General features: G+C 31.2%; 8 protein-coding genes and 1 pseudogene across 12 annotated transcripts in view; 4 read left to right on the forward strand and 5 right to left on the reverse strand.

The window, feature by feature from the left end:
• Positions 1-4,980: 4,980 nt before the first annotated feature.
• mRpL40 (mitochondrial ribosomal protein L40) lies at positions 4,981-11,510 on the forward strand. Of its 2 annotated transcripts, XM_088239430.1 has the most exons (5): positions 4,981-5,099; positions 5,181-5,270; positions 8,837-9,007; positions 9,866-10,064; positions 11,308-11,510. In XM_088239430.1, the coding sequence occupies exons 1-5, from the start codon at positions 5,065-5,067 to the stop codon at positions 11,422-11,424; spliced, it is 612 nt and encodes a 203-aa protein (XP_088095556.1). In that variant the 5' UTR covers positions 4,981-5,064; the 3' UTR covers positions 11,425-11,510. The 2 variants fall into 2 exon arrangements, with proteins under 2 accessions (XP_088095556.1, XP_088095558.1); XM_088239432.1 differs by lacking the exons at positions 4,981-5,099; positions 5,181-5,270 and adding an exon at positions 7,595-7,620.
• A 921-nt stretch (positions 11,511-12,431) lies between these two features.
• Positions 12,432-53,933, reverse strand: Bili (FERM domain-containing protein 8 Bili). The gene is made up of 10 exons (XM_088239423.1): positions 53,642-53,933; positions 49,920-50,131; positions 24,329-24,457; positions 23,030-23,236; positions 22,234-22,399; positions 20,405-20,566; positions 18,713-18,916; positions 17,064-17,193; positions 16,561-16,837; positions 12,432-15,439 (listed from the first exon to the last, which is right to left on the reverse strand). The coding sequence occupies exons 1-10, from the start codon at positions 53,773-53,775 to the stop codon at positions 15,303-15,305; spliced, it is 1,758 nt and encodes a 585-aa protein (XP_088095549.1). The 5' UTR covers positions 53,776-53,933; the 3' UTR covers positions 12,432-15,302.
• On the forward strand, positions 31,698-49,612 carry LOC148272898 (uncharacterized). Its single transcript, XM_088239433.1, has 10 exons — positions 31,698-31,959; positions 34,200-34,468; positions 37,586-37,720; positions 38,713-38,862; positions 38,963-39,782; positions 39,950-40,067; positions 45,373-45,736; positions 47,079-47,219; positions 47,896-48,045; positions 48,131-49,612. Exons 2-10 carry the CDS (start codon positions 34,243-34,245, stop codon positions 48,853-48,855), a joined length of 2,829 nt encoding a protein of 942 aa, XP_088095559.1. The 5' UTR covers positions 31,698-31,959; positions 34,200-34,242; the 3' UTR covers positions 48,856-49,612.
• Positions 53,934-55,458: 1,525 nt separating the features above from the next.
• On the forward strand, positions 55,459-57,128 carry Saysd1 (SAYSVFN motif domain containing 1). Its single transcript, XM_088239429.1, has 2 exons — positions 55,459-55,740; positions 55,819-57,128. Exons 1-2 carry the CDS (start codon positions 55,600-55,602, stop codon positions 56,191-56,193), a joined length of 516 nt encoding a protein of 171 aa, XP_088095555.1. The 5' UTR covers positions 55,459-55,599; the 3' UTR covers positions 56,194-57,128.
• Positions 57,129-61,732: 4,604 nt separating this feature from the next.
• LOC148272900 (post-GPI attachment to proteins factor 6) lies at positions 61,733-70,940 on the reverse strand. Of its 2 annotated transcripts, none has more exons than XM_088239427.1 (5): positions 70,806-70,940; positions 69,055-69,348; positions 66,718-66,969; positions 64,695-65,879; positions 61,733-64,614 (listed from the first exon to the last, which is right to left on the reverse strand). In XM_088239427.1, exons 2-5 carry the CDS (start codon positions 69,317-69,319, stop codon positions 63,956-63,958), a joined length of 2,361 nt encoding a protein of 786 aa, XP_088095553.1. In that variant the 5' UTR covers positions 69,320-69,348; positions 70,806-70,940; the 3' UTR covers positions 61,733-63,955. The 2 variants fall into 2 exon arrangements, with proteins under 2 accessions (XP_088095553.1, XP_088095554.1); XM_088239428.1 differs by lacking the exon at positions 70,806-70,940 and adding an exon at positions 69,464-69,596.
• A 5,255-nt stretch (positions 70,941-76,195) lies between these two features.
• Positions 76,196-89,645, reverse strand: tw (Protein O-mannosyl-transferase 2). Of its 2 annotated transcripts, XM_088239425.1 has the most exons (15): positions 89,450-89,645; positions 89,141-89,224; positions 88,899-88,983; positions 86,545-86,649; positions 86,222-86,330; positions 84,604-84,692; positions 84,002-84,190; positions 83,299-83,405; positions 82,986-83,178; positions 82,555-82,755; positions 79,889-80,129; positions 79,249-79,397; positions 78,708-78,864; positions 78,082-78,222; positions 76,196-76,519 (listed from the first exon to the last, which is right to left on the reverse strand). In XM_088239425.1, exons 1-15 carry the CDS (start codon positions 89,500-89,502, stop codon positions 76,302-76,304), a joined length of 2,121 nt encoding a protein of 706 aa, XP_088095551.1. In that variant the 5' UTR covers positions 89,503-89,645; the 3' UTR covers positions 76,196-76,301. The 2 variants fall into 2 exon arrangements, with proteins under 2 accessions (XP_088095551.1, XP_088095552.1); XM_088239426.1 differs by lacking the exon at positions 88,899-88,983 and having other exon boundaries at positions 89,450-89,476.
• Positions 89,646-104,316: 14,671 nt separating this feature from the next.
• Positions 104,317-121,979, forward strand: LOC148272902 (uncharacterized). The gene is made up of 17 exons (XM_088239422.1): positions 104,317-104,484; positions 104,933-105,178; positions 105,904-106,065; positions 107,172-107,309; positions 108,352-108,458; positions 109,463-109,697; positions 111,375-111,659; positions 112,397-112,580; positions 113,323-113,525; positions 113,662-113,838; positions 114,118-114,430; positions 114,533-114,879; positions 115,195-115,310; positions 117,285-117,496; positions 117,761-117,870; positions 117,958-118,048; positions 120,704-121,979. The coding sequence occupies exons 1-17, from the start codon at positions 104,410-104,412 to the stop codon at positions 120,739-120,741; spliced, it is 3,039 nt and encodes a 1,012-aa protein (XP_088095548.1). The 5' UTR covers positions 104,317-104,409; the 3' UTR covers positions 120,742-121,979.
• LOC148272903 (putative aminopeptidase PLBD2) lies at positions 120,794-127,516 on the reverse strand. Its single transcript, XM_088239424.1, has 8 exons — positions 127,286-127,516; positions 126,560-126,688; positions 126,368-126,485; positions 126,184-126,278; positions 125,427-125,570; positions 124,470-124,910; positions 123,866-124,170; positions 120,794-122,207 (listed from the first exon to the last, which is right to left on the reverse strand). Exons 1-8 carry the CDS (start codon positions 127,504-127,506, stop codon positions 121,921-121,923), a joined length of 1,740 nt encoding a protein of 579 aa, XP_088095550.1. The 5' UTR covers positions 127,507-127,516; the 3' UTR covers positions 120,794-121,920.
• Positions 127,517-130,652: 3,136 nt separating this feature from the next.
• The window catches only part of LOC148272904 (cell adhesion molecule Dscam2-like), a 17,650-nt pseudogene continuing 4,123 nt past the window's right edge, over positions 130,653-144,179 (reverse strand). The window contains exons 4-17 of the transcript XR_015824730.1: positions 143,666-143,918; positions 142,291-142,437; positions 141,448-141,611; positions 140,713-140,839; positions 139,545-139,748; positions 137,721-137,901; positions 136,772-136,963; positions 135,885-136,070; positions 135,486-135,794; positions 134,578-134,737; positions 134,314-134,492; positions 133,902-134,090; positions 133,451-133,555; positions 130,653-132,984 (exon numbers count right to left, since the gene is read on the reverse strand). The product of XR_015824730.1 is annotated as a cell adhesion molecule Dscam2-like (transcript). The remainder of the gene's footprint in view (positions 132,985-133,450; positions 133,556-133,901; positions 134,091-134,313; positions 134,493-134,577; positions 134,738-135,485; positions 135,795-135,884; positions 136,071-136,771; positions 136,964-137,720; positions 137,902-139,544; positions 139,749-140,712; positions 140,840-141,447; positions 141,612-142,290; positions 142,438-143,665; positions 143,919-144,179) is intronic.

Raw genomic sequence — 144,179 nt, forward strand, 5'->3', positions numbered from 1 at the left:
AAACATCAAATCGTAGAATGTCACTATCATAACATCAATCTCGTTAAGAATTTCCGCCGTGCATATTATTGATGAAGGGGAAATCGGGGACTGTGAACACCTAGGCGATAAATACGTAACCAAAAATAAAACGATTTCACTATCGCGGATGCAACATTTAGACGCATTCAAAGCTTCTAACTAATAAAGTAAAAACAAATTTTAATGAAATTATTATTTGAAGGGCTACATTTGGACATGTTTTCATTTGATTTGTGTAAAAGAATTCAAAAAGATTATATACATAGAGGTTTAAAGTTCTATGGCGGGTGCAAAAATTGGCCCTGCCCATTAAATGAAGGATCAAATAATGTCGGTATTTTACTAATTAGTACACTTCTTCAATCATTTGAACATCCCAATGTCAAGGTTTCTAAGGGCTCAATTTTTTTAAATATAAACTTTGATTTTTAAAAAAAGTTTTTTTTTAACTAAGTTCAAATCTTCTTCTTTGGATTGACATTAAGTAAAGTGAAAACGACTTTGATTTAGAAATTGATGTCGAGAATCGTCTATAGCGGAATCGCTCAAAGGTGAAAATTATGTATTATGTAAAATTATAATTACAAGGTGTACAATTACGTTTGTGAAATAGAACCAGAATCCTGTAAGAATATTTTCGACTTGATAGCTGCTGTTAGATAAAAATCTGAAATAAAGAAATCAAATGAAGATAAGTCCGCCAAATAGTATTGTGTTCGCGTTCGTCCTCCATGCTTGAGATCCCTATTTAGATTCCTGGCAAGGTCAACGTGTTTTGTTAGTTTACACTGCAATGTTTCATTTTCCCTGGATTGGCGTCAGTATTCTAAAACTATCGCCTTACTTTCATGTAACAGATGATCGATATACGCTGCATTTGGTTTACCGATGTAGAGCCCTGTGTATCACTAGGTGCCTAAGGGAAATTATGATAATTTCTACTCCCAACAATAACCTATTTGAGAAATTTTATTTATACGTCATGTTCGCTTGTTGATGTATTGGTTAGCGCGTTCGTTTACCGTAAATGTGATGTCAACTTCGATTCCAGAAAAGATCATTATGAAAAAATAAAATATTTATCGTTAAATAAAACGTTTACTCTATAATATAAGCACCTGAAGCAGAAGACTGATCATCCTGCAATCGTGAAGCAAATAATACAAAGAAATAATAATGAAAGACAATGTAGTTAGCGGTGGCGAGCAGAGATTTATTTTTTCAGTAATCCCCAAAAATGACCATTCATTTGTACCTACTTATAAGTACACAATATGTAATTACTATTTTTTCTGTGGTTCTGTGAAAATCAACTCAAATAACAATTATTACTAACCACTTACACACATACGTTACTTCATTCTTCACTATTTTATTATTATACTTGTACAAAAGTTTATTGACAAATACCACAATAACATTCAGCGGTAACTGTAAGCACTGAGCACTGGCCGATTCCTTTTAAAATGAATTATGCTAAAATCGGCCACTGCAAACGCCACAAGTCCTATCTGATATATAATATGTCAACGGTACGCTATCAAAGAAAAATAGTTTTTCGGAAATAATGCTCGAAATACTTGTTTCCAAATAGAGAATCATCAAATAATATTTGTAATCTGCCAGCTAGTTTTAGTACAAAAAAGCTGACTTGGGTTAAAGACGTAAAATATAATGAACTTTTTTTGTATGGAAGAACACGCTGAGGTAATCGATTAGTTTCATCGTTCACTGAGAACGGGCCGGACGCTGGGCGCAGTTCATAGATATTTTTTTGTAGTAAGGTATAAACGTTGGCGGTGATTTATAATAAATAACAATTATTTTATATACTTTCCCATAAACATAGTTACAGTAAAATATTATTACCGAAAGTCAAATATAATGGTAAGCTGTGCATAATAACTTATTTTGGCAATTCCCCCTAGTAGTTAGTGTAGGTACCAATGCAATGCCCTGTCCGAACTTGGGTTCAACTCAAACATTGGTACCTTCTACAATACATTATGGTTTTAATTTAAAATATCACAAAAATATATGCATTATCCCGATTTCCCCTTTACTAAAAGACAAAAGCCATTCAGGCGGGCGACGGTCAATAAAATTATAATTAACCGCAGTAGAATTCACAATAAAATATGATATCCTTATCGATCTTACATTTACTCATTTATGTAAAAGATTACAAAAATTAAACGATTTTTTTAAACCCTTGGATACACGCGCGATTGTGAGTGATGTTAGTACAACTGCTCGGTACTCTGTACCTTTACTTTATGCCATTTCGCATTGATGACTTTTCGAAAGAGACACAAATTGAATGAGATGATTGGGAGAACTAGATAAGAGACCACGAAAAAACATATAAAATTATCGGTTAATTGAGTACTTGCGATAATTATAATATCTACACAAAAAATGAACGACCAATCCAAAATAAAGGAAAACAATGAAGTATGAATATTTTAAAAATTCACAAAACAAGTAGGTGGTGTTATTGACGCCAATTGAGCTCCAGCATAAAAAAAAATCACACAATGCTTATGCAAAATTTACAAAAAAGTAGTGTTTGTGACTCCAAAAGAACTTCAGAAAAAGTAAACAAAAACATCACGTAATATCTTCTCGAGATTGCTATATTTTACAAATAATAATGAACATAATAAAAAAATAATAAAGAAAATAATTCAAGTAAAATCAATCTTCGCCGTCTTCATCGATTTTGACAGTACAAGCTATGCATTTTGTTGATTGGCGAGAATGGTTTTTGTACTCAAGTCGGGGTCGGGTGGATTGTTTTTAATTATTGAAACATGACGATGAGTCTTACGCTTGAGGTAACAAGTCCAGGGACTATAAAATATTCTAGTGTGAAAAATGCCTTTTAAATTAATATTTCATATTCCCGGACCCGAGACCTCTGGCATGGTAAACAAACGCGCTGATTGTTACACCACGAAGCGGAAAGCAGCGGAAAGATAGAAAATGGATATAAAACAGAAGGTAATATTGACATTTAATACATGGTGTTTATACATTCAACCTTTCAGTGGGTAGGTACTTTTTGTTTAAATTTTACTATTTTTGCTTTCTTTTACGGTGTAATAGGTACCTAGTACTGACAAACCGTAGTGTATGAATAATTTTAACAACTCTTCTTATATTGAAACTTTTACATAAATAAAATATACTTCGTATTGAATTATTCTTTAATGTTTTAGTTTATCTATAAAAGTTTTCCTTCTCTCAAAGTTTCAAATTAAATTTGCTTCACTCAAATCCGGACTTGCCATAGGCTCACTTGTCACAAAAAACCAGACACTTATTTACAGAATTAGAAACTCATCTTACACACGATTTAATTTCGTAGTTTCTCATAGAAATTTTTCACCTTTGTATACCATATACCACACGGCAGGGGCGAATGCTCCTTAAAATCGATTACATGCAGCTTACCATATTTTTTTGACATCGTAAGTAATGTTTTATAATACTGTAGTATTATTAGGAAAAAACACATCACCAAAAAAATACATTACTTTTCTTGGGTAAGTAAATTTATATATTCCTTTATTCCATACAGCGACCAGTTGCGCCTCTATTGGCCAAAATTATTACTACTGGATTACACGAGATTACTCTGCTCTCTTTAAAATCACAAATTCAAATACGTCTTTAACCTAAAACTTTAGAATCTCGTTCGAAAAATTACACTTGCGATTACAGTAAAATCTTGCAGCTTTCATTAATGCAATTTAGTCTTTCAATACATGTTCATAAGGGCTTGTATTCTTTAAAATACATCAATTTGAATTACGACAGTCTAAGGGTGGTGACAATATACGCACTCGTTGTGTGTGAGAAAGAGATAACGAATTTATTTTGTATATCTTAACTTGAAAGTTACAATAGTAAACAAGTAATTAACAGTAATTGATCATACTTATGTTTCGGTGGTTTGAAAGTAAATTTGCTTTAAAATAAATTAATATATTGATATTTTAATCGAAAAGAATTGATATTTTAATCCATAATATAGTATAAATCCTTTAGTGGGTTTTAAAAAACAAAGATTCGCTAATTGTTTTTTGATTGTAATTTGTTTTTGTGCATACGATGACAGTTGAATAGTGTAGGTTATTCTTCAGTCTCCATTTAAACTTTTTAAATTTAGTTAAGAGTTATGATAAAAACGTTACTAGTGTATAGTGTTAAGAATAAATATATATGAAGAATTATAACATGTATAACTTATGTCGTTTTGTGAATAATAATGTGATATAAAAGTCGATGAAACAATGATTCTTAAAACGTAATTTATGTTTTGTTTGGTGAACTATCGTACTCGGTAAGGAATACTTTGAAATTATTATCATTTATTAAGAAATAGTGTTTTATTTCAAAACAAGTTATAATAGTCTGACTTAACCAAAGATGCACTGGTGCGCTAATGAATGATCCAGTTTATTGATTATTTTTTCGACGCTTAGCCCAAAACGCGAAATAGCTACGCGGTTGGGTCGTTGCTTTCTAATGATGAAGACGGGGGTTCGAGTCCTCAGGTGTTCCAATTTTTTTTTGCAATTATGTTTTTTTAAATTGTCTTTTTTAAATCAAATGTTTGTTCTACATTAGAAAATATTTTTACTGAACCTATTAGCCGCTGGAGCCATTTGTTAGGAATTATTTATTAAATATAAAATAGACTTGTTTTTTATATGCCATACTACCGCTATGGACATTTTATCGGAATTTTTATAGCTTACCAATTTAAAAACTCACCGCTCGCTACTGCCACACGGGTGGATATACAGTAGAATAAAAAAATTACAACCCCGAAATTTGTGTCAATGTAGGTAGGTTCGAAGTGCTGTTGATTTTGGTTGGTAGAATGTCATGTTTTTATCTCCCTTATGTTGTCCAATACACCTGCATTGCCTGCAACTTACTTCTTACTTCATTACGTAATTTGGCATTTTTCGTCGCGGCTCCAGTGTATATTTTAATGTTTATGTAAAAACAAAATAGTAAAAAGTTGAAACAATGGCTGGGATTTCATTTCTTACATCATTTTCACGGTATTTTCTCGCCCTATTTACATGTATATTGTTTCTGATTAACGAGAGTTGTCAACTTATAATATGACGTTTATCTTTTAGGTTATCTTTAACATCGCCAATAATTCATCAGAATATCAGATCTATTACAACTTACACACCTTTAAATATTCGAATCACATCATATCTTTGGTAAGCCTTTCAAAATATTTCATCTTACTGACTGTTCACTATTTTTAAGCAATATCTAGACATTTCAACATTTATGTTATGGTAGAGTTTCCTGGACTTTTAGACTGATATCACATCAGCTCAGATAATGGACACTACAATGTGGTCCAAAATTGACAGTAAGTGCTAAAAATACACTCATTTATATTTTTTTTCTGCACTCCTCAGAAAACTATCAGGGTCTAAATACCTTTTAAATCTAATTATATGGGCCTTACACATGCTTAGATTAGTCAAATATAATTTAAGCAACATTTTGAACGTATAATTAAAAATTTGTATTATAAAATATATCAATGTATCAGAATTGTTTAACAAAATTACAAACAATACTTGTAAAATTATTGATTAAATCGACATTACCTTTGTGGAATAACATGATTGAATATATAATTAACAAGCGGACCGGACAGACGTTGTCCTGCCCAAACTTTAGCTTGCCTGCTATTAGCTTGTTGAACAAACATTTTTTTCGTAATCAATTACACACATTATTTATTTTGGATGTTTTTAAGCTATTTATATATTCGTAATAAGGGTTTGTTTTTTTGTTTTATCTCCACGTGTGATTGGCTAAGAGTCCTTATCGTGCTCAAATCAAAATCGTCCAAAAATCACTACTCTAGTGCCACAATTTATGGATAAAATACGTAAATGCGTGTTGATAAAGAAAAGTCAGACAGCTTTTTACCCTGAGCCTTCTAAAACTATGACACTCAACTCATGCCCAATGTGAATTTAGTAATTCTTTAATTGTCAGCCGTGTTTCGACGTGACCTTGACATTTAATTCGAAACCGAAAGAAATGAAAGAACTAAGATAGACCAGATCTTGTCTTGAGGTAGTAATTTTTTTATTTTGTTTGTCCTAGCTTAAATTTTATTTATTTGTATTTTATTTCATTTGTACCTACCTCATAAAAAAATGTGTTTACCATTGTTGGAATGGACTATATAAGTCCGTCAACAAATAAATAATAATAAAAGAAAAATGACTGTATCGTGAAAACGTGCAAAAACTTTCCGTATAAAAGGAAAAATACTTTTTATTAATATGTAGGTACCTAAGTACTTGTTTATGATTGAACTCCAAAACTAAACATTTTTAATATTCAAATATTGGATCTAATTACATAGGTAGGTACTTCTCGGTACTTGTTTGTGGTTGAATTCCAAAACATGAAATAATATTTTTTTAAATAAAGAATTATTTTTGCAAATGTCAAACTCTACTCTACTTACCGGCTGTGGTGCATTCTGTGTAAGAATCTGTTTGTCAAAAATGTTTAGAATGTCAGTTAAAATTTTTCAAACTTTACTAAAAATCCATTAAAAATATGTTAACATGTAGAAATTAAGAAATTGTTAGGAAATTAATCAATTCAGTATCCATTGAAAATAATTGATGTTTGTAAACGTTAAAATACAAACTTTTTTAATTTACAAAAAAACAACATTCTCCAAATTTTTTGGAATATGCATTTCAGTCGAATGCAACCCTGTAAAATCGATGAAAACACATATATACTTCTAACTTTTTTCTACTGAATGTATTGAAGATGTTATTGTTTGTAAACCTTGAGTGCGTAAATTAGAAAATTTTGCAAAAAACAGCATGTAAATCTGTCAAGTCAGTTTTGAGTTTTTACGACACAAAACGGCGATTCATTTATATATAGATCATAGAATTAAAAATAGTCCAGAAACCGCATAGGCACATCAAACAGAGGGCGACTCAACTACTCATAAATGAGTAGGTTAACGTTTTGCCCCATTAGTTTATTTGTAGACGTTGCTCAGTACGCAGCTCCTGATTTGAATTCAACTATGCCGTTTTGTGTCCTTTTAAAGTGTAGAAATACTGCTAGGATCTTAAAGAAACAGGATGGCATCACATTTCATGTGTAATTAACAAACAAATTTTTAAATAGCAAATGAATTACTTAAAAATTCAATTATTTTTCCATCTGTCAGATTGTCGAAGAAACAAAATGGAAATTACGTTAGTTTTGCCAGGGTAGAATTTTTTTTTACCCTACTTTGCTCATAAAAGAAATAATGAATATTAGACCTCGGATTAAACAACGCCGTGGGGGACATTTGAATGACATTATCTTTGAAACATCAAATATTATTTAGCATAATATAAAAATATCCGCTTTGTGTCAAATAAAATTTGTTTTAAATTTTAAGTATTTTTTTAAATTTTTTTTTTATTATTTACATACAATATTACATTTTAGTTATTTTAAAACATGTAATTTTTTTATTTTTTTTACAGGACTTACCAAGCCAATGAATATGGCTTGTCGGTAAAGATCCTTTAAAATTAATCATATCATAGTCCTACATGGTTATATAATAATAATTACTACTAACTTAAATATAGGGAGCGAAAAAAGTACATGTAATTTATGCTTTTAAAAAAATATTTAGAAGATGTAAAAATAGCAAAAAATAAGTGAATGATAACGCAATTTTAAGATAAAAAATAAATAAATACAGAACCGGAGTACCAAAATTGAAACAGAAGTAACTCTTATTAAATGACCCTTTATTTATCTAATCTGTTGTGTCAATCAGTTTTTCCGCGTGCACAATAAAATTTTAGAGAAATTAACAGATTGCTTTTTTTTACCTTACATTTGTGTTATGATTATTTTTTTTCTCGTCATGCAACATTATCCGGTGACTTAACGTATGCACGCGGCGAAAGTGTGTCTAAGTGGGGGAATTATTTGTCACAGTCCGATGTATTCAAATATGATTCTACGCTCCTTCTGGACTATTCTTAATTCTATGATATAGATAGATAAAACACATTGTTCATAGACCACTTGAGTTTATTTCGAAGCACTGCTAGTTTCAGGGGGCTAAGATCCTTCCATCTACAGATGTTCTTATAAACTTATTCAGTTTATAATAACACCTGCAGATGGAAGGATCTGTGCCTTCCGAAACAAGTAGTGCTTTGAAATAAACTCAGGTGGTCTAAGAACAAAGTGTTTTATTAATCATTTATTTAATACTTGTAGTGTTTCTTTAATATCTTTCTTGCCATGACATATTAAAAAACTTAAGGTTATTAGTTATTTATTTTAATATTTACATTACCTACCTCAATATATCTGTGGCTTGAATCTAAAAAGGCAGATGTTGTAAATCGCAATACTACAAGAGAGTAACTTTTCAGCCGTTTTGTAGGGTTATAATTATAACTATTTGACGTGTTTTATAACAAATATCAATAAAAAACAACTACCACATATGTTTGTGTATACACAATAGTTCAATATAGATATATATATATGTATATATATTAATTGACATCGACCCTCTACAAAATGATGGCAAGAAAAAAAATGATATTAACCCTTTTAGATCAAAAATACAGATATACTCAATATTTTCACTTCCCTGTCCCTTCACCTGCATGCTGGAAAAAATCCTTGTTAATTTGGAGCTTACAAATTGTTACATTCAATTTAGATGACAATTATATTTTAACTGGTGTACTTATGTTTATAGTGCCGAACCTTTGAAAAAAAAGAAGCGAATGGATCCAGCTATCATCCGACAGCGAGAAGAAAGAAAAAAGAAAAAAATTGAGAAACAAATTCGAAGATTAGAAAAAAATGCTCGTCAACTAAAATCTATTGAAGAAGTAGAAGAACCTCATGTCCTTGTAGATGAAAGAGCGTAAGACTTCAATTTCATTCAGTAAAATAAATTATCAAATTATGTACCTACATAGATGCTCGTAATTAAAAAACCCAGATCCTCATTACAAACTACTTTCTAAAAATCTATTATCGCAGGGTAAAAAAAAGTTCTTAATTTGATGTGATTGTTAAATACGAGAATTGCAACAGCAAAATCTGTTTAAATTATATTTGAAAACGACTTCAGTTATTTTATTACAATATTTTGAGTTTGTCCAAATCTTTGTAGACAAAATACTGGATTTCATCCCTTAGGTAGTCATTAAGATTAACAAATAATCAGTTAGGTGTCTTTCATATCTTCTCCCTCTATCGCATGATTTACCGCTATGAAACATAGTCTATCTTGCTCAAGCTACGGTTTCACCAGATTTGTTGTTTTTCATACAATTTTAGGGTATAATCTCGTACAAAACAAAATACGCACATTGAGGATTAACGCATGCATGAGCTGATAAGATAAAAAGGTCGTTTGCTAGATCTTTTGGCACTAGTATTAAATTTAATATACATATAATGTTGCAACAAATCTTTGTTTTGCTGTATTACATAATTTTACTATCAATTATTTTTTTAAACATATATTTACTTGGCGGTTCACTGCACTAATGCGCATTCTTTAGATAACCGCCTTTAATTAATACTCCAAAAGTAGCTTATTCCTATCAATTGTACTATACGTAAAGGTCCTATGCTTTTTTAGGCATCAGTTTGGGGATTGTGAAACGTTGCTGTGAAAAACTACTCACGAGGCAGACTATTTTCAATACTACATCTTTACACTACATTAATTTCTTTGATTTATACATTAACATCTCAATTTATCTTTCATTAGAAAACGTACCCGGCCAGTAACGGTTCTCTCTGAAGAAGTGACAGAGTACCGAGCTCTGCTGGCGAAAAACTGGACTCGACTATTTACTAAGGATAGGATAGAAGATATTAGAAACATTGATCGTATCGTGACATCACAGCGGAAAGCATTAGAAGCTCTGAAACAAGTATCGGAAGAACTGTATTTAGAAGCAATACAGGTAAAAATATTTGCTCATTTGTTAATTATTGTCATAAAAAAACCAATAAATAATTATTCTGCATTAACTTTGCGGTCGAACATTTTACTAAATGTTATTAAATATTTGTATATAACCACTTACCGACTTTTCTATGTCTACCGGTTTTGAGACGTACCTGTCTCTTCGTCAGGACACCAATTAAACTAATATGGCCACTCTACATACGTGTATAAGGTACATCTCAAAACCGGTAGAAACCTGCATAGAAAAGTCGGTAAGTATACAAATATTTAATAACATATTTTCCCTAGGTTTTATTTTATTTAAATTATTTTAAAAATAATGCTATTGTTTTGTACAACATTTACTTTTTTATTATCAATGAAAAAAAAATGTTTTGTTTACATGGTAAAATTTACTCAGTACCCTTCAAACATTTTACAGAAATAAAATATTATTTATCACCAAAGTAGGTTTTCCTTGTCGGTAAATCTAAGGTCTTGAAAATTATATTTGATTGATTTTTAGAGTTTATGGAGTCTGACATTGACTGGGCTGTTTTAATACGAGAGACAATTTTTTTTTTATTTTTCCGAAATACATGAAAAAATGTAATTACTAAAATAATAGCAAAGAAAATGAATGAAATATTTTTTTAAATAAATGACAGGTTGACACTTTCATCCACTCGATTTAATGGACCAATAACAGGTTTCATTGCTCTCACGACATTGTCAAGCTGGTATTGTTTTTAAGAAGTTTACGCAATATATTATCTTCTTTGATGGCACTGCAGCTTAAATCAAGCCCTGGCCTCCTTCAAATTTCGCCACCAACTTAGCCCGTCCTCGACCCGCGTCTTCCTATTTGCAACTTGTAGAAGTTTTGCTGCAACTTTCTTTACATTGTCCTTGTAATGTGGGACCTCAACCTAGATCTTCGAATCCTTTTTCTACCTTCTGGATGTCATCATGATTCTTTTAGATACCCACGCTTATGATATGTACTCGGATGTGGTAAGAATTTATGCATAAACTAGAAGAGCAACTACTATAATCCTTCGGAACTAAGTTTAATCATCAAATTCATTACTTTCAATTCTAATTTTGGGCAGGTACTTACAAATAGCCTGTGATCAGTTGCATCTCATCTCCCAAGTTGTATTTTTTTTTAAATTGGAAGCACATATTATGTATTTTGTAACTATTACTGCATAAGCTGTTTATTGTGTACTTTATACAAAAAACACTTTTTGTTACAGACTGATGCAAAACTAGTTCCCTATAACGGTAAAGGTCCGGTAGCATCTCCTCCAATCAAGAATTATATGACTCCTGATGGTGAATATATAGATATTTCTAAAAACTGGGATAATTGAATACATTTTATAAAGTTTGCTGTAGGATATAAACATGTTTGCATTTATGTAGTGAATTTATAATAAAGTTGTTGCCTATTTAAAAATCTGCATTTTTATAACTCATTTCTACAGAAAAAATATGATAAGTCCATAAGATAGGAGTTTATTTTTTGTATAAAAGGGAAATACTTGAGTTCTTATTATTTACTCAAATATTTATTATATTTATAATATTTATTATTAGATTACACATTATAAGCAAGCAACTTTTGTTGGCGTGTTTTGACATTTTGTCAGAATTTTTTACTCTTTTTCTTTTACAATAGGCAATCATCCTAAAAACGAAAATTCTGGAAAATCGTTGAGAAAAAAAATAAAATATTGTGATAGTTTTATATAAAGGACCAAAGTTTCCTATGTGGTGGATAATTTCGGGACCAAGGATGGAGAGCAGAGATGATACTTTTACAGGATGAGGATAGGTTTTCAGGGAGGAATACAAACTATATTTATCCCTTATTGAACCACTAAATAATATCTGTACAGAAGATAAAACACGGGAGTCCACTTTTCGCCGTTTTTAAGTTTGAAATGCAAAAATAATTGCAATAAGCTATTTTATATGTGAAGTACCACTTCATAAAGTCCAGTCATAAAAATGTTTTTTTAAGTTGAAATAAAAATCTGAAGTCCACTTTGTTTTAATGCAAAAAACATCAGAAGTCCCAGATACGCTATATTAATATTTACTTTTATTATCAAAATAATAATTATTTTACATTGAAAGTTGTTTATAGATTGAAATTATCTCTCTGGTTCAAAATTTATCATGTTTTGGAAATGCCCTATCACAAAATCTTGTTTCCTGAACGTTTCATTCAATTCTCCCGTGATCTTCCTTCATGAAATGAAGGAAGATAAAAATAATTATTAAATCAAAATACAAAATTTAATAAATAGAATCATTGTGAAGTGTAACTTGATGTTTTTATTTTAATTAAAATACAATAAATACATACTTATTACAACAATACTGTAGGTGCAGAATATCATTTTTCCCATCTATGGATGTGACAGCACTATATTTTTAAGAATATAATAATAAATATAGATACATTTTTTATAGGTTCTAAATTCACATTACATTTGTCACTGTGAAAAGTACCAGTTCTTTGTTTTTTATGGGAGTGAAATGTTGAATGATGAATTAAAACATCAATTAATAACAGGTTAACAAATTTTGATGTATACACATCTATATAAGATCTGTAAAAAAAGTTAGGTTTTAAAAATCATATTTGCATATAATGGAATGTAGAAAAATAACCATAATGTAATGAAATAATAATCAGAAGATCTGGAAAAACTTTATGTGGACTCTGTTAATTACTACAATAATATTACCCGATTTAGGTTTAACTTTATTTTCTCAGTTGGCATGGCAGTTATAAATAAAAATGTAATCTGCGAATTGATAAATTCACAATAATTCGTATTTGGAGTAAATTAATTCAGATAAAAACAAAGTATATCAATGATAACAGCAACAAAAAAAAACAATTAACTTCTAAGAAGAATATATTTATAAATTATTTTATAAATCATAAACAATTTTAACACTCGGTTATCAAAAGACTTTAAGTTGAGCAAAACAAAGTTTAAAGTTAAATGGACAAAAGAGTTTGCACGTAAAAGTAAAATAAAACAACTAATTTTGCACATTTTGACAAAAATGCAACAATCATTTAACTTTTTATAATATAAATAAACAAATTCCGCCAAATTCCTGTAAATTTATTGAAAATAGCTACTTTTAAAAATATATTTTCCAATAGAATGTTATTATTTCATCAATATGATGTGTTCATTGTGTGTAGAGTGACAACACCATATTATATAGTTTCAATTTATATGATCAGAAAATAAACTCAAGTTAGATAAATATGACAAAAATTGCTCAGAAGTAAACAGTTCCGGGAAGACTAGTAAAACTAAATCTTGTAATTTTAACTAAGTTTAAGTATAGAAACTAAATAAACATTATTAAAATTCTTTTTGAGATTCTCCTTGACTAGATAATGTTTTTATAAAGCATAATCTTTAACATTAATGACGATTAAAACCTTTTATATTGAGAAATTTGAAACGCTGACAGATTGTCTCAGTAAAAGATTGTAATTCTAAATGGATTTGGATTTAAAATAATTCAATAAAATATACAATATCATTGGAATGTGGCTAATATAATTAGAAATTCAAGAAATATGAATTTATTTAAAAATAATTACTTCTTTACCTTTTCCACAATTTTTTCCCCTAAATAATTTTTAATTTCTGGCAACAACACAACGTGTGTTATTATATATATTAATGGTTTAAATAGGTACATAGGTAACAAACATAAAATTAGAGTTAGTTGAAGATAATATTCGATAAGAAAATTAAAAAAATATATAACAATTTTTATTTTGTTATTACAGTAGACTCGTGATAATTCCAGAATATGATTTCTTTGTAGACACTACTATAATTCGTACTTTTGTTTTGTAAATAAGTTTCCAATACAGTAATAAATCATACATTTTTCATTCATGTCATACCTACTACAGTATTCTAAACTGCTTCACAGTACTGTATGTACAGTACAGTAATAAACAGAATAAAGGCAGTTTTACAGGTGATAATATAACTTATAATATAGCTGACACTTCTCAGTAGTCCAACATCCCTTCGGTCCCATACCTGTCAGTTTATCAAGAGCCTTCCGTATTGATGTAGGCAAGCTGAACATTTCTGCTCTTAGGATCTTAAGCCCATAGCTGTATTAGTAAAGCAATGGACTCTACACAATAATTATAATAAGTGAAAAAAAAAGTTATTGATTTATTTGCTGATTTTACTACATAACTAGTAAAAAATATTCATTAATGTCATAAAAACATTTGCTATACTTTGTTTTATTATATTATTTATATATTAAATAACAGGTACATAATTCATTGACATTTGCCAAGGTGTGCTATCTATGTATTCTAAAGAAAAAATGAGTATCAAGAGTAACTATATAATCTACATAATGAGATTCAGTGATGGAAGTTCTAAGTTTGCGGATTTTAAACTTATTTCGCTACACAAATTTGAAAAATCTTTGTATATATTGTAAATACTTACAATATAGAGGTAAATCACATTTTTTAGAATAAATAATAATAATATACAGCAAAAGGTATATATGTCATTCTTCGATCAGATCATTTTTTGTCTACAGATATTTAATATTATTTACATCAATATGCGCAATTTTGTAACAAAACATGGCATAATTCCCAACAAACTACCTTTTAACAAATCAATATAATATATACAACCTTTTGTTTGGAATGTACTGTCATATTATGTACAAGCAATACTGTTACCCTCAGAGCAACAATTCCCGACCGACTTAAAGAGACGCCCTGTTGCTTTATTGCATAGAAAAAAAGCGTTGCAAATTTTTGGTTTGGGTTTTAGTTTAATAACAAACGTGTAACGGAGGGTTTGTCGCTGCACGGAACACGGAATGTATATTTGAAAGCTTTTAAAGTTTCTAATGTTTTGTTATTTCCGTGGTTTGATTGTAAAGAAATATTACAAATTGCTTAATTAGTTTTAAAAAAATGATAGTGAATATGCAATATGTTTCGAGAAAGGGGTGGGTGCTTTCATTGTCGCCCAACGATGTTAAGTTTCCAAAGATAATCATTGATGCGGAGGCACTGGATAATAAATTATGAATATTAGCAGTGAACGCTTTGTATATTTCTGGAAATTTGATAGATTGTTGATAAAATCGGTCTTGTATTGATGAATTTTAGTCAGCAGTTAATGTATTAAGTTAATAAGATAGTATGTAATATTTAATATGCCAATCTCCACGATCCTGCATGGCCCAAAGCTAATCCTCTCTCGTCAAAGGTGGCGAGGGAAAGGCGGGCTGTCTTGTTGGCTAATCTCCTGGCCGGTGAATCCATATCTCCGCCACCTTCTACTCCGACTGTAAGAAGACAAAATAAATGCTTTCAGTCATCGTAATCAATAAATTTTATGAATAGGCTCTAGTCTCGTGGCAGGGTTACGGGTGAAAAAAAAGGTCCGAGTGCTCTCTATAAAACGCTACTATACTGCCCTGCTAAGCCAAAAAGTTGTAACTGAAAAAATCATTTAGCATGTTTTATTTTGCTTTTGTAATAGATATTCGGACAGTCTCACTCATTTACTAAGCCAACAAGTCATTTCTGCTTCTCAAATATGAGATATTCTCTTGTAAAAAAAAAATATTTTAAAAGAAATCAGATCGGCAAAGCATTAAACAGTAATGTCCTGTAAAATGTTTAATTCACCAGACATGACTTTTAGGCCTAGTAGGGCAGTATAGTAGTCTGACAATTAAGTTAGATTTCTATACTAGTCTGAGATAACATGATGTTGAATATTTCATGTAGTCCAATGCACAAGACAGGGTTAATAAAAAAATAGGGTTATACACTAATCCAGTTACAGTTTAAAATGACTTTCAAAAAGAAAAGAGCAAAAGATGAGTTAAATCCACAAAATTGTATCACTCGTTTTTTATTTCTATAATAAATGGCAATAAACTTCCACCAAGAATTTTCATTTTCAAACTTGAATGTTTTTAAAAAAAGAGTAAAAATACCAAATTCCTTGATTTTACAAAAACACTATTTAAAAGCACAGGAGTCCGGTCATAATCCCGTGGTAGTGTTGCAAACTACAAATCAGAGATACTAGGTTGTTTATCTTTAATAAAAAATGGTCTTAGCTCATAGTGGATGGAAAAATAGGGGGTAGACGGGGTATGGAACGTAAAAAAGCATCATGGTTCAGGAATTTTTGGCAGTGGTTTGAAATACCAGATGCAGCAATGGTCATCAGAATCGAAAGGAGTTTCAAGTGATGGTCACCTACCTCTAATAGGAGCGGCACGAGAAGAAATGATCACAAAGAAAAAAATATTTGTGCAAATCATAGGAATGCAAAATTTTATTCCGGTTAGACTCAAGGACACAAAGATTAAATATGATTTAAGGCGCGGGTGTTTTGTGCTGTAATTCTTAAAATTGGGCTTGTTGTGGTGCACAAAAAAAACACAAATACCTGGAGAATTTTGATAATCATACTGCTGTGGGGATTCCGCCCTTTGTCCATCTTCGGCCGCCACTCTCTTCTTGAATTCTCCCACAAAATGAATGATGAGGGTTTCCATCAGCAGGGCCTGTCTGGAGAACACTTGGAGGATTTTGGTCACCCTTAGTCCGTTTTCCACCACCATAAACTGCAGAAACAGACACGGGAGACAGTCTTCATTGGCTTCGTTAGATGGCCGTGCATACTCCCAGGACATTTCCTCGTACCGCAACCCGAGAAGCATTGTCTAAAATTAAAAATGATTTTTTCATAACATTCATTAATTTCTTGGGTTTAAGGGCGCGAAATAGGCAAACAAAGTGTACTGTGGGCATAATTACCGACATAAAGTAAAGTATTCAAATATATTTTTTAATACGTACGCTAAGAAAATGAAGTCAAGTTTACTATAAATATATTATTTATGTCAACTGATTGATAAATTTCTAGCACAGATATAAATAAGAACTTACACATTCACATTCGTCAATAACATAGACTCCAGTAGCATTGACAGCCACCAGGACAGCGATATCCTGATGTGTTATGAGGCTTGTTAGTCCACGAACCGGTTGCTCCACTTGACCTTGGAAAAACGCTGCCCTGTAAATGCATATTACATTTTAAACAACCCTTATTTTCAACAAGTATTACATAATTATGTTATATTTTACATATAAATTGCTCATAATTTATTAATGTATATAAATCGATACACAGAGCAGTATAATGACCATTTATAATCAATTTGTATCTTCTAACTCCATTTTGACATAACACTTTAAATTTAAATACTTCTCATTAAAACTTGATTTTTTTATAGCAAAATACAATGAATTATTCTAAATCCATTTCATATATTTTTATCGGTATTCGTAGTATGTGATATTTCCCTATTATGTACCTTTGTTAATATTAATGCTCTAACTTTTTTTTACTTGAAGAGAAGTACAAAACAGTCCGAATCAATCCTAACTAAATTGCAATAAGTTTAAGGAAAACGCAATCACAGAAGAATAAATAGGTAGGTATTTTAATATAGATTTTCGGTCACTCTCTGAACGAACGTATTTTGTTTTGTTTTTTTTAAAAAAGAGTATCAAGAATATTTCTGTACCTCAGAGGTAGACGGATGCAAATCCAGAATTTGATGAAATGACATTTCGATTTTCGTATTCAGTTTATGATCATGTCCATTGATTTTGAAGAAATTTGAGTCTTAAAATGAAAGAACCAATGTATTAAAATACTGAAAATACAAATTAATGTTCTGAATGATTAGAAATCACTTAGAGAAAGTACATTTTTTAGGCTATTGTCGAACATTTGACGTTTGGATTTGCATCCGTCTGCCTCTGAGGTACTGATTTTTTCTATAGGTTTTGTTTTTAAAATTGTTACCATATTAGTATGCCATACGTCCAAATACAGCAGATACGCTTTTATATCTTTATGGTTTTTGGATAGTTCTAGCTCCTATAAAAGAAAATGTATGAAAAAAACAAGTGATAAGAACACCCCAATGGTGGGTATCTATTCTATATATATACAAAAATATAGGTTCTGTGTGTTTGTGGCCGCAAATCTCGGAAAGTAATCAATAGATTGACTCAATTTTTTTACAGAACATTGCACTTTAGCAGAAGAGTAATTCTATATACTTTTTATTCGGAAGTTCAAACGGAAACGGAACATTCTATGCATAGACTATGCGTTTTAAATTGACACATAATTTGTCATAGTCAACAAGTACTGAATGACAGTTCTACACAGTGCTGCCATTTTACCAATTTTAGCCAAAGTTACAATTTTCTTCCCTTATATTCTACAGCATAGTCCCAGCAACGCAAATTAAGATATTAAACTAAGAAATGTGTTTTCTAGGTAAATGTATAGTTGCTAGACTATTTTTATTTACTCCCCTAAAAATTAATATCAGACAAAGCCACTGCGAAGCGTGGCCGACTTCAGCTAGTAGTATTTAAAAGAAACATCGCTCTAGTGCCCATAATCCAGGTAGGAAATACGGGAATACGTTTGTATGAAGAAAAGTCAGACCGCGCGGTCTGACTTTTCTTCATACAAAGCGGAGAATGCGCATCTTCCCAAGATAATTTATTACCCGTAGAAGGGAAGTGGCCAACACAGTTCAAGGTACTTCCTCATCAGCTTCCTAGGGGGGGCAGCGGCGGGGGCGCGTCGGAACTGTTCTAGCAGCCGGGCCTCCGCCCCTGCCTTGCTGCCCCCGCCCACACTGCCTCCTCCCACCCCAGGCCACCACCAGCGCCGCCGCAGGTGCGCCGGGAGGAACTCTTTCTGCCTCTGTCTGGAACGAGAAATACAGAAAAAATATATCTATGGCTTAAAACAATTGGCCAGGAATTCACAGATCATAAATAAATCATATCTGTGTTATAAATCTCCCATTATGAACAAAGTGAACAAGTCTCAAAAATACATATTTATTATTATCTATTTACGCCCAGAGGACTTTTACATGATAGGTATAAAATTAATATGTAGGTTTTATGGCATAACAAGTCAATATGTAGATACTTATACAATAAACAAGAATAAGAATAAAGTAACAAATGACATTATGCTTTATGGATGTTAAGATACAATACTGCATATACGTAGGTTGGTACATAATTAAATGTGTTGAAAAATTAAAACAGTTTTAGGGAAAAAAATTAAGTTTACAGTATTATTTATATTTATTATTATTGTACACATTATATAATTTTGAATGTCCGCCTTGTGGGGGGGGGGGGGGGGTAATGGTTTATGCGTAAATAGGTTGAATGTTGTTTACCATATTTAATTACTTATCACTATCCCTTAACAATTTAATAGGATACAGGGCAATGCATTGATAGAATTAATACAGCATATGGGTAAGTAAGGCTGTAGATTTTGACAGTTTTGTCTTTGAAAAATTTATAAATAAGTGTCGTTCTTAAAGTTGGTCAAGCAATTTAAGACAATAAAGTAACTTATCTACATGCTATTTTCATTTTAATATTAGAAGTAACATGTAAAATATAAAAGCTAAACAATTTTATGTATGATTAAAAACCTGGATTTTGGGCAAAAATACCATGTCTTTTAGCAGCATGAAGACTTGAAACAGCATAAAACTGCTAGTATTTTTGGGATAGGCATTTTTTTTTCAGAATATTTTATATATTTATGCTGCTTATTATGGTCATTAAATTTATTAATTTGGTTTTTTGTATTCAGAATTTTGTTTTTATGTTACTTATTTTTAAGTTACCACTTTTGGTCGTACAATTAATCAAGAAAGAATAGGGAAATATGTTTTTTTTTTTTACAATTTTAAATTAACAAGTGTCTATGAAATACAGTTAGTAGCATAAAAAATATTTTTAAATTAATAATTTTAAATTCCAGCAAAAACGGTTCATTGCATCGCCCTTACACATTAACGATTTGGTTACATTTTGAATTCTTGAACTTTGTTCGTGACCATTCAAATTTAAATAGAGCATCATCGCGAATCTTATCGTCATGAATCTTGACGTCCCAATTGTCAAGGCCAAACAAATGTGAAAATTTACAGCCTTGCTCAAATCTCGACCATTTGTTACATGAAAGTAAGATGATCATCTTACACTCCAGATCCATTCCAGGGAACCAAAGGGTTTTTTTAAATATGAATATTTCATCTCTACTTTGTCGGGAATCAAACCCGAGAGCTCAGCATTGTGAACAAACAGCTAAGCACTGGATCGCGGTAAGGTAATTAATTTATAATAGTAAATGGATTAGAATTACAGATAGTTTTAATTACCGGAAGAAGTGAGTCGTGTGGACCAAAGGATCATAGGGCCCCAGCTGAATACGGGCTTGTAGGGCTCCGAGAGCCACAGCCCTGGCACTCCCACACGGATAACGCCCCTTGATGACTCTCTCCCGAGCTTCTTCATAGAGTAACTCGATAATGCGCCCTTCTCTGAAAAACACGCAAATAAATACCTAATTGTAATGCTGAAAAGCCCTTGTAATGAAGAAGTTTTTATTGGGTTATTACGCCACACACTATTTGTATTTGTTTAAAGGCGAATAGCTAATTAATTCTGTCTGAAACATCAGAAAAATGACAAATAAAACACAGGATAACATTAGTATGTGAAAGGATGTGAAAATCTAAGAATTTTTCCTGTCTTGTTTATATCTGAATCACATCACATCTGAATAACAATACAGTAAAACCTCATTTTTACGTTCCTCGTTTTTACGTTTTCCCGCTTTTTACACTGAAATATTTAGGTCCCATTTTTTTTCCATACATTCTCATTCAATTTCCCCCCAATTAACGTTTACGTTTTTCATAACCCCGGTTTAATGTTGAATTTTTTTTATAACTCATTCGATCTGTCAAAATACGAGCCGCGCGCCGCCGCGAGAATGGAGAATTAAATGGAGGTAAATAAAAAAATGTGTAAATTATTGTCTCAAACTAAATTCAAAGTAGGTGCAGTGTAATTCACCATTTTGTTTAAGTGTCTAATGTTGATGTTTTACTAAATAGTGACATGCAGTTGACGCATGTTTAGGAAGAATAAAGTCTTTACATCATTAAATTACGATGCAGAAAGTTAAAAAAAATTAGCAATATAAATATTATTTGATGTTATACACACATAATGTGAAAAGCAGATGGTTTAAACAGTTATCATAAAAATGTGAAGCAGTCCGCGATGTAAATGACATTTAAAATTTTGTGGTGCCATACTAAAAAAAGTGATACCGTATAAATAAAATTTCCCGATATTTAGGGAAAAAATCGTTATAGGCATTTTATGCAAATTCAAATTTTTACTTTCGTGTTTTTAAGGTTAAGTATCTAGATACAATTATTTATGCATGTATTTTTTTTATGTCAATAAAAAAAAAACACATTGCAGTTTTGTTTGAAAAATTACAAAATATTTTTAATTATATCATTGGTAAATATGAATAATCCCCAATCATGGCAGTTCTTAAAATTTTTCTGCAGTACATTTAGTATAGTCTAGTACAATAAAAATATTAAAAATAATTTTCATTTTTTTATTTCCTCACTTAAGTTTTCCTCAGTTTTACCCAGTCCTTGAAAAACGTAAAACGGGGGTTTTACTGTACATCATCATTCCATTTTTACACATAATGATACATAGGACACTACATCGGTACACCAACCGCAGCATGTCTTGATCATTTATGTAACATGAAGGTAATATGATCAATCTTATACTTCAGGTGCCAGTCTTGGGACTATGAAATATTCTAGTGTAAAAACACCCTTTTAAATTAATATTTTATGTCAACCTTGTCAGGATTTAAACCCGAGACCTCTTAATAGAATAATATATTGGTGTAACTTATTTTTAAATACATTCACAGTGCCGTTTGAGATAGTCCATATTATAATCCAGATAACTGACATTGAAATGATTGAGGTTAAATTTTGGATTTGTTAATTTTATGAAATGTCTTCTCAGTTGTACATTTTCGTGATGTGTATACGAAAAAATCACCAAGTTCCCATGAATTTAGGCCATTAAAAATAGTATAATATATTTCCATATCTTCATACATAGCAAAAATAATACAAAATTCATTCATGTATGTAGGTACTTGATTTTTTCTTCCTCGTGTCTGGAGTAAAACACGTTTCTCTGGAAGCGAATGATGGGCTCGTCTCGAAGCTGCTGGTTAGCAGTTCCATGGCTATACTTCTTCAGGAACTGTTTCCAATGGTTTCTCATCTCCCAAGGCTTATGATATGATTTCATTTGGATTTCTGTGAAGAAGAAGAGTTACATATTATAATACTAACTAACCATCAAGTTCTTTCCCCCGATTTAACTTTTGCTTTGCCCTCGAGGTCGTATAGGTTGGTATAAGGTTTACATATTTTAATTTTATAATTTAAAAAGGTTTTTGCGATAAACCATCTCAAAATGATTTAAATTACAAACAAATCCCAATAAACGAAAACTGCTCGCCAAACAGACATCAAACATAAATTATAATTTTCTGTACGTAGCTAAGTATGTGTAGGTAAGTATATTTATTTAAGTCTTTTTTACAGAGTACGTACAGTTGGCAGGATTATCGCTGTGGAGTAATATAATAAAAAAATATAGGGTGTATTCAGAAACTAAATTCCGTTTGTATTTCTTTCTATCCACCATTGCAGCGCTGCGATGGCAGTTTTTATGAAGACCATATCTTGAAATAAAATTAAAATGAATAAAATTGTAATGGCCTCCCCATGTCAAGTCTCAGGTTGAATATCTAACAACACTCATAGGTACCGTATCCGTTCACTGAAAATGTCCTATAAATCCGATACATTATTTGTTTACAAACATAATACTACCACGATGTTAGTAAGTTGAAAAATACACAAGTATTAAGATCAGCTCACCCAAGAGCGGACTGCACATCCACAGAGAGAAGACACTGGGAACCAGAGCCTTACTGGGTTGGTTAAACCCCATCTCCTCACTGCTGGTGATGCTGCGCAGCATATAGCGAGCTGTGGCGCCCACGGGATCCTCCATGTCCAGCTGCAGTGCCACTCGGCACATGAGGTACACACATACTGGGGTCGTCTTAGGAGCGCTGTGGCCTACTGAAAAATATCCTTCTTGTTAAAAAAAACACCGATGCAAAAGATAATGATTTATTGTTAAAATGTGCAACTAAATTTTATTTGAACTTGTAGATCTTTGTTATTTTTTTTGCATCCAGTGATGCATAGGGCACTGCATTGGTACTCCAAGTGGAGAGTATCTGGATCATTTTTGTTAAATGGAAGGTAAGGTCAAATCAGCCTAGCGTTTTCGGTGTAGAACCCCCCTTTCAGAAGCTCGACAGCCCTGGGTGGGCCTTAGCTGTACCAGGAGTCTCCTCCACTCTTGCTGCTTTCCAGTTCCTCACTTCCAACGTTGTATCTGCACTGATGCAGTCCATCAATCACATTTTGGGCCTTCCTGACATCCGTCATCCTTGTCACAGAGAGATTTAGGGGTTTTATGGGGGTTTTCGTCGTCCATTCTAATTATATGACCAGCCCCCCCCAAGCGCCCCCACCTTGATGGAGTTGATTACACTGGGCGCTCTGTAGATTTCATATAGCTCCCTGTAGTGACAGCGCCTATGGTTGTTTTCTCTCACAGAGTCATAGACAACTCTTCATGGAAGGAATCAACCTTGCTGGTAATTAAAACTGGAACCTCAAGAACTCAATTTCCTTCTCAAGTATTTTTTATCTGAGGCAGCCATTGAAAACACTCATCCAGGGTCCGGATTTTAATTTACAAACATAACTGAATACTTCATTCGCCCGGACATAGACATAGTAGATAGATTGATGTTTTTATTGATTTAAATTTTAATTGAATCTTTACTACTACTTTTAGTTTTGTTTTTTTTGCCTTATAATATTACTATTGTACTTGAAATAATAAAAATAGTTAATTGATAACCTTAGCATGTAATATAATATGGAAACTTCACTAGACCGTCAGAATTGGGTCTAATTTTGTATAGTCTATAAGTATGTAATTGTACTTTATGTTTCCTGAATAAAAGAAAATAAAAAAAAGCGTCCTATTTAATTTTATCTTTAAATATATACAGGAAATGAAGTAGCATAAGAAATACCAGATACAATAATAGATTTGCGCTACCCAAGATGAATAAAATTTAAAAAAACATTTACCAGAGAGTGGTGGTGATGCAGCTGAAGAGGCGCTGCTTGAAGATGAGGGTCCTGGATTTTCTATTCTAGCCGTACTGCTACTACCACCAGAACTACTGGCCTGATTGGAGCAAGTACTCGCACTGGACCCTGAAACCATAAAATATATGACAGTGGAACAAATCGACGATGGACAAACGGTTAAACTGGTTTACGAGGTTTGATTGGTACATAAGTTTATAATTAATTTGTCAAATTTGGACCATTTCGGACGTGTAGTTGATTTTTGACAGTCATACAAGTAAAACGCGTTTTGGTGTGATCGGCGAACTTTCAAGATTATTCCAGAACCAAAATGACAGAGCAAAGGATTTGTATTAAGTTGTGTGTGAAAAACAAAACTATATGCAGTGCCGTGGTTTGAATGTTGGAAGCCGCTTGTGGAGAGTCTGCCATGAAGAAAACAGACGTTTACGATTAGTATAAACATTTCGAAGAAGATCATGAAGACGTTGAAGATGACGGAGGCGTGGGCGGCCAAGAACATCGACAAATTAAAATAAATTGTGCTTGCTAATTACCGAACTACTATAAGAGAGCTGGCAGAGGAAGTCGGTGTCTCATACAAATCATGCTAATCAATTATCACTGATGTTTTGGGGCATGTCTCGGGTGGCTGCCTAATTCGCGCCTACGATCGCTCATGTCTCGTGGCTTGTTTGAGACTTTTTCATAAAAAAAACCAGACCACCTTCATGCCCCAGCCACCGTATTTACCAGGATTGGCCCAAAGATGAAGAGGACTATGAAAGAACGATGTTTCCTGACCGCAGAGGAGATAAAGACCAAATTGCTGATGGAACTGTGAGCCACACCAAAAAATGCGCTGTATAAATGTTTCGGGGATTAGAAAAAAACGCTGGAGTAAGTGAATTATATCTGATGGTGATTGCTTTGAAAGGGACAACATTAATATTGAGGAATAAATAAATATTTTTAAATATATACAATTTCCAAGTATTTTTTTATCTAACCTCGTATATGGAGAGAGACCTTTGTATTTTTTTAATGACAGTAATTTTTAAAATACAGTTTTAAAGGTATTTCATCCTCAGAGTGACAAAGCTTTTGTGGATGTTTTATTTTGCAGAGGAAATGAGGCGATGAGCATGTTTTTTAAATATCAAATTTTATTAATCAATCATCAATATCACTTATCGACAGTAAATAGAGCAATATGGCTATGGAATTATGATATCGTAGTAAAGGTGTTTCTCCTAATATCAAAACTCCCTAACACACTTTATCTAATAATAAATTTCATCATAACATGGCGGTGTGTACAATCAGTTGATGAAATGAGGCTAGTTCAACAAACTGAATATAAAGAAGCTTTACCCAAATAACACAAAATGTATATCAATCTATTGATATCTACCCTATTTACACATCACAGTAAAGGAAATATGAAACAGTATTTGAAGAGATATGAACATGGTTCAGGCAATCCATTAAAAGAAATCCGATATGACAAAAAAAACAACTATACAGTTTATGCTACAGGTGTATCTTGTGGAGTTTCCAAAAAGCTCATGAAATAAATTGTCGCCCTTCAAACTAACCCTAAAAATGAACGTTTTGAGTTAAATATGCCCTTTGAAGCATAAAATTATGTTATTTAAGAGGCAAACCTCACCAAGGTAACTTAGTTAGAAAACAGTTGCGCAAATCCGAATCATTAGTTTTTTTACAATGTGACTTTATACATATGTATATATATGTTAGAACATTAAAAAAATATCATCATCATTCCCTTTCCGCACCTAATGGTACCAGTCCAGGGACTATGAAATATTCCAGTGTAAAAAGAGCCATTTTAAATAAATATTTCATATCAACCATGTCGGGAATCGAACCGGAGACCTCTTGCATGGCAGGAAAATGCGCTGACCATTGCACCACAAGGCCAAAAAAACATGTTAAAAAATATTTCTTTAAATAAAAAATATTTTTTTACATTATAATAATTATTCCTAATATTTTCTTCCTTCCTATCTCTTGTAGCTTGCAATGTCTCTAGGTTATAAACAAGCAAATATCAGGTAACCTAATTTTAGCCACCTTGCCTCATTAAAAACCTTCCAGACATTTAAAAATATATCGGAAGTAAAAAGTTACCAATGGAATTTATAAAAATTTCAAATTTCGATTTCTCAAAATGATGTTTTTTGGGTTAGTGACTTGTGTCTGAATGGCAACAAATTGTCGTTCTAGGGGCATTACTTCAAGTTATGACTGCACATTCAAACAACAAACTTTAAAGTTGTGAGAGTTATAAAAATATGAAATGCAAGCAATTAAACTTGAATCCGGGTTATGGTCCCGTGGCTAGTGTTGCGGACTCATGGATCAGAGGTCTGAAGTTCGAACCTCACTCTATCCCAAATTGATTTCCACTTTCTAATAGTGAGTTATTTACAACTCGCAGAAAATGGGCACCGGGTATTCTAATTCTTATTCTTAGTGGGGGGGGTTAGTGCTATGCAAGATCCTGACGTCACTGCGACCTGTGAAGATCTATTGTGACGGGTCTCCGTGAATAGTTCTCGCCCTCCAAGCCCAGATCTATAAAGAGCCTGGCTACTGTGTGGAAGGCGAATGTTTACATTAGCTAAATATCCCTCTCCAAGCCCAGATCCGTAAAGTATCAGGCTATTAGGTAGGGGGCGAGCTCTTTAACATCCTCGGGTTTAACCAGTGGTCCCTCGAGGATGATGATCCTTTTATGATGCAAAACATCACATTCACATAGGTGTTTCCTCATCTGCACTGCAGAACCTACATCTAGAAGTTTCGGAAAGGTTCATGCTACAGAGTAAATAGAATAGTTGATATAATTATCCAATCTTTGAATTTTTTATTAAGAACTTATTTTATTATTTAATATTATTTTTTCTTGTGCTGAGCACATTGAATTTGCGCAGACTGAACCAGCTCTCAATAAAAAGGCGCGTAACGCAGTTCATGGTCTCTTTCGGCGAATTCTGTTCCTGATTGGCCCACGCGAAGTAAGCCACCATTTATATTTAATTACAAATATACTAATAAAGTAATCAGTAAGTCTTTTGTAATGTTACAAGTTACAATAAAACATCAAGAATTCAAAACAAACGTTCAGCCTATTTCTAAAAACATACAGTCCTTTTCAATCCTTTTCTAGAATTCTTTATCCTTACTGTTTTTGAATAAATACATAAAGTTTTATAATAAACATACAAGTCTCAAAGATGTCACGAAAGCGATGAAACCGGTCACTGGTTATGTCAAATTTGTGAATTTAGTGGTGGTGCATTAATAAACCAAACGCAGCGCATTTCAATCATCTGTTACAAGAAGGAAAAGTGATCAATAAATACTGCACTTCAATCAACCTTTAAAATCAATATTTCATGTTCACCCTGGCAGGAATCGATCCCAGGAGCTCAAGAATAGTAGATGATCGCGTCAACCACTGCACAGACAACGAGACGGACATCTCTCTACTCAATTTCCTTATTCAGGATTTTCACCTGAGAGTAGCCATCAAGTCAAAAACTCCCGTCCAGTGTTCTGGTTAATTTTCACACACAGAACTGTATTCTTCATCAGACTGGACACATAGAGATTTATATAAAGGAACTAAATAAATAGATTAATTAAGACCAATCTTCCCAATGAACTAAAAACTATTAAAAATAATATATCAATAAATAAATTTAAAGTAAATCTAAAGAAATTTTTTGAACACGTGTAAAAACTACATTAAATTTTAATAAGTATGAATGTAATATTATTTTATGTTTTTTCTTTATATATCCTAGGTTTTTTTTTCCTCGTGTACTCGTATTTAAAATGATATAAACTCTAATAAATAAACAACTACAACAGTGTAAGTCACTCTCCAAGCACAAGAGTTAGTCTCTTTTTTTGGAGAGTTACAGTGATAACATTTACTAGATGTGTAAAAGTAGATATGTATAGAATTTTAAAAAACATATACCTTTTATGAAGTTTACTCATAAAAAAAAATTCTAAAAAAAGACCAGATATTTAAGTACAATTTTAATCTTGTTAAGTAATTTTTATATATTGAATAATTAATACGATGAAACATGGTTTTTGTGGTGAATTTGCGGCGGAATTCCTTCTTGATAAAATGTAAGTTATTTATGATAATTAATCAAATTCAGGAAAATTGCAGCCAGGATGTGGATGTTAATTGGATAAAAGGGAATCTCCCGAATATTATTATTACAGCCAGGATTTACATCCTTTTTCCACTGATTTATAAAAGAAGCAGGGTGTCTTAATTGTGTATTAAAAATAAACATGGTGATTTACTAAAGTTACAAGGGATATATAAAAATAATGGGTATTACAGATTATTGTGGCCACAAATAGGTTTTTTGAGTAGTAAACTAGTGTTTCCCAGAGCAATTGCGCAAAAGCGTGTCATTTGTGGACTCTCATTACCTTGCTGTTGGAACGGTTAATCGTGGAGCTATCCAAGACGATTTACTATCGAGGATTGTTGTAGAGGATTCGGCGGAGACAGTTCCGATAAATGGTCATCATTACCACATTTAGGACATTTCCCACAGTTCAAGGCTCAAGGAGGCTCAATAAGCATGTCAGTACTCGTAAGTAATAAAATTGACTGTCTGACAGTGAGTGAGGTCGCTAGTAGAGACGATTCATTTGAATGAAAATAATCTAATGCATTAGATTACTAAATTCATTCAAATGAAAGTCCGAATGCAGTTATTTATTAGAATGAAAATCCAAATGCAGTAATTTATTGGATTAAAAGTCCAAATACAGTAATTCATTTGAATCTTGCTACTTAATCGAATCACCTCGGATGTCGACATATTTCACGACAGTGGGTCCTTCCCTTAGGAAAGCACTTTCTAGCTTAGAATTTTTCTTTTAACACTTTGTTATATTATTATAATAACATAACTATCTATTATTATTATTATTAATAAATTATTATTGTATTTCGAATGAATTGGGTTTATTTTTCTGCAATGTTCTAAATATCTGAATATGAAATGAAATTAAATGAAAATGAAATGAACGAATTAGTAATTATTGACTATTGAATTAATTTTTTTTTTTTTTATTATAATTTATTTTTTGCATTTCAATAGGTTGACATTAGTTCCAAATACAAAAAAAACTATTACATTAACACAAAAAGAAAAACCTCCCACAAAGGCATGACCTGTGTGTGGGTATTCTTTTTATTTTTAATTGAAATAAAGGCTACTGGAAGAATACAACAGATACCAATAAGTTAAAAAATGAGTGCTGATATTAGAACACAATTTTTTTGTTACTAAAAATGAGAAAATTATAGTAAAAGTATATTCTATCCATTAAAAAAAAGTGGTATTTAAATCCGTTTTATTTGAAAAATCTGTTTAGCACCTTGGGGGGGTAGCCACAATTCAATGTTTTTATAACCCGTTATTCTCTGCAGTAAGTATATGCCACAATAACCGAAACGCCCATGTCTATTATCTATGGAATATCGAAAATAAATGTACAAAAGATTCATTCCATTATTTAATTTTTTCAATTACAAATAATTAGATTAATATTATTCTTATTATATTAATTTTAAGCGAGCAGCTAAAAGCTGATATGCTAAAATCTAGTTTAGAGAAAGTTAATTGTTGGCGCACTTTTACTTTTCTGAAATGAATCTAGTCCATTTTGAACCCATTGAGACTACAAATTGAGATCAGCTTTTGTGGCAGCTTATTCCAACCATCAACAACCCTAATTCTCAGTAAATGCTTCCGTGGATTTAGAATGAATATAGTTTTTTTCAGCTTGAGACTGTGGCCTCAAAAACAAGAATCTTGTTTAAGCTTGAACATGGGATCCAAATTTGGGCAGCTATAGTGACTGTTGAGTATCGTGTATGTCTCTACCAGGTCACCCCTTTCTCGCTGTTCCTGCAGCGTTGTGAGACTGAGATTTTCCAGTCTCTCCACATATGGAATCACTCCATTTTAGGCTTGACTGATTCGTAAATTCATTAAATGGTTTTCATTTCTAATCGCTAGATAAACAGTACAGAAAATACTGGGAATTCGGCAATGAGGAAGTTCAGTGCTATGGGAAATAAGATATAAAAAATTATTCTTTTGTATTTTATTGTATAGCAAAGTTACTCAAGAAAGGCATGAAAAAAATTAGAAAAATAAGTTTTAATAAAAATTAACTACTTTAAAACGTCACAAGTTCTAGTGAACAGCTATTTAGAATAGCCAATCAATTATGTGTATGATATATTTCCGGTTTCCAAGAAGCCATGTTTAGCATGTTTTCAAACGCAAGAGGTTCAATTTTTAAATGTCAGGACAACACACTAACGACAACTAATGACGTCACGGGTGAAGCAATTTAAAAATTACAAAACCTGAAAAAATCAAAGCGCTGATAATATGACACAAAATTTAATTTTTTTAAATTTTGGCTTAGTTTAATAGTCTATTAACAAAAAAAAACAATTAAAAACCACCGAACTTCGTCATTATAGCAAATAATATAAGTGACAAACTTGTGCACATTAAATAATTTTATTTTTAAATAACATAAAAGTTTATATGCCACAAAAAATCTAACTCAGAACAAATAAAATACGCCCATAAATTGATAATTAAATACCTAAAATGTATAATCTACAAAAATAATATTAGATAATAAACGCTTTAATGTAAAAAAAAAAACATTTTAATATATTTATGATTGTCTTTTCAGCATCCTATAGATAAGTGTACAACAAAAAGTACAAAAAGATTTGCACGTTTTTTATAAATGGCATAAAAACTGGAATTGAATACAGCAAACATACAATGGTGGCTAAGCAGAAAATCATTATATGTCCACTTTTTTATTAAATATACTGAAGTATATTTAATAAAAACATAAGACGAATTGAACATGTACTAGACAAGTAAAATGAACATTTACACTTCTTTGAAAGAGAACAGAGTATTATTATTTCTTATTGTATGTGTTTCAGAAATAAGAAAATCCCAAATAATCTGAAGGCCAAAGTCCACAACTCTTGTGTTTTGCCGTTTTAAAAAAAAAACTGTTTGAAAAAGGATTACAGATTGTGACTATATCATCCTTGTTATATTATATAATTTTGGATTTATGTTTTATAAAAATTGTATTTGAAAAAATACCAGTTTCAACTGTATATTCTCTAATTATGCATTTTGGACATACAACAATTGTTCGCTTAGCCATCGATGTGTACTCTATGTGTGTATATACATATATTACTAATTGACTCTATATATATATGTTATTGTCCTTTTAAACTGTCAGTATTCATTCTTCATCAGAAAGTGTTTACATTATTTGAAAACAAAAACTGTTGAACTGTGATTTACATATTTCAAAAATAAATTTGTCTTCAACTAACAGTGTTATCAGTTTTAAAATGCACTATAATATCAAAAAAAGACTTTTATTCGGAAAAGAAATAAAAATAAGATTCTGTTTAGTATAAATCATCGGAGAATCAGTTTCAAGATTTTCAAAAATCTTTAAGAAAATCTCGGTATTGAAATAAATTTTCACTGTAGGTAAGCACATTCAACTATTTTTTAGTATGAGTTTTTACAATTAAAGCTGTAGTCTGATAAAAAGTAAGGAAATCATATGATTTTGCAGTTTTTTTCAAAACCGCGTGATTAAAAAATAAAGTTAATGAACATTAGATAAAAACAATTATTTTCTAATGTTTGATTTCAATTATTTATTGACAATTCTTGATGGAATACCACTGTAATGATGTAATAACTTATATTTACATATAAGTTATTAATTAAAAATACTTTGTACAATACAAATAAGTGGAAGTGTACCAAGTATTTTTAATTAATAACTTATATGTAAATATAAGTTATTACATCTTTTTCTAATGTATTTCTGATAAAAATATACTTAAAAGTTTTATCTAACTAAAATATAATTAGTTTTCGACTGGCAGATTATACCTTTTGGAATTTAAACTAAACTTAGGTAAATTGGTACTCATATAAAGACGAAGTATTAAAGTCTAATTTGTACTAATGATACATATGAAATAGTTTGCAGATAATACATTAAATAAAAAAATAATCGAAGCACACAAATTTTGCGGTATTTTTCTTAAATTCTAAGTTAAATTATTCCTTCTTTAATTATTGTTTAAAATACTTGAGTTCAAACCCTTTCTTATAAAAGGGTGTTTCTTCTTCTTTTATTTTAAGGATAATATTTTGGTTGCAAATACTTAGTTTTTAAAAAATTTTATATTGTTTGAAATATGAAATATATTTTATACAAACTTAATTAAAGAGTCCTTTTCTCACTTAGGAAATCTGTTCTAAGGAGGACTGTACACATACAGTGCTCAATTATTTTTTTTACATATCTTACATGTCATTCAAACATGTCCTTCGGCCAGATTTTGATTTTTCTTTTGAAATACTGTTTGTTATCTACTAACTTAATTTTATAGAGCATATTAAACAATTTGGCCGATAAATAATCCTCGCAAATTTGACCGAATGATGTGTTAAAAAAAGTTACAGTAAGTAAAAAAGTAAAAATTTTAGTAAAATTGGGATGCCGTCGAATAGCAGATATGAACATTCAAGAACAGCATTTTTAAATGGCAAAACTGTATGATTCCCTTACTTTTTATCAAACTACAGCATTAAACATAATATTGTTTGAAGAATCATTTCATTTACCGAGTGAAAATTTGAATAAAATATCTACTTGATAAATAAATTTCCACAAATTTATTTTTTATTAGGTATTTGCTTAAGTATTTTTGATTATTTTTTTAATGAAAATAAATTAATACATCTACCTTCATGTGTAAAATGATCTAGATATGCTGTAATTGAAGTACCAATGGAATACTCTATGCTCTAAAATATACTTCATAGTACTCTATGCTCCATGGAAATAATGAAGTTTTTTTTGTAAATAATATTTTTTTCTTTAAAAATAATTCTTAAGATCATTAAATTCAAATAATACATACAAGCAATTTGGCAAATATGAATTTATAATTATTATTTTTTAAATGGGGTTGCCAAATTGAATTTAAGCGGTGATGGATTGCATCGTCGATATACGATGATTGCCTAACTTGGAATGGGGTGTGTACCCTTGTTAGCTGGGCAAAGAAAACAAAAAATTGTATTTATGATAAAATAAATAAATATACAACATACTATCAGGCCATTTTCCCGTAGTGGTAGGCAGAGAGGATAGAACGTCACATCACTCTGTCTTTGCATCCTTTACATTCATACATCTCATGCACGCACATCGATTATTCTGACTTTTGACGTGTCCATCTTCAAGTATTTGCTGGATTTGGTGATGCCATGTCTTTCTCAGTCTATCTTGGTTCCTATATCAGCATTTGAATCGTAAATATTTTTTGTCAGTCTTTGTTGTCCATTCGCTTAACACGTTCAAACCAATGCAGGATAATTTTTTTAAATTTTGTCGATAATGCTCATCCTAGCTTTTCATAGCGATGGATTTCGACATTTGTGCACCTATCATACGATGCTTCATCACACATTTGACTGAGAAATCTTATTTCAATAGGGTTCAGCTTATTTTTCCAATTCCATGCACTGATGTGGTACGTGTAAAATCCGTAAAATCTATTACAACTAAAATATGGATGTGAGTTAAATTAGTGGCTTATAAAAATTTGTTGTATGTGGGTGAGGCCGCAACAGTTAAATGATCTGTTTTGACACCATGGAAATTTTATCACAAAAATAAACAAATTTTAATTGCACTATTGCAGTTATATCTTCCTGATAAGGATAATTTGGCGTGCTTTTTAAAACATGGAGACAACCACGGATATTGAATATCATACAATGTCTACACGTGATGTCAGCTATTTAGAAATAGGGACAACAATAAATTCTCTGTTCACCCGACAAAGCAATGAAACCAAGATTATGAAGGCGCAACTGGTGGCTTATGATATTCTCATTCCATTTTTGGGAGTTCTCATCATCCTAACAAATGCCGCAGTAGTGGTTTCCAGTGGTCTTCTGCTCAAGAAAGGTAAAATATTATATAAATACTTATATCAAAAGAGTTTCCTTTCTTTTTTATGTATATAGATTCCCTATCTATGGAAACTAGAGTGATCAGTAAGAGAAATTATTGTTATCACTTGAGCTCCCAGGCACTGCAGATTGAATAAACATCCTGGTAGAAAAAATCTCTCTGAAACTTTTAGATGTAGGTTACGCACTGCAGATGACGAAACACCTTTACACATATTACGTGAATGTGACAAAAATCACAAAAAAAGACATATCTTCGGCGTACCATTGGTCAAATCTGAGAATGTAAAAGCACTCGCCCCCTACCGAATAGCCGGTTACTTTAAGGACTCGGAGAATGAGATTTAGCCACAGATTTAAAAGCGCTCGTCCTCCATTTAGTAGCCTGACTCTTCAAACACTTAGGCTTGGGGGGCGAGAATTAATTTACAGAGACCCATCGCAATAAATCTATACAAGTCGCAGTGACATCAGGAACTTGTTTGGCAGTAACCCCATTTACAAAAATAGAACATAAACTTTTCAAGAAGTGGAAATGTTGCTGCCAAATTAATATTAGTTCCGTTTTCTTTATTATAATATACAATAAAAATGGTGGTTTCTTCAAGATGCTTGCCTAATCTACATTTCTGTTTAATAAAATCTGACATAAAGGCTATAAACAGTTTCTAAGATAGTTGAACAAGAAAAAAATGCATGATACAGGATGGATGTAAGTTAGATACTAGAAATAAAGCGATCATTTAATAATGTCAATGAAAACCATTTTAGGTGACATAAAAGTTCCTTTTTATTTAAAAGTTAATTTGAATGTCCAAGAGGTTTGAAAACTTTAAAACGTTACATCTCAAACTTTCTTTTTAGACATTTAAATTTTTTTTTTTTCATAAAATTAGTATACATATTTAATAACAGAGAATCTATATAAAACTAACAAATATAAAATAAAAACGGAGTGTTCTCTGTTTCTGATAGTCTCAATCTAACATGGCTCAGCCTGTTCTAAGATGGAGATTTTTTATCTTTTAGAACATAAGTAGTTCTATACTAATATAACAATAACAAAAAAAACTAAAACTACTTAATTATAAATGCTTAGCTAATCAAATGTAAGAAATTAAAAATCGTTATTATACAAATATAAAGTATTTATATGTGCCAAGAATAGATGTTACTTAAACATAAATAATATAGTATAATATTTAATAAAAAACAAATATTGAGTAATGAAATACAAAAAAATATAAATAATATGAGTACCAATTTTATAAAGTACTACGTTTTTTGATCAACATATATTTTTAAAAAAATCTCTCGCTACACTATTTACATGTGCAGTTATTTTTATTTTAAAATTTGTTTTGTTTGAGTCTTTTGTATTTGGCAATAAATCATTAAATATTTTTGGAGCAATTACATTATATTGCTTTTTACCAAAGGCGATTGATACAAATGGGACAATACAGTTCATTTGTGTTGCTGAACGAGTGTTTATATTTTGTTGGGTTCTGTTGACCTCACTTAATTTATCATAAAATTTAAGTAGTAGGCACCTCATAAACAATTGTCTTACATCCAATATCTTTAACTCAGCGAATAGATCTTCCGTTGGATACCTCAAGGGTTTTTTGAGAATGATCTTGATCCATTTTTGTGCTATTTTCACTGGTTCAGGGATTGAACGAGAGCAACCTCCCCAAGCTAAATTGCAATATGATAGTTTGATTTGGCAAAAAGCAAAGTAAATTTGTCTCATAAGTTGAGCATTCAAGATATTTCTTAGGCTTTTATAAATGTATACTGATTACGTATTTGCTGGGATATTTCTATAATTCGATCTTTCCAGCTTTCATCCTTTACATCCTGTACCCTTCAAATATAATAGTAATAAGTAACCTAATTTATTAAGAATACACAAGCAAAAACTTTTAAAACTCTTTAGTTTAAGGATTGTCACAATCTTTTACTTTGGGAAAAATGTCATTAAATAAATGTGTTTGTATTATGAGTAAAAATAATGATATGTTTTGACAATATTTTTTGATAAAACTGCATACCTAGAATGATTTTGAAACAATGTATTAATGTAACTTTTTGGTGAAGTTAAACAGCTATCTAGATTGAACATCAAACGCTTTCGCCTATGCAGTTTAGGGAGATGAATAGGCTAATTTAGGCGAAAGCGTTCATCAGTCAATAAAGTAAGAAGAAGAACATTTAAGAGAAGGTAATATGGAAGTCTATGCATCTACAGGGCTTATGACCTGTCAATGGCTGGTTTAAGTGGCCATTTTACACACTGTGTAACATTCACCATTCTGCCCATATTTGAACATCTATATTCCTTCAATTCTTTCATCTGATGATGTTTGTGAAGTAAAAGATCTGAAACCTTTATTTATACGGGTGAGATTCGTCTAATTGAATTATTTCACCTGCATACTAGGCAATGCCTGAAAATGTTATTTTTTAAATTTCTATACTTCTTCATGGACCAGGTGGATTTATCAACAATATTTTGAGTTTGTCCAAATTTTTGCAGACAAGGACTGGATTCAACTCCCTGGGGAGCTGTTTATATTAACATATTACAACAGATATGAAGAACATTTAATATGAAGAACTCCCCAGGGAGTTGAATCCAGTTCTTGTCTACAAAAATTTGGACAAACTCAAAATATTATAATAATAATAATTATGGATAACTTATATAGCGCCATTTTCGTAATATAATACCTCAAGGGCGCTTTACAAGATATAAATTTAATTTTAACTTTTTGATTTAAGAAAAATAATGTACTTTTTATTATTACTTTTCCACCACATGCAAAGAATTTATTCAAATGATTAAGAGAACAAGTGGGGTTTAAGTTTCTTCCGAAACATCACTTCACTCTCACAGTTTCGGATTTCTGCTGGGAGAGCATTCCATGCCGTAGGGCCTGCGACCGCAAATGCACGTTCGCCGAATTTAGTGTCAATAAAGAAAGATGTAAAACTAAACCAAGAAGTTTAATTGCTACTGTGTATAAAATGATTTCTTATTAATAACAATAATATAATAAAAACCAATTATAAATAAAATTAAGAGTAAATAAAAATAATATTTTAGGTCAGCAGCCAAGATGTACGTATTTGCTACTGGGAAACGTGGCTATGGCAGATTTGGTAACAGGAGTGGCAGTCCTATTAGGACAATTGTATCCAAAGTCCAACCGGACTCATAACATTTGCGCTTTGCAGTTAGGTTTGTAGAATGTTACATAAAAAATAAAATAATGAGTCATTTTTCAATAAAGTAACAAGCAGCCTTAGGATTATCTTATCTAACCACAAAGAGGAAAAATATTTCCTTGCGGTATAGATTTCCGCATAAAAGTTTTCAATTTTTTTTACTGTTTATGTAATTTTAATTTTAATTTAATTTTTGTTTATTCAGAAAAACAACAGCAATACAAAAAAATATACACAACATTTAAAAAAAACATAAAATAAAGCCAAATCAGTTTTCCACATAAATACAATTATAAGTTCAAATATAAACTTTATATAAAAATCCAGTTCAGTTAGATACAATTCATAGAAGTGCATGTGTGCGAGTTTTTTTTGTGTGAGGATGAGTGTGTAAAAAAGTGGAGTGTGGTTTTGGTAGGTATGTGAATATGTGTGTGATTGTATATGGGTGTGAGGGTAGGTTTAGGGACAGGGTGAGTGTGTGTTTGATATGAGTGAATAGAAACAACTTAAATTTATAATGTAAAAATATTTTTTTTTATAAAGAAACATATTTTTTTCATATAATAGTTTTTTAATTTTGGTTTTAAAAGTGAGTTTACTGCAGTTAAATATGTCTATGTTATTGAAAAAAAAAATATTATTACGCGTCAAGCGAATCAGAGGAGAGTTCTGTGCATAGTTGGTGAGAAAAAGAGATAGATTCGTGTGACGGGTGCGGTAGCCAAGTACATTACGAAAAATAGTTGTTTTTTACTGGCTACCTAGATACAGGAAGGCATTTCAACTTTTTTTTAAATAAGTGTAGGATTGCTGGATTAAATTGTTTTATTGTTGTAAAAATAAACACTGCACTAAAAAATATGAATTAAGTTGTGGTAGAGTGGAAATTTCAATCTCCAACCTATGAACTTGAGTCGTAAAAATATACATAACATGAGAAGCTAAATGTACATTAGAATTAAGCAACTTATATGTTTGTTAAAGTTTTTTTCGGAATTTCAGGAATGATCGTGTCCAGTACCTTAGCCTCCATTTACAGTGTTATGCTTATTGCTTTGGACAGATTTCTATATATTCTACATGGGCTCAAGTACCGCCATTGGGTTTATCCTACTAGAGCTCGGGGAACGATATTTGCTACGTGGGTTTTAGGTAATGAAAAAAACATACTCAATTGGATACAATTCAGCAACCTGAAGCTAAACTAACAGCACACAAATAATTCAAGCACCTAAATCTCATTACTTTCCAGGACTCATTGTTGGATTCCTGCCTTTAATGGGATGGGCAGGGGATACAGACAATGGCAGAATATGTTGGTTTATCGTGATAGCTCCGAGATCTCTCGTGGTGTTCACAACAATAGTCGGACTAATTCCAGTGCTGGTTGTCATAATTCTCTACTCAATTATCCTTTATAACGCCATCAAAAAGGTTATACAGTTGAATAAGATAGGAAAAGATGAAGAAGAGAGAGGAAATCAGAATTCGTTGCGGATGTTTCGAGGAGGTACCGCGACATCTCAAGGAACCACAAGGAATCACACGCTAAAAACAATATCAGAAAAAAATGAAACATTAAAAAGAAGAGCCGATGAAACTAATGAGTCTATTATAGCAAACCGAGAAACACGAATCGGAAAAATTATAAATCGGTTAGGATTTAAAAAAGAACCGCCTCAAGTGTCGGAAAATGTGGGGCAAGAGAATAAAAATCCTCCGAGCACGTCAAAATGGAAGGCTATCAAAGTGGTGTTTTTCACAACAGGTAGTTTTGTATGCACCTGGGTTCCGTACTTTATAGCTTGTACGATGTTTGTGTTCTGCGATTACCAATTGACACCGGGGAGATGCCAGCGTTTGAAGTTTGCGATCGCAAGTCCCTTGGCCATTCTCGGCTTTATCAACAGTCTTCTGAACCCAATGATATACGCCTGGTGGCACAATGGCTTTCGGAAATCTATCAAAAAACTATGTTGCAGGAGAATTACACAAAGCATGCCGGTGGCAGGTTCGGCACATGATAGCCGTGGGACCTCCTCACAAACATTTAACAAGAATTCTAGTACTGAGTAACAGTTCAGTTGGCACAAAGAAGCAGACACTTGCTTATAAGGGAGGGGAGAATAATATGCTCGTATAAATGAGTATATTCCCGACCTATTTTATTTTGTGCTAGATCCCGTTGGATCGGACGCTGTATATGTGAATTGATTGCAAATGCATGCACTTAATGTAGCATTCTGTTACCATCCTCAATTCACACATCGTATGATACACTAGTTCGCAGGATACTAGAATACTGTTCCACAACGTGGGACCCTCCTGAATCAAACCACATCCTTGAAATAGAAAAGGTTTAAAAGTGATTTTTGTGATACTTATAATAATTACTATCCATTCTTGTATCCATTAATTTTTCTAGCGGGGATGCTGGATTACAACACCCTCCAATCTCGTTGTTAAATTTTTTGTGGGAAACATTTCTACAAGCTGGTTTCTGGAAGTACGAGTATAAGACCAATCTTATTCTTAATCTACATAAATGATCTGTGCCATTTAAACATCTATGGTTCTGTTATAAGTTTTGCTGATGACACTGTTCTATTATTCAAAGATAAGACATGGAAGGGAACATTTGAGAAAGCCGAAGAATATCTGAATGTAGTAAAGGCATGGCTAGATACTAATTACTTAACTCTTAATAAATCTAAAACTAACTTCATTCCATTTCAAATCAGTTCTAGAAACTATTCACAAAATGCTTATCTAAACATCAAACTACATAAGAATAATTGTCTTCAGAGTGCTCATTGTCATTGCCCAATATTGGATAGGACAGATAATGTCAAAATATTTGGGAGTTATTATTGATATAAATTTAAAGTGGAAACAGCGGATTAAAAATATTACAAATAAACTTAAAAGACTAACGTTCCAAATATAATTCATGTAAAGGAACTTTCAAAGATTTATTTTGCATTGTTCTAATCAATTTTGGAGTACGGTATAATCGGATGGGGTGGTGCGAGTTTTAAATAGTGTATTTGTTGCACAAAAATCCATAATTAAAATAATACTCACAGAGTCCCGATACAGAGATCTACTGAAGAAATATTCCACAAATCACAACTTATGACACCATACAATTATACGCTAAAACAATACTCACTTACAGATTCAAAAACTACTCTTACTCAAATGAAAGACATAACCCCTACAATATATCACATACAAATAATATAATCACTAGATCCTCAACACAAAGACAACTAAAACAAATACAAACTAATAGCACTTTCGGACAAAGGGATTTCGAGTATTATTCAATTAAAATCTATAACCTACTTCCACTATCTATTAAAACAATTAGTAAGAAGAAAATGTTCAAAAAGGCTATAAAAAAATGGATAGTGGAGCTAGGTAGAAGTAAAATGGATTGTCTCATTCACCCAAACCAATATTGAATCAACTGCTCTACAAGTGAATAGCTTGTGTTCGGTTTTTGTTCTTTCATTGTGCGTTTTGTAATATAAATAATATAGATGTACATAAATTAATTATAAACATGAATACGTAAAGTTTAAAACTGTCTGAACATTTTGTTAATTATCTCAGTTTATTAAGTTAGTCTTCTTTTTTCATTCTCAAATGTTAAAATATTTTCAAAAAAGTATATTGTTAAGTGTCCTCGGTATGGGTAACCCCAGTGAGGTCACATTATTTTATTTATAAAATATAGTTTATAATAGAAAAAATATGAATAAATAAATAAAAATATGTAACAAGGATTTATATTGATTATTATTTTATATTAACAGTCAACTATTTAAATTTTAAAATTTAAAAAGAAGCCAAAATCTTGTATCATCTAATCAATTATTACATTTTATTTTTTTTTACATTTTTTGCACCACAACAGGCCAGGAGGCCTAATTACAGTGGTGAATTACATCAATGAGCACCCAGGCTTGAGAAAAATCACATTTTTAATTTTTGTGTTCTCACCGGGAATCCAACACGGAACCTTCCATGCGTGAGTCAAGCGTCTTGACCACTACACCACGGAGGACAATACACTCAGTTGCATTATTCATATTCATATAGTGACGTAGTGTACCAATATGAAAATGTTTTGATAGTAGGAATGTGGTCATTGGTTTAAAAATAATGATTCGAATTGCAACCAAGTAAATAAGATTTATAGTTTTATTTTATTTTTTTAAACTTAACCCAACCCCACTCCACTTATATTTCTCTTCCCATAGCTGTTTTTCATACATTCCTATTATTGTGAAACTAATTAAAAGGGAAAAAGTTTACATATAAGATTTCTATTTGCTGTGTATGTTTTAATAATTCTGACTGCTAATTAATCTTAACCATTCTGATTATTGTAATTTTCGTTAGTCGAAAAATTCCCTAAATTTAATGCAACAGAGAGGGAAAACATTTTTGAGAAGGGAATATGGAAGTCAAGGCATTTACAGGGCTTATGACCTGTTATTGGCTGGTTTAAGTGGCCACTTTACACACTATACGACATTCACTAACCCGCCTATGTTTAAACATCATTTCCCTAAATATTTTCCCTCTGTTGCAACAAATTTAAATCTAAATCTTCTTCTCTGGTCTCAATCCTGGGATTGGCTGGCAGCAATTACTTTCATTCTTCTCCATTCCTCCCTGTCTTGTGCGACTCTTTTCAAGTCAACATATGATGAGCAGCGCACATCCTCTAATAGGTCCTCCAGGTACTCTCGGCGTGGGCGTCCCCTACAATTTGTCCCCTCGGTCATCCCCTCCATTATGACATGCAGGAGGCCTTCTTGACGTATTACATGGCCGATCCATCTCGCTCGCCTTTCGGACAAGGTCCTGAGCAGGTGCCTTCCACAATCTAAATAACTCACTCATAATCCAGCCTGTCTGCAAACATTTGGACATACTCAAAACATCGTTGAATTAACTAACTGGTATAAGAAGTATAAAAATTGGAAAATTGTTTTCAGGCATTGCCTAGTAGGTGAGTTGGATCAGCCGAATGAATCTCACCCACATGATAAAGGTTTCAGCTCTTTTACTTCACAAAAGTCAACAGATGGAAGAGTTGAAGAAATGTGGATGTTTTAACATAGGCAGAATGGTGAATGTTACACAGTGTGTAAAGTGGCCAATTAAACCAGCCAATGTCAGGTCATAAGCCCAGTAAATGTCTAAACTAAATGTTGCAACAAATTCAGATCTAAATAACTCCCTAGGGAGGAAATCCAGCCGGTCTGCAACCATTTTGACAAATTTAAAGCATTGTTGAACACCGTGATTTTGTTGGTTATAATAATGAGTGTTGAAAGTTCAAGATTAAACTTAAGCAGGTATAATGTAATCACTAATGGATGTTGACAAGTACAGTGCTGAACAGCCTTCAACTCATTTTATAGCAAGTGGGGACTAATCCAAAATCATCTTGCATTAACAAGAACAGACAATTTTGAGAAGTTTTATTACAATCGTTTGACAATAATACCAAACTTAGAGAGGAAGAAACGTGTTGTGACTCGACTCTATTGCTAGAGAATATTGTCACAATAGAAGTTTCTCAACATTTTTAACTCTCCCTTCCCGGTGATGTGTAGCTAGTACACATTGCATTTAATAACTTTAATTTCTCCATAAATATAATAAATGATGGGTTGAGATTTTCGGTATTCCTTCGTTCTACATTTACGTATTGGTAAAAATGTTTTTTTTATTAAATAATTAATGCTTGTTGGGATGTGTCGCATGTTGCATTTGTAGTAAAATAGTAATCCTTATATATAATTGTCTAACACTCTTTACGTCTCACTCTCGATAATACGGGTATATTTGGGAGCGAGAGAGACAATTTTTATGCGTCACACGCACAAACAGCATAGTTTCTTGTACTTCTCCCAGACGTCCGTTAGCTGCGTTAGTACGTTAGTAGCTTCCCGGCTTTCGTTGGGGGCGGTTCCTTTACGCGAACTGAGAGCATTAATTAATGTTTTTAGCAATTAGATTAAAAATATCATGACTTTTGACTTCAACTATAAATAATTGAAGCAATTGCCGATGAATATTACACTTTTACTTTTTAAAATCTCTCATTTTTTGCATGTGTAGTGACTACACAGCACCGTAACGCGCGGATGTTTTTAGGACAGTAAGGGAAAGGTTAAAAGAGCTTTTTCATATAAAATTTACTACTACACCTGACAGTTCTTGGGGATGCAGTGACTCCCAAATCGAATTTTAAAAAAAAACTTCTATTTTAGATACATAAATCGACTTTTCATGGTAAAATATAGGAAGGTTTGTATAGTAACACATATTTAGATTCACAGAATTCTTCGGAGTATTAAAAATTGAACATTTTAAAATCGATTTCAAAACAAATTAAAATTGCTAAAGTTGAGTCGAGTTGGTGAATATTTTATGTTCAATAGATTCAAGATTTAAAACAAACATGTTCATATCACTATGTATGTTCATGTAATAAACTTATTTATTATAAATTTGAATTCTTAATAATATACTTTATAGTCACCTAGACGCCATTTAATTGTTTACTTTTGACATAACCGGATTCGAGGTTTTGTTTTATTATTTTGTTTATTATGCATTTCCACATGACCAAACCAATTTCGTATTTAGTACTAAGCAAAGTAGGGCTAAAAATGCCGAACACTCTTCTAGTGGAACGGAAGGAATGGTAGATGAAAGAGTTGAGGAAATAAGGAGGTTTAAACATAGGCAGAATGGTGAATGTTACACAGTGTGTAAAGTGGCCACTCAAACCAGCCAACGACAGGTCATAAGCCCTGTAAATACCCAGACTTTCATATTCTCTTCTCAAAAATGTTTTCCCTCACTGGGCCATGCCATTAGTTAACTACTATGCAGGTGAATAGTTTTTGAAATAATAAATAAAATATTATATTTTATAATAAAAATTTACCCCGATAAAAATATTATTCTGAAATTTGTGATGCTAAACATAAAAGAAAATATACTGTTAAATATAAAACATATAGGCATAAAAACTATCGATAGTAAAAAAGTTAGAGAAACACTGACCAAACAACTTTTTTTTCTAAATAAACGAATACTTAATGAGACATTTGAAGTACATGGCATTTTAATGTGGATACATTTCCGAAAAGATGGCATAATCAATCAACCTGTTTTGTTGTATGAACCTACTAAAAACATTAAAAAGCTAATATTTGTTTCCAATAAGTTAGTGCCTATTTCAAAACAGTTTGGAAGAAGTGATATCAAAACCTGTATGAACAAAATAATATTACTGAACATTATTTAAGAGTTAGAGTGTGTACAGTGAAATCTTTATTTATAATTCATTTTAAAAGTAATAGATTACTGTTATTTTTTGCGAGATTTATTACATTCAAAAGAAAATATTTTACTACCACTCTTTTAGTACAATTTTAAGAATATCAATGGCTTAAGTTTGACAGATTGGAACATATTTATTTTGTAAACGTGTATTTTTAGAACAATAATATAAGTACAAAACTTTTGCTAAAGGATTGCTATCTGCAAATTTAAGAAGTACAGGGATTTGTGTTAGTAATTTAAAAAAAAACATGTAGCGTCTAGAACCAACTACATCTTTTACAGAATGGCAAAACATATACTGTTTTGCATGAGACTTGCTATTTTATTTTTACATATTCAGAAAAGATCAAATATTTACTTATTGACTGGCAGATTTGTTGGAGAAAAACCGGATACAAGAAAACATTTAGCATGTTTAAAATGTCGGATACAATAGTAAACGGGACTAAACTGAAATCGTTATATACGACGACAGAGACATTTAATTTCTTCACTTCATCTAACGGAATGATCCTGATGAAAAATGACACAAAACTATTACAAGCTCAGTTAGTTATGTACGATATATTGATCCCAGTATTTGGAGTATTCATAATCATCGCAAACTTACTAGTTGCAATTTCTAGTGGTTTAATACTTAAAAGAGGTATGCAATAATATTCTTTTTTAATATTATTATTGATAAAACTGTATACTATTTTTTGAACTACCATGATGATATAATGTGCCTTAAAAAAATGCAAATACGAAAATCATCTTGGTGTGTGTAAGATATTTGGATGAGAGTTTTTCTACTGACATTTGGTGGAACTGCATTTTAATTATAATAATAAAAATACATATAACATAGTTTCATTGCACTTTTATTTATAATTTTCACCAGTGACCAGGTTTCGGCGTGACCGACATCTTCCGACTGGTGTCGGTCACGATGAAACCCGGTCACTGATGAAAATTATAAATAAAAGTGGAATGAAACTTTACTGTATTTTTATTATTATAGATGAAGAAATAAAAAGGAGAGACTGCAATGCCACTGAAAAATCTATAGTTTTAACAAACAATAACTGCAGTATGGTGCAAATCACCAGTAAGATTAAAACTCAAATAATGCAAACACTACAGATAGCCCAGATGATGGAGAAAGTGCTATTAAAACTCAGGAAAAAGCACTGGTTAAAATGTTCAAATTTCCTATTTCTATTTTCATCGATGAAAGAAAGAAATCACATCAAACAGAGGAAAAAATCTCTATTTAGTAGCAATTATGTTGATTTTTACATTCTCTGAAATTTTAAACCAGATTTTTTTTTTTTAATTCGACACACGGGTATTCAGTGCGTTTGAATGTTTAATAATTCCATGTTAATGTGTTGGTGCTTGTCGGTGAACTAAGTAAACATACAAAACATACATTTGTGTTAGTAGGCACACTAGAATGATTTATATAAATATATATATATATATATATTTTTTTTTTAAAATTTATTACCTACTAAGCCTCTATTTTAGAAGCTTGTCAGCAGGTGAGATAGAGGGGATATGGAAGGAGGTGATGAAAAATACATCACAACACCCAGATCAATTGAGGAAAAAACTTTCATGGATTTTTTTTCGTGCAACTGGCAGGAATCGAACCTGCGACGCCAGTTTCACAGTCGGCCGTCTAACCAACTGCGCCACGGCGCCTGTGATGAATTGTAACGCACACATAAAGCAAAGGTTATTAAAGATTTGAATGGACTGTACCCTTTTACATTGCACTGTTTGTGTTGAGCGTTATTTGAATGTCTTAAAAAATAATTCAATGCTTAACGCTTATATTGAATAAGTCGATACGAATGGATATATTGTTTTACATACCTACCCAACACATTCTGCGAAGAAGCAAAAATACTAATGTTAAAATAACCTTTGATCTTCGAACAGAAAAACTCCTCTCTTTTACTTTGTATGTGTTCAACAAAACTGGTATTTTTATTGCACAGGTCAAGAGCCACGATGCACATATCTACTACTGGGAAATATGGCTCTAGCAGACCTGATCACCGGAGTAATGGTTGTCATAGGGTCTATCATACCTGAGACAGTGTCATACAGAACAGATACGAGCTGTCGGTTTCTTTTGGGTATATGATCTTGAATTAACTATAATGAAAACGACACTCGTATTGCTCAATAAATAAATATTGTAATTTTATAAAAAATAACGATGCATTATTCTGTCGACAGTCTTTTACTTGAAAACCTGCACATTGACAAATCAAGCCAAAACAACGATTTTTCATTATCATATTAACACTTTAATTATTGTAAAGATTTTAGGTGAAATAAGAAAAATATTGAACAGTTACACCATCTTTACCTTTTTATAATGACATGGTTAAATAATAATAATTATTATTATTATAATTATTATGGATAACTTATATAGCGCCATTTTCGTAATATAATACCTCAAGGGCGCTTTACATAGTGATTCTATTGTTAAATAAATTTGAATTGAAGCTTTTAAATTTGTAATTTATTTCAAACAATTTATTTTGTTGTCACATTCTACGGTTTTATTCAAATGATTTAGAGAACACGTGGGTTTTAAGTTTTTTCCGAAACATTACTTCACTTTCTCAGCCTCGCACCTCTACTGGGAGAACATTCCATGCCATAAGGCCTGCGACCGCAAATGCGCGTTCACTAAATTTAGTGCGCTGTTTGCGTGGTTAATGGAGAAAAAAACTATGCAAAGCTAACAATAAAAAATACTTCTATTTGTTTTATTATATTCAATATATTATGTGTGTTTAGGAGCAATAGTATCGAGCACAATAACATCAGTGTACAGTGTGATGCTGATAGCCGTGGACAGATTTCTATATATACTACATGGATTAAAGTATCATCGCCTTTTCTACATAAAGAGAGTACGATGTATGATAGTGGCAACTTGGTTATTTGGTAAGATAAAAAAATAATATCTTAAATAGTCCGCATACAAGATTTGAAAAGTAATTAAATGAAGTGCATTGTATACTTATTTCAGGTCTTATAATAGGATTTTTACCACTGATGGGGTGGTCCGGTAATTCTAAGAATGGCAAAATGTGCTGGTTTACTAAAGTATCTCCCCCAGAATTGATACTCTTAACGTCTGTAATTGGTATAGTGCCAGTACTTATCGTTACTATACTTTACAGCATCATTCTTTATCGAGCTATCAAAAAAGTAGTGCAACTAAGAAGTGCGGATAACCAAGAAGAACCAGAGACAAACAAACTTAGATTATTTAGAGGACGTACTGAAAGCAAATTAAAAATAAACACAATATCTGAGAAAATTGACACATGTAGTCAACAGTCAATAACAAATAGTGAAGATGATTTTTCAAGTGATGTGACATTAGGATTAAAGGTACACAAAATCAAAAAAGAAAATAAACTTGTTAATAATACCGGTGAACTATCAAACACTCCGTCAAAGTGGAAAGCTGTTAAAATAGTACTCCTTATAACTGGAAGCTTCATGTTTACGTGGATGCCATATTTTGTAACCTGTATTGTCTTTGTTTATTGTGATGTAAGAAAAGCGCCTAAATACTGTCTAAACTTACAATTTACAATTGCAAGCCCACTGGCAATACTTGGCTTTTTGAACAGCCTGCTCAATCCAATTATTTATGCGTGGTGGCATAATGGTTTCAGAGCATCCATTAAGAAAATATATGGGAAAAGAATTAAAATTGCTACGTTGAAGAGAAATCCACCTTAAAAGTATAAATTAAACTATAAGATTCTCATCTTCACAATGGCGGACAATACATTGCATTTTTTAAGGACAATTACAAAGGATTGATAATACCTATAATGAATAACCTTGCGAGATTATTAACAACAGATTAGAAGCAATGGTGAAACGCATAAAAAAGCGTAGCATAGAAAATAATTAGCGGATAAGAGAGCTAATAAATAATCAATTGCTTGTTTTATTAAAATGATTTCCTAAAGTAGGTACTCTGAGTTTGATTATTTCCCCTATCAGAAGTCGCTAAATTTGTATGTATGTATATTTTGATAAATATTTCCACATATATTTTGTATAAGCATGAAAAGATAACCATAGAAAAAAAAGAGGAGCATGTATTGACAAATATTCTATTAAACTTGTATAGATTAATTCATTATTTCCATACTTTTATGAAGGTACAATAGTTTTCATGTTATAAATTCTTGTGACGTGACGACCATACTTTTGCAATTACTCATTACCTTTTTAAATAAATCACAATCTTTTTTAGTGTTTGAGATTGAGATTTTTGACACTGGATTGTTTAGGTTTAAAAAGTTTATCCAAGATGCGTTTTTATATTGATGAATGAAGTTTTACAAGATTATTTAATATTTAATTTTGATAATTTACATTCCTAGTTTTATTTAAATGTGTATTTTATTAGTGTTAACATGTGTATACTAGAGATGTTTTATATTAATGAATTGATTTTTAATTTTTATTATAGTTTAATTTTGACCATGCACATTGCTAGTTTTATTTAAATACGTATTTTATTAGTGTTTTTATGTGTATACTAGATGTGTTATTTATAAATTAATTGATTTTCTACAATAATTATTTTTAAATAATTTACATTGTTAATTTTATTTGTAGTTGATGAAAAATAAGTAGTGTCTTTTTTAGTTTTGGAATATTTCTGTATTTTAAATATTATTTTTTATTGTTTATAAACCAAATAAATAAATAAGATCAGGAAACAGCATAAACTTATTCATGTCCCTATTGTATAATAGAAAAAATAGTCAATAAAGCTTGTAAATTACCTGCAGCACTCTGTTTCTCCAATGACTCCAGGCTGTTGACCTTCCCGTCAGCAGGCAGCTGTCTCTGGCTGCCCCAGTCCTCGCGCCTGCCGAGGGGGCTGTAGGGGGGCGCAGGGGGCAGCCTCTGGGATACGGAGTACAGGTGCGCCCCATTGTCCGCTTGGAGACCCTGCCCCTGGGCCCCATAATACTCCTCGCGGGATCTGTAATCACTAATGTTGAAAATTCGACATAAGATTGGTTTCATTAAACTAACATGCCGAGCCATGTTAGATGGATACTCTATATTCATTTTTAAATGCTCTACTGTAGGTTTATTATTTCTAGAATTTCCAATAAACAAACCAACCGCGTGATATTTGACAGAATGGCCCATTTCACATGTATCGTACAAATCCACACGGCTCGGTCAAATTAGGGTGGATTGACATTTGATGACCCTAGTATTACAGTCAGACAATCGCCATCTTTTCTAAATGGGTTTTTGATTGGTTATGATAGAAAAAAATATTTTCTTAACAGAAAACTAAAGATGCATATCAAAATTAGCCACTTGGAGTACAAATTTAGGAATTAAATGTGTACCTAATATCAAAAACCCACATTTACTTACCTTTGCATGAAAAGTGGACATTCCATGCATTATAAACCCTAAAGTATCATTGCAGTCGTTATTTTGTCATCTTTTTAATGATGTAATAACTTATATTTACATATAAGTTATTAATTAAAAATACTTGGTACACTTCCACTTATTTGTTTGACCAATTAGCGCTTTCACCCTCAATGGGCATCTTCAGACTGGTGAATATTATACAGTGTAAGGATAATTTATATAAAACTAAATATTACGTAAGTGTAGGTACATTTAAAAATAAATCGAAAGAGATACAATATGCAATATTTCAATGGAACAGAGCGAGACAAATTATTGAAACATGGGTTGGCGGTGTACTGTAAGAGAGGATTCTATTCTAAAATATTTATTGTTTTATTACATATACAGGGTCCAACTAAAGGGACTAGTAAGGGTAAGTTTTTGAATTCTATCTGCTGATTTATTAAAATTCTATCGCTATTTTTTTTTTATCCTATTTATTTCTAAAATTTCTAATCTATCTAACTTTGGACCTTTATGTCCTGCATGTAAAATTTTTATGTGTTTTGATAATTCAAAATTTTGTTTTAACTCAAATAAATATGATGCATAGTTTGATATATCGCAATTAAATCTATGTGAAGCTAAATGTTCTTTCAGTCTATATTTAATTGCTCTCCCGCATTGTCCTATATATTTTTAATTTATAAATTATATGTAAATATATGTTATTACATCATTACAATGGAATTCCATCAAGAATTGTCAATAAATAATTTAAATCAAATCATCTTTTTATGTTCAAAATCAACCTCTGTGAGTGATGGTGTATTTGTCATTTTAGAGTTTAAACAGTGTTACTAGTAAACATATAAAATAAAAATATATTTTCATAACTGAACATAAACCCTCCTTTCTCATTGTTTTATGAATCTTGTCCATAATAAACATCCTTTCAAAAACGGACACAAACAGTTCCATGGGTTTCAAAAACGGACAACTACATGTTTTGGTTTCAAAAACATCAAATACATTTTTAAATTGTGTTTTTTTTAATATTTAAATAATACTTGCCTTAGATACTTTAAGTGCACAAAATGAATCTGTACCCATTTATTTTATTAAATTGTATATCCGTCTTGTATATCCGAAACAGAGAATTAATTCTAGTGAAAAATTATGAAAATGGATATCGTCCCGCTTTTGATGCTGCTAAGGTCCTTATTAATCATATTCTTTTGTATTTATTAAAAATTAATTCAGTGCCTACTCTCAGATAAAAATCCGGCAAATGGAAATCGAGTGAAGATTAATTGTCTTCGTGGTGTACTGGTTATTGTGTTTGCCTGGCAAAAAAAAAAAATAAGTAAAAATAAATATATAGTGCCTAACAATGTGTGCCTATGTAAGATTTACAAACCTAAAATGCATCTCTTTTTTACTACTTTTCTTCTATACTTCACTCTTTTACTATAAATCTTTTTTTTTTTTACTATACATTACTTTTACTAAGTTTAACCATAACAGTTAACTATGTTTTCTTTATATTATGTAACATTGTATTTAACTTTAATTTTGTACAAATTGGCTACGGTCGTTAGTTACAATAATAAATAAATAATTAATAAAATAATTATAAAACAATAATTATCAATACATCCTGGAACTTTATCATGCCCTGTGGATTTTTGACATAGTGTGAAATGGGCCAATCACATGATATCACATGGTGGGCTTGTGGTTCGCACGTGTACAGCAGTCCAGTCTCCTTAAATGTACTTCCCCAAAAGTAAATAAATACATGAATATAGCATTGCATTGTTAAAAATTTGATTTAAACTTCTTTATTAGTGTTTTTTTTTCTTTTTTCGTTTCTTTTCTTAATTAATTTATAAGTAAAAAATATTTCTCTTTATCATTTTTTTTACATCATTATATACTTTTATACATAAACATATACTATTTACCTAAATATTAGTTTTCATTTCAATAATAATACATATAAAAATATTATATATATTTTTAATGTTATTCAAAATTTACTTCTTAGTTATTTTTTTAACTGGTTCAAAGTATCTCTAATACCAAATTATCTTTTTTTATCGATAATTCTATAACTGGTAATATTTTATTCTTTTATATAGTTTATATTTCTTAGACTTTCTAAATTAATAATATTGTTTTAAATGCTATGTATTACTTATAACTATGTTTACATGTATGTATATTTAGTTGTATTTGTAACTAATATGTAAAAGGCACTAAGTGCCGTTTATTTCAATAAAATAAAAATAAAATAAAAAAAATTGATACATAAATGAAAAATGAAAACAAACAATAGGACAAAATTAAAACAGAGACTGCTTATACAGAAAAAAAAAACTGAAAAATGTTTATTTTTTAATATCATTGCTATTATATTCAGGAAACATATTCATACATAATTAATATTAAAAACAAGGATTTTCAAAACACAAAAAGACCAATTAAGTTTTCATAAATTCAGTAAAGCATGTAAAAAAAATTAAATGAGAAAAGAATAATCATTAAAGTTTACATTTACCATGGAGGTAATTATATATATAATAAATAAAAATACCAAATGTACAGACTGAGTCATTCGTGTACACATATATAAATGCATACATATACACACAAACATACGCACATCTAAATACATATATGTATTTATATCATGGTATAACATTTTACACTTTTTTGCAATTAAATTTATAAAAAAACCACTTAATTTGTACATATATATTGACCCGTTTCAAGGTTGTGTATGTATAAAAACGAAATGAACATCACACCTATTATAATATTGATGGTAATAAACTAAACTATAAACTAAGTTAAACTAAACGATACATACAACATAATAAGCAAGATAAAAAAAGGGTAAAAATATTAAATATTCAATGCTATTCAAAATTCAACCCAAATTCATAATAATTACCGTAATAAAAAATGCTAAAAATCAATATTGGACGTGTAGCATTAATGCTTTAATAAAAAACACTATATTGCTTAATTCTTTTTTTTTATGTGACCACACACCCATTTTTTAATAAAACTAAATAATTGCGTAATATACTACAATAGTTAAATGAAGTAAACGTACTTGAACTGATAATCTGGGGGCTGACCAGAAAATCCTCTCCTTGGATACTCAACCGGAATTATTGTAATATAATTATTTTGGTTTGAATTATTAGAAGATTCACTATAATGAGAAAGGTCTGATGAATGATCCATCACTGAAAAATATGCTATGTTTAACAGATACCAAGAATATCTACCAGTGAAGGAAACCAATCGAGATTTTCCATCGTCGGTAAAATATCTGAGAAATAATTTGTGTTCCTAAACAAATAATATCAACACAATATTGACATATTATTGACCAATATTGACATTTTAAAAGGCGGGGGCCATAGACACAGGCACATTACGGACCACTGACCAGAGATTATACACATATCACAGACTGCAACAGATGAACAAATTATCGATAATTCATCATCATCATCATTCCGTGTCCGCTCCCTAGTTGGAGCATACGGTATCTACAAAGAGCCTCCATGCATCTATATCAGCTGCCAATTCCTTTGCGTCCTCCCAAGTCAGGTTCTCGTCTCGAAGTTCTGACATAAACTGCCAACGAACAGTTAGCAGTGGACGTCCAGGACGTCGGCAAGCGTGGTTAAGGCTCTCAGAAGGCATCCGCAGAATATCACATAGCCAACCGTATCGCCTCCACTTGACGACAGTTGTCACCAGAGTTTGCTGCGTCCGTCCTCTTATTACTTCATTCTTCTCAAAGTCAAACCACAATTGGGCAAGTAAAAAAAATAATTTACTACATTTTGATAATTTTTTCAATAAAGACTTAAATATTTTTCCATGTGGGCTTACAATTTTAGAATCAGTAATTTGAAAAAAAAAGGAGTAAGAAATTTTGACAAAATAACTACTGCCATCAAGCGGAAAGAGACACATGCATCATACATTACATCTCATTGTTGGTTGATCCGCACACTGCGGTTGCTTCCTGAAAGCCTTAACAACACTTGCTTACATAACAAACCATCAGGTTCTCTACGTCTCAAACGTCCGCTGCTGACTGTTTTTTCTGATAATTCATATTGGAATTGTCAAATGCTGATTTAATTTGAAAGAAAGCAAAGAAAATGACAGCAGACAAAAAAACTTAGAGGTTGTTTGTGAAAAATATATTTAACTACAATTATATATTTTTACAAAGCAACTATCAAAATATTTGAACCAATTGCATTTTTAAAACAAGCCAATTATTTTATAAAAGTAAGTAGGTTTAATAAATAGTATTGAAATTATGCTTTCAATTTCTTTGATATAATAACTAATTTCCCTAGTGAAGAGGACTCTTAAATTACTTTTTTATGTAAAAATTATTCATTTGGCAAATGAAAAAAATATTTAAAAAATGAATATGAGAATGAGAAAGATCAGTACTGCGTGAAATTTGATTTCATATATTTTTTTTAACATGATAATAAAATGATATAATTGTATGGCGAAATTTATTTAAATTGAACACATTTCCAATACCTACACCAATAGTTATCGCTTTTTTCTATTTCTGAGTATTTGTTATCGAATCGTTAACGCGTATAAAGGGTAAAAGAGTATTGATAAAATACGACATATTTAAAAGAATAATCACACTTTCTTACTTGTGACATAATTATTATTCATGCAGAGTTTCAGAGGTTAAAAAATTAAGCAAACAAACATGCTCTTGGTTTTTATCTATCCTACAGATTAAAACAAATTGTTACTCTTTATGGAAATTATCTCCATCGATCATTGAATGATCATGAACTCAATTTAGCGGTGGATTTTCTCTTTATTTCTACCTACGTGTACCTAATCTATGGAGTTCGCTATAAGTTTGACACATTTGACAGAATGACGGAATTGACAGAAATTGGACCTGACAGTGGCAACCGGATGACATCGTCAGTTTGAAAAATCAAACAGTAATCTAAATATGAGTGCCATATTTAAGTTAACGTATTAAGCACACAGTTTGATGTAATGGAATCAAAGTTATCGGAATATAGAGCTCGAAAACGCAAAGAAGCATTTATACAAACAACGAAGGATAAAATTCAGCAGTTAGTGTCATTTAATGCGACTGCAAAAATGAATGTAGATATTCCCGATGACAATACTCCCGTAAGATATTACTGTTTTATTAACACACTTTGTAATTTATGTTATTGATTCAAGATAAAATGAATTTTTGTTCTTTAGCTGCTGCCTAGTCCAGAAGATGTCATCGATAGGGCACATAGTCCCATAGCCTCATCCGACAACGAATCCGAAGACATCGGGCACGAAGTGAATTCGCTATATGCTAAGTTCTCCAAAACATCACTACTGGTGATGTCATTTGTTTTATGGGTTGTTGTATTTTTGATATTCATACAAATAGAATTTGGAATAATTTATTTGATCTGTTCAGCCCTGTTAGGTATTTATTTTAACACTAGAACTGGTCCTAAACCTCCAGATGAAATTTCTGCTTATAGTGTATTCAATAAAAATTGCGAAAGCATTGATGGAACATTAAAGGCAGAAGAACTCGAAAAAGCAATGGTTTATGGTCCAGCTGCATTAATGAGGTAGCAAAATAAATTATACAGCTTGATTAATTATATAAGCATTTTGCCCTCTGGGCTATCAATATTCTCGTGGGCACGAGGGCTATCAGTATTGTGTAGAAAAATGCAAAAACATATTCCCTCAATCAAATTACGCGTGTTAAGTCCCCAATTGCTTCATCAAAAACCTATACAGTAGAACTTTGATATAACGAATCTCAAGGGGTTTTGAAAAAAAAATGTATATCGTGTGATTTGTTATATTGAGGTTTGGGTGGCTAAAAACCCATTATATTGAAGTTGACTCTCTTATTTGTTCACCTCTATACAACAAATTCTATGGAATTCAGCCTCATTAAAACTATTAATATGTGTGGTATGAGAAATAATGCAGTAGACACATCATAATTGAAATGTAAAAAGCACTTATAGAAAATGATAATTCAATCACAGTAGTAAACAAAACTTATTTTGTTAGATCAAAACAATACGTAAGATGCACCGACTAAACACGACTGAAAAGGAGCGGGAGGAGGGTTGGCGAAGAGCTCGCAAAGATTCATGTCAAGACATGTTAATTCGTACATAATACCATTCGTTACATCGAGGTTTGTTTACATGCTCTAATCGTTAAATTTTTTATTGAATGCTATGGCTAGTTCAAAGGGATTTAAATTTTTTTTTGTTACATTGAGATTCTTTGCATCGAGGTTTCACTGTACGCATTAATATTAATTTTACATTTCTTGTATATTTCATTTCATTTCTATACAATATTTATTTTTAATGAAACGTTATAATTTTTTTAAATGCCATAATTTATTAAAGATTTTATTTTATGCTATTGTTTATTAACTATTTCATATAAATCTAAAGTTTTGTTCCACCTTCTTGAAAACACAAATGTGAGTTCTTCTTAACAATTTACATCATATTTTTAAATAAATGTACCAAGTACTATATTTTATTGTTGTGAATTTTATAAATACAATTCTGTAATAATTTAAAGATGGCATTATTGTCAAGGACAGCACTAGTTAAGACTCAATTAATAAAAAATATATATATATTTTACTACCATTACACTAACAATTTTTTTTTACGGTCTTGAAAATTAATATTATTTGCATAATTTATTCATATTGTAATTGTCCAAATATCATTTTAAAATACATGAATTTTATTTCAATGACTGGCAAACTTGGAATATATTGCCACTTAAAAATTATCACTGCCACTTTATTCTATATAGAAATAAATAATGTCTGATAAAATCAAATGTCTACCTAATGTTTTGTTAATTCTATTAATGTATTTTTAATTTTAATGTGCAATATACAATTTTAATGGTTGGAAACAGTTAAGTTTTTATATCTGTAAATGCCTATGGTTTGTTATTGTTCGCCAGTGGCGCTGTATTTATTACAAATAGCAACATTTATTGCATTTTGTTTTATTTTATTCCAATTTCGAAAAGAAAAAGAAAGTTGGTACTCGATACAATGCTTATACATTTGAATATTGGCATATTTATAATTGAAAACTATAAAAGAATGCTGTATTTTTATAAGTCTAATACCCGTATGCAGAGACAAACCTTAAGGTGAGAGGAGAGTACATTCTATTGTCTTCACCTTCGGGTTATTCTCTGCATTTGAAATTAGAATGTACTTTCCTCACCTTAAGTTTTGTCTCTGCATACGGGTATTATTCTAGTAAAATTAGTTTAGGTTGTAATAATACCAATATTACCCAATTCCATTATAATTATGTTAAATATTTACATTTTTTTATTATGGGTTGAAAATTTAAATTGATAAATATTATGAATAGTTACCATCATAATCATTCCATTCCCGCTCCCTAGATGGAGCATATGGTGTCCACAAAGAGCCTCCGGGCATCTCTGTTGGCTGCCAGCTCCTGTGCATCCTTCTAAGTCAGGTTCGCATCCCGTAGTTCCGACATAAACTGCCGAAAAACAACTAGCATCGGGACATCGAGAACCTAGTGCCTTGTAAAGCAGGCAAGCGTGGTTAAGTCTCTCAGGAGGCATCCACAGTATATGGCCCAGCCAACTGTATTGCCTCCGCTTGATGACAGTTATGACCGGAGTTTGCTGCATCCGTTCCCTTATTTCTTTATTCCTTACAAAGTCAAACAACCGTACACCCAAGATTCTTCTGAAACATCTATTCTCAAAACTCAGTATTTCACTGAGTAACATATTTCGTGTCGGTAATAAAAATATGAAGAGTACATATAAAGAACACAGATAACATTGATTTCTATAATCATTAAAATTTAGCCAACTTAGAGAACTTTTTTGTATTATTTCAGTTAAATACGTTTAAAATAAATATAAAAAATCATGTTTTAAATAATATTAAAGTATTGCAGCGTATTTTTTAGTATGTACAGTGGAACCGCTATATAAGTCATTAATTTGTTTTTGGGGGTCTAGTGAATATAGAATATGACGAATATAGAAACAATTTTTCCCATAAGAAATAACTGAAATTCAATTAATCTATTTCCAACTCCCATAAATGTTACAAAATGTTGTTTAAACTTTAACTTTATTGTACTCAATGGATATACACAGTGGTAGAAGTGGAAGAGACAGAAGGTTAATGTTAAGAACTAGAGTTGCTATCGATTAAAACAAAATAGCCAATAGTAAGTCCAATTCTGATCATGGGGTCGCAACGCCAGTTCCGGCAGTGGGAGTGACGACAAATACCAACGAATATATTATTATATTATTATTATTATTGCCCTTATTTCATTATATTATACATTTGTCAGAAGCCATTTGGAATACGCCTCTCAGATATGGAATCCCCAGTATGCCATATATATAAGTAGAATAGAAAATATTCAAAACAAATTTATAAAGTACCTTAAATACAAAACCGGTATTTCTTATGTATCTACTCTCACTGCCTCCACCTTCCATGGAATCATTTCTCTACAATACCGCAGAGTGTGTGCGGACCAACTACTGCTTTACAAAATTGTGACAGGAATGGTTGACTGTACAGAGCTGCTTGGTTTAATAACAATACATGTGCCAGCCAGGATTTGTAGACGGTACCACCTGTTTCATGTACCAATAAGTAAAACATCGTATGTTAAAAATGCTTTTTTTCGTAGGACTTTTTCAATGTACAATACAAAATTTAAAAATATAGATTATACAAACATCACTCTGTCAGATTTAAAATTTACACTAAAAATGTATTATGTAACTTAGTAGACATTATAATAATAAATATGTACATCTCCCCCCCCCCCCCTCCTTATCCTTTCTTCAAGCATTTTTGTCCTTATCCCGCCCAATTTACAGTAACTTAATGTTCTTAAAATTAATATTTAAAAAATCTTTGATTATTGAGTACTTGAAAATAACATTTTTATATGTATAAATTGTATGTATTTATTTGATATGTAATATTCTTTACTAACTTTGTATACTATGTGGAAATCTGTTATTAGTTCTGAGTTTATACACTATATCTGTTTGTTTACTAAAAATATGTATGTAGAACTGTTGATTTCCCTAATAAAATAAAAATAAAATAAAATATGGGAGAAAAAAATTGTCATCAAAATGTGACCATTTTCTAACATTACAAATATGGAGGTTGATAAAAATAGAGGTTCCACTGTATATTAATAAAATATTTTCCTTGAATGAAAGCCATTATAACTACTGTAAAATTTAATGAGATTTTAAATGTTTTTTATTGAAGATACCTCTGTAGACATGTTAGGAGTTAGCAATTTAATTCATGAGTCGAACTAAATAATAGATTTATATCTCGCAAATGCTTAATCAATTTATTTAAAAGGCTAATTAAAAAATAGAATATGAAATATTATTTCAAATAATTTAAATTTTACCGTATTTGTCAAGCAATAAGTGCATAATTAATATAGAAATCATGTAACTTTAATAATTTAGTTTAAAAATATGTAAATCTAAAGAATTGTAGCATAGGTCAGATATTTCCTAGACTTTGATTATTAAGGTGCCTCTTCAAATCCATGTAACTGAATGTATAAAAAAATACATTTACCTTATGCTCAAATTATGGTCTTCCTTGATCTAAAAGAAAACATTGTGAATGGTTGCCCCCGTGGTGCAATGGCTATGACACTCACTCACAGAGGGTTCCGAGTTCAGTTCACAGTAATTAAATGTAATTCTTCTCGTACTTGGGTGCTTTCTGTCCTGTTATTTTAAAATGTAATTGGGTTTTCTGTGGTGCAGATATAGCAATAAAAAATATAAAACATTCCAAAATCTTTAAGTACACAGTTGCAAGACAAACAAAACTATTTCCATAAAATGTATAATTGAAACAAACTCCGTGGTTATTCGTTATATAATTAAAATTTATAAAAAACTCTTTATTTTTAACAACTTATTATTTATTTAATTACTGATCGGTTTCAGAGCTACATATGCTTCCTTATAAATGTATAGTTTAAAACAAAACTTTATAAACAATACCTTCATAAGAGACCAAATATGTAGCTCTGAAACCAGTCAGTAATTAAGGAAGTAATAAGTAGTTAAAAACAAAATCTTAAACTATATCCATTTTTGATATGTTACATAACACTGGCATCACATTATCTAGATATTTTATATGAATGTAGCTGATAAATAAACTTACCTGCTCCGTAGAAATGAAAAAGTACATAAAATTAATCTAATGTATTTTATTGTTTAAAAGAAGCATGCGATTAGATCTGGGCTGTGGTAGTATCGTGGACTTGCGAAACAAAGGTCTGAGTTTGCAGTCCACTCTATGAAAATTTGATATCCATCTTCTAGCATGGTTATTTCATCATCGTTCCATGTCCGCTCCCTAGTTGGAGCATATGGTTTCCACGAAGATCCTCCGGGCATCTTTGACAGCTGCCAGCTTCCGATTCAGGTTCGCTTTCCTACCGGACAACTACGGTTCTGACACAAACTGCCGACGAACAGTCTGCAGTGGACGTCCAGGACGTTGAGAACCTGATGCCTCATAGAGTAGGCAAGCGTGCTTAAGGCTCTCAGGAGGCATCCGCAGTACATGGCCAAGCCAACCGTATCGCTTCCGCTTGATGACAGTTGTCACCGGAGTTTGCTGCGTCCATTCTCTTACTACTCGCACGGGTTTTTACGACTTTATAAACATGGCCCCAAAAATGACATTTTTGGATTGATCATAATGTAAATGTTTCATTAAAGAGCATGTGTTATGAAACAACAGTGCTCAATAAATAATAATTATGCAGAATTTGTGGTGGTATATGCATATTATATAAAATACAAAATTACATGCAAAGTCTTTCATAAGAAAAGTTAAGTTGAACCAAAGATGTCTCACTGTATTTTCAAAATACTTTTTTATCTGTAAAAATATGATTATGTACATGTTTCTGTTATGATAATTATATTATAAACTATTATGATAATTTGTATAATTTACTATACTGAAAGTCCACATCAGTAAGAAGACCCAGTACAAAAAATAAAAATACAGAAGTCTAAAATAAAACACATGTTTTGTGATAGCGTACACATTATATTATTTATTTAGTACCACAATTATTAAAATGTATCTAAATATTTAACATGTAAGTCTCAACTAAACAGCAATAAATTGTACTTATGAAAAGTTTTTTGTAGTTTTTACTTATGCATTTGTTTATAACCCAAGTATAATGTATGACAAATAGGTTATTAAAATGTGTAAAACATTATTTAGGTCAATCGTCTTTTATATACATAATTGGCTATATACGAGTATATTATCTTGTATCTTTAATCATAATATATTAGGCGTAGTTTTGCAATATTATTAACCATTTTACTAGGATAAGGAACAATATTATGTGTTATATAATGTATTTTTTTAACACCGACTATTAAAACAATGTCTTTTATAATATCAGTCATATACATGGGCAATAATAAAGAGCTTCGCAATCACACAGCACAGTGATATAATACTGTAGTTTCATGCAATTATTTAGTAAGATACTCGATACTAGTAGTTTTAATAAAATATTTTCTAACTTGAAGTCAGTCAATCTCTTTAAAGTTTTATAGCTAATATGAGTGATAAGCTAGAATTACAAATTTTATAAAGTAGTACTTAATCACTAGCGTTATTTGAAAATATCTCTACTTAAATACTAAACATTTATGTGTTTTCTTTGGTCTTATTAAGAAACCTATTTAGTGCAAACAATAATAATTATTATAGTAAAAACTACAAAATTAAACACAGATCAATAAAATTATTGAGTATCAATAGATCTAAAACTCCATCACTATATAAAAACTTTTTTATTTAATGACTAATTATGATGATCAAAAGGTTATTCTGTAACTTATACCATTAACGATAAAGATGAATATAAAAATCAAAGTGTTCAAACATTTTGCCAACTAGACAAACTAGGGAAGAACAAACTAGATTTTTTGTGAAACATTAGTGCCGATTCGACAAACTTAAAATTTTCCACCACGGATAGTCTGTGTGTGTGCGTAATATTTCTAAAATCAATCAAGATATTACTGTTGCTTTTAGAACACAGATTATTACGGTTGCTTTTAATAAATTAAATTACATGATGTATAAAAATTGAATGTCTAAAATAACAAATTACAGAAAGATCTCAAATTACAGTCGTAGGATTTAAAATAAAATATTTTTTATATAAATATTTGAATAGTCAAAGACTATTGTTTTCAATTTGAACTTAATACAATCAGTAATAATAAGTGTGTATATTAAAACAATGATGTGTATAAAACATATTTGTAAAATCTTACAAAATGTGTCAACATAACTCCACTTCAATTACTTACTTTCAATATAATACTATTAAATATTTGGAAAAAAGATATAACAAGTGTTGTAAAATTCAATTATCAATTGAATTAGTGCATTTATCTTATAAAGAGACTAAAATCTTTTTTCATTCAATATCAAAAGAATTATTAATCTTAATATTATTTATGTAGTTCCATTATGCAAAATATGACAGCAGAACTTTTATAAAATAAAGTTATTTGTTCTAGCAGAAAAATGTTTGCATTAATTATACTATCAATATTGTTATTTAATATATTGCTTTTCTCAATATTTTATAAATATTTATATGTTTGTACATACAGTTTATAATCTCAATGAAAGTATTAATTTAATCCTGATTAAGAAGTTTCAAAAATAATTGTCCCGGCTCAACTTTAAACGCAAAATTATTAAATGCTTTAAACATTGAAAAACATCAAATTGTACACTTAAAACATTATAAAATGCACAAAAAAGCTTAACTTGGTAACTTTATAGCAGTGTTTTTCAACTAGCTATTTTTCTACTCGTAAGGGGGTTGTGTATTAAAAAAGGTTGAAAAACACTGCTTTATAGGGAATGGTTAATTATTTATCAAAATATTTGTAAAGCTAAAAGTATTAGGCAGGTGTGTAAATGTTCAATCTTACTTCTAGAGAAAATGAAAAATAATGGTTTAATAAAGACAAAGTCCTCTAAAAAAGGAAATTTGTTTTTAAATTATCTAAAAATTATTTAGAAGTCAACAAAAAATCATGCTCTTTTTGCAACATTTTGTACCACTACAACACCCCGCTTGTGGTTGACTAGCGATGACTTTGTATAACAGAGGAGTTATATTTCTAATATTTGATAGAATTATTGAGACACCGAACAAACCTCAAGTGACAAATTCTCATTGGTTGTAATAACAGAATTTAAAAACTAGCTCTTTGGCATAAAATACTCACGGTTAGGTAGCAAACAGAGCACACTTAGCGCGATGATCATGTGCCAAATAGAATGAACAACGTGGTAATTAGCATTAGTTTGTAAGAAGGCGTAACATATGAGACCGATAGATGCCAAGAGTAATCCTGCCGGAAGATAGAGTACCAGGTAAGCTCTCGCCGGGAACATCTTCCTAGTTTGTCGACATCTCGTTACCCACGCCGATATAACAATGCAGATTCCCACAAGTACCGGAATCAGAAATACCAAAAGTGCCTGTTTGTCCATCTCGGTACCGAATGCTATCATTATAGCTCCGAACATATGAAGCAGAGACACGATTGTTGTATCCAACGAAGCCATCGCAACCAGAGTTACCCAGAAGGAGAGAAGGCCGCAGAAGAAGTCGCAGTACTGTAAGACTCCCATACGGACGATACACATGCTATAGTTGGAGTCTCCGACATCACAAGCGTGATAGAACGTTGAGAAAAACATGGTGAAAAAGTACACTAGCGCTTCGGTGAAATATTTTCTACGTACAGCAAAATATATTGATGGAATAAATAAAAGATTGCTCAAAGTTAAGAAAAGTACCGAGGTAAGTATTTCTCTAGCTGGCGTTACATGGGAAGCATCTGAACAGTCCCACCCTGAAAAAAGAGAAAATAATAAATTCTGAATACAGTAAACCTAAATTGACTACACTTGTATTAGAGTACACGATACTAACCTGAATATCCCCCTTTACACCTGCAAGCAGAGTAAATAAACCCACCAGACATATAAAAATTACAGGCTCCGTTGAGTCCACATTTCCCTCCTAAACACGGAGAGGAAGATACAGAAAATATTACACTCGTGTTGCATTGCTCAGATCCAATTCTCACATCTTCGCCACTATAAATATTCCCTCCTTTTCTCACCAAATACTTTGTAGTATTTGAATCAATCCTAGTTTGACATGGGCAAACACTTTCCTTATCGCAAAATATCTCCATTGTCACATACCATACTCCTATTTCTGGGTAAGGAATGTGTACGATACTGGAAATAGAATCGGAATCTGTACTATTGATAACGATGGTAGCTGGTTTTAATTTACCATTAACAGAGCAAGTTTCGTTGACGTTGGGTTGAAGAGCTTTGTCTAAACCAATACAAACAACCACCTTAAAAAATGGATCTTTCTCAGTAAAATAGTATTCGGATGTATTGGATTTTTCTCTTTTGTATCCCATATAGTATTTCATGTCCATCTTGAGAGTTGAGCCTAAACTCAGTGTACCGCCTATATCTTGAATGGGAAAAATATTAAATTTTAATACCGTCAAGTTTCCTGACGTCAAATTCAACAGAGTAGGAGTGAACTCATTGACATTTGGAGGTAGATTATATTCAAATGTAAAATATTCAGATTTAGTATCTCGTACTAACTGAAATACGGAATTATTAAAAAATTTAGGAGTCGATTGAGAAACTCCTGTTTTTGTTTCTTTGACTGGACACAGACTCATATTTAGGGCTTGATTGTAAATACTTTCATTCATTCCATAGTTTACTTCTATATAATGCCATTCATTGGAATACGGAGAAAATTGAATACTTATATTTTGGCTTAGTTTTCCTTGGAAATTAATGGCGCAGGTTACCAAGTTATCATCATCGCCTGGTAAAGACCTTCCCTGTACTTTAAGTATAACCCACTGGCAATCATCACAATTAGATATCACAGATAGATTTAATAAATAATCACTTTTGTCATAATCATTAACAAAACATTTATATACATCTCTAGAGTGTGACGTTACATTATCCAATTTAATAGTTACAAAATTATCACAAGCCACGACGGAGACATTTACTTTGCTTATTCGCATGTCTGTATACAATACTGTATCGCACACTGCAGCAATACCTGGAAGAATAATAATTTCTATCAATAAAATATTGTAGCGAATATATTTAGCGAAATTAAAAGCAGTAAACTCACTCATTTCTTTATTTTTTAAGAAATTTTAATATTAGAGTAAAAGAACACATAAGGGGCTTAAATAATAATTTTTCTGAATTCGCAAACCAACTGATAGAAAATAATCATAACTTCAATAAAGATACTGGATTAAAAGTACTTCATGTTGAAAATAAAAGATTAAAATTAGACAACTTAGAAATCTTAGAAAATAAAAAAGTGATTTATAATAAGAAAAAATTAATTAATAAACAATATTTCTTTTAGTCCTCTCCTGTATAGCTTCGAAAATATTGATATCAAATTACCACCCTTGTATTGTATTGTAAGGAAAAAAAACTTGATTTATTGGGTCCAAGTGTAGTATTTAGTTGACATGATGAAAATAAAATAGGAAATAATTCATTAGTTACGTAAACCTTGACAAAGAAACTTATTTGCTTTGAAACCGGTCGGTGGAAAAAAAAAAAAATCAGTGGTATTAAAACAAAGTTGTTTTATTTATTTTTTTATAGTAATTATTCCATTTATCAATCGGCAGGTAAACACACGAACCAGTACACCATGAGGCCGACTAATCACCCCTGGATTTCTTTTAGCAAAATTTTATCGCGTGAATAAAAAATAAATAAATAAAACCAAAGAAGAAAATAATAAATAAGTATCCACCCACCCTACTTTTACCGGACCGAGTGGATTGGCGCGATACGTGTGAAACAGGCCCGTACATGACAGACGTAATCAATCATTTTTAGAATAATACTTATATAGATTCAGTACAAACCCTGCTGTTCAATTTTGTCAGAAAGTGGATCAGTCCAACTAACGTAAGCCAATCCAAACCAATCGCCCGGTACGGGATTCTTCAATATGATGGAATTATTACTGTCATCGGATTTGATACTGAGAGAAGTAATCTTGTTCCTTACATCGTTACTAACAAAATCTTCCGGAAAGGAAATGTTTGTTGGGCTTACTGTAGGAAAGCCTCGACTCTTTAGATGTACGTCAATATTCTGAGGCACACATTTCCCACCTGCAAGCCAAAAATACAACACATACTTTAATATTAACCAGTTCAAAAAATGACAATCATTTTAGTTTATAATATAATACAGGGTCCAGTAGAATAATCTAACAATTTTTAAATTGGCACTACGCAGGCATTGTTGGCTGTGGGCGAAGCTTAGGTATTTATTTATTATATTTATTCATATTTTTTGCATTATAAATTATATTTAATAATAAAAATAATGTGACCTCACTGGGGTTACCCGTGCAGAGGATACTTTTATTTAAAAAAAAAAATAAAATTTTTTTTTTTGTTTTTTACAATATACATAAAAGGTAAAACAGAGTATTAAAAAAATAAAGGATAATTACATAGCAGTGAAATACATATTAACAGTAAAAAAGTAAACAAAAGAATCCCACAAAGGCATGGCCTGTTCGTGGGTTTACAAAAAATGTTTATGAATTTTTGCTCCTATAATAAATAGACAGGTATAATATTTTTGTGTAATATAAGAAAGAGAAAAGAAAATATTATTTTATAGTTATTAAAAAAGGAAATAAAAAATACAAAAAAAATACATCAAAATATTCTTTATTATTAAAGGGCAACAAAATATATCATAAAAAAAAGAGTTAATATATAAGAGTATTTATACTTTTTAAAAAAATATTTTTACATTTGAGAATAAACAAAGAAGACTAACTTAATAAACAGAGATAATTAACAAAATGTTCAGACAGTATTAAACACTTGTTATGACTTCCCGAACATTTGCCATTTTGGTTTCCATCATGGCGTGGAATGATGAGCTTTGTGCGTTTGTTATTGAAACTTATTTTTAAAATTGATAACTTCTTCACTGTAACAGTTGTTTCATCGAGATTTTGAAGTAAGCGAGAATACCTAACAGGAAAACCATTACGGATTAAAAAAATTAGGAAGACAAGTTCAGCTTTAAAAAATAAATCACCAGGAAGACTCAACATTGTGTAGATGTGGAAATTACAAACTTTAAGTAGAATGGTGAATATTACAGTACATAAAGTGATCACTTAAATCGTAGAATGCAGCAAATGCCTAGATTTCCATATTCCCCAATGATTTCTTTGTCTTGATTTAGATATCAACCAAAATAAGTTATTTTCTTCGTCTACAAGCAATAAATATAATTATACAAGAAAGACACAAGACAGTATGTATGTTTTCAGTATTTATGGATCTGTCTCAACTCGTTAGAAAAAAGAATGTTTTTAGTTGGGGCTATCGAATGTTCATTTACATCTAAATTGCAAGATAACGAAACAAAAATTAGTATAAGTATCATTGCATTATAATTTATTGCAGTATATTTTAAATGGCAAATGACTATGACTTTAAAATTTCATGGTAAACATATATTCTCAAAAATAATTCATTTTACTCTAGTTAATACAAAAAAAGGCAATATAGATGTTCCGGAAGCACTGTTGTTGTTAATTGCATATCATAGGGCCCCGGTATATGTAAGCCAAGTGCTGAACCCTTAATAAAGAGCGATATGAGTCACTTGCGGGTTCAGCCACTGGGGAATGTAGAATACAATTTATTTTTATGTATTTCATGTCACATTTCAAGTTTGCATACTGTGCGCTACAATCGACCCAGCCCACACGTGGACGTGACACCACTATTTACATTACCAGCGGCCGGATGAAGCCAGGGTGAGGAGGGCCGAGCGAGTTGTCACTAGTACGGACTTCCCCGTCGGTAGGCTAGTGCGCTATATTTTATGTGTACACCTGAAAACAATGATCAGTTCGCTCTTGGCAATCGACTTGGGTGTTTCTCTGATGCTCATTCCGCTTCGCTTTTCTGCTGGTCGACCCGTGGACTGCCCTGACTGCGCTCGCCTCACTGTACCGACACAGCCCATTATAAAGTACTTTTAAGGGCTAGTGAGGTTGACTCAGAGGTCAGTGCTTTTTCGGCTCTCAGGCTCCGAGCCCAGTTGGGGCTCGCCTTCCGTTTACGCGGGGACGGCCGACTGAGAGGAACCAGTACGATGAGGCTACCACCCCTTCTGTAACGAGTCAGTTAAAATAGATATGTAATAATAAAAATACATACCCAAGTAATTCATTTTTTCTTCGTGCGCTTTGAAGGTAATCTTAGCTTCTTGGACATCTTCTGGCATTGGGTAAAACAGAACCGAGACATCTCTGTAGAAGTTGAATTTGAAAAGGCGAGTCAGTGGAATCCGCGAAACTAATGTGTACCCTTCAAGATCTTTTTTTGTCAGCCTAGGTATCCAACTATTGTCATTACTCATCGATTTTCCATGTATTTCTGTTACAATCATCAGTTGCAAAATTACACTCTTGCAACAAAACATCTTATTCGCTTTTATTCTAACATCGCCACCTGAAACACGTAAAATTGCTTTCACTATCAAAAGAAAACACTTGTTTCACACATAACTAAAACGCGAGTAGTTAAACAGTGTTTATTCCGACATTTCAAACATCAGGTAACTCACATTGTTAAAATTAATTTAATATTCTATACACAATGAAGGATTGGCTCGCCTAATCAATTTTATCATTGTCCCTAAGTTGTCACCGTCCCATCATCGATTTCCGCTCATTTGAAATGTTTTCGTTTAGAGTTCTTATGTCAAATTGGTAAAATGTTGCATGCGTAAAAATAAATACTCCCGCGATATATTTTTTCATACAAATTTTGCATGTGACACGCGAAAATGACGTTCTGTAAAATAGGTTAGGGAACTAATTGTTGAAATAATTTAGTATAGGAGTAGGTAATTTTTTTTCCTAGAAAACAAACATTGCAATTTGCAATATCTTTTCTCTTTCTTGTTTATTGGCCATTTCACATCCTCACTAGGGGATGTTCTAGTTAGGTCGAGTATGAACTATACTTTTCAGTATTTTAATATATACTTACACATGTGTTATCGATGTGTGTTAATAATATATAAAAATTTGAGTGTTGGTACCCAAAATTTATTACAATATGTTTACGACATATTTATAGTTTAACACCATTAATCAATATATATATAAATAGAAAAATTTCAAAACAAGCTTATTAGGTTAGGCTCTAACAGAAAATAATGAAAAAAACTATTTGTAAACTTTTTGCTTTATGTTTTTTAATAAAAAAAATTGTAGTGTTTTCATAAATCATTAGTTTTTACCAAAAAAGCTAAGATCTCAGTTCGATTTCCGACAACGTCAGCATGAATTTATTGACATAAATGTTTCATAGCTACTGGCATCTAAAGCAGAAGACCCAATTCACCATATCCATAATAGTATTTGACCTAAGGTAATTTGTTGTGCAAATGGTTTACCAGTACAGTACCTTTAAGCATCATTAAAAGTGTATAATAGTTTTAATTGAAGTTCTAAATAATTTTGTGTTACCTTTTTTTAAACCGAGTTTTACGCATGTAAAAAAAATACTTAAATTACAAAATACATTTATTCTTTTTTGGTAAAGAGGTCATTCAAATATAATAAATAATCAAAATACGAGAATCAAATTCATAATATTTAAATAATCACTGCCAAGATTTGATATGAAATAAATATATCTAGCTTTGTTTAAAGTATTATAATAGTATTATTGTATACAATTGCAATTGACACCAACGAAAAATTATCCTTCAAATTTTCTCCCCTTATCTGGTAGTGTCAATAAGCTATCACCAATGTTTACGATATATATAATTAAGTATGGGTACATTTCAAAAGAAAAAAGTTAAAAGAGATACAACTCATATAATAATTTAAGAATTGGGTGCTAATATTATCAACGTAGATTGTGGCCACTATAATATGTATTTACATACAAACCTCGAATAATATGTTATTTTTTCTTATCAGCACAATATTTTGACCCTAGAGGTTGATCACTAAGCCGTGGACACAAGACATGACCGCTCTATGAAACATGATCAACATAACTGCAGTAAGCTGCGTTGAGTGTTTGAGAATTGTTATCATTTTATGTAGGTAGTAGTTTGTGGTTATTCCTTTAACACATAGTTGCGATGGAAAAATATTAAATTTATTGTAATGAGGAAGTTCCGTGGTTTTTGATATTTTTTTGTTAAATAGAATAAGCCAAAATTAAAAAAAATATTTGTTTTTATGCATCGTGTTATCATTGCTATGGTTTTCAAAGTTTTTTAATTTTGAAATTACTTTGTGAATGTCGTCGGTGAGTTGTACTGACATTTAAAAGTAGAACCTCATAGTGTCAAAATGCACTCAGCGTTAAAAAATGGCTACCGGAAACCTATCACAACACATAGCAACGCTGTAATTGATTGGCTGATTCTAAAGAACTTGTGACATAGTTCATTAAAATTAGTTTTTTTATAGATTTTTGAGAAACTTCGTCAGTATTTCCCGTAACACTGAACTTCCTCATTGAAGGTAAAATAAGAACTTATAATTGAGTAGGTGAGTATTACTGTTCAATTTGTCTTTAAAAACATCAGAGAAGAAAAAGTCAATAAAAAATTTAGATTTTTTATTTGTTTATTTACATTCAAAGTTCCTAGGTACATTCAGATAATATAATTTATTATATTTTTATAAAAATATTTAGGGTATATCCAAATCTTCACAGACAAAACCTGGAATTTTCCTTGATGGATTTTATATCAACATTAGATAATTTTTTTGTATTAATTTTAAACTCATGTGTGGTGTAAAACACAAAGTATTTCATTTATTTAATATCGAGATATTTTTTCAACAGAAATGAAGCTATTGAGAATACGAAAGTCTAGGCATTTACTTAGCTAATGAGCTGTAATCAGCTGTCATGCGATTACTTTACATACTGTAAAATTCAACATTTGGCATAGGGGATGTTGACTTCTAAATTCACATATGGCATAATATGAAAGTCTCTACATACATACCCATTTATTACATACATACATAGACTTGTTTGAAATAATTATAAAGTTTTAATAAGAAAGGTGACTGATTTTCAAACTGTTTGATTCAATAGTTAAAAAAGGCAAATAAAAAAAAATAAAATTCAATAAATTTCATCCTCTAGGAAGCATCAAATAATGTGAAAGCACCTTTGCTACTTTGCTGCTTTCAGCTCAGCCTAGACACATACAATTTCATAAAACGTGGTGATCACAAACAATTAGGCAGAACGGTGAATGTTACACAGCGTGTAAAGTGATCACTTAAACCAGCCAAGGACAGTTCATAAGCCATGTAAATGCCTAGATGTCCACAGTCCCCAACAATTCCCTTATCTCGGTTGAGATTTATATCAAAGTAATTTCTTTTGTCTCGTGTTGAGATTTTGATCAATTTTGGGACAGTGTTGTCCTCGTATGGTTTATAAAAAAGTTACATGTGTTTATCTACACGCATGAAAATATGTATATTTATTTGTGGATACAAATTCCAATATAAATAACTGAAGTGAAATTATCCGGTATTCAAAGTGTTAGAATGATTAGGGCATTAACATCCACAGTAGTCAGTAAATTGAAAAATTGGTCTTGTTGAAGACATTAAATGAAAATAAAGGGAAAGTCGCTCAGACATAACATGAAGTGACATTTATGCCATTATACTGATCATTGACAGTAAAATACTATACTCTTGCAATTATTTTGCATCAAAGGGGTGAATATAACAAAAATCTAAGATATTTTGTATGTAATAATTTTGATACCATGCGAGTACTAAAAAATCAAAAGGTACAACACTTTTTTTGGTAAATTAATAAAAAAAGCTAATTCACAGATTTATAAAATGCTAATATGAGTAGGAAGTAATATTGTTAAGTAAATGGGACCCATATACATAATATTTTTTAAGTTATTTAATAATGAACATACATACATTTTGAGACTAAACAATGTATTTAAGGCTGAAGTCTAGTAAAATGCACAAAAATATGTTTTTTTTTAACAGAGAGGAAAAACATTTTTGAGAAGGGAATATGGAAGTGTAGGCATTTACAGGGCTTATGACCTGTCATTGGCTGGTTTAAATGGCCACTTAACACACTGTGTAACATTTACCATTCTGCCCATGTTTGAACATCCATATTTCCTCAACTCTTCCATCTATTGACTTTAGTGAAGTAAAAGAGCTGGGTGAGATTCATCCGGCTCAACCAAATCACCTACTAGGCAACTCCCTAGGGAGGAAATCCAGCCAGTCTGCAAGCATTTGGACATACTCAAACAAAAATATGAGGTAATCACACAATTTTGTCTTTAAATTTTTTTTTTTTAATTACGTAATTAAAAAGAAAAAAAAACATGCATTAGATAAAAATAATTATTTTTAAAGGTATTTCTATTTAAAAAATTCGTATAACTAAAATATAATTACTTTTCGACTGGCAGTTGGCACCTCATACTTGGATTTCGATACATTTTGAAACAAAACAATTTTGGATTAAAGTACTTTTTAAAACTTATACTTATTATTGACGTGGAATATCTATAGATTTACATTGAGTTTGAAAAAAGGATTGATATTGGAAAATACATTTGTATCAAAATAAACAAATGATAAGTACCATATTAATATTGGAGTACTCAAGTATCAATCTAACTTCTTCGTTTAGTTGTACTATTTTTTTTATTGACCATTAAGCGCTTTCGCCTAAGTAAGCATCTTCAAGATTGATAAATTGTTTACAATGTTATTGCTAAAAAATCCTCTCCAAGCGGTGCTGAAACGTCCTGTTTCATTATGCAAAAGACAGATATTAAAAATAAAAAAAAATGTTTAATAAATACTTGCGTTTTTATAATTGTTGCAAATATTTCAATTAAGGGGGCCATTTTCAATGAGTTGCAAATAAATCACTATTGGAAAATGGGTATCAAGTTGGCATAGAGTGAGGTTCGAACCTCGGGGCTCTGATTCGTGAGTCTGCAACACTAACCACGGTACCACAACCTGATTCAAACGCTGATAAGTGCTGAAACGTCATGTTTGTTAAGCAAAATACGAGATAAAATATAGATATTTAAAAAAAAAAGTAAAATTTAGATATTGTTTGATAATTTATAAAAATAATAGAATAACATATTTTTTATTTAAAAAAAAATTAGAATTCATTATTTTTTTTAAATAAGAGATATATCAAGTCTTGTATTATATATTTATGTGTGAAGTTCTATAGTATTTATTAAACAATAATGTGATGAAGTCTATGACTGTAAACTGAGTATATTTTATATATCAAGTAGAATTTTTGCTCAGCTTTGCTCGGAATTTTCATTGGTTATAAAAAAATATGGTTGTGTTATTGTAATTTGTGTGCTTTGCTATGTAATTTCATCTTAAAAGAGTGATCTATTTTGAAATTTAACGACATTACAATTTACTGTGAATGTGTTTTATTTTATACGGAAGGCCAAGAAAAATTTGTCATGAAAACAGCAAGGTTGATCTGGAAAAAATTATTATAAATTTGACAAGCATTGAAAACTTATTGTTGAAGTTCTTTTCCATACCAAAAATCCCAAAAAAATTGTCTTCAATACATCACTGTTGATCTAGCAATGTCATTTTAGGCTCAAAAAATTTGGCTCAAAAATAGCGCGTTTGAAATTAAATTTTACATGTTCATTCTAAATTTCACGTCTCCACAACCTACCATTAGAAAGATCGAGTCTGCATTGTGTAGAGGTTGAGTAAAATTTGACGCAAAAATACCACAGTTAAACTACAAATTGTATCTAAAATGATATGTCCCAATTTCACATCGCTACAACTTGCCATTTCAGAGAAGATGCTGTGAAGGACAAACAGATAAACACACGATGTATTTTCAGTTTTATAATATAGATTGAATGTTAGTGGCGTTTAAAGAAAACAGAATTATAAAAAAATACAAAATAATTTATTTCAAAGTAATAAATAAGTAAAACTACTTAAAAATAGATACAATTATTCACTTAAGTAGGTAAAAAAATCTTATCAAAGAAAAGATACATTAAAAAGATTTCTTCAGAATGGTGGACGTTAAGATAAGAGAAACTACAAATGACTATCAAACACCAGTGGATTTAATCATATATGCATTAAGCAATGTCTCCTTTGACTAGTCCGATTTCTCAGATAATAAGAACAGATAAATATTATGCATAGAATTTTGTATTATGATCCTTTTTTAATCTTGTTAAATAAGGCTAATATAATAAAATAGATAATGCTGATAAATAATCAGTACTATAGTATCGATTTAAAAATATAGCGAAAAATCTTAGTACTTTTAGTTTTAAAAGTTGTCAAAGAATTGGACCCCTTAATTTATAGTCCACTTTTGGTTTTATATTTTTTTGCATCTATTGAAATTTTATTAGAATTTATTAATATTTTTGTATAGGCAGTTAAAAGTCATAAAGTTGCTATAGGTTTCATAGAATATTTGTATTCACACTGAATACAAAACAAAAAAATGTATTATTCGCGGCTGTTGATCATATTTAAATAATTATTCAATGGAGCATCTTGTCGTATATTAAAAATTATTTATATCACCGAGTTTGATCTTGGATGTCCATTTTTCAAGCGTGACTTTGAGCACCATTAGAGTTATTTGTTCAAAAAATTAATATAAATATTACGGCACATTACACTTCACATGTAAAAATAACAATTCAAACTTAAATCAATATTTAAAAATTTAACACTAACAGATAGTAATTTCAACATACAAACAAAATTAATCTCGACTTGAAAAAACCAATTAAATTTTGTAAATATTTTAATACAAAAAAATATATACCTATTGTCATGATAACAACGACGGATGAGTGAAAAATACGATATTGACTTTCTTATATATTCATTCTTTGAATGGTTTTATAAATGCTTTATATTCCGGGTTAAAAAAAATAAATTTATATATAATTAACCCAAGTATCAAAGATATACTTTTGTACTTTTCGAGTTGTGAGATAAAATTTCAAGGAAAGAAAATCACAGGCGTCGTTGTTCTACGATCATGACGATATATTAATAACATTATATTATTTTGTCAGCCTTATATTTTCAAACTCTTAACTGTGGATTTTTAACACGACAAGTCATGATTACAATGCAAATCAGAAGCATTAAAATAAATAGGGATAATTAAATAATGCTCAAGATTCAGAGTCAGAAGGCTAGTAATAAATAAATGGTCCAAAACAACGATAAATTACATACATCCTTGATTGTGTAAGATAAAACTATTTTTCGGAAAAGCAGTAATGTAAAAACAACATTAGCAATAAAAAAAAATATAAACTTGTCAAGTAATAAGGTTGAGAAAGTAACAAAATGAAATAAATAATAACTTTAAAATTCCCAGGATTCCAGCCATTTTAGTTTATGTAATGTAGAATTGCCTTCATTTCCCAATGGGCCATCCATTCCATATGCCAACGGAGCAAACAGATAGAAGCTGTATACAGATGTAGTGAAAACAACACCTATAACTACTTGTTGTAAAGTGCTGCCCATCTCAGGACTGAGGTAGTTTTGTAGACTCGTTACCAGATAGTCTATTAAAACACCTGTTAAAATAAAAAATATAAGTTATAATAACATATCAAAGGAATATTATAATGAAGCAAATTGTTAGCCAAAAAATTATTGCTCCTTGATAATTTATCATTTAGAGAATATCAATCGATGAAGATAACCTTATAATAAAAACTAAACTATGCTTTGAATTCAGTTTAAGTTGTGATTTTGGTATAAAATCTAACCAGAGAAGGTTAGATGTGCGATACCGGAAAACATATTAATACAAATATAGTTATGAAATACTTTTATCATAGCATAATATATGGTTTAATTATTGAATTATCAGGACTATTGGTGTCCAATACGCACAGAGCACAACCATTCTGATGAATTGAAAAAAAGTAAAAAACTAGTTTTTTCCATAGAATAATATTTAACTATAAATAAAATGAATACTTATTATTATAATTGGTCATGTTTTCTCAGTAAGTTACCTTAGGTTGCCATCTGTTGATTATTAAGAAAACTATTCATCGTTCGTACATAGTACATACTAAGATAAGATGAAAGAAAAGTATTTTTGGTTGGTGAATGGTGATTCCCGGTTATTTTCATGACATTGTTGACATTTCTCATTTTCTATTTAATGAGGTATGTCAGGGATCACCTTTTGATCGTCTTTACACTTCTGAACTGATTTACAATCCCAACATTTTGGAGCGCATAAAATTATATGTACCAATCAACTATTTAAGAGCTAGACAACACAGACCATGTATTCTTCCAAAATTCAGGACAAATTTACCGTTGATGCTGCCTGTGGGGAAAATGATTGGTCTGTTGAACAGCCTTCCGAGAGGTGGATCTTTTCCATGCTGGGATTACTAGTTTTAGACTCTTCCTCTCTATGTATCATAATGTGTATTAGTGACTTATTCATCATTGTTTACTATTGTTTTTATTACATTTTTACATTTGCATTTTTTTTTTTGCACCACAACAGGCCAGGAGGCCTAATTACAGTGGTGAATTACATCACAGAGCACCCAGGCTTGAGAAAAATCACATTTTAATTTTTGTGTTCTCACCGGGAATCGAACCCGGAACCTTCCGTGCGTGAGTCAAGCGTCTTGACCACAACACCACGGAGGCCGCCTTTATGAACCTTCTGAATCAGATTGTGATCCTGTGGCTAGTGTCGCGGACTCATGGATCAGAAGTCCGAGGTTCGCACTCAGCTCTACCGCAACTTGGACTAATACTTCTAATTTGCCTAATTTAAACATTTTATTTTTAACGTGTAGGATTTATATTCAATTCTTAATTATACCTCGATAAAGGAACACATGTAGCTCCAAAAGCGGCCGGTAATTAAACATATAACAAGTGGTTAAAAACAAAGTGCTTTTATATTAATTATGATTATTTAATATTTATTACGATAATAAAGATAGTGTTTCAAATATAAAAATGTATAATTGCTTTAAATTTTTAGTTTGAGTTAACACTTTTAATTTTAATCACATAAAATACATCTTCCAAATCAGATAACATGATTACAACTAACAATATATGAATGAAGTACAAATATGTGTGTATTATGGTTTACCTGTTAACATGGAGCTGAAAACCAGAGCTGGAAAATAGTGATGAAAATATAAAACTCTTCCCATAGTCCAAAAAGGGATGTAATGAAGACACCAACCGACGGCTAACCACAATGCTGTATTCAGCAGTCTAGCATGAACACCTTGAAATCAATTACACTAGGGATGAGATACACAATTTCGTTCATTAAATGGGGATCACTATTAATTCAAACAGGGATTTTACAATTTTAACCTTTCAATTTATGTACATATTTTTGAGTACATGAATACATCACCGGGTAAAACCTGTGTTGATTAATTTGCAAAATTTATTTTATAAATCTTTAATTTTTATTTTTAATAACTAGTATTTGAGATAAATTGATACATTAAAGATTATAGAAAAATGAATAAAACCAAACACAGAAAAAAATATATAGGTACATTCTTATACAAAAATTATTAGAGAAAGGAAATGTTAGCATTGTTAATTTAATTAATATTAATGTATCTCATAGTCCTTAAACAATATTATGAATTATTTTTAATTAAATACTAAGAAGACTATAAATATTTTTTTTATTTAACTCTTTCATATTTATTGTGGTTCTTCTGTTTACGAAAATTTAAAGTTACAAGTACTTACTTTCAGGAACATAGTTGGTAATGTATCCTCTCTGTTTCATGACGGAGTTAATGCAGAATATTAAAACAAAAAGTAGAAGAAATGCTAAATTAAGCCACCATATAATCGGGTTCCCCAGTAAATATATCCGGTGTTTGTCTCCGGAAAAGAATTGTCCCTAAAACACGTGGAAACATAAGTGGACAGTATGATTAGACTAATTCTAATTAATAATATTCAACTTAATAAATTGAAGAGATTATTAACGTATTTGAACACAGATTATTTAAAATAAAAAAAAAATATCATATCAGCATCAAATAGTGCATAAGGCACTGCATAAGAACACCGATTGCAATGTATCAGTTATCATTAGTGAATAGCGAACGTTACACAGTGCGTAAATTGGCCACTTAAACCAGTCAATGATAAGTCTCAAGCCTATACTCCCATATTACCTTCTCAAAAATGTTCTCATAACTGTTGTAATATGTTAATTATATACATTAGGCGAAGCCAACCACTACACTACAAGGTGGGCTTATCTCAACTGATCACTTACCTTATAGTTTAAAGGCCATTGCCATGGTCGAGATGTGATTTCTCCTTCTTTGGGCTTAAGGCCTGAGTTCCCTTGCAACATCACAGCATGCGACTCCAGAAAACGCTCAAAGAATGACGGAGCATACACATCAAAACTCACTTTAGGCACTGAAAACAATATTTAAAAATTGTTATCTATATTTTAAATGATCAAAATGGGAATAAACTGGACAGTGAATGTGAATTCAGGATTAACACTATGGATTGCTAATAAATATTACTCTCCAAATCATAATTTATTTATAGTGTCCATTCTCCGACGCAGTACGTCTCAATTTTGTAAAAATTAGTCAATAAAACTAAGTGATTGTTACGGCCGCTAGATAACGGTACCACTCACTTTAAAATGACATCTCTAGTCACCGTCAAAACGGTTATCATGGCCTCTAGGAAAGAGCACTCCTCTCTTCGGAAACCATAGTTTAATACCACACTAAATACAACTACATAATTACAAACAAACTCCAATTTATTTTACATCTAACTTATTTTTGAAACATATTTTTCGTACTGTGTTATGCACATAATTGTTTAAACAAAATGTGTTAAATGCAATGCTAATTTTACGCAAAACATAAATCAATGATACGAATACTGACATTTATCAAATTGATTATCCTCGAAATTCCACAGCGCATACTTGTCCCGTACGTTTGGGTTACACGACACTTCCTGTTGTTCATACGCCCAGCGTGGCAGCTGTTTACCAGAGGAAGTCAAGGCACAAGCCTGGAGGTAGTGAACAAGCTGGAGACGGCTTGTTACAGTGAGAACAGGATCGCCATCCAGACCGCCTTTAATGAGAATTCTCCAAACGTCGTTCGCATCACCGATACCTTTCTATAAATAAATTTAAAAAATAGTCCACGATTTAGCTTGCCAAGTCATAAATAACATTTTGAATAAAAATGGTCAGGGAAGATTTTTAGTAATGACTTCTTGTCTTGAATGAAAATCCCTATAGTTTAAGAAGCAAAATAATTATAGAAAAAAATGACATAAATTACTCAGCATTTTATAAAATAACAAGTTAAATGAAATGTAATATAGGGTACATGAGGGCATTGGAAGCAAAGATAGCAACCTCCAAAAAAAAAATTTTTTTGGTTATGATGTCATTCTATAATTTATCAACTTTATTTTTATAAGAATCATGAGTTGAGTTGAGTTGCAAATGTAGTTTAAAATCATACTTCTGATGGTTTGAAAATAGTGTTTGGAAGCATAGCAATATCCATCAGCCATTTTATTCGACCAATGACAGGCTTGAGATTTAAATTTTCAAAATGGCCGTGCCATACGAATATTAAGAAAGTTTTTTGAATTCGTGTTTCTATTAAAGCCAATTTATTAGTATCTTAAAGTTTAAGTTCAGTGAAAATAACATTTCTAGCATGAAGACTCTCTCTGACATTAGTGTAGCAGTTTTTGTTATTTTTCCCAAAAACACCAAAACGGGAGTTTGCTATCTTTGCTTCCAATGCCCTCACATATCTTTATTTTATATTTTTCAGGGGAAGTTGTACTCCTTATTTGAATGTACTCACCACCTTTTGTCTCCTCAACCTTTAACTAATAAATACTTAATCCCAGTTATTCATATTTAAATGCAAACTTCGAAAATGTCGGCCTCGTGGTGTATTGGTCATGCCATTTGCCTACCATGCGAGAGGTCTCGTGTTCGATTCCTGACATAATTGACATGAAATATTTATTTAAAAAGGTGTTCTTGCGATAGATTACTTCATTAAAAGTTTATTTTAGTTCTTAAGATGTGATATGAACTAACTTAATAAAGCATAAATAAACAGTCTCTGGACTGGACCTGAAACGTAAGACTGATCATCTTACCTTGATGTAACAAAAACGATCAAGATACAATGCGATTGGTGTACCAATGCAGTGCCCTATGCACCATCAGGTGCGGAAAGGGAATGATGATGATGATGAAATGCAAACCTGCTAAATACAAAAATGAACAATTTTGCAAACTAGATTATCTGAAATATTTACAATTAATTTAAAGGAGTTACATTGTGTTCTAATTTTCTTAATGATAAAACGTCCAACACCGCGGTCTTCTAGAAGGCCCTTCCGGAAGGATAGCATGGGGCAACGGATCCTGCTTGTGGGACTCATCTTATGGTACGATTTGTAGAGTGAGGGTTTTCCTTGTGTTATTGGCAGTATCTACGCCCCATGTTTGTTTTCATCTACATGTTTTTGACATTTTGTTAACCAAAAAGTGTAGCTTTTGCCTGTACGCAGACGCCACGTCTTATACCCACAGCCATTTCGGGTTGACCGATCATAGAAATATGATTGAAAAAACTTGCTAAGGGAGAAAGAGACACTACATATAAAAAAATGTGCATCCTACTGGCAGGCCACAAAGTCCTGCTGATACGACTCTAAAAGTTCTGTCATTGAACTTGTGAAAAATGCTGTAAACAATTTAGCAGTCTTGAAGTGATAATTAGTCAATAAAATAAAGCAATAAGTAAAACTAAACCAAAAAGTTTCATTGATACTTTGTATCAAAATTAATATAAAAGAAGAAAGTAAAAATAACTTTATTTTAAAATAAATATTAACCGCCCTACCCGTATAAATGTATGTGATACGTCGGCGATATTATCACCCGAACGCAACAAGCCGTATCCTGTACGCCCAGGTACAAAAAAGTATACCCACAACCACAAAAAAGTTTGTGATACGTCAAAGTCCTACTCGCCCTACGCATACAAATATGTTATACGGCAAGTTTAGTATTTCGACTCATTTCAAGGTCAGTCAAAGTTAACAGATGTGTTCCCGTTTTGTTTGTATGAGGAAGGAATCGGTAAAAAAATCATACTTCACAAGCATCTTCATATTTAGCAGTTCACCTGGAAAGTGTTATGGAAAAATGGCCCAAGGAAAGGTGTCCCTGTTCATTTTGAACACCAATAATTGCTAGCTACCTCATTTGTATTACATCCAATACAAAATATATTTGAAAAAATATTCAATAGAATGTTATTACAAAAAATTATCCGGTGACATCTTATGTTGAGAACCTCAGACTTGGACAGGATATAAAAAAAGTCATAAACGAGTATATTGTTTAAAAATGTTGTCTGGTACATTGTAAATAAGTATTGTTATTGAGAAATCTTTTGAAAAAAAAACACGATTTTACCTAATTTTTTAATAATAACCCAAAGGAAAAAACCCGACGATTATAGTTAACCTGTATGCTTAAATTTTTAATATTGGTACTTACTTCTCCATAACCTGTAACTTGTAAGTGTTTCTTGGTGATGGGAGCATGTTCTCGGTGGGAATGAAGATTCCTACCAGTGCTCACATGTTCTAGGCGAATCAAGTCTCCGTGTGTGAGTAACGCCACTTCCTCCACCCTTTCTTTATTGTATGGTTTCACTATCCACTTGTTATTTTCATCTTTGTGGGTGTAAGTTGTAATCTGCGTAAAATATTGAATACATTTAAAGATTTATTTATTCATTGATCACCAGGGTAGTGTCTTACTATTTTATCTTATTTGAATATTGCAATAAGTACATGAGCTGAATTTATGTATTTAATCTGAATGGATACTGAAATATAAATAAAGAAGGGGAAACATAAAAACTTAAGAGTTAGGAATATAAATATTATGTATAATACGAGCTCTTTTAACAATTACAAAAATACCTGTTGTTGCCTAGCTCCAACATTCTCAGGATAGAGATGGTGATGTGAGTGAAGATACCCACCCCCAGTTTTGTGGTTCTTTAGGGTGACAATTGCACCGTAAGCTACGTGACGCGGTAAGGATGCATTGTGAAGAGAATTACCAATAAGACGAGACTGAAAACCGGAAGAATAAAAGCCATCTCCGTTACCACTAAAAATAAAACAGAGTTTTCGGTAAGATGGTGAAATTCCATAATGCGCTAAATTCTTGTTGAAATAAATATTTAAAAAAACATTTAAGGGTTGGTTAAATAATATAATGTCTAATCACCTTCTGTTAAGAACAGTCAAATGAATCCAAAAGAAAAATATGTAAAGACATATAGGCCAAATTATAAGTGTTATTGTTCTGGATATCAAATGTTTCAGTGTTTCAGTCTAAAAAATAAATAAATATGAAAAACATAAATAAATGGATCTTTAAGAATATAAATATTGGAGGACAATACAACAGGCAGGACAATACTGTCTTGTGACAGTTCTGGGTACCGAGCAGGACAGAACAGCGTGACAATTTAACCATAGTTCAAACACGAAACGCTGCAGAAATGTGATGATGGCGTGCAGTGGTGGGGGTGAGCCATTTTCCTGCGGAGATAGCCTGCCCGTCCATCTCTAGGATAATGTCATGGTCCATTTTCCTGTCATCCAAATTTCTGTTCACACTAGGACAAGACAGTATTGTCCTGTCCTCGTGTGAACTATGTAGAAGCAATTATTTTATAAATTGTAAATATCAAGAATAACTCAATGAACAAAAGCGGTAATGTTTTATCACAGTCCATTTTGCATAGAATGTGCCAAAAATCCAAGGCAATTCATTAAAAAAATAATGGTAAATTACATAAATTTTAATTCAATTAATGCGTATTGAATTTTGGTAAATTGAGTTTAATTAGCAGGTTAAGAAAATATCACTAAACAATTTTCTAAGTTAAAAAAAAACATTTCAATAAATATTGTTTTTCACTTACAACGGGTTTTGAAAGATCGCCTAATATGTCCCATAAGTCAGCAATCGTTTTGAATCCAGAAAATAACACAATAAAGAGACCAACAAACTTTACGGATATCGTACAACCCAACATCAGGCCCAGGAATGATTGCCATAAGAAAAATCTTAAAGAAAATGGAGATTCTCTTCTTTGGGTACATGCTGTTACCTAAAAAGAATAAGTAAAAAATAAAGCTATAAAAACAATAATATAATATCTTATTTTTATGTTCATCATCATTCCCTTTCCGCACCTAATGGTGCATAGGACACTGCATTGGTACACCAATTGCAGCGTATCTTGATCACTTTTGTTACATGAAGGTGAGATGATCAGTTTTATGCTTCAGGTACCATACAGTCCAGGGACTATGAAATATTCTAGTGTAAAAACACCATTTAGAACAAATATTTCATATCAACCATGTCGGGAATCGAACCCGAGACCTCTTGCATGGTAGGCAAACGCGCTGACCATTGCACCTCGAAGCCGACTACATACATACTATTCTAGCAAGAGTCAAAAGAGTTTCGTCAAAATACTTTTAAAATTTATAAAATACACAATTTGATATGATTTACCTTTACTGTCCCCAACATAGAACCACTCATGAAGAATAAGAGAATAGGATCCAAAAGAATATATCTGTTGAGGATAAGAAAGCCGACATCTAAAAAAAGGTGATTGAAAAATAAATTAGGGAACAATGCGAGTCTCCAACACCACATACCTTAAGATATTATAAATTACATATATTTATTATAAAAAATTGCATTCAAAATATTTGATCAATACAATGTTGCATTTTTTAAAACATGTTAGAAAATAGGCATCAAGTTGTGTCAGAGCGGAGTTCAAATGTTGATCTGAAGACTGCAACACTTTACCAAACCGACTAATATTCTTAAAAAGATATCTTTAAAGAGTAAAACCAAGAAGCTTAATTTAGTTATTTGATTTATGCATATTTTACTTCTTTTTTTAAAAATTCATGTTTAGGCATTAAAAAATAGCACAATGTGTAAAGATTCAATGAACAAATACAAGATCAAAAAATATTTATAATAATTGAGGGGGTTATACTATTTTCTACGAAAGCTCAATTCGTCATGATTATAGAACAAAGACACATGTGGTTGTCTTCAACTTTACATGAGTGTTTTTTTTTTTTAACAATTTATGTCACAACTTGATAAATATAGTATGTCATTTGATCCTTAATTTATTTATTTTTTTTAAACCTGAAATATTTCTAGATCAAATATAAAAGAAAGTCAATGTCGCATTTTTTGCACATCTGTCGTTGTTCTACAATCACGACGAATTATGTGTTACTGTTATGGTTTCCTGTATGGTAGTAGTGGTTGAAATGCTTTACTTTTCTTGAAATTTTGATGAATTTTGTTACAGTAATTTATTGTAAAAAAAATTACAACTAAAAAAAATAATGCAAAAGCAAAACATAAGGTAAAATTTTTGATCCTTATTTAAAATAAAATTTTATTGGTAAGGGACAACGTGTAAATTGTTAAAAGAGTGTAAAGAAAGTTTATAAAAATATTTTTTCTGGTGTAAGCTAATAAATTTATTATGTTCTACCAATTTTTCGTACAATAATGTTGGACAATGAAAAACTATTTACATCATGACAAAAAAGAGAAATTAATATGAGTTTTATAAGCTTCCTTTCCTTTGGATAGTTTATCAACAAACAAAAAGGAATTAAAAACAATTGAACTTCTTCATTATCTGCCGACAATATACAGGTGTTCTTTAAACCCTGTCACATCCAAAACCACGATGATCAGTATGACCAAGAAGACATATTGACACATTAAAATATATTTTTAGAACGAATAAAATTTACAAAAATAAAATATTTAAAAAAACAAATGGTTGCTTACTTCTGCAAGGCTGAAGCAAGGAGAAGGGATGGGGGAGTCTGATACACCGTCAACCACATGGCCACGCCCCCCCCCTCGCTTCTCCCCTGCAGAAGTAAGCAACCATTTGTTTTTTTAAATATTTTATTTTTTAAAAAAAATCTGCATTCTAAATTAATATTGTTTTAAATATGCTAATATGTCTTTTTGCCCATACTGATCATTGTGGTTTCGGATGTGACAGGGTTTAAAGAACACCTGTATAAACATAATAAAATTCACCATGCTAAAATTTTTAGTTAACATGAATGCTTACCACATAATATAAATAATGTCCCCAGACCAGCTGCATTCAAAGACTCTGTCATTTCCCAGGCCGTTAGGAAAATAAATGGTACAATTGCTGCGCCAAGCACTGCACAAAACTGAAAATAATCATTTAAATATTTATTAGAATGATTTAAATTATTAATCTAGATGCAATGATTTCACGAGAAAGGAAAATTAAAGTTTTTTTTTAAATCTAAAAAATTATTAAATATATTTTGGCATCAACCGAGGGATTCAATAATAGTAGTGTATTTAAAAACAAAAAGCCCAGGTTTAAAAATAAGATAAAAGAGCTAGAAACCAACTTACAACTCTCATTCCTTCATATTTAGCACCATCAAATTTGTCTCCAGGTTTCTCAAATGGAAACGTACCGTTATATCCAGTTAGTTTGCCCGACAAGGCTATTAACATCTAAAAATAAACATACATACAGTCAAACTTGGCTATAACGATCACGGAAATAGCGAGATCTCAGATATAATGAGGAAACATTAGTTGACATTTTAGTTTGCGGTTTCCTCCATACATTTATTCATTTTTATAACGAGCTTCTTCTCGGACATACCGAACAAAAATATTGTCAACAGTTGAGCAAAAACTCTTCAACTGTTTAAAACCATCATTTTTAAAATGATAACCTAAGTAATAAAACTCAAATGGGGGACTAACTTATTACGGATGCCGCTGGGCGTTGGGATCAGTTTATGTTTATGTAAGTGTCTAAGTAATTGGTGTTTTTGCCGACAGCATTGACAAAGTATCACACATATGGTTGAAATTGTGTGTAAAAAATTCAAGCTTTGTGAACTTAGAAAGCACAGGCTCAGCACCTCATTACAATCTACAACTTCTTTGGTAGTTTATGAATGACATCCTTGTTTCGGGGGTTTTTAAAATGTTTTAAAAAAAATGTTCTATGGTCAATGCATAATTTAAATTACAAGTGGGTAATGTCAGATAAGTTAAAACCTAACCCTTGAATTTTTAAAATGACTACTAACAAGCAGAAGTGTTTAAATTTGCAAAAAAGTGGCAATTATTTGTAAAAAAGAATGTGGTGCGAAACATATTGAAGTGTGTATAAAAAATCTACCTTTTCACATTGTAAAAAAATTTCTATTTTTTCACATTGTGAAAAAATACAAATGTTTATTAATCTGAATTTGAAATTTAGAAACAAATATGTTTGTAAGCATTTATTAAAATTATCAATAGTGACAATAAACAATGGCGATTGGATTTAAAAAACCTTTCTGTGGTATAACGAGTAATGCTTATAACGAGCAAATACAGTCGGTCCTGTCTTCCTTGTAATAACCTAGTTCGACTGTACTTTATATCCTGTCCGTAGAACTCGTCAACCTGTACTCTTCGACATTCCTAATTCAATGACTAATTATTTAAAAAATAGCACTCTACGAAGAATACAGATAACCTATAATGACAGTTTTAGTGACATCGACATATTACATTGTAAATACCATAGTTTTATCAGATCTGTTAAAGACATTTTAAATTTATCTCCTGCTTGACTTTTAACTTTTAATTTGATTTTTAATTTAATCTTTCAATTTTAACTTTTTAATTTTAATTCTTAATTTTAACTTTTAATTTTAACTTTTAATTTTTACTTTTAACTTAATTTTAATTTAAACTTTTAATTTTAATTTTAACTTTTACTTTTGATTTTAATTTTAACTTTTGATTTCAACTCTTAATTTATACTTATTCATATATACATCTACTACCTGCATCTAATAAATTATTGTTGGTTTTGATTTTTTACAAAGAAATTAAAATGTTCATGGAAGCAGAGAGAGAGGGAGGAAAGTAGAGCAGCTATACAATGTATTCTCCTTTTTATTTAATATTTATATTTTTACTTTTTTAGAATTCAATTATTTTCCCCTCTCCTCCTCATAATAAATTAGTGTGAAATCCGTAATTCGTCTTACTTTTTTTAATTGTTCTTTTGTACCTTGTTTTATATAAAGACTGTATGATTTAATTAATAAATAAATAAATAAATATATTAAAAAAAACTGAGCCTATTCATGGACAAAATCTACAGGCCAGTTGGAACAGTATTTTAAATGAAATATTAAAAAAAAAAACATGTATAAAAAACTAATTGAAATAGTGTCTGTAAACTGAAAGTCTCTAAAAAGAAATATGAAGAAGGTATGTTAAGAATATGTGCACTGACATTGACATCATATTTCTACAATTAAGGATGTATTTAAAGTGTTTAAAATTTAAGAATATCCACTTTAATTATTTTGTAATATAATGTATTTCATAATGCAGTACCTTGGAGGCTTGCTTTTATCACTGCCAAGGTTTGGAATAAATAATAATTATTACTATTGTTATGAGTCTTATAAGAGGTATTTTATTAGCATTACTTTTAAAAAAAGAGATTTTAGAATTGATTCCAAAATGGTTGTGTGAATCAACCTTCCCAACAAAATGATTCAATTTCTTAAATAAGTACTTTCTTTATCAATGAGAACAGGGGTGCTATTCTGAACCACTCTCTCGGCACGTGAAAACAGTTTATGTGTGTATTTTGTATGTAAATAAATACACGAGATAATACGGCTGCGAGAGCGTTTGGAATACCAGCCTTGACCTACAGTTTTGATGTAATTGTTACTTACTTTTCCAAGAGGAGGATGGACATCGAAAAAGAAAGTTCGATTAATATACCAGCTGGCCATTTTACCGAAATGTGTTTCATCCCAACTATAATTCATTAAAATTACAAATAATACGAGTTAATTAACAAAATTTATAAACATTTTGGATGAACTTACTTGTGTGATATAAGGGTTTTAATTAAGTAATTGAGCTTATAAAGATAATACCATAAACTATTAAAATTTTAATTATAAATACTAACCAGACATGATCAGGCTCTGTTACTTTATAAAATCTGGTAGCGGCTGTGGCTACTATTATTCCAATAAAAACCGCCCACCACAAACTAAAAAACAAAACAAATTGTACTTTTTCTGACAGATAAAAGTTGAATAAAGATAATTAAATGTCCTGATTTGAGTTCGCGGATATGAAACGAAAATTTTGCATAAAAATAACTAATACTTTTCTCATTGAAGCATCGTCAAAAGTGTTTTAATATACGAAATGAAACAAAAAATAACTAAATAAGTTTAATTGATACATAAAAACTAGTAATGTAAATATTTACGATTTTGCTTCACTTTTCTCGTCTTGAGATTGGGATTGTTGCTTTGATTTCATTTTGGAAGCATAGGCTGATAATTTTATAATAATCTGTACATGTAAAATGTCAAGTTTTAAAACAACTTTAAAGTACACACGTAGCAAATGGAAACATTTCGCAATAATTTTGTATTTGGTACGAATTTCACATTGTTGAAACGTCAAACAGAAGAATAACGGTATTTCCGTTTTAATAGGGATGTCCGTACTTGCCTTTGAGTCCGAAATTAATCGATTTTTACAGAAATCGAAATGAACCTAACTAGGTACCTAGTGTAAAAATATTGCAAAATCTTATTATTTTCATTTTTGTTTCCGAAATCTAGTATCGAAACAATGATGAACAAAATTTTAAAATTCGATCAAGTTTATGATTTAATAAAATTTTCTGAAACCCCTATATCACACATTTTTTCAAATTAAATTATTATGAGGAACAACAAATAGGTAGAAATTTTTGTAAAAAAGGACATAAAATAATTTAATTCATTAGGTAGTTTATCTTAAGATTGGTAACTTTTTAAAACAGACATGGGAGAACCCCTTTAGTATTCGCTTAAACCAGCGAATGACAAGTCATAAGTCCGGTAAATGGAAAAATGGACAATATGGATAATGTTGACATCTCAGTAATAAAAAACATACAAACATGTTCATTTATAAATACCGGGCCGTTTTTTATGTTTTTTTATTTCTTATTTGCTATACATATATATTTTTTAAAAAGGTTCTCCGGAATTTATCATTCAGTCTCAAAAAAATTAAAAGGGTTAGTCTCAGAATAATATTTTTTTAGAGAAGCCCTTAAGCTCTATTGCATGAAACAAAAGCGTTACAAATTTTTGGATTGGTTTTAGTTCAGTTTTTAGTTTAACAACAAACGCGTGGACTATTTCTCACAACAATTCTCAACCAAAGTACCCACGGCCCCCTGTACCTATTGCTGTAAAATGTAGCTAAATTCGTGGATAATAATCATAAAATATTTTTTCTCTGTACTGGCGACTCCATTGGGTTATTACTAAGGAGTTTGTACTTAAAATTCAAAAACGTTTTGAAAGTTATTTTTTAAACAGTCTGAACCGGTCTGGGGTCCCGTGGTAGTATTTTGGAATCACGAATAAAAGGTTCGAGGTTCAAATTCTTCTTTACCCACAACTCGATTCCTAATTTTAGTTAATTACGACTTCTAGAAAATGGTCTGAAAATTTAAATATTTTGGCAAATAATAATAACTGAAATATTTATTTTGCAAATATAAAAAATAATAATTTCAAATTTAAAAGAGAGAAAAAAAGATTTCTATTAATTAGAAACTCATTTTCATGTATTATAAAATATTTCAGTTTTTACTTGGTTCTTTTTTTATCTTAAAATGCAATAATTTCGGTGAAAGTAAAAGAAAGAAAACTTTTATATAAAGGTTCTTGTGATTAACCAAAATTTTAAGGATTTTTCATTTTAATCCTAAATATCCATAAAATGAAATGGATAACGTGTTATGGTACAGCAAAATTCGAACATCGGACCTCCTAATCCGGAGTCCGCAATAACACCCACACGGGACAACAACTCATCTAAAATCTAATTAAATTGAATATTTAATCAACTGAACAAATATATAAAAGCTTGATTAAAGGTTAATTATCGTGTATTTATTGTAGTAAGGATAATAAATATATATATCTAACGAGTTATTATATCTATACCGATTCTGAAAAACGATTGAAATTTCAGTATTGATTTTTAATAAAACATTGCATGCACTTTGAACGATATACAAATTACATTTGCAGGTTGCTAGGCAGCAAAATTAATTGGGGTTAAAATAATTATTCTTTCTCAAACTTCTTTTAAGTATTAATTTTACTTTAATTTTTTCCACAATAGGGAAATATCACTTAAATAAATAAAAAACTATAAAGGTCTATGAAATACTGTACAGTAAAAAAAAATGTAGCTAATTATTAGTAGCATAAAAAATACTTTTAAATTTATAATTTTGAATTCCCGCAAAAACGGTGATTCCATTGGCCACGCCCTTAATACGTCACGATTCAAGTGTATTTGTTCGTGGCTGTTGAAATTTGTGTAAAACAATATCATGAATCTTGACGTCACAACAACCAAGGCCAAACACATCGCGCTTTTCTACGAACATATTTTTATAGATTTTTTTTTTTTACATTCACGTATGAAAACATTTCTCCCCAATTTCCATTTGTTTTTTTTAATATTTTTAAGACGTTTTAGCATATTCATAAAACTGGGCCTGTTAACATTTATCTTAAATTTCATCTACCGTCAAATATGACAATTTTGCCCACTGCCGAAATCCTTAACAAAATCAAGTTTTAAAGTAAGAAAAGTTACTGGTATCATGAAAATTACATTTGATATTTAAATAGTTCCAAGGCAAAACTAAATATTTAGTTTACCGCCAGCTTCAGTTTATCACTTGAAATAATACGCACGAGATGAAAATAAAGACCGCCGATTATTGCGTATTTAATATTATGTTTTTGTGTACATGATATTATGAATAAAATATAAGGGCCCCGGTGTCTCTGTTATAGCCAAGCGCTGAATCCTCAATAAAGACGAGTTGATTAACTTTTGGGTTCGGCTTTGGCAATACCGGGGAACAATATAGAATCAAGGATTTTCACACAAAATATTTTCTGTAAATTATGTATTATGTTTATTTATGTGTAGATGTTGCGCGCCGCGCGGCATTTATTTTGTATACGCGAGAGTGATTCAGAATAGCACCACTGGACACAGACACAGTCTTCTATAATATTCTAACATCTATCTAATCCAATATAATTAATAGTGAAAAAACACCTTTTCATGTAAATATTTTATGTCAACCAAGTCAAGAATTGAACCCTAGACCTATTGCATGGTAGGCAAACAAACTGATCACTAGACCACCAGTAAGAAATTTAGAACTAAAAAATAATATCCAAACATAATATAGCAAATACAACAATATTTTGAGAACCTTTGGTACATATAGTATATATTTTACAGTCAAGAAGTGAACAGTAAAATTTGTATGTATATATATATATAACACATTTATAGGCTATTTCGATATTCAGTACCACACATGAATTGAATTATTTCACAGTAACCACTTCACAAAGGATTTTTAAAAATGTTTCTAAAGAAAGAATAATTCAATATGTCATTAAGCCCGTTAAAAATTTTAAGCTCGTGTTTATACTTTTCTTTATTTTTTATTTCGATTTCGTCTCAGGTAGGTCAAAAACTAACTTCTACCCAACCGTTGTACGTATATTAGGTACATATTATATAATAATACACATTTTTGTTTATTGTATTATTTTTAACACTGCAACAGGCCAGAAACCCAATTTCAATGGCGAATTACAATACCGAATACCTAGGTTTGATGAAAATCACATTTAATTTTTCTTTCTCACCGGACATCGAACCTAGAACCTTTTGTGTGTAAGTCAAGCATTTTAACCATTACCTACCCAACGGAGACCGCTATGATTCTTATCTATACACCCCTATTATATATTTAAGTGATCGCATTTTATACACTAACCATTCTGCCCATAATTGAAATAATATAGATTATTGTAGAACGAATGTAATTGAAAAAAAACCACTAACCTTGATTCAAACCAAATGAATAAATAAACATTATTACAACGAATACACGATTCAAAGTAAAATAAAAACGTTAAAATGCGTATGAAGGTAACAATATTTTTACAACTTCATTGCGTATATTTTTTTTATTTCGATGTGATTCTGATTTACGTATAATAATTTATTATAACAACATATTCCCCTACTCCTCGCCTCACTAATGCGTGTTTTTTTTGACACCAATTTTTTTGTACTACAAGGTGCATACAAAAGCAATTTTATAATTATATAATTCTATATAATTCTTATATAATTCTTCATGCGTATTTTTCTATCTCTTCTCTTTTGATTACCACAAATATTTTTTTTATAAAATATTTCTGGTGACCTTGATATTTCGACCATTTTTCTCTTTATTGAGGCCCTTTACCAAAAAATATCATTTCAGCCGAAAACAAGATAAAAATATTTACATAATATTATTACAATAAGCAACAAAACCAGAAAGAACAATGAATCAAATATGTACCTAAACACATACAATGAATATGCAGGGTGTTCTTTAAGCCCTGTCACATCCGAAACCACGATGATCAGTATGGGCAAGAAGACATATTAGCATATTAAAAAAAATATTTAGAACGCAGAAAATTTGTAAAAATAAAATATTAAAAAGAACAAATGGTTGCTTACTTATGCAGGGGAGAAGCGAGGGGGCGTGGCCAAGCGGTTTACGGTATGTCATACTCCCCCCTCCCCTCCTCGTTTCTCCCCTGCAGAAGTTAGGAACCATTTGTTTTTTTAAATATTTTATTTTTAAAAAAAATATTCGTTATAAAAAAATATTTTAATGTGCCAATATGTATTTTTGCTCATACCGATCATCGTGGTTTCGGGTGTGACAGGGCTTAGTGAACGCCCTGTATATAAAAATAACATTAGTCGAAAATACGTAATATGTATTTTTTTAAACAAGCATTAGCAGTAAAAACGTGGTAAAAACATACCAAAAACCTGCTTGTCTACTTTTATGTTGAAACTGAATTGATAAAAAGGGTATTCCAAAAAAGTACTTACCTAAGCTATCCTATAAAATCTTTAAAGCGGGAAAATCCAACAGATTTTCTAAATGACAGTTTTTGAAAAAGTGACAGATCTGCAATATCTGCATGATCTGTTTTAGTTTTTAGATTTTCATTATTTGTGTCATTTCGATTTGTTTTTCTTGACAGAGACTGGTCAGAGTTTATGTTCGTTTTGAGTTGTCACAACTGTAATTTTTTTTCGAGTGATAATATTCGAAACCCTTTAAAAAAATCTCTTCGTAGGATGGTAGACCCAAGTTCAGGATTCTCGCACCACAATTTATTTGTGGAGCTCCCAAATCGGAAGAAAATACAACCAAACCGCTTGCTGCTGTACCTGGTGTGACTACAATAAGGTATTGTAAATGTTATACTTACTTTTTCAAATGCCTAGGCCGGTAATATTCTATAATTTTTTCGACAGAAGCCCTGGTATGAGGAACAAAAAGTAATCAATTCTTTTGTGAAGTAATTGTGTGTAAATCCTTAGATTTCCTTGTAAGATCTGTAGTCAATCGTAAATGTGTACAATAAGTTAAGTATTAATAATTTATCTACTGGAACATGACCGAATTAAATTAATATTTTAAGTATATTACATTACTACCATCATACTCCTATCTACACTGCATATGACACTGTATTTGTTCACCGAATGCAGTGTACATAGATTATTTGTAACATGAAAATTAGTTGATCAGACTTACTCTGTTGGTGTCTGTCCAGGGTCTGTGAAATTTTGGAGTGTAAAATCACCTTAAAAAACTTTTAAAAAAATGAATAACCCGCTAAGCCTCTGTTATTGGGGCATGTCAGCGGTGGGCAAGAGAGAATATGGAAGGAAGTTCTGAAAGGTACACCACAGCACCTAAACCATTTGAGAAAAATCATTCATGTATTTTTTTTCTTGAAACTGGCAGAAATCAAACTCGCAACGCTAGTTTCACAGTTGGTCGTCTAACTAACTGCGCTACAAATATTTAAATATAGGCAAATGTGCCAACCACTACATGACGATACAGACTTTTTTCCGCTTGATTTATTTTTCCGGAACCAGTGAGTCGAAAACACTCTTTCAGGATTCTGTCTTCGTTTCTCACACAAAAGTGTATTCTTTATCTACATGGACACTGATAATAGTAATAATAATATTAGACTTTAATTTAAATTATGTCCAATTTAAAAAAAAAAAAAAACAAAACAACAAATTAGTCAATAATGTATTCTCCTTCATTATTTTACAACAAATTAGTTAAAAATTTATTATATCTTCACAGTACACTGTGCAGACATCGCGAGCAGCTTTGGCAGCTTTATTGCCTCGATTGAACACGAAACCGAAGAAGGTGTCTAAAATGATTTTTGTCTTTTTGACATTCCATTTTGAAGGCTTGTAATCAACTAAAATAATGTATGTAATGTAAAAGCGCAAGAGGCAAAATTAGCAGTTCACAATGGAGTCCTGGTCCCGACCTTGATGTATGCGAGCAAAGTATGGACTTGGAAAAACAGGTATGAAAGTATGCTGAATGCTATCGAAATGCGATCTCTCAGGCGAATGTGTGGTAAAACTATGTACGATAGATGCACAAATGTTGAGATCTGTACATTATGTAAGGCTGAGACAAGCATTATCGACAAAATCAAGAAAGGAGCTCTGCGCCGGTTTGGACATGTAGAGCGAATGGACAGCGAAAGAACGGTTAAAAATATTTACAATGCGAATGTTGATGGATGCAGAAATAGAGAAAGACTGAGAAAGACATGGCATGACCAAATCCAACAAATGCTTGAAGATGGACATGTCAAAAGTCGGAATAATCGGCGCTCGTGCATGAGAAGATGTATGAATGTAGAGGAAGCGAGATCTGTATGCAAAGATAGAGTGATGTGGCATTCTATCCTCTCTGCTGATATATGGATGTGATGGTTTGTTGTTGTTGTAAAGCAGAAAATTTTCTTTCTAATGACCTATAACTTTTACCATTTTGTTTTACTTTTGGTGGTCATTTTTTAATTTGGAAAAAAAAATAGACACAAATTATGTTAATGTCTAATATATAATAGCTTGCTGATACTGCAAATTCTTAGAAATATTTATGCAATAAAGACATTTTAAATAATTGAAACATTGACATTGATTCCGACTGGACTAAATAAAATCACTTAATGAAATGATTTTAATCAGCATTTTTATCGAGGTCAATAGAAAATATGCAGGTTTAAGTAATGATTTGAAAGAAAATATGCCGACTGTGTAATAAGCTATACTTACATATTACATGGGTCAGAAGATGATGCAAGATCTTGTGCAGTTTCTTGTACAAGAATTCTTATGCTAAATCTTGGGCCTTTTTATTTCCTTTTTTACGTGGGGCAGATTCTAGGATAGAAAATTGCGTGTAAGCATGCACAGTACATAGATGTTTTCGGCGCCATAACGAATAACGGGCAGTTTTACGGTTTACAAAACGAGCTATCTCATGACATCGCGACTACTACCAACTAACAATATATCATTCTGTCATCAACAATCAACATCAGGTTTCTAAAATAACATGGCTCGTGAACTTTATTGAAAATCAGTATTTCCAAAAAAGAAAGGCAAACGCAAAGTGAAAAAATGCAGTAAAACTTATAAGAGAGGCGCCGTGGCGCAGTTGGTTAGACGGCTAATTGTGAAACTGGCGTCGCGGGTTTAATTCCCGCCAGTTGCAAGAAAAAAATCAAAGAAAGGTTTTTTCTTAATCGGCCTGGGTGTTGTAGTGTATTTTTTATACCTCCTTCCATATCCCCTCCATCCTAGCTTAGCGGGTTATTCCTTAAAAAAAAAAAGGACCTAGGAAACATTAAGTGACACAAAATACGCGGTGACAGTTGAAGTTGACATTTAACAGCATTACAGGCGTTGCAGATCTTGGCTCAAATTTTGTTGAAAAATAGGACATGTTAATTTTTTAAAATATTTACCACAGATTTCACCCAATTTGTGTACTGTATGTGTCTGGGCGGATGGAGAATACAGTTAGTTATGTCTGTGAAATAGAGCCAGAATAATGGAAAAATGTTTTTGACATGATGGCTGCTTTAAAGTACAAATCCTGAAAAAGGAAATCGAATGGGGATTAGTCATCCTTGTAGTGTAGTGATTGGCACATTTGCCTACCATGCTTGAGGTCCCGGGTTCGATTCCTGGCGGTGTCAATGTGAAGTATTTGTTTTAAAGGTGGTTTTTCACTGAAATATTTCACTTTCCCGGGACTGGTACCTGAAGTGTAAGACCGATTACCTTACCTTCATATCGAGGCTTTACTAACAGAATGCATCAAGTCATTAAAGCAAGTTCCGGGATAATCGCATTTAAAGCTTTTTTATTCTTTCAATGCACTATTTTTCCCACAATTTTCTTTTATTTTAATTTTCTTGAAAATTGTAAAAGAGTAATCTTTATTCTAGGCATAGCATAAAATTTGAAATCAACATCTTGCAGCTATATTTAAAAATAATTTGAAATATATAAAGACTGTTAAATTAATGCATTCTGTCAGTACAGCCTCAAATCTAATAAAAGAAAATTGTGCGAGAAATAATGAGCTGAAAGAACAAAGAAGCTTTAAATGCGATTATCCCGCAACTTGTTCTAATGACTTAATGCATTTTATCAGTAAAGCCTCGATATGATAGATGATCGAGATATGCTGCATTTAGTGTTCCAATGTAGTGACCTATACACCATTTACGGTGTGGAAAGGGATATGATAATGATATGTATTACACGACACAATATTCATTAGGTCAAATCATGCGCAAGATCTTGTACCATTATTTGACCCATGTAATACGAGCTTTATTTTAATATCACCAATAATCATTAGATACAATGCCAAACTAAGCAATATTTTGAAATAAATATCTGGTTTAATAAAGTCACCCTAATTTCTACGTAAAAAAACTATTTATTTTAACTGATTCCAAATAATTAACTTTTTTTTTTTTCCATTTTGTTGTAGTTATGAATAAATTGTACAATATGTATTTGTTGAAGAAATCGATAATTATAAAACTTCATTTTTACAACATTTTCCCATCTTCACTTAGTGGTTCATAGAGCACTGCATTTTTCTTTTTTATAGAGTCTTTATTCAACAAAATACACACATTATTACAATATTTATTTTTTATTTACTTAATCCAATATAGAATACAAATACATAGTTTGTCATCGGGTGCTCAGACATTAGTTTTAATTAATAATCAAATAAAAGAGTACAGACATAATACTGTATATGTATAAAATAATGAACATATATTATTTTATTATTGTTATCAAAAACATTTTTCACTTTGTGGTATGACATTTTACACTTATTTGTTTATAAATTTGTAGTGTACTTATTTGTTTATAAATATATTATTTTGTTTTTGATTCTTTGAAAAATATTATTAAGAAGATAGAAAAGAAAAAACTAAAAAAAAAACAGATTAAAATGGTTTAAAAATATATTTTTTGAAAAGTATGAAAATAGAGTAAAATAATACAATTAAATTTAAAGAATAGCAATTTGCAGCGAAAAATTAAATAATAGTCATTTGCTGCAAATTTTGTTCCTTTGAAACATAAAGCTAAGATGATCAGTTTTACGCTTTAGATCCAGTCCAGGAACTATTTTTTTTTAAAGATAAAAACAGCAGCTACAACAAAAAGACAACATTTACAAATAAACCAAAATAGGCCAATTATAGTTTTCTGTAACTAACTAACTTTCTAAATACAAAGCCACTGTAAAAATAAAAAAATAAACAACACATAAATATCGAGTGTAGATAATGATGATTTATAAGAGATCTTGAATTACAAACAAATGAAACTAATAAAATGATTATAAACAAACATTGTTTTTAACCACTTTTTTTTCTACCGACCGTTTTTTTTTCTACCGTGTGAATTTTACATAAAATATTTGGTTAAATCCAAATATATATTGAAAATGTAATTAGTAAAGTTTTAAATCATTTTTTTTATAATTTGACTGCTCTTTTTTAAAAAGTTATGTAGGTACTTATTTAAAAAAAATACAATTTGATGTATTTTTCATTTCTCTTTAAAATAATTGGCTTCTAGCTCAACATTAAAAACAATTCTTTGAATGGAAAATTTTAAAGGATTTAATTATATTGATACAGTTGATACAAGAAAATAAGACAGAAAATAAAAAGGAATTAAATAAGTATATTTGTTAATATTATAATAATAAAATGCGCATATAGTTTATATTATGTATTATTTTTTCATTGTTTGCTAACCGAATAAATAAATTCCACTTTTTATTTATAATTTTTACCAGTGACCGGGTTTCGTCATGACAGACATCGTCAGATGGGGGGGGGGGGAGACTAAACAAATTTCTATGTTGTATACAAGTGCAATAGGGGTTGAAAATCATGATTTTATATAATTATGGGAATAAAAGAGTTTTAATTAAAATAATTTAATTTTAAAGTAATGACAATTGTATGAATTTAAGTTTTGTTTTAATGTATGTAGTAAAAACAGATGTAAAATATACAATTTTTGAAGTTTTATAGTAAAAATGTATTTTAAATTATAAATAAAAGTGGAATAAAAATATATACCTATTTTTATTATTATAATGAAATAGCACCACCAAGAAATGTCAGTAAGAAAAATCAATCTATATATGCTAACAAAAGAACAAGAAATAGTCATGGTACCATTACTAACACATTCAAAAAGAAATTTGTCATAAAGGAAGTTGAATAAATGTACCATACCTAATTATTATTTTAATAATAAAATGAATTGATCCACTGTACAATAAAAATAAATCATTTAGTCATAACCTACATATGTACATGAAGGTACAGTAATCAGTCATAGGCTCTCAGGAGTCAAATCACATAAACTATAAATATTATAGTGAAAAGTACTGTGGAATAAATTTTTTTCTTTAAGTTTTACAGTACTCATAAGTTTTACTCAAACATTAATGTTTTAAAAAATGGGTCACCTAGAAAACAGCAAGCTTGAATACATTGCAAAATACTGCTAATGTAGGTTGCTTAGTTGTGATTTTTTCAATATGTTTGTTTAAAAAATCTACTTGTAATAATTAGCACATCTGAGACTATATAAAAACGGAAGTAACAATCGAAAAATTATAACTTGTGTAAACTCATTAGTGCGATATACTCTAAAACAAAATGTCGATCTTGATATTAAAGCTTGTGTTATTAACGTGGGTGTTGGCTGAAGCTGCCAATGAAGAAATTCACAAGAAAACTAATGCAGTGAATGATGAGAAGTTACTTACTAAACTTCTGAAAACTGCTGAAAATAAAAGTGCGTTATCCAAAAATGTTTTGGAAATAGAAATTGACAATATAAAACAAGTGATTCCTGGACAAGAAAACGTGAAAAACATTGGACATACGTCAGTGCGTCGACCTGTTTCTAGTGCCCCTCACGGAGACTCTAATTGTGTAGATATTTATCCAACGGATCCTAAAGTGAAACCCTACAAATTATGCCGTACACCTAAAACTAACTCCCAAAGTCGTGTTACTGATTTCAAAAGAAATAAGGATTATAGTGAATCTACGCAACAAAATAATTGGCCTCAAAACATAGAAAATTATCAACTGGGAAGCCAAGAAAAACCTCTTGAACCATTACATTTGAACCATAAATTAATTCATAGCGAAAATGACAAATATCCCAAATACGAAAACTGGGATCACAAAATGGATGAATCAAATTTAGGAAGTCCGTCTTACGGGTACCAACAATCGGAAGGTTCTTTACATTTGGAAGATAAATTGGATCATCAGAAAGTATATCATGGATATGTGCAGCAGCTGCACCATGAAAACTGGTCTCAGAAAAAGGATGAATTTAATTTAGATCATGAAAAAATCTATAACGAAAACCCGCTGCAAGAGCATTCTTATAAAAAAGATGAGTATAATCTGGGAAGCTTGCCTTTCTATAGTTCTGAAAAACCCGGTCATTTACATTTGGATGATAAAATACATAACATACATAATGCAAACCCGCTGCATAAACATTCACAGAAACATGATGAATTTCATCAAGGAAGCTTGCCTTTCTATGGTTATGAAAAACCTGGTAATTTGTATTCGGATGATAAATTAAGTCATGAGGAAACATACCACGTAAACAATGAGAATCCACTGCATAAATATTCTCATAAAATGGATGAGTTTCATCTAGGAAGTTTACCTTTCTATGGTTATGAAAAACCTAGTCACTTATATTTGGATGATAAATTAGACCATGAGAAAATATATGACAAATACAATGATAATCCACTTCATAAACATACCCATAAAGTGGATGAATTTCACCTAGAAAGCTTGCCGTACCATGGTTATGGAAAACCTAGTAACTTATATTTTGATGATAAATTGGGCCATGAGAAAATATATGACATAGACAATGATAAGCTACTTCATAAACTTTTTCATAAAAAGGATGAATTTCACCTAGAAAGCTCGCCTTACCATGGTTATGGAAAACCTAGTAACTTATATTTTGATGATAAATTGGGCCATGAGAAAATATATGACATAGACAATGATAAGCTACTTCATAAACTTTTTCATAAAAAGGATGAATTTCATCTAGGGAGCTTGCCTTACTATAATTTTGAAAAACCCATTGATCTATTCCACGTAGATGATTATTTATTGCCAGAATTTGATAAAAATTTGTATCCACTGCCTTCACTAACTGACAAGCACTTTGATTTACCCCATCTTGATTACAAGCTAATGAAAGATGTTGACGATTTAATTCATAAAACATCAAATGAACACCACGAACATGATTCTTCCCATCATAAACTCAGTGATATTCTTATTGATAGTAAACCTAAATATGGTGATTACAGCAGTCAAGAAAACAATGTGTACGATTCACTTGGTTATGCGTCAAATATTGCCAACGCTGGTATCGATACTGCCAGTAAATATATTTCTGCATTCAATCCTCTGGCTTACAGATCTGCTGGAAATAATGATCGTTCTTTGTTCAGTGATCAGTGGAAAAACTTTCGACCTGTGAGGCAGTCGGGTTATGAGTCATCACTTTATCAGCCCATTAAACCATATTACTCCCAGCCCGTTGGGAATCCATCAGTCTCCCCTCTTATATTGGGTTGTGAACCATCAATTATTCTCAACCAGAAAAATGAACATTACTCAAGAAGTCTTCCGAACAAGTCTCCAAAGTATGATGCATTCACTCCAGTGGATTATAATGTTCTGGCGGGATTAAATTCAAATTCTGATTTGACCAATCAAGATTTCACTCGCATTCCTATAGGAGTTCCAACCTATACTCCTATGATTCTAGGTTGTGATCCTTCAATAATACTTCTCAATGGAAAAAAAAACCCAATATTAAATCACCCGTCTCAAAAACTTCATTTTCATAATTCGAAGCACATTCAAGGTGATTACAGTAATCCAGGAGTATTAAGCATGTATCCTACTCAAAATCTTCCAGAAAATTATGGTCAGAATCCTGCACAAAATTATGGACAAAATCCTGCACAGGATCAAGCTCAGAATTTGGCACAGTATCCTGCTCGGAATCCTGCGTTGAATCTTGCACAGAATCCGGCACATAATTATGGCCAGAATCCTTCACAAAGTTATGACCAAAATCCTACACAAAATTATGACCAGAATCCTACACAAAATTATGAACAAAATTCTTTACATGATCAAGCTCAGAATCTTGCACAGTATCCTGCTCAAAATCCTGTATTGAATCTTGCACAGAACCAGGATCAAAATTATGGTCAGAATCCTGCTCAAAATTATGGACAGAATCCTGCACAAAATTACGGCCAGTATCCAGCGCAAAATTATGGTCAGAATTCTGCGCAAAATTATGTACAAAATCCTGCACAGTATCCTGCTCAGAATTCTGCATTGAATTTTGCAAAGTATCCTGCTAAAAATCCTGAAAACCACGGTGGACACCGTCAGCTGTATCATTTAGCAGAACCAAAACCACAATATTCTTCAAGTATGAACCTAGGTTACGATTCTCCCGCTCTCGGCCAAAGTTATAATTCTGATTCTAATAATGTTCTCAGTGTTTTCACTGACTCTGATGAAGGAAATCATCATCATGTTTTTGTTGGTGAAAAATATAACAACGATCCTTTGATTAATGTTGATAGTTAAAGTGTGAAGTTGAACGAAATTCCAGATGATAACATCAGTTTATTTTATGTGAAAAATTAATTTAATTCTTAAGAAATTACATAATTCATGATAAGTAATATAAACTGTTTTAAAAAAAATGTTTTGCAATGTTTACACATGATGTATTGTACATATTTGTAATAAAATTAATCAATTAAAAATGAAATATTATTTTTAATGAATTTATTTTATCATCATAATTTCCTAATCTGCCTCTAATGATGCATCGGGCACTGCTTTGTTACACCGACCACAGCTTACTTTCAGTTGCCAGTCTAGGAAATATTAAAAATATATTTCCGTGAAGTACACAATATTTCATTTTAAGCATTTATTTACGATATGTTAACTTTATTAGAAAACAAACCCGAGGCCTCATACATGATAGCCTAATGTGAATTATAAATGTTTTTAAAATCATTTATGTATTTATTTTAGAAATTTGAAGAACTTTTTACGAAGGAAAATAATTCGTCATAAGGCATCTTTTAAAATGGCAAAACTGTATAGATAATTTATGGGACAATATTTCTATCAATTCAATATATCGACGGTGGAAAGAAAAAAAGTTACTAAGTGGCATGTAGCAACTTTACAGAATAGCCAATAAAAGTTTTTTTTTTCATTTATTAATAAAAAACTCCAATATATAAATTTTTTATTTAAATTATGTCGAAATTATGCCAAAATAATAGGAATATGTGAGATTTAATAAGAATATATAATAATTATTAAGTCATAATGAAACAGAAAAGCAAGTCTTAAAAAATTTCTTCATTACCACATTATGTAAGGTAAGGTAGACTTTTAGACTACCATATTGTACATTTTTTTTAAAGAGCTTAATGTATGATTTTAAAGGCTCCAAACGAAAGCAGGCCAGAAGCTTTCGTTCAATTGGACCATAAGGTTCAATGTTCTTAATGGACCTAGAGGGCAACGCTTCAACTTGATGGTGTGGTATGCAGTTAGAAGTCTAGAAAAGTCCTTAAATGCCCAGAGCCCAGTCATCGCAGAGACAAACACTGTAGGCATAAACAATACGGCGGTATTTATAATTTTATTTAGCCTATGGTTCATTTAAAATGTTTATAGCCCAGAATGAGAAAATGGATTACGTTTTTTATTCCAAAAATATTTTCATTATAATTTTACTTCCTCTATCTCCTCTAGGTCAGCATAATTACATTAATATTTTGTTTTAAGCTTAGATCAATTTATAGCTAAGACCTATTTATTTATATTATAAAACTTTCTAAGATAATATTTTATTTGTTTTTTATATTAATCATAATTCATTTGAAGTGTCAAAAAGAACAAAAAAATATTTTTATTCGCGATTATATGTCATATATTCATCAGCTTCTGTCAGCGATCCATTTCTGACCTCTGGTCTTGTCTTTAATCTCTTATTGTTTAGTTAACTCACCCGTATGTTCTCCGTACTCAAACGGTTAAAACATTTTTCTTTTCAGCTATTAAAAGGTGTAAACTATGTATTTAACATTTCGGGGATCAGTGATACAGGAGTAGTCGGAGATACCAACAGTTTTCAAATCAAGTTTACTGATGATAAGGATGCACCGAAACTGGAGTTAGGAGGTCCAACTTCTGATGAGCAATTTTCAGTACTGATGCTTGGTTCAGAAACGGCTTATGCAGATAATACTTATATTCTGGAGGCCCATGTTACTCCCTGCGTACCAACAAATAATTATTATGTAAGGATTGCATTTATGATACTCTCATTCGCACTCATGTACACACCCTCCCACCCACCCCCTCTCACCCACACACAGACACACACACCCTGTTTTGACATACCTAGTAAAAAAAATTGGCTCTAATTGTAATGCAACTAAAATGTCATTTTATACCTAAGCATTATTCTCCCTACTTGTTGTTTTGATATATTTTGTTGTATTCTGTTGCCTTCATAAAATATATAAAATAAAAATAAAATTTAAAATCAAAACTGGTTGAAATACCAAAACTTGATCTTATAATATTTGATAATGGTTTTTAAAATGTATATTTACCTATCAAACTCTGAATATAGTAGTTTGTATTTTCACTAATACTGGTTTTTTAAATTGCGTACAAATTGGCGTCTCAGTCATATTATACAGCCAATAAGAAATCTGAAAAATGTGTTTTTTTTTTCTAAATATTACTTACCGACATAAAAAGTGCTTAGTGAGGTTCCATGTAGCCTAGAACTACCGGTTCTAGGAGCCCGACTTTAAGCAATTCTATGTCAGTTTGTTTTGATAAAATAATTTTAATAACTTTTTATCTGCTTTGTGTTGTTTACTTGGTCCCAGGTTTGATTCGTGACATCATCGTCGTCGTGAAGTCGATGACTAAAGATAATTACTATTATTTTGCCTTTGAATAGCAAAAGATGGATTTTTTTTGCATAATTTGTAAATCTAATAAATTTCAGTTCTCTTGGAATGTCTCTGATCTAAACACCTCCATCAATGTAAAAGTTCATGAAATAATGGGTAAAAGACTAACTATATTACCGGGGATTCTTACTGGAGGTCACTACTACGACATTTCCTGTAAAATAATAAGAATATCAGATGGAAATCTCATCACAACAGTAAGTTCTTATATTTTACCTTTTTTTTAATTCAAAATTCTTTATTAGCATTTCTGGGGATATTTTTACAATTTAAATACAGGTAACCTTCCTGTGATTTCTTTAAAGTCAATTCTTTTATTTCACAACCTTTATCAATGTTGTTTTCCTCAAAACCGGTTTGGATGTCTAAAGCCCATTTCCAGAAAATTCATTTTACCAATTTTATCTTCGATCAATAAATTAATCTTGAACGCCCTGAATGCTCAGAATGACAAAACTGTCACCTATATATATGTATATGTCACCGCCAAATAGTTAAATCAGCCACTGGAATCAGAATGGCTGGGCCGTTCATTGAATGCTCATTTAACGACGGGGTTGAACGTCACTTAGTCTCCTTAATTTTAATACAGCAATAATAATCATTTTATTTTTAAATTTATTTCATGTGTAGTTGGGTTAAATTAGGATAGGTTGGGTTAAGTTAAATCATTTAAAAAAATCGTTTATTTTACTTAACTTAATCCTTAATTTTACTTAATGATTAATCCTTAACTTAATAAGTTAAGTAAAAAAGTTTTTTTTATTGTTATTATTAAACTTAACCAATCCTCATCCAACCTGTCGGCTTTTGGTTAGGCTGTTTCCAAAAGGCTAGCTTACAAGCAGCCAACACGCTGAACGTTGAGTTATCTTAATTCATCATCAAACGACCTAGTCATTCAGGTGAATTCCAGCATTTAATGAACAGCCTAGCTGCTCTGTTGAGTGGCTGATGTAACTATTTGGCGGCAACATATACAAAACCGTCACCATCATATACACAACTGAGTTGTGTGGAGCGCGTTGAAGGAGAGTTTCCGCAAAATTTTAATAGTGTTAGACTTAAACTGAGTTGTCCGAGACCGTGTTATCGGAGAGTTATTTGTATACACATTTACAATTACACTCACTTTTTCACCCTCACATTTATATTCACTCACTTAAGCTTCCATCTTTACATTGATTACACATATCTAAAGATGTACAGATGTACACGTTCATCAATAGCCCCCCTTTTCCAGTGTTGTGCATGTGTGATGATTGAAAAATGAATAAAACAACTTGATTGGTATTATTTTTAGAGTGGCATTTTCATGAAAGTACTAATGAGGGGTACGACTATAGAACTGAATACAGAATCTGTAACTGCCGCCATAAATACCCCTTTATCTTTAACAGCTGTTTGGAAGAATCCTGATAATGTCCAAGGAGTTTTAAATGTGAGTTTTCAAAGTATTATAATGTTTAAAAAGTAATAATAAAAATATGTTTCTACAATACATGTTTAGATTTGGTGTTCCTCTGTGGGTAGGTTCCAGGGCATTTGTGCATATTTTGGTTTATATGGGAGCTATCCTTAGAGTCTATATCAGGAACTGAAAAAGGTTCTCTTTCTTTCTCTTGCTCCTACCTTGCTTGCCTAGCTCCCGAAACAGCAGTACTGTTCATCGATACACATTTTTGTGGGTCCCTGCAGTACCAGAGCCTTCCTGATTTAAATATTAATCTTCCAAGAATAAATCTCTGCAGAGAAGCAACACCTTCCATTACTGTCCACAGCTACAGTTATATAAGAAGAAACCTTTACAATACTTTGTATACGTAGTATTTTTACATTACATTGCCCAGAACTTTTGTCACTCGTCAACTTCAGGGTGCCTGGAAGGATAACTAGGCGGGTGCCACCGTTTTGCAGTAGTAACTCACGCACAGTGTATGATTGTAATGCCGTATTGAGCCGACTTCATGAACTCGGCAATAGTTGTTCCCACATATCGGATATATTTAATGTGGGGTATTGTTCTTATAGAACAAACCTCATAAACTTTTTCAAAGATGAGCAGTAATCATATTTAATGTAGTTACTTCATATGTGATTTTCTGTTTTTTTTTTTTTTTTTTATATATATTTTTATCATAAACCTTATTATGTTTAAAATTTGATTTACTTTTTATATTAATTTTTAAAGTTCTCGTATACTTTTTATTTCAAACTTTTGTTTTATTTAAACTTTTTTTTTTTTTTTTAAATATTATGTTATATAATTTTTAGGCTTGATTATTGTTCCTTAGTTTTGAGTGCAAATATGTAGTTTAAAAAATATCTAACCTTATATGTTTATATTATAAATTTGTAAAAGGCAATTATGCCGTGTATGTTAATAAATAAATAATAAATAAATAAATAAATAAATAAATAATTATCGGATATATTTATGTATACCAATTTTGTAAATTAACTCAATTTTTCATTCGCTCTAGTTTGAATGGAGTTGCAAAGTTTTGCCAGATTTAAGGGATTGTGAAAATTTCATGCAATTAAATCAATCGGAATATAATTTCGAAGGAGGATTTTCTAGTGAAGGAACGTAAGTAATATGCCTAACAAACTTTCCTTGTTTGGTTCATCTTGCATTTAACTTTGACTAACTACAAATATGTTATTGATATTTCTGGCTACTTTTGGGTAAAAATTCTGAAAGAGGAAATTAAATGGAGATTGGTCTGCCTCTTATAGTGATTGGCGTGTTTGCCTACCGTCCTTGAGGTCTTGGGTCTGATTCCTGGCAAGGTCGACATTAAATACTTTACATATTACAACAGCAGTAGAGAACATTTTTAGAGAAGGGAATCCGAAAATAAAAAATCATTTACATTTCTGTGACCTCAGAAAAGGAAAAAAAATGCTTTTTTGGAATGTCTAGATTGGCACCTGAAGTGTAATCTGCCTGTAATTGCCTTTATGTAACAAGTTTTTGATGTGCCAATGTGGTGCTCTATGCACTATCGGGCGTGAATAGGGTAATGATGATATAGGATCATAATAAAGCATTTGTTTTAAAGACAGTGAATAAATTTAAAAAAATTGTTTGGACTGTCATTAAACATTCTAGGGTGGGTACATGGTTTACTATTCTGCCTTAAAACAATAGTAAATAATAACATTAGTAATCATGAGTTGTTCTGTGCCCGGGCGGATGAAGAATACAGTTCTGCGTGTGAAATATAACTAGAACCATGGATGGGTGTTTTCCACTCGTAAAAATTCTGAAAAAGAAAATCGAGTGGAGACGAGTCTACCTTTGCCTACCATGCTTTCATTTCATTAACAGCGATTTTAATTTAATTTAACTCTAGTGCTTTTATTGCCCCTTTCACTGTTAGTTTGGCAAATTGTGTTGAGGGCTTATGTCCGATATTATCATTCTTCTTCATGACCATGTTGTAAACACGAATGGTATCAAAAACTTGTTTTTACTTGTATCAAATTTAGTTACAGAAGTCTATTTCCATTATATGTTTTTTTTAATAAATTGAATAACATCAATGGTGTTTGTATTATGAGTAATTATATTTTTAAAATTTCATAAAGCTACCAGTTTCAAGTGATCGCTGTGAAAGGCAACGCCAAGGCATCAGCGAAAGTTGAACTGATCGTACGAGACGCAATGTTACCCACTATAGAAGTGGCTGGTATGCCGAGGTTGGTCGCGTCTAACCAGGTGTTAGAAGTACAAGCGCAAGTATCAGATTTGCGACCTGGTTGTGACTTGCAGTGGTTGCTATTGCAAGAGGAAGGGTATGGCTATTTTAACACCAGCGCATTGGTAAGAAATTTATTTAAAAAAATAAGTTAAGCTTATTTTACAGGCAAAAAACTCTCAAAACACACGATTTCAACTGGTTTCTACCAACTTTTAAACTCTATTTCATATCGTCACTTAACAACGATTAAGTTTTCAATGTTCTTTTTACAGGACGAGTAACTGCTTATTTTATTTATTAAAGTTTAGTGATTTATTTTATATTATTTTTCATTTGTTAACAGATTATCAAACTTATTATCAGCGTATCATATCAGCAATCAGCAATTTTTTTAAAGTTTTGTAATTATGAAATTACTCCACTTGTGAGGTAGTTCTCTTCGGTGAGTTATGCAGATTGGTGAATCGGCTTCCCGTAAACCGGTAATCTATCACAACACTATCGTTGGTTGATTCAGATGAACTAGTGACGCCTTTCAAAGTAGTTTGTTTATTTTAAATGTTTTTTTCATGCATTTTCAAGAAACTTTGCTGTACAATTTAATGCTCTAATTTTTAACATTTTTGTATTCAATTTTCCGTGGCACTGAATTTTCTCATTGAAGAGAAAATAGACTGAGTTTTAATAAGCAACAGTTTACTGACAAACATTTCATTTTAATACATTTAAATGTGTAATTTAGTTGAAGTTTTATTAAAATGAGCGGTTTTTCGTCATCCTGCAAAAATAACTAAAATGACTTATGCTATGTTTTTAGCTTAAGGACGGATATTGCCATAACGAAATTAGGTGGAGAGAAGTCCAACTCATGTGTAGTGGTTAGCGCGATCGCCTACCATGCTCGAGGTCGCAGGTTCAATTCCTGGTAGGGCCTACGTGAAATATTTGTTTTAAACTATTAATCGATGACAAAGTATTAGTTCATAGGTTATCGGGACAATGATTGATTAATATTTAATATTTTACAATGTAAAATAATATTGTTAAATAGCATGTGTGATTTTTTAAATTAAGTCTCAGAAAAAAAAGAGATTTTATATTAAGTATTTCTCTGTCTCTGAACTGGCGCCTGAGACATGAGACTGATCATCTTGCTTTCATGTAACTGATGATTGAGATGCGCTGCATTTGGTAATCCATTGCATTATGATGATGTGATTTTAAATGTCGATTTATTGGTTTCAAATTTTAAAAAAAAGTGTACATATTAATAATTATTTATCTAAGTTGCTGTGGTTTGGATATGTGAGTGGAAGAATGGCTATTTTCTGAATATTTTTACAAACTTAATTTACATTCTTTAATATTCATAATTGAATACAAATAAATTCCCACTATCATAAACTTTATAACTGATTTATTTTTTAATTTTTTGTACAACAGCTTTTTCTTTTTTTATTTTACAAATCATTTTATTAGAACAGACATTTGCCTATAAAAGAACCGATTGCAACTTTAGTTATAATTATCATTCTGGCTTGCCAAACCCTTTGTATATTGGGCCTATCCCTAGAACAACCCAATTTTGTCATTGTGTTTTTTGTATCATTTTGTCTATACATAGGTATGTCAATATTAATAAAAAATAAAATGTCCTATGTAATATGTATATATTATAATATGAGTTTTTGATTTATGAATTTAAATTTACTCAGCCCAGGATAAAGGGCCTCATGGAGTTGGGACACACAGTGGATTCCCAAAAAAAGTTTTATTTAAACCTTCTTATATTTCTGCAGCCAGAAGTGTTTGGTAAGCTCCTATCCATCCACTCGCGAGAGGAAACCTTTCTCTCTGAGATTGTCGAGTTTGGTAATGAGACCGTAGTTCGCAACTATCCCCTAGTCATTCCTCCCGCCTCAGGGCGCTGGGCGGGCCTGGAGCCCGACACCAGATACAAGTTCCGGCTCCTTGTCAAGTGCGCATGTACAGAGAGCGTGCAGTGTGAAGGGCCCGGCGAGGTTCAGGCATACTCGGACCTGAGTGTCAGTACCAATGGACCACCGGTGCTTAAACCGCTTAAAGTGAGTTGAAGAACATTATCTACTCATTGGCTTAGAACTAAATTGACTGGTGACAGCGGTTTCAAATTTTCATACAAATTTAAATCTATAAACCCTCTGGCTCATTCTCTATTTTGCAACCAAAACAGTTTATTTATTTATTTATTAACGGACATTGGTCCATGTGTACAATTTAAAGGGTTTAAATATTACAATAAAATAATAGTTTAAAACATTAAAAAAAGAAAAGAAGCATTGACAAACATAAGGGACATCAAGACGAGATCTGGACTATTTATTTAGTGCTCGTTTAAATCGTTGTAAACTTAAACCAAAAAAGTCCAGATCTTGTCTTGAGTTAACAATACGACAAAGACGGGTCATTGGAGAATTAGGGCCATAGTTTGTTCTATGCTGATCGATGAACAGTACTTCGTTGTTTCTCAACCTACGAGTCGGAATATTGAATTTGACTTGTCCCAGTAATGATGGAACATCGATTATACCATTTAGTATGCCGAACATATATATGGAGTCAATATTAGTTCTACGTTTTTGTAGACTAGAAATATTTAAATATTGAAGTTGTGCTGTCGCATACTACAATATTGAAGTTTGTTAGTTAACATTCTTGGTATATTGTACTTTATTCTTCTAGGATGAATTGTCTAACTAATGGGCGTTTGAAATTTGCATATAAATGAATTAGTTAAAATGTGGATGTGGATGCACTTTTCTGTAACAAATGTTATTTTTAGGTTAAACCCTCTTCTGGAACAGCTTTGCAAACCATTTTTCAATTTTCTACTATGGCCGCTTCAGATTCACAGCGAGATAACCCACTGCGTTATATTTACAGCTATAAAGTACCTTCAGGAGTTCATGTTGTGATCAACAGTTACATTGAAAATCTAGTTGCAGAAACTATCTTGCCGTACTCAGGTTAGTTTATATAGGTATTCAATTTATTAAAATATATTACAAAGATTCTGTATATTTTTGTTTCAGGTTAAAATAAATTTGTGTTCATAATAAAATATAATAAACATCATCATACAAAAATTGCAATTAATGAATTATAGTACTTATCGAATTTCAGATACATGATCTTAATTTTGCTACTCCAATGTATTATTAAATAACTTTTCTGTATTATATTTTGATTTGTATTAATTTTTATTATGTATTTTGTATCTTGATGTGTGTCATACATAATATCAACATTATTGATATACATAGCTTGAATTATTGCAGTACAGTCACTTTTTAAACCAATGTTTCATGTCGACCTTCCTAGGATTCGAACCTAGGACCTCGAGGATGGTAGGCGAACGAACCAACCACTTCTCTGCGAGGCGGAATTATCTCCCCTCGATTTCCCTTTTCAGAATTTTTACCTGAGAGTAGCCATCGAGTGGAAAACACTCGTCCAGGATTCTGGTTTTGTTTCACAAACAGAACTGTATTCTTGACCCGCCCGGACACAGAGACTTGCTTCAACATGACTTTAATGAAAGTACCGGGAGCACATGCTTGTTATATTAGGGCATATTAATATTTATATGGAATTGTATTGAAAAGCGCCCAAATTATTGTAATATAACAATTTATTATTGTTAATAAAATATTGATTCTGTCTCCACAGAATAAAAAAAAAACATCTTGATGACTCAATTTGTTTCAGATGTTCCTCTAGTTCCTGTTTTAACAGTATGTGATCCTAGAGAAGCGTGTAACAGTATTGAAGGGGATCCAATTGTTGTAATTCTGCCAAAGTTATCAAATGCAGAGTTGAACAATCTGGTTGATAAATTTCAAGTGAATCTCTTCAGAAAAGAACATTCAGATGCATTTTATCTAGTTTCAACTACACTGCAAACATTAAAAGTAATTTTATATTTTACTTATTTATTTATACACTTTTTCCATCTTTAAAAGCTGCCCTTTTCCACACAAGGGTTTAGTTTTTATTGAACATTTTCTATTTAAAATCTGTTCATTTTTACGATTTTCTTTATTCCAGGCTCTAAATCAAGAAATGTACAATGCATTTTTATCAAACATTGAAAAATTAACTCTCAACGATATTGAGAAGCAAATTTCAAAACTTGATAAGGCAAATGTTATGATGTCAAATGATTTTATCAAAGAGGCAACCATTTTTTTGCAGAAATTCACTTTGTCCGAGGATTTATTGCAAGTAAGAATACATTTTTGCTATAATTTATATTTGAAGCACTACATAACTTTGTGTTTATTCATTATAAATATAGTAAAAATATTTTGTTTCTAACTTAAAGTGACACAACCAGGAATGACCCATGCCTGTGAACTCGCCTCGACTCCCTTCTAAATTTGTGTTGAGTCAGGGCATGAAAAAACCATAAACAAAACTTACTTTTAGATGGATTAACTTATTCAACTTAAATCTTAATCATCATCAATGGGTTTAAATTAAACCTTTATGTACACTTTCTAGGCTATACTAAAATTACGGGATAGTGTTTTTGAAGTGTTAAGTCAATCACAAGAAACTGGTAACGCAGAAATTAAATCATCCAATTCATTTCCCTTACGTAAACTACTACAATATAAATTCAACAACAGAAAGAGATTGAGGAGAGCTGTTTCATCCGAAGACATTAAAAACTTTTTGAAAGTATCGGAGTATATAATTCTAAGTTCCAAAGATGAAAATCAAATACTGAAAGAGAAGAAAAAAATAGTATCCAATTTAGAAATATCAGCACCAGATTTATGCTCAAGGAGTACAAAAGATCCGACCATTTTGGGTAAGAGATTTAAATTACTGTTATTATTTAAACTTATGCATATGTAATTCTCATTACATAACCACCTTTTAACATTTGAGCCTTAAAACTTTTCATTTGTAGATTCTGAATTGGTGTTTATGAGTGTTGGAAAGATTTACTCGCGTCCAAATATGGGATTCATATCATTACCATATTCTCCTCACCTGGGTAATAAAGTCAACAAAACTATGGTAGCGGGCTTACAATTCATATTACCAAATAATAAATTAACAAGTACTTCGTACTGCATAGCGAAGTGTGCATTTCAAATGGATCTTCTAAGCGATGATGTCAAACAGAAGGGTTGGGTGTATTATGGATCCCTTTTGGCTCAAAGCGACAGTGGATTTGATGTAATTAAGCATACTCCAGTCATATTAAAGCTTCCGGTTACCAAAAATCTGATAGAAAGTGATGAAGTTTTGCAGGTAAGAAATAATAATATTCAATAATAACTGATTTATGTGAAAGAAAGACATTTTAAACTGAAGAAATCACCTACTAAAGTATTTTGTCTATAGTTCGTGCTGGAATTCTAGGAATATTCATTCGTAGATTTTTTCAAGCTTATATTTTTAAAAATAACAATACATACTGTATCCACAAATGTCCACGGTATGTATAGACTTAATATGCCTGATACCAGGTACATATATGAGAAGTTATAATTTCTGCATTATTTGCCTATGATTTGTTTCATTAGAAGTGAAATCTTAAATTCAATTTTCCTCGTTGGTTTTTAGTGTCGCACATGGAATGGTAAACAGTGGGATGATACTTGTGAAACAAATGGGAAATATGAAGTTATAGATAAAAATATGTACGCCATTTGCAAATGTGACTCTCTGGGTTATATAAGGTATTTTCCATTATTTAAACATATTTAATAATAGATTTTCTACCTAGTTTTGTCTAAGATTTAATGCCAGATAAATGTATTTAAGTATAATTGTTAAGATAAATTATTATCATTATTTTATCTTTCTAAATATCGAGAATTATCTTCGAAAAAATGTATCCAGGTGCATCGAGTAATATACACCTGCTAAAAAATTCTGCAAAGCTATTGATACTTGAAATCATTTCTTGTTGATAATGTTCGGTTTTCTTTATTGTTCAGAACTCTATACAGCAAATGCCATTTCAGTTGAAAGCAATCATAAACTACGCATATGCAATAAGAAAATTTATAGATCAGAGTCTGTAAAGTTTCCCCGCAGTTTATATTTATCTAAAGCGGAGATTGTATTTATAACTAAGATAATCCAAAACTCTAAAATACCATAAGCTGATCGAATTAAAATTAAAATTGATGTAAAAAAGCATGTAGATATTTTGGGACCTTTTGTTTTGCTATAAAAAATATAAAATAATATATCGGGGAAAATTTCACAAAAACTGAAATGCAGTGCAGGCAAGGAAAATAATAAAAATATTGTAATACGGTAAAAACTCGTTTTTACGTTCCTCAATTTTACGCCGAAATGTTTAAGTTCTATTTTTTTTCCATACATTCTCATTTAACCCTACACTGCATGATTTTCTGTAAATGAAATAAAAAATTGTTTTTGTCTACATTTCAATACACAGAATATGGGAAAAATAATAATAAAAAAAAAAACTTGTACGCTTTATTACGAAAAATTCAAATGTAACATATATGTTAACTTGTGCGTAAATGAGTGATTTAGTTTTCGATGAGTATCATTTGTTTATTTTTATTTTTTCAAATAATCTGAGCAATAATAAATGAGACATTATACTTACACATTTTCAAATTATAGATTAGAAAATTGAGATATTTTTTTTATTGAGAAAACTTGTAGATTTTTATTTTTAAGTGGTGTGGAAAATATAAAAACAATTGAAATTTTTATTCGCGCATAAATTTAATCCACATTTTGAGTATTTGGCTGTTTTCAGTCATCATTTGAAAGTTAAATACATAGGTATAATGTTTAGGTACTTATTTTCTATAATATTTAAATTAATATACTACGTTAATCGGTTGTAAGAAATAAATAAAAGCCATTCGGTAGTAAGAAATGAAAAAATAAGTATTTTACCTCATTATGTATAATAGGCGGCAGTTTCGCCAACTCTGTCAACATCATCAGAGTGTTCTTTATCATCTTCACTCTCAGAAAAGACTGTAAGTATGTCGTTGTATTCATTATCTGTGATAAATTCACAATGAATCCAGTCCGACATTGTTTCTCTAGGCAGGTCAAAACACGCGTTCAGGCACAAGTTATCAGATATGTTACAACTAAAGTAATTATGATATTAGAACTTACGTAAAGAAGTTAGATTGACAAAAATAATTCAAAACACAATAACATACCTTGGTGTAGTTAGAAACAATACTTTATGAAACTTTTACTGAGAAATAAAATTTATTTCAATATAAGAACCAGCAGCATAAACATAACACATTTGCAAGTTGGGACAAGCTGTCAAACTAATTTTAATAATATTATCTACCAGACTACTGCATCCGAGTGTTTGTTATTTTCTTACGCCTAAAGATGTAACTAATACAAAATTTTATTTTCGTGTTTTTAAGGTTAAGTACCTATATAACATTATTTAAATATGTTTTTTTTTTTAATTCAATAAATTGTAGTATTGATTGAAAAAATACAACATATTTTTAATGAAATTATACTCAGTTCAAAACTTTTTTTTTTTTTTTTGAAAAACGTTAAACAGGGGTTTTACTGTACTTGTAAATTGTAGAATTTTCTTAAATTCCCATTTAAAAAAAAAAAATCCTATTTTAATTGGCCAATGTCGTATGCACATTATCTATGTTTCATATTATCCCTTTCAGCCTCTATTTAGCTAAAGTAGTTCCATCAACTGTTACAATAGAAGACACAGAACTTCAAACATTGTTCCCAGCTATGCCAACCAGTATACAGAATAATCTTGACCCATTAGAACCATCAATACACACTACTACAATATTCACGCCAACAGTCGCTGAAGATATTTCGAACAATCCAGTACTAAAAAGCTTGCCGATGAAACCACTCTCTGATGGTTAGTATAATAATACTAGGAAAAAATGTGTTTCTATAATACCTTTCTTTTTTATTTAACTGAGAACATTTCAAATATCCGCAAAACTATAGTTTGACTTTAAATTACAGGTCAACATTGTAATCCCATTTTGAATTTTAAATTTTTTTGATAAAAATGTGCTAAATTTGGTATGGATAAGGCAAGGATTGATTCACAAATTGTTTTTGAAAATAGAATTGAGGTGAAATTGTTATTATATTATATTATTGTCATTATTTGCAGATGTGACCTATGGAGTTGCCATCAGTATGACTTCCATTATTCTTGTCGCGGTGGTTTTCACGGCATTTCTTCGGAGAAAATGGCGGAGAAGAACCAATGTTTTAAATATAGTAAGTATTTTACAAATTTTGCTCATATTTTTCATATTTACAATACTTTATCAATAATTGTTATGTGAAATATTTATTTTTTTACAGATTTCTTCTGAAAATGCCACTGTGAAATATAAACCAAAGTATGCAAAGTTCTATGCAGAGAATTTGATGGAAGGCAATGCTGAGAGTTTAGGTAGGTAATAATAATTTCTCTAATTTTGTTCTGTATTCTCGGAGAAAGACACAAATACACCGCAAGACAAAAAAAATTACGAGTTTACCTGCTACCGCGCCCCTTGACTTTACTGAACCCTTTTTCTAAGAAATCCTTTATCGATACCTCTTTCTTTTGTTTAATAAATTAAGGACACTATGTGTCACCTTTCTACAATATTTACATTTTAAAATGTCTCAACAGTCTTGTTTTACCCGCGTTTGAGTGAACATAACACAACAATCATGGAAAGTGCAAAGCAAATGTCGATTGCGATAAAATCCAAAATAATCACATTGTCGCAAGAAAACATATCTAATTGTGAAATATCTCGTCGAGTTGGGTATTCAGAAGGTGCAGTGAGGTTTTTATTTAAAAAAATCCAAGAAACTGGATCCATAGAACGGAAAAAAGGAAGCGGACGGGGGCGCGTGACATCTGCCCGAGATGATCGCTTAATAAAAAAAATTGTTATGCGCGATCGATTTTTAACGGCACCTGAAATACACGCAGAGGTGCAGTCTACCAGCACATCAACATTTTCAGTAAAAACAGTGTCCAGGCGGCTGTTGGAGCATGGTTTCCAAGCACGGAGTCCCGCAAAGAAACCATTACTCACGGACAAAATGAAGAAGGCTAGACTGGATTGGGCGAAAGAGCACCAGAATTGGACCTTGGAGGATTGGCAAAATGTTGTTTTCTCTGATGAATCAAAATTCAACCTTTTTGGTCCAGACGGCAGAAAGATAGTTCGACGAAAACGTGGGGAAAGATATCATCCGTCGTGCGTCACTCGAACCGTTAAACATTCACCCTACGTGATGATTTGGGGGTGCATGACAGCATACGGTTTAGGACCTCTAAATTTTGTACAGGGTACGATGAATGCCATTCAGTACAAAAAAGTGTTAAAAAAACATATTATTCCAACAATCGAGGACATTACGCAGTATACCGCGGACCCAATTTTTCAGGACGATTCTGCGCCGTGCCATAGAGCCCGCACTGTGAGTACAAATATATATATTTTTAAATGCATTTTGTGACCACATGATAAATAATTTATTGTTTTTTTATAGATCAATGAATTCAAGGAGAAAATTGGCTTAAAATCGTTGACGTGGCCCGGGAATAGCCCTGATTTGAACCCGATAGAAAATTTATGGGCGATTATGAAAAAAAAAGTCGGGAAAAAAAAATCAAAAAACATTGAGGAATTAAAAAAAAACTTAATTCAAGTTTGGGAAGAAGAAATAACATCGGAAATTTTAGATTCGCTTTACGCTTCTCTAAATAATAGAATTTTACATGTTATAAAAAATAAAGGTGAATTCACTAAGTACTAAATATTTTTAAATGTTATAAATATGTTTAAATGTAAAATACTTTAATTTAAAATAAAGCGATAAGAACCTACTTCTTAAATATGAATTAAAAAATAACATGTCTTTTATTATTCCATCACAAACACTCGACCATAAATGAACCGTTATGGGTCTCTAAGGTTCGGGTAATCTGATACCTGATATATAATGGCAATTTCTAAGTACAATTCATGAGTAAGATTTTTTATTTTAACCTTGAAATAACGAGTAGTCATCACATATGTCAAACAATATAAAAAAAACTAATTAAATATCAAGAATAATTCATTATATGTCAATTTTAGTTTTTTTTGAGAACTCGTAAATTTATTTGTCTTGCGGTGTATATGTTTTTAGTGGGTACCATAAAAATGTTGATTTTAAAGTACCATAGTTGTAGTAATTACCCTGCGATATATACCTAAATATATTTATATTATATTGGCGCTGGTAAAGTAATAGAATAGAGCCAAGCGTTTTTGAAAATAAAATGTGACATAATATTATGTGCAAGTTTTGGTCATAATTTTTTTCTACATTGAATAGATTATACCTTACTAAATGTTATTAAATATTTTTATAAAACCACTTACCGATTTTTCTATGTCTACCGGTTTCGAGATGTACCCGTCTCTTTGTCAGGACACCAATTAAACCAACATGCAAAACCCACTATACACCTTCACCACAGTTGTTGCACGAACATATAAAACCAACACGACATGCATTCTAATAACCCTAAACCTGTTAAGCTCACCCCCTCCCCTCCAACCCCTCTACCTTTTTTCAACTATTTCTCAAACAACATCGAATATTTTCACAATTTAATCAGTGCATGTTTGTCCTTATCAGTGCATGTGCATATTGAAATATTTTCGTGCAACAACTATGGTGAGGTTGTATAGTGGGTTTTGCATGTTGGTTTAATTGGTGTCCTGACGAAGAGACGGGTACGTTTTGAAACCGGTAAACATAAAAAAGTCGGTAAGTGGTTATATACAAATATCTAATAACATTTAGTAAAATGTTCGACCACAAAGTTAATGCTTTAAATATTAATAATAGATTATACCTTATTGATTTCAAAAGCAGATGTATAAACACCTAGGTGTTTCTGCCTTATTGTCTTTCTTGCCAGGGTCACTATATATATACTTATATAAAATTTTGTTATCATTCTGATATTTTTTGTTCTCAATACATTTTTCTATTTCGCAATTGCATTTCAAAATTGTATATATTATCATTATCTCTATGTTTTTTCTTTCAGCAAAATATAATATTATGGTCGATGCAAATAAGTTTTAATTACACAATAAAATTTCATATAATATTGAGTTGAGTAAACAAAGAAACACCATTTTTGATTCATAAAGGTATTTTATTTTCAGTACTATAGCTTTTAGATGAACATAACCTCATCAAAAGATGAATAATATATTCCTACAATATATTGTACACCTGTTGAGATTCTTTTTGTCTTGTAACAATAATCATATTTTGTAATAAATTTCATATATGTTTACTAAATATAGTTACGAAATAAAATAAACAAAAATATTATTATTTTGAGTTCATTAAAATCTAGACTACAGATTTGATGTGAGTTTTCGCCATTTGGTAGAAATCATGAAGCGTACGGTTGAATACGGTACATACGGTATTATGTAGCACACACACTATCAGGTAATCGTTTGGAAATATATAGAATATTAACTAGCGACATAGAAGCGGTTAGAAGCTCTCAAGTACAGAATATATATTTTTGTTATTATAGTAAATAAAATTTATCTCCAATATTGTGATTTAGAGCACACTGTACCATATATCGATAGCAACTACGTAAACTATCATATCTTGTAGACCAACTTTTCAGAAGAGCTAATTAAAGATGCGCTAATTAACCATTTGTGTGTGTCGAGCTGGATGAAGAATTCCAGCCAGTTATGTGTGTAAAATAGAATCATAATCCTTGACGAGTATTTTTGACTCGTTGGCTGCTCTCGAGTATAAATCTTGAAAGAGGAAATCGAGTGGAGAAATGTCTACTTCGTAGTGTAGTGGTTGGCGTACTTGCCTACTATGCTTAAGGTTCCGGTTTTGATTCCTGGTATAGTCAATGTAAAATATGTCAGTTTAAAAGGTTGATTTACACTGCAATATTTAATTGTACCTAGACTGGCACCTGAAGCTGATCACCGTACCTTCCTGTTACAGATAATTGGGATACGCTTAATTTGATTTAACAATGCCCTATGCATCACCCGGGTATAGGGGTTTGATGATGATGAAATTTCCCATTGTCGTAATTTTAAAGATATTTCTTTGAATTTTAGATTATCATCAATTTAGGAGGTATACTTCGTGTGAATGGTTTAACATGATTTTTTTCTATAATTTTATTATTGGTAATCCTGAAAAGCTAACAATTATGTAGCTTGTTTTTTAATATTTCTTATGATTCATTTTAAGTATTCGTCGAAATGTTCATAACATGGAGCGTATGTCTCTTTCCCGCCTGATGATCTTCTCCTGACCCCACACCCACTGGTGTGTCAGGGGCTCAAACTGCCAAGTGTCCGGGTGGCCGATGTGAGGGGTGCTGGCCCCGAAGTCCACTTGACTCCATCTGAAGGGAGGCAGGCCGCGGGAAGTGTTGTGTGTGGGACCTGACACAGACAGGAACTGTAGTCTGTCTGCTAGCTTCATGTTCGTTATTTTCACATCTGTCGCCCCGTGAGATCGATGGCCGAGTGCTTTGAATGGATATGTGCCTAGAATAATAATATTGAATCAAATTCATAATATTGTCGGCCTAACTTGTAAAACTCGTAAGTCCCAAACTTACTTTTGTTTAGGGGAGGGTAAAACAGTTTTTACTTCAGTGGCAAATTTTAGTGAAGTTTTTTTTTCATTTATGTATTTTTGAAATAATGCAACACTGTACAAATATACAAGTTTTACACATATATAGATTATTTCATCGCCGTTCAGGCAAAAGTCGCTAACCTAAAAAACGACATTTTGAGAAACTGCAATTTGAATGTTTTGAGAGGAAGGAAAAATCCAATTTTTGTGTTTTGGAGGTTAAATTTATGCAACATAATTCATTCATGTTTTTTTAAATAAATTTCATTGCTAACTTTTTCCTTTTCGTACATTTTTAAATATCTGTTTTTAAGGTTTTTGATGAGGCAAGGTGACTAAAATTTGGTCAAGTGATTTTTTCTTGTTTATAATCTGGACAATGCAAGCTATAAGAGTTAATGAAAGGTAAGAAATATTAGAAATAATTATGATAATGTTGCGGTTCTAAAAAAAAAAGGATATTTAAAGAAATATTATTGAAAATGTAAAAACTAATTAAAATTTACGCATTTTTTTTCAAAGTTACCTTGGTGCCGTTTGCTTCTTAAAGAACAAGATTTTCTGCTTTGAATGGCATATTTAACTCGAAACTGTCATTTTTAGGGTTAGTGACTTGCCTGAACAGTGACGATTTTAAGCCCAAACAGAAAACGCCAAAATCTCATTTTTGACCAGTTGTGGAGTTACGAGTTTTACAAGTTAAGGTGACGATATTGATACTTAAATAATATGTATGTGCTATTTTATTATATTTGTTATTTATAAGTGAAAAAAGAATATGTCACAACACTGGTAAAAACACCCTCTTAAAGTGCTGACTTGCTGAGCTGCAGTAATTGCGTTCGATAACAATATTTTTAGGATATCATTGGTATAAACATAAAGTACCAAAAAAAATTTTTTAATTGCGTCTCTTCACATTAAAAAAATATAACTTATGGTATTATTGTTTTTAGTTTGACGTTATAATTTTTTTAGCTAAGTTTAAAATATGCATATTTTGAAAAATCTGAAAATGAGACATTTCGCTCTCCATGAGACAAACGACACATGACGTTTCCAGTGAAATGCTACATTCATCATCATTCCCTTTCCGCACCTAATGGTGCATAGGGCACTGCATTGGTAAACCAATCGCAGCGTATCTTGATAATTTTTTTGCTACATGAAGGTAATATGATCAGTCTTACGCTTCAGGTACTAGTCCAGGGACTATGAAATATTCTAGTGTGAAAACACCCTTTTAAATAAATATTTCAAATCAACCATGTCGGGAATCGAACCCGAGACCTCTTGCATGGTAAGAAAACGCGCTGACCATTACACCACGAAGCCGACATTGATGTGGAATATTTAATATATTTTAAGTTTTATTCATGATTTGTGAAAAGATTTTTTAATAAAAACTATTGTATTAATACATACTGCTGCCTCGCATAAATATTGTCCGACATAGATTTAAATGTACGTTATCTTATTATATATTACCGTCTGTAAAATGGTATCAACTTTATTGTTTTTTCCCAATTAATTATATTTTAGTAAAACAAAACAATGCGCTTACCATTTGCCTTGTTCAAGTCGTTTCTAGCTGCAATTGCGTTTTCTGCACTAAAGGGAGGATTGCAATCGCACTTTGATAGAGGATCATGCTTGAAATCATTATATCTCATCAATGCAAACATGTCATCCATATTCTTTATCTTTCCCTGGTCTCGTTTGAAGATTTGGGCTCTTGGATTTTTGTCGTAGGTAAACCAGTCCCCATATTTCTCTACCATATCTGGTACTCCACTCAAATTGAATATGTTTGGGAAGTACGGAAGATTGTAAGACGGCCAGTATTCTTGGCTTTTTAACAAACCTGTCCTGAAAATTGAAAATAAAAATTCTTTATTCTTTAGTCTAAATACAAACCTCGAGAAACATGAGCAAGTACTAAAGGTTTAAGAAACTGTTGGTAAACACCACAGACTGGTTTTAGGTAAAACCAATTCCACCAAAAAGTTGCATAAAATATTGCAAATTGTGTAGGTTTCTCATTGGAATCCAGTCCGCATTAGACTATTTTATAAAATTAGGATTACAATTCACCAGTAACTGAATATTTAATATAAATACTAATTATTACAAGAATTTTATAAAATAACACCTTTTCTATAACTTACATATCTTGCGCTTCAGTTGTCCCTGGAATCTGTTCTATAACCCATAGAAAATCAGTTAGTAAATTTTCCTTAGTTCCTGGAATAAACTTTTTATAATCTACCACCATCCACTGATTGTTATACGTCCCACTGTTGTACTTCCGGAAGATGTCTACCCAACTTTTGGCACTACCTGCCAGTCGATTGGCGACCATACTTCTAACAAACTCCATCACTTGACCCACCGGTTTGCAGAACTTCCACAGGTTTGCATTTTCATTTCCGATTGTAGTTTCCAATGTCACTAACTTGGCAGAAGTTATGTAGAAGTCATCCCCGGATTGAAGTTGCCCGGGATATGAGGAGAAAGACATTGTGTGGCCTTTGATAGTATTTAATGTATTGGGAAGAGTTTTGTATTTAAGAACATACTTTTTCTGTACACGCAACATTGATTGATAACTGCAAAAACACATTTTAATTTTATAGCATATAATTGTTTACCTTTTGGCTGAAAATGCAGCACATCATGTACATAAGTGACCTTTAATTTAACATTTGTACATATGTAAATAATAATTCTAACAAGCCAAACTAAATTATATCGGTGCGTAGATTTTCACGGTCACTGTACGGTGTAGGTTTGATTAGTTTCGGCTATACACAGACACCCAAATAACATAAACAGAGATTGACGGGCTTAAATTAAATTCAACATGGTTTCCGCCACTACACACGACCAACAACAAAATGAAACTGAATGTATCTACTGCTGACTGTGACATGGTACAAACTACTAGTACATAAAAAAAAATTCCTGCATAACAAATAATTTAACGCATTTCCCTGCAACGGTTGCTAAAACGTTAAAACTAATTAAACCTGCACGGGATCACCCAAAAAAGACAGTATATATTGATAATTAATATTTATTAAATAAGAAGAATAATTTTTTATAATACAATTATTTCAACCAACCTGGTCCACGTAGTTTGCGCTACATATATATCAGACCCGTCCGGTAACATTTTAATAAGAGCCGAACAATGTCCTTCTCCAGCTTCTTTATGTAAACCCATTGCTGGGAAAAGATCTTCTAAATCTCCATCCATGTTAATGAACCTGTATTTAATACATGATCAATTTTTAAAATTTTAACACCTATAATAACATGGTCAACATTAAGAGTGTTACTAATAAATGTTACAATATTTATCAAGGGCTTGGTGATGATATTAAGTTAAAAAGAACTTTGTGTTCAGATTGGTCACTTTATGCTTTTGTCAAATGATCAAATGTTATCGTATGCTGCATATATGAAATAATTTTTGATATTTTCTAAACTAAAGCATATAAGATAAAGGTATCTTGCATGCAAGATAAAGGTAACACATACGAAAAAATTAATAAGCTAATAGCAGTAATAAGGGAGAATTTATTGGAATGCAATAGGGAAAAAAATGTATCATAAGTTATAATGCATCTGTACCACACAATTGAACTTTATTTTTTACTAATTATTAAAAAAGTAAGTATTTACATACATAAGTTTATTGTAAATTATTTGAGACATAAGTCCCAACTCCATGGGACTAAAAGTCCTGTGTTAATAAAATTAATAGAAGAAAGATTGGTTAAAATATTTGTTTGTAGTTTTGATTGTACACTATCAATTTATTAATAAACCATTAAGAAATATAAAAGCATATAACACACTGTTATAAATAATACTTACAGCATGTCTCTATATGACAAACCATGAGCTGGATCAGATACAGATTCCGAGTACCCGTCCGCAAGACCTTCCAATTGTCTTAAGTATAGTTTTACCTGCAATAAGGCATGTATACATTAAGTCATATATTTTTTAATAATTTCTGATTTCCTATATAACACAAACTATTACCAACTACTATTACCTGATACCAGTAAGGATCTGTATTAGCTGAAGTTTCAATCATTCTTTGAACCCAGCGTTCATTTTTATTAATATATTGCTCAACTTTTTCGCATGCATCCTTTTTATCATCACAGATTCTGTAAAAAAAATTAATGAGAATTTTTTTTGCTAGTCTTTGTTTTGAAATAATTTGTACAAAATCTTAACTCACCCTCGTACTGTATTTTGCCAATGCATCCAAATCAGATCATGAGTTAGGACGCCTTCCAAGAAACCGGCCGCGTAAGCCTGTTTCACATCATCATACTCGGTTGAAGAATGTAGTTCTAGGAATGCCCATCTAACCATTGATTAATTATTCATTAGTTGATTCACGTTTAAAAAATGAATATTATGTTAATACTTACTTTTAACACATTTATGAAAAAAAAAACTAATGAAAAATTGATTTGATTTGATTTTGACTGAGAAGCTTAGAAGAAGTATGCCAAAAATAAGTTACATTTGAAAATTAGGTTCATGTGGGATTTTTATCTAAGAGGCGGGTAGGAACTAGGTAACGCCGGTCGGAAAGGAGATGCTATCACACATATATATATTCTGTTTAAGAGAGGCACTACATGAAATGAGTTTTAATGGTAGGTAAAACTCATTCATTGTTATTTTTATATAAAAATACACAATGCAAATAGTAACCTTAAAGTTTTTGTCGTTAATTTTATATTTTATTGTTATTTGTACATTTTTCTGATGGCTAATTACTTATTATCATAAAAAATATAATTATAACTATAACGTAATATTAATACAACTTTGTTATTTTTGACAAAATTTTTTTCATCATTGGTTAGAAATAGTAACAAAAAGACACCCATTTATATCCAAGTTAACTAATGTTACGCTTATATTATTAATAATAAAGTTTAACAAACATTACCCAGTGCTGTTGATTTGATTGTCATATACGGCTTTTGCTAGATGATAGCTTGGTATTTCCGATACATCATCCACTTCGTAAACTTCAATACCGTTATCTTTATACGTAGCATAAGCTACATTTTTGGATTCACATTGCACAAATAGTAAAAACAAAATACTGAAACATAATTGTATGTACAACACGCTATTTCCCAAGTCTGGCATTCTGCTGAGAGCCATTGTAGGTACTGATGCCACTTACACTCGGAGCAAGTACTCAATTGGAGATTGGGAGGTCGAAAGTCGGACGATGTTTAATTTAATAACAGTTTTGATACGCACCTATGTTTGCATATAAATGTTTATACTCTTATTGAATATCAGGTCTGGGGAACCTTTTATTCAATAATATTATTGATATTTGTTATTGTTTTTTTTTAGTTTGTATTTTCCATTTTTTTCCTCTTTCACTAGGCATGCCTGTATCGAAAGTGACATTTATTTTTATTTTAGACAGCTATATAACTTGTTAAAGTCATGATATATCTCGATCATAGAATTACAATATACCAGAAAGCGCGTAGCATCGCACTGTGTCTAAAAATTGCCAAACTGCACGACATCTCACCTGCGCGCATGCGTGAAGTACCCGTGTAATGTTGCCAAACCGTGAAAATATATTATCATAATGTGTATTAAGATAATTTTGTGTTTTACCACAAGAAATATTCTACTGACTGGACTATAAAAAGAACAGGTACTTTTATTAAGGCAATTGTAAAAAAAACATTAAATAATAATTTAGTAATCAAGTAAAATTGATACAGTTTAATATTATACTAAGGCTTATTAATAGAAAGCCGGGTAAAAAAAATTACTACCCTTGCAATACTTACAAAATGTCCACCTTGTTTTATTTAACAATCTGACAGACGATCTGACAGACTGACAGGCCTCTTTCCAATTATTCCAAGAAGCAAAACTTTTAGACCTAAGACAAATATATTGTTTTCAATGTTTAAAATATATATTTGAGAACCAAAATTTATTTACAAGTAATTCAAATAGATCTAGCCAAAGAAGGAATCGTGTGTTAGAAATACGAGGCTCGCACAGAGACATGCATATTTTATAGGCCCAAAAATTTTTAATTCTTTTTTTACTGATAATATTTCATTGATTCCAAACTTTCAAAATTTTCCTTCTTTTAAAAAACACGCACTATACTGGATTCAAACTAAAGATATGAACTCTTTTTTTCTCTGATATATTTTGTTGCCCTTTAATAATAAGGAATATTTTTATGTTTTTTAAAAATATTTTTTATTTCATTTTTTGATTACTGTAAAAAAATACCATATAATCTTTGACAGAATATTTTATTTTCTCTTTCTTATGTTACACAAAAATATTATAACTGTCAATTTATTATAGAAGCAAAAATTCATTAACACTTGTATACCCACGAACAGGCCATGCCTTTGTGTGATTTTTTGTTCACTATTTTTACTATTTATATGTATTTCATTGCTATGTAATTATCCTTAATTTTTTTAATACTCTGTTTTACCTCTTATTTAGATTGTAAAAAAACAACAAAAAAAAATTAATTATTTATAAATTCGCTATTTACACATGAAATGTGATCCCACCCTATTCCCTTTTAATCCCAGCAGTATCTTGACACTTAAAAATGACAACACGGCGTAATTGAATTTAAATCAGCAGTCTACAGAGTAACTAATGGCCAAAACGTAAAACTACATATTTACGAGTAGTTTAGGCGGCTTCAGTTTGATGTGTGTACGCAGTTTCTGGACCATTATAATTCTTTGGTCTCGATATTTCAATTTTGGGTTCATTTTTAAACAAGTTTTATATACATAACTGCTACAAAATGGGAAGTAGATCCCGAAAATTAAATGTGATTTTTGCGATAAACGAAATTAAATGTGAAAGCCTGGGTGCTCTGTGATCACCACTGTAATTGGGGCCCCTGAACTTTTTAGGTTCAAAATACAAGTAATGAAACACATTTAAACTTCAAATAACCATTTATTTAAAACTGTATGACATAAAAAGAGATTTTGTTTTCTTAAATCTTTTTTTGAAATATTTCCATTTTTAACAATCTATATTATCAATTAAAATAGTACCTATTTACATTATCAGTCTCAAATAATTGTAACATAAATAAAAGTACCTACAAAAGTGTGTTTACAAATTTACCCATATTTAAAAAAAGAAATATTACTGCCTGATGCATAATTCTATGGCCTGATATAACATTTCTTAGATATAATATGTTATGCTTACCAGAAAATATGTGTTAAATTTAATCATTTTCTTATTTGAAAAGTGTTTTTATGTCTCAGTACACATACCCTTCACCATGTAAAATATGTTACATATTCTGTATTCCGGATTTAAAAATATTTTTTTGGTTGTAAAATGCATATTAACAAAGCATCATCAAATAATATTATGGCACAGGAGTTTTGCTTTCTAACTAAATTAATGATGTAATTTTAAACATTCAACGAATTGGATCAATTATGTTTTGAGAATTCAGATATACATTGAGAATTATAATGTTTTATACATAAGCAATTCTACAATTAAAAATATACATATTTACACTTACTGTAAAAATTTTGTGCCCATATCGCCCGGTGATATTGCAATACCGCGTAACTATCAATTGATATTTTTGGTAGGGGAACCTAAAAAGCGTTCTTTTAACATATTACTTACGATTTTAATCAACCAACTATACCGCTGGAGTATCAGAAAAACTGTTATTATTTATAGTAAAAATACCGGATCTTAGTCTCTATACTAATTTGTCGGGATTGTAGAACAACGATGGATGTGTGAAAAATGCGACATTGACTTTCTTTTACATTTGAAATTGAAAAAGTTGCACAAAGGCTTTTTTTTCCAGGTTTGAAAAAAATATATATACATAACTCACCAAAATCTAATTAAATGGTACACTTTTGTACTTATCAAGTTGACATAAAATGCCAAAAAAAAAAATTCAAACCTCTCTCACGTTAAGTTGAAGAAAATCACATGCGTCCTTGTTCTACGATCCCGAAGAATTTATTGGAGTAAACATTTTTGTACAGCCCACAGGTTATTGCAACAGTATCACCGACGATATGAACCTTTAAATACAAATCATTTAAAAATTAAATGTAAAATTTGAAATGAAATGCTTGATGAAACAATGTTACAAAACAATAAATGTGTGATGTGAAAAGAAATATTGATGTTTAGCATGTTTATGTAAAAGTTTTTTTTTTTATGTAGCTAGTAAGATATTGTATCAAATAGGGATAAAATATGTACATATATTTGTTTGCTTGGTATTTTATGTAAAATTTGGTTATATTCTATTATATTTTATTATCCTACTGCTCTTGGAGCCATCAATTCTAATTTGAAATATTTGTATAGCTAATAAAAAAATTGTACTTTAAAATAAAAAAATATATAAAAAGTACCGTAAAAATACCATAAAAATTGAAATATAAATTGACGATAGTTCAAAATAAAATGTTTTACTAAACATGTCCAGAAATAAATATTATCGCTGTTATTAAAATATATGAAAAAAAAACAAGCTATTGGGAGAGATTGATTTCTTAAGTAGTCCGTCAAAAAAAAAGTAGAAAATAATTAAGAGCACTGTTATTTTTATGGCTTTCCTTTCATGATAAAAAAGTGTTAAAGCTTTTAAAAATCAACCATCGTTCCCATTTTTACTTATTTAAAAACTCACCATAGTAAATTATCAAAAGTAAAAAAACTGCAGTTATAGTTTTAATAAATAATATAATAAATTTTGACAATTTTCATAGTGCCGTTTTTGCGAGTAATCATTCCAAGGGCGCTGTACATTCTGTATTTAGTTTACAAAGATTATCAAATAAAATAAAATTGCATTTATTATTTATCAATCAGTATAAGACGAGTTAATAAGAAGCAACTTATACATCATGGACATTTTTTTTCATAAAGCTTTGAATTATTATGAACACATGGAGTATTATTTTCTCTTAAATATTATTATTAGTACACTGCTTTAAAAAAGTTGTTATTTTGGGAGTCCCAAAAGTACTCCCTTTAAAGTATTTCATTCTGCATTCTATACTATAATGCAAAATAACAGATGATAATCTGTTTATGTACACAAAATGTATTTCGAAGAAAGGTAGTTTTTCTCACACCTAGGTACTGCAAATCATACATGCTGCAGATGCTTAGAAGAAACCTTATGAACATGTTCAATGTCTTATTTACATCGGTGTGTAACAACTTTACAGAATTGAAGGCCTCGTTCTAAAAACATAAAATCTCCAAACTTTTCCAAAGCTACATTATTGGATTTTATTTTTCTCTGTCTATGCGTCCATACAATCATTCTTCCCAAATATTTATAAAAAAATCGTAGAAACCTCAAACTCACTGTTGAAAATATGGTGTTTTTGTGAAAACTATAATTGTCCACATCAATTTGTACGAATGAACAAAAAATGTACTTTGATTAGCATTTCTACTATTATGTAGCGCCGCTATCATTCACTGTTTGAAAGTTCAAAGGTGTTCTGGATATCCAGTAAGAATATTCTTTTGCATAGGTTCACTGAATATTTTTACAAATATAATTATGGAGAGTTCAACTACTATACACGTTTTTGAAAAGCTGCTCAGTTATTCATACTGATTTTTGTTCAGTGTTTAGTTTGCACTAAAAATCATGAAAGTCCAAATATTGTCTAAAAACAGCAAATGTCACACTAACATTTTATTTAATATTGAAATATACCTGCATATTATTACAATACCTATACATTTTGTATAAAATTTTCAATTTCTATATGTATATATGATTTGATTTCATTAAAAGACATAAAACAATAGTAAAACTATGGCATTCAGTTTAAACACTCTCCTGAAAAATTGTTGGTCTGTGACATTTGAGGTTTTTAAAACGAGGTCTTCGTTCGTTCGTTCGTTTTTTCATGGCCTTTTCACATCTAACTAGGTCTTCAATAGTATTCTTGTGGTTGACAAACTTATCAATAAAACAGTACAAATGTAGTTACTTTATAACCGATCTTGTAATTATACATGATCATTTCACAGTCTTGCATGATATAATATTAAGCAATTTAGTAAGATTAGAGTAAACAAAACAAAATTCCTTCCCGTTTGTATAAACTAAATATTATATAGTTTGCAGTAAAAATCTGGAATGTAATTGACTCGATTATTGACATTTCACTTTTTCTCATATTTAAAAATAATTGAACTTCTGGAAATGCCACCTTTTGGCTTTTATAAAACACCTTTTTCCCTTTGTAATGGATACATTTATTTTTTAAGTTTTATCCTCGAAAGATTTGTTTATCACAGTAAGAAATATATTGTTTCTTAAAGCAAAATGACAGTTGGAAAAGATTAACTAACTTTACTATGAATATTACCTACATTTTATAGTGTTTCACAGTTTTAAATGTAATGAAAAAACATGTATGGAACCGAAATAATATGAATAATGTATGAATTTAATTTGCTATACGAAAGCTGGTTAACTATGTGATTGATGAATTTGTAGTTGTCTCTCTGTGTAGTGTCTCGGTGTTCTCGCTCTTTCCGTTGGAGGAGACATGTCATTTGATTCTGTGCTGGATTCTCGTTGGTAAATATCTACAAAAAAGGTGGCATTAATGATATTCACATTCAGATATTGACAAAAAATACTTTAATGAGGAAGTTCAGTGGTTTTTTATTTGTTAATATAGACAAATAAAAAAAAATATGTGTGTTGCATTATCCTCGCTATGATTTTTTAAAAGTTTTGTGATTGTGAAATTACTCCGCCTATGACGTCTCAAGTTCTCTACGGTAAGTTGTCCTGATTGATGGGTTGGCTTCCCGGTAACCGGAAATGTATCACAACACTCTGCCATTGGTTGATTTTGGCAAACTAGTGACGTCATTCAAAGTAGTTCATTTTCATCAAAATCATTTTTATGAATTTTTTCATACATTTAAAAAAAAAATTGCTCTAATTTTTACCGTGCCTAATAAAACATTTTTTAGATCCAATTTCCTGTTGCATTGAACTTCCTCATTGAAATTTTTAAAAGTTAATGCCAATAGAAATATTTACCTTGCTGCGGCATAGGTACACAATACGAAGGTCCGGAACACTGTCTGGCTCTACTCTTTGTACGTAATGGTTGAAGTTCACATCCACTATCTATCCTGTCTGTATCTGAATTTGAAAAATAATTATTAAGTACAAAAAGTTACCTTTATTTAATATTTGAGAACTTTTTAAAAGTTTAAATGTTGTTTTTTTTAAAGCAGAAATTTACCAAATATGGTTTTTGCTGTTGCAATTTTTACTATTGAAAGTCACACATAATTTAGCCTTTTAGGGTTAAAAATATGTGAACATTTGTAATGATTTAGAGATACAGTCTAAGAATATTTTCTGTTGACACAACATGAAGTTTTGTTCAGAAGACTTAAGAAATGTTCCATTATTAAATAACTTTGAAATGACAAATAATCTGTCATTTTAAATAGTGTTAACTTAGCATAGGTAGTTATATCACCTTTGGAGCTGGTATGTTTGTGCATTTTTTGTGGAAAGTGTCTTTTGCAAGGTGCTTGCAAAGGCGGTTCATCATTCTCCAGATGCCCAAAAGTTCTAAATTGTAAAGTGTGGTCTAATGTAGTGGGCACTACGGGTCTGTTTGGTCCTCCCACTTGGAATGTAGCATATGGACTGATTTCATACATTTCTGGAATAAAGTAGCATTTTGATATCACTTTATTGAAATGTCGGAATTTTAAAACTATGAAAATAGTAAATTCTGTACAATTCCGATTTATTTTTATTAAGCATTTTAATTAGCTGGTTGAGAATCTCTTTATTTTATTATTACTATTTATAAATATTTATTGCAGCATAAATAGGAAAAATGCATTGATTAAAAATATAATACATTATGTACATATATTTACCAGCAGATTCTCGACGCATTTTATCTGAATGACCTTTGATTGGCGAGGTAGAATAATCATGTTGGCAATTTCTCATGTTTTGCTGTTCTGCACATATAGTTTTTTCATCGCTGGCTTGCGATTGGCTTCTCTGTCTGTCTCCTCCGTATTCCGATTCATTGGAACAATGGCATATTACACTAAAATTAATTTATATAGTGAGATAATCATAAAGCATGTGAACTCAATGATAAAATACTTAGTACAATTATAATGATAACCTACTTTCGCTTTATTATTAGTAAATATGCCACTGAGAGTGTAGATATGGCTGCCACAGTAGCGAGAATGATAGATATAAGATTGAAAATATTGTCCTGGGATCCGTCCAAGTCATGTGGGTATATTGGTTCCATAGGCAAGTTTGATGGAGGTGATATAAGTGCTGGAATAAAAAAAAACAATAAATTACAGTTAACCTTTGATAAACATACTAAAATTCAAATGACACCAAACACAATCTACTCTTAGCGCCCATTGATAGGGGGCTTTTCTCTGAGCGTATGATCTTCATAGAATATTTGTTCATATTATTATGGTGGTGTAATATTACTATTTCACAGTCAAACACAAAAAAATAAACACACATGATTTGATACCATTGACAAATAAAGCAAACATTTGCATGTTTTGAAAATTATTTTATAGATTAAAAATAAGTTATTTATAAATAGTTTGGTTAATAAATTCCTGTTAATCTGATTTTCATAAAAGTTTAAAATTGGAGTAAAAACAGTCAAAGATAAACATTTTTATAATCTCAAGAAGAGTAAGTTTCTTTGGTCGAGTTAAAACAGAATGTAAATGTATTTACATGTTTTAAAAGCATTAACTTTGTGGTCAAACATTTCAACAAGTGTTCCATGCACAAAATAACTTAGACCAACTATTGGAGGATGGTAGGATACGACGTGGCGTGGCATCTAATTACAAAGGCAAATACACAGCTCTTAGTTTACAAATAAACACTATGAGATTAATCTTTCATTCCAATATTAGTAATTCCCCACCGGCAATGGCGGTAATATTAAAAAAATTATATTGTGTCTTTTATTGTTCTTTCTTCTGTGCTGTAAATTAAATTTTTTGTAAAAGGTTTTTTGAACTGTAAATAAATATTTGGTTATTTTTACCTCCAGAAAGTGTTGTGGTAGCTGCTTTAATAAGGGATTCACTGTTTCCTGCGTGATTTTCTGCTCTTAGTCTTATTTCATACCACTGGGCCGGTATTAGGGAAGTAAGCAGGAGGGGAGACGAGCTTGGGATATTGGCAGCTCGCCATATTCCCATATCTTTCCTTTCGCCTCGCCTCCACTCCGCACCTAGAGAAAGCAGAGGACACAAGCCACTTTCCCCCCCTCCCAATGCTCTTCGTACTTCTACTACAATAGTAGAAGAGTTACTCCAGATCAAGTCAGTCCAGTCTTCGGGGAACTTCGGAGCTAGAAATTAATGTAAAATTAAGTTTTTAAAAAATCATACGCAATTTTTCTAATTTTACCGTAGAAAACTAGTTATAATTATTTAATTACCTTCTCCTTTTGTGTTCACTATGACTGGTGCACTCACCTCTCCTTTTCCTACTCTGTTGTGAGCAGTTATTTGAAAGGAATACCTCGAGCCGCATTTTAAACTGTCAACTTTGTATGAATTAACTTCTGCTGATAACTCTATTATTTGAAGGCTTTCTTCTAATCTTCTGTAGCTCAAAGTATATCCTAAAATAAAAACAAAGTTTTATCATCTCCATCTTTAATTCAAATTAACTGCCAAAAAGATCCTATTAAACTACTCTACTTCAACACAATTATCAAACCCTTATGAAGGCAATGTTTTACACCTCAGGTGTTTTTACACCTCATTAAAGTTTTACACCTCATTCAAGGACAGTGAAATATTGCAGAGCTTGAATCACCTTATAATACTTCATGTCGACTCTTCTAAGAATCAAACCCACAACCTAAAGTACGTTAGGCGAACGCGCCCACCTTTACATTACAAGGTAGTTTTCTCCACTCGATTTACTTTTTAAAGATTTTGAGTGAGAGTAGCCATCAAATTGAAAACACTCGTCCGGGATTCCGGTTTTCATGCAGAATTGTATTTTTTATCTGTCCGGAAACAGTTTAAAACTACTCTTACTTGCAATGACTGAAAATCAAAACTAATTATAAAAAATAATTGGAAATATTTAGAATAAATGTATCGAGGGGTCAACACTCTATTATTAATTATGGAGAAATCTGCAAATGTCTGTTGCCAAAACAGGGCCATGTCTGTGTTGGATGGTCAAGGCCATCAGCTAATATTTAGGGAAAGAGAACAGTGGCAAATTACGTTGAACCAGATAAAGGTCCAAACATGGATGATATTTGCAACTTAATATGTATAATACTATTTGTTTAAAAAAAAATCTTACCTAGTATAGGAGAGCCCCCATCAGAGGGGTTAGGGCTCCACTGGAGTTGGGTATTGGAGGCAGTGGTAAAGATAAGCTGGAGAGAAGGTGGACCAGGGGGTAGCAGGCAGATCACGCTGTAGGTTATTTCGTCGGAGCCATAAAGGTTCTTGGCCGAACAAGTATAATTCCCACTTACTGATTGATCAACACCTGAAAACAAAAAATTGTAAAAATTGATTGTTAGAAATTGTAATTATTAATTTATTTTACAGATGATAAAACATATAAATTATCATCGATTCAAATGCATAGTTAAAAAAGAGCCGTGTAGTGTGTTTGCTGCTAATCAGCTGCTAGGATATTGGAGGCTGATTTATAAAGACAATGCAAAAATAAGTTGTTTGATTGATAAAATAACTGAATTTACCACGGAAGACTACCATGAACATGAAAAACAAGTGTACAATGAAAATATAAAGATATTTAAAATCTTGAATATTCAATTTAATAAAAAGATTTATTGAAGATGGTTTTTTTTCATAGATATAAATGAATGAATGAGAGAATAAAATGGCTTACTCAACAGAATTAAGTGGTGAGATGGCAATAAACTAAAGTGTATTGATATTTCATATCCTGGGTTTTAATTATTATTCATCCAAATCAGGATTTTTGAGTTAACCACTAAAAACAAACACATTTTTGTAACCTAGATAAATGCTTGTATTGAATTTGAATGCATCACAACTTGTCTATTTGTTCAAATTCTATACAAGCATTTATCAGGAGGATAACAACAATAGTGTTTGTTTTTAGTGGTTAACTCAAACATCCTGATTTTGAAGTTGCCTAGTTTGGAGTAATTACTTAGCATTAAAAGTGCAATACTTATTTTCATACCCGTATAATAGTTCTGTAAAATACACTTGTGTTATCGTGATGTGATTGTAAAATGGTTTTTACTCACTATGTATGAGGAGAATTACCCTCGGCGGTGACACGGTACAGATGGCTGTGTGTGATGGTCTTCTGTGCGTGGAGCCACCTAGCGCGAGGAGTGGGGTTACCAACAGAATGACAGCCCAGTAGTAGGGATCGGCCTGTTCCACTGCGTACAATGTTTCCAAATGAAGCGATGCGAGCACCGGCTACAAGTCCAGAAAAAAGTCTTTAAAATCAAATTATGATTCAATACTAAATATCTATTTAATGAGGAAGATCAGTTCCACTGTAATTTGAAAAAAATAAATGTTTTCATAAGAAATAGATGAAGAAATTAAATTACCCCATATAAATGGGGTAAAAATAAGAGCATTTAATTGTACTGCAGTTTCTCGAAAGGATATGAAAAAAATAATAAAAATGTTTATAATAAAAATGAAGTACTTTGAAACATCACAAGTTCATGTGAACACGCATTTACAATAACCAATCAATTATAGCATTTTTTATGTTGTGATAGATTTCCTGTTTTCGGGGTAACCATGTTTTTCAGCGTTTAGTAGGTAAAGAGTTCTACTTTTAAATGTCAGAAAAACTCACTGTAATTTGTGACATCGCTAGCGGTGTAATTTTGAAGTTTCGGTGGGGATTTTCAAAATTACAAACTTTAAAAGATCATTGCGATGATGATACAATACACAAAAAAATGTGTTTCTTTGGCTTAGTTTGCTAGTCTATTAACAATTAAGAAAACATTTGAAAAACCACCGAACTTCCTCATTATATGTTTTATAATTTCTATGTTAAATTCAAAATCAAATTTATTATAACATTTTTTCTTTTAGTTTTAATTCCGAGGATTCATTTGCATCTCCATTCATTGCAGTTCTCTGCGGTTCTTTTTAACTGACTGTACCTGAACATTGCACGAAATGTAAGGCTGACCAACAGAGGATGCTGTCAAAACTTTATTTTAAAAAATATATCAGGCAGATCGCTCTCTTTTCCACGCTGACAGTCTCCAGACAAATACGTGCCATTTGATCTCTAAAGCTCTTGATTATAAATTATTGTTACTATTGTAAACTCAGTGAAAAATAAATCTCATGTAAGTAATCTTCATCGTGTATCATTTAATAATCATGACCTACCTAATTCAAAATAACTGTAATTAACTAATATCAAATCGAGATGACAACACAACCATAATAAACTTTGTCAATTTTTATTGCGCTCGTGAGTTATTTTTCTTAATTAAGTATGATGTACAGCGCCTGTTTTCGTGAGTAATCACTTCAAGGGCGCTGTACATTAAACTTAATTAAGAAAAATAAAATAAGGTCTATCTACAGTCTAACTCTTCATTACTATTTACTTAGAGACAAATTTTACAAATCATGTAATACACATATTATGTTTGTACTTTCAAAAATTACATCTAAAAAGTAGCACTTTTCAAGTCAGGAAACGATTTCACAAATAAATAGCTTTATTTATTTTTTCTTAAGATTCTGTTGCACAATTTAGAACTTTTGGAAGTAGAGTATTCCACGCAAAGGTCCGTCTATTGCCAAATTTGGAACTCTGGTTGCGTGAATGATTGTATCACCATAATATGTTTTGTAGTTTATTTCTCCATTAATTAGATCAAAAAACTTGTGGTGGGGCTGTCCTCCATAATTTATGCCCTCTACCTTATTGAGAATTGGGTTTTCGTATTGATGCTTATGACAACATTGCAGCGTCCATCGGGTTGAGGTATAATTTTTCATTAATACTGGAAAAATTTTCACAGTTTGAACTATTCCAGTTAAGATTATTTTATATCATGGCATAAAGATAAACTAACCTCTTGATGTAGTGACTTGTGTGACAGGCGAAGTGCTTCCTCCTTCTCCCGCTCCGGTACTAGCAGAGAGCCAGAACTCATATCTCCCCTTTTCCACAAGCCCCCTCGCCTCCACAACTCCCCCCAAACCGGCTCCTGCGATGTTCCCTGCCTCGGCTATACTAATTTGGCGACTAGTGGGTGGACCACTTCTGAAATAAAAATCTAGTTCTATTAAGCTTGCATATTTTTCATTTTTATAGTACACTAGCGGACCTGACACAGACGTTGTCCTGCACCAACATTGGCTTGCTTGCTATTAGCTGGTTCACCGAACGTTTTTTATATTGAAATTTTGATAAACTATATACTAAGTGACATTTGACATTGAGTTCGACATTACAATTTTTTCGTTTTGTCATTGTGTGATTTGCTGTTGCCCAAAGCACAATATAAAAACCAAGTGCAATATCACTAGCCATAATACATATCTAATTCTTCTGTACGCCTGATAAATTATTATATTCAAATATTGAATTTGAGTAGGTACCTTGGTACTTTTTTATGTTTGAATTCCTAAACATAAAATAAATATTTTTTTAATAAGTACTGAATTGTTTTGCAAATGTCAAACTCTTTCTTCTTTTATCGACAAGGGTGCACATTAATTAGGGTTGCAATTTTTAAAATATGTATTGAATGTCAGTTAATATTATCTTAGTATTACCAAAAATCTAATCAAAAGAAGTAAATGGGTATAAATTATAAGGAATTAAAGGAAAAAAATCTGATTCAGATCCACAAAAAAGGAATACTGTTTGTAAACATTCAAATATTTTTTTTTTCACATGCAAAAAAATAACATCTTCAAGTACTACACTTTAGTGTTTACAAGTTTTAAGTATATGCATTCGAGGAGAATGCAACCCTGGTAGGTCGATGAATAAAACATTTATGCTCCTAACTTTTTTTTACAGATTTAGATTAAGATTTCAAAAACGCACATAAATCGGAGTTCAGTGACATCACACGTTCTGTAGAATTATATATAATATAGTACATACACATATTATTTAGCGGTTAAATCACATTACATATAAAATTATTGTTAAAATTATGCTTATATTAGTATTAGGTTACTAAAAAATGCCTTTAACGAGATTAATAGTTATAAAAAAGGTGACTTTACCTTCCGCCTCTCGGTAGTAGAGAGTATAGAATACAATATTTCCATTAGGTTTCTTGGGAGGTACCAGCTCACAAGATAGATTCCCCTGTAAGGGATATTGCTTTTATATTGGCTGGTGGGCCGGGAACTGAAACAGGTACAATGCATATATTGAAAATAAAAAAGATAATTACATTTAAAAAAAATTAAATGACAAACCAATTCAACTGATTTTAAAATACTTTGAGAAAATGAAAAATACCGTTAATAGGGCTAAATTATTGTTGGAGGATATTATGATATCATCAGAAGTGAGTCAAATTGGTGGTAAAGATATTCTAGATATTTACATACAAATATTCAGTACACTGTACCATGCGCGAGATATATTCCTCGTGGAACCTGAAAGGTTGATAAATGACAAACCACCAATATTTCAATATTTTTAATTTTTTGCAGAAATTATTTTAGATATTTCAACAGCACTGGCTTAAGATGATGCAAATTAGGCAGTGCCTACGAGGCACAAAATTAGTAGCTGTAATCTAGATTAAGAAGCATTAAGGGGGTTGTGTTGAATGGTAAATTGTTAGGGGAATATTTTGATTGGGAATTGTGAGCATAATGTCTTGAATGTGTAGCAGTAAACTCAGGTACGGCAATAGATAGTGATTTCAACACTCAACACCTACATAAATGAAAAGATTTGTATTGTTGTAGTAGCATGGAGAAATATGCCTCATCAAAGTTACTTACTATCTTCTTCCGTGGTACAGAATACAGCCGGACTAAGAATACCGTCTCCAGCTCCCGTGTAGGCCAGAACTTGGATAGAGTAGTTGGTGTACTTCAGAAGGCGTGGAGATATGTCTCGCTGCTGCTGGTTCTCTTCACTTCAGCAGCTGATACGCTTTCCTCCACTGAAGGAAAAATTTGAAATGAAATTGAATTGTTAAAAGGATACCACTTTTTTATACTAAGGTCTTGTTTCTACAGTAAGGCTTGACAATCGGACAGGCAACAAACAGGACCTTGGCGGATTACCAAGGCGTTCCGATTGTGGTCTGCAATACTTAAATAGTTATTAAACATACATATGTTTAACTTCAGAAATATCTTTACTTATCAAAGACAACCTCGATAATATTGACAAAAGTGAATAATAAACATATAGGAACGCTGTGCGTTTGAATTAAGCAAAAAAAATAGAAGTTTAAGTAGTTGTCGTACACGCAGGTCGGTGATTGACAACAGACAGCTTAGCGTGGAGCTCGATGGAGGTGAAATTCCTCCTGATCCTTTTTGTATCTCATGTGAGTGTTATAGACTCATGAATCAGAGGCTTGAATCTTGCTTAACTTAACTCACATTTTCTAGCACAGTTATTAATGACTTACTGAATGTCCCCAAAATTTAGAATATTTAGCTAAATGAACAGAATAAATGCTGTCTTTTGGCACTGAATTGGAAATCGAGAATTCGAGTGTATGTTTAAATAACATTAAATCTATTTTAGTTTTCACCATGAAGTTCTTTTACAATTGCCCTAAATTGTGTCTATAATTGTGTAACTATTGAAATCATGTTAATAAAACTTACTGTACAGATCAGATAATGGTTTGTAGAGTATCTTGTAACCAAGAAGGTTTCCTCCGTGGCGAGAGCGAGGTGGGGGAGCCCATTCTATCTTGAGGCTCTGAGAAGAAAGAGGTGTGCAGTGGACCGACTGAGGTGGTGCCGATGGAACTGAATGATAACAGTAATAACTAAGCAAAGCAAATTGTTTTTTAATGTTTCATTGTTGATACAACCACTTGAGGGGGTTAAATTCAAAACCACCACTGTGCATGATTACAGTTTTTGGGAAGACCAACTAAACCAGCAGCAAAAATACTATTTCTTTTAAGTTCAATGTGCAACTTGTACGTGCTATAGCAGGTAGCGAAAATACTTTTCATTTTAAAGTTGAATGTGCACATCAAACTTAAAAGAAATAGTAATTTGGCTACTGGTTTTATTGATCTTCTCATAAATAGTGATCATGCACAGTGGCGGTTTTGCATTTAACCCCCTCACGTATGGTATTATTTTTAATCCAAACTGAGGTGAGAGAAAATGACAGTTTTGATATCAATAAGAACTCTAATTTTAATATTCAGAATAAGATTTCATTACCTACTGTGTTTCAGTTAATATCTAGATTTTCAATAAAAGTATCTAACTTAAGAATTGTAAAAAATAATTTCATTTCTTAAAACCACACATAAAAGATTATTTTTAAAATTTTACTTCACAAAAATCATCTTGGGCTCGTATTACAAAGGGAATGTTAACAGAGTTAACTTAAAATGTCTATGAAAAATTAAACATCCATATAAAAGGCAATAGTAAATTTAATAAGTTATTAACGACACATTTTGAAAATTTCCAACAGTTATATCATTTTCTTGTAGAAATTCTAACTTCACTTTATGGAAAATTAAATTTAAAGGATGGATTATTAAAGTTTAACTATATATGTAGTTCGGCAAAATAAATGCTGAAACAAGAAACTGTAAATGTTGTGTTTAATTTAAAATAAATAAGTTGATAAACACAACCATTTTTTTGAAAGAATAATGTTTGATCTCGCATAACTCTTGTTTGGCGGCCTCCATGGTGTAGTAGTTAGGATACTCGCGCACAGAAGGTTCCGGATTTTGATTCCCGGTAAGAACACAAAAAATATTTTTTCAAGCCTGGGTGTTCTGAGGTGTAATTCACCACTGCAATGGGCCTCCTGATCTGTTGTGGTGCAAAAAAATAACACAAATGATACAATTTGTTTTATTTTAATTATGAATTAAATGTTTTTTAAAACATGTAATTAAGACATTAAGTAGATAGACTCCATCTCCAATATTGTTACTGTTCTGTATTTCAAATATGTATTTTTACTTTTAATTTAAAGTTGATGTTTTACTAAAAATATTACCTCCTTCTTTGGTAGTGGCTAGAACAGGGACACTGGGTGGTCCGTTTCCCGCCCGGTTAGCAGCAGAGACGGTCACCCTGTAGCGGGTGAACTGGGCCAAGCCAGATATGGAGAAGCGAGTTGACGCGGGACCTTTCACAGTGGCGGAGCTGCTGTGGGGAATCTGGGGACCTGACGCCTCAGGGTCAGAGGCCTCTGACCAGTGAACTGTATAGCCCATCAGTTGGCCATGCCAAGCGTTCACTGGGGGAGCCTGCAAAATGTAAAAATAAATATCCATGCATTTTTCAACAGAAAAAGAGAACTTTTTTGAGAATGGAATATGGTCGGTGATACCGCAATACTGCGTAACCTCATTTTTTAATGAAAATGTTTTTGATGCATAAATTTGTTCTAGGGACTAAGGGCGTTGATATTTTTACTCTAAATGATGATAATTGTTCTAATACTCCAGCGGTATTTTTGTTTGATTATAATCGTTAGTAATATATTAACAGAATAGCTTTAGGTTCCC

This window comes from Micrasema longulum, unplaced genomic scaffold, assembly GCF_059751315.1.
Source record: "Micrasema longulum isolate JH-2025_06_02 unplaced genomic scaffold, ASM5975131v1 h1tg002166l, whole genome shotgun sequence".
In the NCBI taxonomy this organism is placed as follows: domain Eukaryota; kingdom Metazoa; phylum Arthropoda; class Insecta; order Trichoptera; family Brachycentridae; genus Micrasema; species Micrasema longulum.

What these genes read in the sequence shown, in the direction of transcription:
- LOC148272898 (XM_088239433.1), top strand. Translation starts at nt 34,243, where the DNA reads ATGGAGACAACCACGGATATTGAATATCATACAATGTCTACACGTGAT. An exon ending in CATTTGCGCTTTGCAGTTAG is followed by an intron (nt 37,721 to 38,712) that starts GTTTGTAGAATG and finishes TCGGAATTTCAG; the next exon opens with GAATGATCGTGTCCAGTACC. An exon ending in GAGCTGTCGGTTTCTTTTGG is followed by an intron (nt 47,220 to 47,895) that starts GTATATGATCTT and finishes ATGTGTGTTTAG; the next exon opens with GAGCAATAGTATCGAGCACA.
- LOC148272900 (XM_088239427.1), bottom strand. Translation starts at nt 69,319, where the DNA reads ATGTTTTGTTGCAAGAGTGTAATTTTGCAACTGATGATTGTAACAGAA. An exon ending in TGACAAAATTGAACAGCAGG is followed by an intron (nt 65,880 to 66,717) that starts GTTTGTACTGAA and finishes TTATTCTTCCAG; the next exon opens with GTATTGCTGCAGTGTGCGAT. An exon ending in GTGTAAAGGGGGATATTCAG is followed by an intron (nt 64,615 to 64,694) that starts GTTAGTATCGTG and finishes CTCTTTTTTCAG; the next exon opens with GGTGGGACTGTTCAGATGCT.
- mRpL40 (XM_088239430.1), top strand. Translation starts at nt 5,065, where the DNA reads ATGGCTGGGATTTCATTTCTTACATCATTTTCACG. An exon ending in CGAATCACATCATATCTTTG is followed by an intron (nt 5,271 to 8,836) that starts GTAAGCCTTTCA and finishes TTATGTTTATAG; the next exon opens with TGCCGAACCTTTGAAAAAAA. An exon ending in GTCCTTGTAGATGAAAGAGC is followed by an intron (nt 9,008 to 9,865) that starts GTAAGACTTCAA and finishes ATCTTTCATTAG; the next exon opens with AAAACGTACCCGGCCAGTAA.
- Saysd1 (XM_088239429.1), top strand. Translation starts at nt 55,600, where the DNA reads ATGGAATCAAAGTTATCGGAATATAGAGCTCGAAAACGCAAAGAAGCA. An exon ending in TTCCCGATGACAATACTCCC is followed by an intron (nt 55,741 to 55,818) that starts GTAAGATATTAC and finishes TTTGTTCTTTAG; the next exon opens with CTGCTGCCTAGTCCAGAAGA.
- tw (XM_088239425.1), bottom strand. Translation starts at nt 89,502, where the DNA reads ATGAAATCAAAGCAACAATCCCAATCTCAAGACGAGAAAAGTGAAGCA. An exon ending in TTGACTGTTCTTAACAGAAG is followed by an intron (nt 83,179 to 83,298) that starts GTGATTAGACAT and finishes TTTTATTTTTAG; the next exon opens with TGGTAACGGAGATGGCTTTT. An exon ending in TTGGAGCTAGGCAACAACAG is followed by an intron (nt 82,756 to 82,985) that starts GTATTTTTGTAA and finishes TATTTTACGCAG; the next exon opens with ATTACAACTTACACCCACAA.
- LOC148272902 (XM_088239422.1), top strand. Translation starts at nt 104,410, where the DNA reads ATGGTGTGGTATGCAGTTAGAAGTCTAGAAAAGTCCTTAAATGCCCAG. An exon ending in ATTTTAACACCAGCGCATTG is followed by an intron (nt 109,698 to 111,374) that starts GTAAGAAATTTA and finishes ATATTTCTGCAG; the next exon opens with CCAGAAGTGTTTGGTAAGCT. An exon ending in TGTCCGAGGATTTATTGCAA is followed by an intron (nt 113,839 to 114,117) that starts GTAAGAATACAT and finishes TACACTTTCTAG; the next exon opens with GCTATACTAAAATTACGGGA.
- LOC148272903 (XM_088239424.1), bottom strand. Translation starts at nt 127,506, where the DNA reads ATGGCTCTCAGCAGAATGCCAGACTTGGGAAATAGCGTGTTGTACATA. An exon ending in CAGATCCTTACTGGTATCAG is followed by an intron (nt 126,279 to 126,367) that starts GTAATAGTAGTT and finishes GCCTTATTGCAG; the next exon opens with GTAAAACTATACTTAAGACA. An exon ending in GCGCAAACTACGTGGACCAG is followed by an intron (nt 124,911 to 125,426) that starts GTTGGTTGAAAT and finishes GTGTTTTTGCAG; the next exon opens with TTATCAATCAATGTTGCGTG.
- Bili (XM_088239423.1), bottom strand. Translation starts at nt 53,775, where the DNA reads ATGGATCATTCATCAGACCTTTCTCATTATAGTGAATCTTCTAATAAT. An exon ending in CACGAGGAAGAAAAAATCAA is followed by an intron (nt 20,567 to 22,233) that starts GTACCTACATAC and finishes CGTGTTTTTCAG; the next exon opens with AGAAGGGCGCATTATCGAGT. An exon ending in TTATTGACGAATGTGAATGT is followed by an intron (nt 16,838 to 17,063) that starts GTAAGTTCTTAT and finishes TTTTAATTTTAG; the next exon opens with ACAATGCTTCTCGGGTTGCG.